At 39.0% G+C, this 110,724-nt stretch overlaps 7 protein-coding genes, 2 long non-coding RNA genes and 1 other non-coding gene across 10 annotated transcripts; 5 read left to right on the top strand and 5 right to left on the bottom strand.

Annotated features, from left to right (window-relative positions):
• Positions 1 to 10,993: 10,993 nt before the first annotated feature.
• LOC141647040 (putative LRR receptor-like serine/threonine-protein kinase At1g06840) lies at positions 10,994 to 17,729 on the top strand. The gene is made up of 20 exons (XM_074455075.1): positions 10,994 to 11,443; positions 12,184 to 12,334; positions 12,451 to 12,522; positions 12,649 to 12,720; positions 12,942 to 13,085; positions 13,188 to 13,259; positions 13,368 to 13,439; positions 13,608 to 13,682; positions 13,842 to 13,910; positions 14,027 to 14,095; positions 14,209 to 14,280; positions 14,400 to 14,486; positions 14,637 to 14,708; positions 14,895 to 15,397; positions 15,490 to 15,651; positions 15,837 to 16,120; positions 16,238 to 16,289; positions 16,404 to 16,654; positions 16,741 to 16,875; positions 17,304 to 17,729. The coding sequence occupies exons 1-20, from the start codon at positions 11,335 to 11,337 to the stop codon at positions 17,637 to 17,639; spliced, it is 2,859 nt and encodes a 952-aa protein (XP_074311176.1). The 5' UTR covers positions 10,994 to 11,334; the 3' UTR covers positions 17,640 to 17,729.
• Positions 17,730 to 18,406: 677 nt separating this feature from the next.
• LOC141647039 (protein MICRORCHIDIA 6-like) lies at positions 18,407 to 30,957 on the top strand. The gene is made up of 22 exons (XM_074455074.1): positions 18,407 to 18,787; positions 20,264 to 20,589; positions 20,761 to 20,835; positions 21,017 to 21,051; positions 21,623 to 21,701; positions 21,807 to 21,896; positions 21,974 to 22,049; positions 23,398 to 23,476; positions 24,018 to 24,152; positions 24,864 to 24,962; positions 25,056 to 25,151; positions 25,226 to 25,372; positions 26,967 to 27,056; positions 27,846 to 27,897; positions 27,983 to 28,094; positions 28,325 to 28,485; positions 28,572 to 28,678; positions 29,046 to 29,122; positions 29,287 to 29,329; positions 29,714 to 29,806; positions 30,453 to 30,539; positions 30,636 to 30,957. The coding sequence occupies exons 2-21, from the start codon at positions 20,274 to 20,276 to the stop codon at positions 30,474 to 30,476; spliced, it is 1,986 nt and encodes a 661-aa protein (XP_074311175.1). The 5' UTR covers positions 18,407 to 18,787; positions 20,264 to 20,273; the 3' UTR covers positions 30,477 to 30,539; positions 30,636 to 30,957.
• Positions 30,958 to 32,542: 1,585 nt separating this feature from the next.
• LOC141647038 (uncharacterized) lies at positions 32,543 to 37,521 on the top strand. The gene is made up of 7 exons (XM_074455073.1): positions 32,543 to 32,800; positions 33,625 to 33,699; positions 33,805 to 33,975; positions 34,485 to 34,655; positions 35,107 to 35,316; positions 36,101 to 36,189; positions 36,564 to 37,521. The coding sequence occupies exons 1-7, from the start codon at positions 32,716 to 32,718 to the stop codon at positions 37,233 to 37,235; spliced, it is 1,473 nt and encodes a 490-aa protein (XP_074311174.1). The 5' UTR covers positions 32,543 to 32,715; the 3' UTR covers positions 37,236 to 37,521.
• Positions 37,522 to 38,078: 557 nt separating this feature from the next.
• LOC141647037 (anaphase-promoting complex subunit 6) lies at positions 38,079 to 47,134 on the top strand. The gene is made up of 16 exons (XM_074455072.1): positions 38,079 to 38,435; positions 39,650 to 39,784; positions 40,284 to 40,357; positions 40,483 to 40,522; positions 40,844 to 40,889; positions 41,101 to 41,180; positions 41,454 to 41,632; positions 41,872 to 41,997; positions 43,444 to 43,518; positions 44,060 to 44,185; positions 44,697 to 44,766; positions 45,172 to 45,254; positions 45,900 to 46,013; positions 46,160 to 46,259; positions 46,701 to 46,736; positions 46,839 to 47,134. The coding sequence occupies exons 1-16, from the start codon at positions 38,181 to 38,183 to the stop codon at positions 46,944 to 46,946; spliced, it is 1,647 nt and encodes a 548-aa protein (XP_074311173.1). The 5' UTR covers positions 38,079 to 38,180; the 3' UTR covers positions 46,947 to 47,134.
• A 283-nt stretch (positions 47,135 to 47,417) lies between these two features.
• Positions 47,418 to 48,700, bottom strand: LOC141645879 (uncharacterized). Its single transcript, XR_012545202.1, has 2 exons — positions 48,445 to 48,700; positions 47,418 to 47,674 (listed from the first exon to the last, which is right to left on the bottom strand). It is a non-coding gene; the product is annotated as an uncharacterized LOC141645879 (long non-coding RNA).
• LOC141650406 (small nucleolar RNA snoR113) lies at positions 48,272 to 48,374 on the bottom strand. The gene has a single exon (XR_012546444.1). It is a non-coding gene; the product is annotated as a small nucleolar RNA snoR113 (small nucleolar RNA).
• Positions 48,701 to 49,039: 339 nt separating the features above from the next.
• LOC141647036 (uncharacterized) lies at positions 49,040 to 52,875 on the bottom strand. Its single transcript, XM_074455071.1, has 8 exons — positions 52,667 to 52,875; positions 51,785 to 51,901; positions 51,401 to 51,594; positions 51,209 to 51,314; positions 50,958 to 51,105; positions 50,708 to 50,832; positions 49,768 to 49,934; positions 49,040 to 49,549 (listed from the first exon to the last, which is right to left on the bottom strand). Exons 1-8 carry the CDS (start codon positions 52,746 to 52,748, stop codon positions 49,256 to 49,258), a joined length of 1,233 nt encoding a protein of 410 aa, XP_074311172.1. The 5' UTR covers positions 52,749 to 52,875; the 3' UTR covers positions 49,040 to 49,255.
• A 2,002-nt stretch (positions 52,876 to 54,877) lies between these two features.
• Positions 54,878 to 62,150, bottom strand: LOC141647035 (protein MALE DISCOVERER 1-like). Its single transcript, XM_074455069.1, has 14 exons — positions 61,255 to 62,150; positions 60,839 to 60,971; positions 60,654 to 60,725; positions 60,302 to 60,445; positions 59,902 to 60,042; positions 59,556 to 59,609; positions 59,380 to 59,447; positions 58,923 to 59,294; positions 58,175 to 58,365; positions 57,546 to 57,678; positions 57,273 to 57,430; positions 56,636 to 56,803; positions 55,299 to 55,606; positions 54,878 to 55,167 (listed from the first exon to the last, which is right to left on the bottom strand). The coding sequence occupies exons 1-13, from the start codon at positions 61,352 to 61,354 to the stop codon at positions 55,355 to 55,357; spliced, it is 1,986 nt and encodes a 661-aa protein (XP_074311170.1). The 5' UTR covers positions 61,355 to 62,150; the 3' UTR covers positions 54,878 to 55,167; positions 55,299 to 55,354.
• Positions 62,151 to 62,218: 68 nt separating this feature from the next.
• LOC141645878 (protein FAR1-RELATED SEQUENCE 1-like) lies at positions 62,219 to 75,096 on the top strand. The gene is made up of 2 exons (XM_074454047.1): positions 62,219 to 62,804; positions 74,515 to 75,096. The coding sequence occupies exons 1-2, from the start codon at positions 62,669 to 62,671 to the stop codon at positions 74,934 to 74,936; spliced, it is 558 nt and encodes a 185-aa protein (XP_074310148.1). The 5' UTR covers positions 62,219 to 62,668; the 3' UTR covers positions 74,937 to 75,096.
• A 535-nt stretch (positions 75,097 to 75,631) lies between these two features.
• On the bottom strand, positions 75,632 to 76,579 carry LOC141645877 (uncharacterized). The gene is made up of 2 exons (XR_012545201.1): positions 76,278 to 76,579; positions 75,632 to 76,152 (listed from the first exon to the last, which is right to left on the bottom strand). It is a non-coding gene; the product is annotated as an uncharacterized LOC141645877 (long non-coding RNA).
• Positions 76,580 to 110,724: the final 34,145 nt, after the last annotated feature.

The raw sequence follows: 110,724 nt of genomic DNA, 5'->3' as shown, positions 1-110,724 counted from the left end.
CCATGTAACTTGTTGCTTATCTTATGCTAAAAGGGGTGGATAATTGCCCGTCTATAACTATAGACGGATATCTCTCATCTATAATACGAACTAGATTTTGTGCCCGTGCGTTGCACGGTTTCTAAATAATGTTTTATTTTTAACTGAAGTGGTAGAATATGTAAGTTCTTAAATGTGAGAACGGTAAATTTGCTATCTTGAAGTAACTAATGACTTTGAAAATAAGTGTAGTCGACGTTGTGAATTAATTTAAGTTAGTCTCTTATATACGGCTCCGTATTATACAGTCTTCATTGGTATATTATGAAATCTTTATTGTCATCTTAGATATGTATGATCGTGTTTGTCAGTATGTGCCCTAATTATAATCAGCAAGTCTCAATTGTGACGATGTTTTGTCTTAACTAAACACATGAGTAATACTTGACCCGTCGCAAGTTTGTGACGGATAAACCCGTTATAAATGAGAATATGTGAATTATAATATGATAATGATTCCTATATGTCAAATTCACCCGTGTAAAAAAAATGCAATTAGTGAAGAATTTATACAATCATCTAGCACACACCGCCGCTTCCATAGTCTTGCTTCCTCTTCTAAATTGATTCTCAAATAACTAAGAGATGGAATAGTTGGCTGAAAGACATATACAAAAATCAAAATACAATAAAAGCATCATAATCAAGTGATTTTAGAAGCCTATATACTACGTTGATAAATTTGTTTGAGCTTGCTTCACCCTCCTGTAGACCAAAAGACAGATTAGCCTCCTGACTTTTATATTGAAGGGACCAATAGACCAACTTTTTGCAAGTTGCTTGTATAGAGTAATAGAACCAGCAATGGCAACAACTCCTTCGAGCAATTTCTCAAAGCCTACATCACTATCATCTAAATCGATGCTGCCTTTAAAGCATGAAGGAGAATGGGAACCACTACTTTGGATATAAATTTGTGAATATATTTGACAATAAGAACGTATGAAGATTTTATATTCATATTAACTGATATTTGTATTTTACTAAAATTTATTATAAAGTCTATCTTTTAAGATTAAGATTTATTTTTGGTATTTATTAATATGGTACTTATCTTTTTAGATTAAGATTAATATTTACAAATTCTGTTTTTTCTACGACTAATATATAGATAAATAATAGAGAAATTAAAAAAAATATTAATGATAAAATTTAAATCAGTCCGTCTTGTTTCAGACCGCCTTATTTCAGACCGCAATAAGACCTCTCACAAGTGAGAAGCACATGGGTGGTTAGACCTGGCAAACAGATCGGGTCGTGTCGGGTTTGTGTTCGTGTCACATGTAAACGGTTCACAGACCCTCCAACCCAAACCCGACCCAATTAAATTTCGTGTCGTGTTCGTGTCGACCCACTTACATAAATGGGTCATCAAGCCTCAACCCTAACCCATTAATTTCGTGTCGGGTTCGGGTCGTGTTTTTAAATGTCTTGTCCATATTTGGAAAGTTTAAGTATATTTATGTGATGAAAGATCAAGAAAAATTAGGATTAATTTAGTAAACAGATCTTTCGTGTCGGGTTCGTGTTTAGAGAGCTCAACCCAAACCCAACCCAATTAAATATCGTGTCGTGTTCGTGTCGACCCACTTACATAAATGGGTCATTAAGCCTCAACCCAAACCCGTTAATTTCGTGTCGGGTTCGTGTCGTGTTTTCGTGTCGTGTCATTGTTTGCCAGCTCTATGGGTGGTGGGACACCCCCATGTGCTTTCCCACTCAGACCCTAAATGGGTTTTTTGTGAGAGGAAATGGTATCCGTCTGACCATTTCAGACGGATATGACGGTCTGAAATAAGAATTTGTGAATTTAAATAAGATAGAAAATTAAACAGATATATTAACATTATTTAACACATTTATACATAATTACAAACTCTATCTAATTAATATGATAGAAATATATATATTGACTCTTATTTTTGTCTTTTTTAATCCATTTTTTTTTAAGAACTTGGAGATTGGTGTACCCTCAAGGTTTTGAAATAAGAGATTTAGGTCAGCAAGATTTATTGTCAAGGATAATAATTTAGTTACATTGAGAAAAAGAAAAAAAAAATTTGAATTAGATTTTATTTGTCGATATAAGGAGTGAAAATCATATCACCAATAACTAAAACCAATACTAATACTAAACCCATCATCATCCGAAACCAAAAATATCTTAAAAACACAAATCCTCATTATGATACAATTGAACTTACTAATCATCATTATTGTACTAATATTATTACCGTGTTAATCATTATGATACAATCAAACCAAATCAAGTAATTACATCTTGGAAAGCTTGTTAGGAGCACCACCAGTGACCTTAGCAACACGAAGAAGAGCTAACTCGGCCTTGAGATCCTTGAGTTGCCCTAATAAATCAGTCTTTGATTTATCCCTAAGTTCATGCACCTTGATTCTTGCTGCAGATTTTTAAATCAAATTAGGGATGAAGATATTGAAGATCATTAATCAATTAACATATTGAAGATCATTAATCAATTCACAAATTCTTATTTGTGACGGAAGGTATCCGTCACAAATAAGAGACGGATACCATATCCCCTCACAAATTACCCATTTGTTTTGAGTGGGGGAAGCACATGGGGGGACCCTCCTTTGTCCCCTCTACCCATTTCCTCTCACAAACTACCCGTCGCAACCCGTGACCCGTCGCAAGCAAGACTTACACTAATCAATTACCCAGAAATTAGAAGAAAGAAAAATTAATTACCCATTTCTGCGTGCGGCGGTCGACTGTAGTGGGGGTTTCACGTGGTGGGATTTCACCCCGTCACGTCTCGTCCTTCTTCCAGCCGTCGCCGTCGACGTCGCCTGAGGTTGCTGCTGTTATTCGCGTTTGTTTTTTTTTCCTCTGGTGCTGCTATTCGGGTTTGTTGTAGCTTTTCTGGTCGTCTTTCCCTTGCTGCTCGCCGTCACGCCGGTTGCGCCGTCGTTTTTCTGGCCCCTTAACGTCGCCGGAGGTTGCCGGTGTATTTGGCCTGCCACCGAGAGTACCATTGATGTAGATATCCTCCCGTGAGTAAAATCTCTGTTGTTCAAAACAAACCAATGATTAGTTAAACATAATCAGCAATTAAAACCAACGTATTAATAATATACACATTAGCATCTCAATTCACAAACAAAAAGTTCATGCGGGTAAAGAAAATCAATCAAAAAAGCTAAGAGAATGAAAATGGAGGGTAAAAAGCGAGGGTTTCAACTTTCATGTTTTGTGTATGTTGATATATTCTTTTTATAGGTGTAATGTTAAAACGTGTTTTAAGTCAAATAAAACTGTTTTTCTTATTATTAATTGATTGATATGATATTGCTATTTGATTATTGTGAGTATTTATAGTAAAATTAATGGTAGAATTCTATCTCTAAACGTAGATATATATTTTATATTTAGTAGTTATGAAAAGATGGATTTTAATAATTAAAAGAATAATGGTGTTTTAAAAAACTTGGAGTCTCTTAGAGTGCCTGAAAAAAGCCTCTTTTATATATATATATTGATTGATTTATGTTTTTTTAAACCGGCCGAATTATATTTTAGCGTAATCCAATGGCTTTATGTTTATGGAAGAAAATAAAGAGATAATGAGTACAAAATATAAATTATTATTACTCCCTCTGCGTGTAGTAGAGCTAGCCATGAACCGGTTTATGAGTGTAGTGCTCTTTTGCAAAATAAGTCTCCTCCTAAGTTGATGGAGTATAAGATTCTTAGAGAAGAAATTGAGAGGAAAAAAATGGAAAGGATCCTTATGCGTGTAGTACAGCTAGCCATGAACCGGTTTAGGGCGGACTCGGCTAGGTCAACCTTTAACCAGCCTTTGGGGGTGGAATGGGCTGATCGAGCCTAACAGATTTAAGTGATGGGCGACCCTAAATTGAACCCTGAGGGGGTCGGGTCACCGTCTAGTCCAACGATTTTTTTTATTATTTTTTATTATTTTGGCCGGTTAAGTGTCAGAATGGGCTAGAAATTTGGAACCCTGAACCGGCCTAGAAGGTTGGGCGACTTGGACGGAGTCATGGGCGGGATGTCCTTGGCTTGTTTTCGACGACTCAATAGGTAGGTCGGGCTGGACGATCCGTGCAATTGGTCTACGCAAAAGATCATGGATGACTTAAACAATCTATAATTTTCAAGAAAACATTAACTTCCCTACGTTATAATAATGCATATTACACTACGTAATTATTCCTATAAAAATAGTTACTAAGTCCTCATGTGTGTCTGTTCTGGTACTTAAATGATAATTTTATTACAATAAATTCTTGTAAAATGTCTTGCCGGTAGAGAGAATCAAATATGAATTTGGCCGAACACCACCCCGACTCACTTTAAATTTTGACTAATGGGCAAACAAGTTAACGGGTTTTGAACAAGTTAACGGGCCGGGCCTTTGTAGTTTTGGCTTGATGGACTGGACCTTTTGTTTCAAGAATAGCACTCGTATAAGATCAGTCGAGAACGTAGTCCAAACTTCAAACACACAAGGCACAAGAGGCTTTGGATGTTGGAGAGTTGGGTAATGCTTCGAGGCCCATTTGGCTCAGAGCCCAACAAATGCGAAAGTAGAAATACAACGACTCTTTTATAAGACTGTCTTATAGCTAGAACTGGCTCAAAAGAAGAGAAGTTCAATTATAAAATTTAATTTATATTTTGATTTTATTTAATAACTCGGCATTTTATGATGAAAACTAACTCATTTAACAATCTAAAAGTTTAGGTTATCAAAATAAAATATTTTTTTACAAATTTATTAAGTAATCTATTTGGGCTTTTGATTAATTGACTAGTCTTATGAGTAAAATGGTCTCACACAACAATTTGTGATAGAAATATGTTTGTTCTTTATAGGACCGTCCTACACCATAAGACTGACAAAAAAAGAGGGAAGTCCAAAAATTTAATTTAAATTTAAATTTTTATTTTAACAATTGACATTTTATGATGATAATTAACATATTTAAATATACACAAGTTAATATAAAATCACAAATTCTCATTATAGACGGACACTATCCGTCTATACGTATAGACGGATACCATTTCCCCTCATAAAATACCCATTTACCATAAAGTGGGAAGCACATGGGGATGTCCCACCTTGTCCCCCCTACCCATTTTATTAGAGGTCTTTACCCGTCTGTTCGCTCCACCCGTCTCTACCAAGACCTATGATATAAAATTTTAGGTTACTGCACTACTTTTATGTATAAAGTGGTCTTACACGGGTACACGCCATGTGTTATTCCAGGTTTTTCAAGGGGAGGAAATACATTTATTAGTTCTCATAAGGCCACATATTCGAAAAATTTGAAGGTGCTTTTATTTTAGTTCTTGTTAATCGATTGTATATTTGAAAGTCTGAAACTAGTGAAAATCTCTACATCTTTTTTATTTAGTAGAAAGGTTCAATTGACAATTGCATACAAACAATCGAATTTTTCGACTCGTGGTTTAATTGTGTTATATGATGACCGGTTTGAGAATTTAACCGGTTCCTTATTAGTGATTTTTTGCTATTTTTTGTAGTAGTGCATTCTCATTTGCCCTTTTACAATCAGTTAGACGAATATATATATCGTGTGAGGTCAGATGACAAGCGAAGAAGATAAAATATACAATTCCCACTAAACTAAAAGAATAAGAGTTCCTCACAATTTTCCCGCTCAATTAATTGACAAATATGGTGGACCCACATTAAAATTCTGACTTTTAATTTATTGACTAAAGATTGCATCCACCGAATAAAATATTACAATCAAATTAAATGTCAACTAAAAATAGGCTTAACACTGCCATTATTCACGCTTAATATACCAGTAGTATAATAATTTGTTCTTTTGTAAGTTGGTGGTTGGAGTTGATAAAGTTTCAATTTTATTTGTTTTTTTTTTCTAAAATAAATTGTCCTTTTTTTTTTAAAGTTAACTAATCCTTATCAATATGAGTTGTTCTTAATAAAGGACAAGAAGTAAGAATCAATAATTCTAATTTTTCCTATTAAAAATAAAAGAAAAAAGAATATAGGGGCAAATAGTATTTTTAATTGTTTGTGAATCGTCTTTAGATGTATCATATACCGTTTATATATGTTTCCGTTATAAGGTCAATATGCTCTTTATAATAACAAGTACTGACCTTATATTAGATTATGTTATTCCATATAGTCGGCTATCATTATTTTTAATAATAAAGTTAGGTTCACACAAAAATAACTTAATCTAAAAGTCATTTGAATAGTAAACCTTATTTTTTTATAATTCTACTAACACTATAATCAGTACCTTACAACATATTATTATAATTATAACTCATTTATGTAAAAAAAATTTAATTTTTACAAACTCAATTAATCTAACCCTCACAAATGTCATGCTTTAGCACGGGATCTCAACTAGTATTTTAACTAATTATAAGAGAAGAAAAAAAAGGTAAATAATAATACAACTTTCTACCTCGCTCCATTCGAATTATTTCTATACAGTATCAAAGGCATGTTACATCTATTAACCTATGATAGTGTACTCTATCTAGGTCGCACGGACCCTCCTCCTAATCGGTCTTCCCGTGTTTGGTGTTCGACGCGACACTCATTAGACACGCGTCAAAATGTGTCGGACATCTATAAAGCCGTGTCTAACTTTCATCTTTTATTTGGAAACGTGTCTAACCCGTGTCCATGGTATTTTGAGCGTGTCCATGGTATTTGGACACATTTTGGATACACTTTCAAACGGAATCAAGTTGAATTTAAAGTAAATGGCGTGGATTGTTATATGGTTGAATTTAGTGGGAAATAAGTTTAATTGGGGGCAAATGATGTTCTTTAAACGAATAATGAGATGTCGAAATAGATTGATTATAAGTTGGATTTTGGTTTTGGAAATGAAAATGAGTTATAATTAACGTCAAGTTTTACCTTCACTTATTTAAATTTAATATCAAATACTTTTTCAAAAATAAATCACACATATAATACTATAAAATATACTCCCTCCTGGTCTCTATTTTATTCCCTTTGTTTGTAGGCACGAGTATTAAGACGATGAATAAAATAAGAATAAAAAGTTGGGTGGGTTATGTGATAAGAGAGAGGGATGAATAATTATGAGTTAAATAAGGAATTGTGGGTCACAAACATTAAGGGATTGAATAAAATATGAGTAAAAGATTTGGGTGGGGTTTGGTGATAGGAGAGAGGAGGAACAAAATAAGAGTTAAAATTTCCAAAATTAGAACGAGGAAGAAAACCTGAATAATCCATTTAAGAAAATAGGGAAGAAAATAGTGAATAGAAGAGAGTATATTTTATTAAATTTAAATAACGTGTCCTGCGTCTTAAATTTCATAGGATGACGTGTCATATGTCCGTGTCCGTTTTGATGCTACCTAGTATTTTATCAACAACAAGTTTCTCTTGTGACGGACATACCCGTCACAAGGTTGCAACGGGTCATGTAATAACCATGTGGATAAATAAGACAAAATAAATTGTTACTTCTTAGATATTTTCTTTCGTCTTATCTACTTCAAATGGGTAATATTTAACCTCCCCATCACAAATGAGAATTTGCTTTCTATCAAATGAGATGCATGTTGTTTGGCAAAAAATCTCAAAGCTATTAGGTGATTTTGTCGCGCAATTGCGCAAACATAAAAGCTTCCCAAATCCAAGTTGAGAAGTAGGTAATCTGTCCTTTTTTAGATCCACCCACCCATGCAATAAATGTCAACTTTGAGTTTTCAAAGAACGTAAAATATTTTTGGGTATGATAAACTGTAGATTAGTGATTTTTCTGCATATTCAAGCCTTTTAATATATTTAACTCATCAATTTATTAATTTATGTGTTTGGTAAATGCATATTGAAATATGCTTCACCCAGCATATTCATATTAGTAGATTTTGAAAATTGAATATGTCAACCATTTACACAGATATACAACAATCTATTAACCTAAATTCGCTAATTACCAAACACTTTTATTAAATATGCTAACTGAAACATACTAGTCAAACCTGTCAATCTAATGTGTCATTTATAATCTGCTTGACCAATATGCTTCTGCTATTATTAATCTGCTGAGTAACAAATAGGACCACTATCTAAAACGGATATACTTATATTAAATAATAAAACAAGTTAAATAAATAAACGAGATAAAAAAAAATAATGTCTTCAGAATGACAAATTCTTATCTCGTCTATCTATATGTGGTAGTATTTGATCCACGTTACACTTAAAAGCTAAAACGAATAAGACTGTCTTAAGGAAATTGTTCAAAAAGAGCACTTATTAAAGTACTTCGTTTGTACCATTATTACAATTGTTTATTTAAAACAGATATATTCGTTTCAAACAAAAAAATTGATCATATAAATAGATGGTTTTTTTGTCAGAAACTACCTTTTATTTAGGGTCATTTGTGAACAACTACCTTTCATTTTATTTTTGGCTTTCAACTACCTTTCATTTCTTCATTTTGCGAAAGACTACCAAAAATCTACTTCCGGCGAAAAAAAGTCAACTTTCCGGCATTGACTTACCATTTCATATTGAATTTAACTCTTTACTTCATAACCCTAATAATCGACGATAAAGATTGATTAAACCCGACATTAACACCTCAATTTTTCTATCTCTTACCCGAATCAGAGTCCTAATCACCGAAACAAAATCATCATTGATATTAATCTTAACATGGTAAATAATTCTTCAAAAATAATGATCTATTATGGCTTGTTGGCAAAATTAACTCCTAGTGTGTTAACTATTCGAAAATAATCATGGATTCACTCGTAGGATCACTTGTGTGCGGCTATTTCATTAGTTTTTGTATACCCACCATTTTACCATGAAGAGAGAAAGAAGGTATTTTAATATGACTTAGATGGACAATAGGTTGATGAATCATGAGTAGTTTATAAGGTTGTTGAAATGTAAGGGGGAAGGTGAAAGTAGTAGCAAAGGTGACGACGGAGATGGAGATGGAGATTGAGATGGTTGATGCGTTGATATTGCTTTGAACAAACTTTTGATAAGGTGTTGGGCATGGAGAGGAGTTTTTTCGGATTTTGTTGGGTGAACAAAGGGAGAAATATGAGTTATATGTGTGAAAAAGGGAGAAAAGAGTAAGTCAACGTCAGAAAGTTGACTTTTGTTCGCCTGAAGTGGATTTTTGGTAGTCTTTCGCAAAATGAAGAAATAAAAGGTAGTTAAAAGCCAAAAATAAAATGAAAGGTAGTTGTTCACAAATAGCCCTAAATAAAAGGTAGTTTCTGACAAAAACCCCTAAATAGATAGACGAAAAACAAAATGCAATTGAAACAAGAAATGTTTGTCCCATCTTTCTAGATGAGAGCAGCTGCTCCATTATTATTTTTTTAGTTTGACTTTTTAGATCAATAGTCAAAGTTCAATAACTTTTAACTATAAATAAGTGTTAAAATAACAAAAAAGAGAAACATTATGATAAAATATTTACATATATCGTAAAAATGTCTTTCGTTGAATTTAATCCATTTTAATGTTTGGTTGAATCATTTTGGAATAAAGTTAGAATTTGGATGGATTCTAAATTAATTTCAACCCCTTCTAATCTCATACCCAACTTTACCCTTGTATTTTAAATCCATTCCATAATGTTTGGAATGTCAAACAATATAAACCAAGTACTCTGTATGAGATTTAAAATCCTTTCCATAATAATATGACATTTCAATCCATTCCATTACTTTCTCTCGAACCAAATATTTAGATCAACTGGTAAGAGGTTGTTCTATACGATAAAAAAAAAACTTAAAAAATGACATATCTTCGATTACCTGACTTTTGAAAAATAAGGTTAATGAAAAATGAATGAGTCTAGAAAATAAGAAAACACATCTAACGAATTGATCAATACTCGTCTTCTGAGAAATCGTCCCTCACTATATTAATGAGAGACAACCAATAAATAACTAAGAATTAACTAAAAAAAAAATATAAAAATTAAATAAAAATGACAACTACCTATTATGAGAGACGTCTCTCTCTCACTAACATTAATGAGAGACCGTCTTTCTTAAAAATTTGTGAATTTTAGCGTACAAAACAACTCCATCCTAGGTTTACTTTTGACGAGATTAATACACATGTTTTGACGAGATCGCATATGTTTTTATAGTTTTACAGTAGAATGCGACCATGTGCTTGTAATTGTACCGATTTTTATTCAAATTTTCATCAATAGAAAAATTGTTTCCTCAAAAAATAAAAAAGTCGAATCCATTAATTGTATTATTGAATGAGCTCATGTAAAATACATTTAAAAAACACCTAGAAATAAAATAGGGATATTTTTTCGTGTACTGAGTATTTTCGTTTTCTAAAGTGTACCCTTCGTTTTTTTAAAAAAACTTTGACCGATAATAATTCTCTGTTACGAGTTCCGAAAACGGTAATTTTTTTTTTCAAACCAATTATCTCGTCAAGGCCGTTAATTTGAAAAACAAATTTACCGCTTTTTGAACTCGTAGCCGGTAATTATGGTTGGTCAAACGAATAAACTTTGACCGACCATAATTCCCGACTACGAGTTGAGACGACGGTGAATTCTTTTTCAAACTAAAGACCTCTTAAAGACGGTCAATTTGAAAAAAAACAAATTATCATATTCTAAACTTGTAGCCAATAGTTATGGACGGTCAAAGTTTTTTTTTGCAAGAAAAGAGGGTACATCTTAGAAAATAAAAAAGTTAAAGGGCACACGAAAGTATATCCCAATAAAATAAATTTCATTACCTTTTGTCTTTTAACCTGTGCTACTATTAATTATCAGGCACACGTCTGAAAAACCGATTCACTAATCCAAGACACCCTGAATTTTTTCCGTAAAAAGCAACACATGGTGACATGCATTATATTGCCAAAGTTCAAAACTTGTGACATGCATTAGCGACTGAGTCAACTAATGTAGCAGTCAATTTTAATACAAAACTTATGATAACATCATTCTTAACAAATACAGTAATAATGTTTAATTTTTCTTCATTAAGAAGGTGGGAAGTTGGGAATATGATGGCGGGTCCTTATTTATTTATATATTTAATATTTAATTTTCAAGGAATATTATATCATTTGATGTTGCTTAACATTTTCACACTAAACATTATATTTAAACTCTTATTACAAACTTTACTATACTTTTTGTTGCTTGAATAATTCTGCTTAATTCAAAGTGTTTGATTGTTTTTCCGACGGTGGCGGTGTTAGAGGTTGTTAAAAGGGAGATATGAGGTGGTGGGCATGTCAAGGATCAAGATTTTTGGTGGTGGTTTTGGTTGTGTGTGTGTTTTTGTGTTTTGGAGGAGTACTGGCTCAAATTACTCAACCTGATGAAGGTATTTTTTTTTTTGGATTTTAGTTTGTGGCGGAACCAGGATTTGTAGTTATGTTATGGGATTTTTTTTGGAATTTTTCGGATTTTACTGTATACGTGTATGCCCCTAGCTATTAGTAGACCTTCTAGTTTCGCCACTGATTTTTTTGTAATGATTTTTAATTGTTAGGGTAAAATGTCTGGACTTTTTATTTATTTATAGTTGCTTAATGATATTTTTCCGTTCCAATTATTTATTTATCGTTGATTAGAGTAGCTCTCACACGGAATTAAAAAGATAAATGAATAATTGAGACGGAGGGAGTTGTATACTTTTAAGAATTGTGCGTTTTGTTGCTGTTGTGAGGTGTTAGGAGAGGCGGTAATTTGGTAAAGTTATGAGAAGCGATACTCATGTCCTGTGTTTGACAATTGTCAATGTCAAAATAATTGCTCGTGTCCAAAAGGATTATTCCTATATGGTAGAAGACAAAAACTTGGGAAAGACGGTTTTATTTCAAGGGCTCTTGCAAATTTTGGGGGTAAGCAAAGGTCGGATGCTGACAATCTAACCCTTGTATAGCAACACGGAGAGACTGTTTTAAGAAATGCATATGAACATGATGGATGATCTTAGACAGTTCTGTAGTCAATTTGTGTAGCACTGTTGTTACGCGACCAGGAGATTAAGCATGAATGTATCTATGTCATGACGGATAATCCAATGCATATGTTGTGACGGCTTGTTTAATTTTTGAGCAGTGACGGCATTGAAAGCAATTAAAAGTAATCTAGAGGACCCGCTGAAGAAATTGAATAATTGGAAGCATGGAGATCCTTGCACTTCTAATTGGACTGGGATTGTGTGTTATAACAGAACATTGGATGATGGCTACTTGCATGTACAGGAACTGTAAGTCGTGTGTTCCGAGTTTTTAATCCTGTCCAGCGTAAAGAACTATTCTCATAGTCTCATGCCATGTGCTTTTTTCAAAACAATGTGTCAATGCTTTCCCTGTTCGTTTTCAGGGAACTCTTGAATCTGAATCTATCGGGATCATTATCGCCAGAAATTGGCAACTTGTCGTACTTAAAGATTTTGTAAGTCTACTGAAGCTAACTCTCTGATGCTTTCGTAAAATTGCATTTCAAAAGGTCTGTTGCAGGCCTGCAGCTACATTTACTTTCAATTTCTGATCCGGCTTTGCGGTTTTGATGTGATTAAAGGGACTTTATGTGGAACAAAATAAGTGGAAGCATTCCGAAGGAGATAGGCAACATCAAAACTTTGGAACTCTTGTAAGCTATTCTGTTTTCTTAGGTTGACATATTTCTTCGACAAAGTGTACAAATGTCATCTGGAAGACTGCGCAAAGTCAAATTAGAACTATGTGAAATAGAGGAAGTATCCGTCTGTGGCTTTTAGCGTCTGTCAGTCCACATCAATCCTAAATGAATGTACAGCTTCCTTTTAATGACCAATTTTTTTTCTTGTTTTCTTCTATATTATGGACGATTAGCCTAGTGAACGGAAACCAGCTGACAGGTCCGTTGCCAGAAGAGATGGGTTATCTCCCTAATCTGAACAGAATACAGATTGATCAGAACTACATATCAGGAGAATTACCTAAATCTTTCGCGTACTTGAACAAAACAAAGCACTTGTAAGTCCATTTTGAATTCTATAGTACGGAGTATTACTTACTACTCGCACGCTGCATTACTCCGGGCTTCAATTTCCATTGACGTTCGTATCCTTTTGGCAGTCATATGAACAATAATTCTATTAGCGGTCAAATACCTCGCGAGTTAGCGAGAATGCCTAGCCTGGTTCACTTGTAAGTTGCTCAGCTTTCGTCCAATTCGCATATTCCATGCAGATTTTCGGTATTGCACATGATTTTTGGTATTTTTTGTATTAATAACTAAACATGTAATGTTTGCAGCCTACTTGACAATAATAACCTTACAGGACATCTTCCACCAGAGCTCTCCGAGCTTCCAAATTTGCTTATTCTGTAAGTTTCCCTACTGTTTCTTTCTAATAACCAGATTTCTTTTGAGAAATACAATGGTAAAAATCATACATTTTGCGATATATATTGTGAAATGCGTTTCTTCCAGACATGTAACTTGTGTTGATTTGTTTATGTCTTGGTATTTGACTGTTTTTTTTTGTATTGCAGCCAGCTTGACAACAATAATTTTGAAGGTACTACGATTCCAGCAAGTTATGGCAATATGTCTAAACTTTTAAAGCTGTAAGCTCCGATTTTCTCTCTAATTATAAGCAAATGTAGTGTTCACATCTTTAAGGCTTTGTACATCTGACGCCCTTACCTCGCTATGGGTTGGAGACATTGAATGTTTGAGGCACTTATGTCAGGAGTTTGAAATGTTTATTTTCTTGCCTTTCTCAGGAGTCTTAGGAACTGTAGGTTAGAAGGATCAATACCAGACATGAGCAGAATACCGCACCTGGGCTATCTGTAAGCATTCTAATTCCAGCCAGTTTAATCGGTAGCCAAACATGCTTTAGGGCAATGCAGATGCTCTTTAGTTTTCAGATTGAAATTTATAAATTACATTACCCTCCTTGCTGCAGAGATCTCAGTTCTAATAAGCTGAATGGTTCTATACCGGCTAATAAGCTTTCAGATGACATGACAACTATGTAAGTTTCCGAAGTTGGCAAAGATATAGAATATTCCGTATTATTCTGGTGTAAGAAGATATAGATTATGTTGATGGGACTCATTTGTAACATATATTTGTGTTGTTTCACAGAATATTGTCAAACAACAGTCTTACTGGCAACATATCTTCCGGCTTTTCTGGGCTTCCCCGTCTTCAAAAGCTGTACGCATTGATTATTTCCTTCCATTATCATTAATCTTTGTCATTAGTACAGCTTGTCTTGAAGAAATTAGTGCAGGATAAAGTGCATCTAAACTTTTCGGCTCATTCCCTGCTTGCAGGTCACTTGCCAATAATCAGCTAAGCGGGTCTATTCCTTCCACAATCTGGCCAAAGAAAGTTACAGCTGTAGTTGACAATTTAATCTTGTAAGTCATAATTTCATATATCTGTAATATGATATGATGATGTTACCGTCTTCATGATTCTCAGTTTGTTCTACCCTTTGTGGTTCTTAGAGACTTGTAGTTAAAATCTTGAATTTATTCCGAGTAATACTGGTACTTGGAAAATTGCAGGGACTTTGAGAACAATACGCTGTCAGGTGTTTCAGGTGGCGTAAATAACCTTCCATCTAATGTTACCCTTCTGTAAGTACTACACTTCATCTCAATTAGAAGTATCTAACGACATGGTTACGTATCTCAGTTGAACCTGGCTGTTTTATGAAAAAATCTCATACTGTCATACCCATGTCCGAGTGTCGAGTAACATAGCTTGAGGACATGTAATAAAATATATTGTGTCTGACAGCTTATGGTTTGTTTATTTCGCAGGCTTCAGGGAAATCCATTATGCTCAAATGCAAACTACTTACAATTCTGCAATTCAAATCTAAACGACACTAACCCGGAGTTTCAGAACAATGCTACTTTTTCCTGTCCGAGTCAAGCATGTCCGCCATCTTATGAATACGCTCCTGCATATCCAGTGCCCTGTATCTGTGCTGCTCCTTTGATCGTTGGATACCGTTTGAAAAGTCCTGGATTCAAAGATTTCCGCCCATACCGAAGTGGGTTCGAGCACTATTTATCTTCTGGTCTCGTCATAAATCCTTACCAGCTGGATCTCGATTCTTTTATGTGGCAAGACGGCCCTCGTCTGGAAATAAACTTGAAACTTTTTCCTGCATACAACCCTGTGAATGATTCTCATTTGTTCAATAATAGCGAGTATCGACGTCTCTTGAGAATGTTTACTGGATGGAATGTTCCAGATAATGATACTTTTGGACCATATGAACTGCTCAATTTCATTATCCTGGATCCTTATGAGAAAGGTAAGTTTGTAATTTTCTTAATTCAATGTGTGTATGCTTCATGATTCCGTATTCAACGAAAAATTTCCGAAAATCAATTACTTTGTCTACAGACTTTGCAGTATCTTCCCCTTCCTCTGGCTTAAGCAAGGGAGCAATTGCTGGTATAGTGCTGGCTGCAGTAGCTGTTGCAGTGACTTTGACAGCAGTTGTATCACTTATTTTGTACCGCGTTTATTTAAGGAAGCACCATGGCGGTCTAAAAACTCGTCGCTGTAAGTACCTTCATGACCACCTATATCATCTACATTCGCAGTTCGCCTCCTGTCTTGACATGGATAGCTTCCTGAAAAAAATCCCTTAATTTCAGTTATTTACGGAAAAAGTAAAGAAAAGGAATAACAGTTCGGATTTTCTTTTGTTACACTAATGTTATTTTTTCTATATCTTCACTTTGCAGTGTCCAAGAACCCCATCAAGGTTGAGGGGGTGAAAATGTTCGGTTATGCAGAAATGGCGCAGGCTACAAACAACTTTTCAGACTCTGCACAAGTCGGACAAGGCGGCTATGGTAAGGTGTATAAAGGTATTCTTGCTGACGGCACAGTAGTTGCTATAAAACGCGCTCAAGAGGGATCTCTACAAGGTCAGAGGGAGTTCTGTACAGAAATAGAGTTGCTGTCAAGAATTCATCACAGAAATCTCGTCTCTTTGGTTGGGTATTGTGATGAAGAAGACGAGCAGGTAATCTTTCGTTTGAATAACCTTTGTCTTCCTTCAATTTTTTTTTTACAGAAACTTAAGGAGTTTTATGATGCACTGGTATTAAAGTTAATCTCTCCTTATGCTTGTTTCATCCAGATGCTGGTTTATGAATTCATGCCGAATCAGACGTTAAGAGACCATCTTTCAGGTAAGAATGATAGCATTCCGTTACTCATTTTCAAATTTCACATGTCGTTAAGTCACGTCTAGATTGATCTATAAAATGTTGCTTATGTCAGTGATCTTTGAACTTTTATAACAGGCAAGACTAAAGAACCTTTAAGTTTTGAATCGAGATTAAGAATCGCATTGGGTTCTGCCAAGGGAATCCTGTACCTGCACTCAGAAGCCGATCCACCAATATTCCACCGAGATATAAAGGCCAGCAACATCTTACTGGATTCCAAGTTTACTGCAAAGGTTGCTGATTTCGGTCTATCCCGACTTGCTCCCGTTCCTGATAAGGAAGGGGTTACCCCTGCTCATGTATCAACTGTAGTAAAGGGGACTCCGGTACTGTTCTTACTGGAACAAATGTACTAGTACTGTACAAGCAGGTCGTAAAATGTGAACTAATCTAATTGCTGATACTACTGCAGGGGTACCTCGATCCAGAATACTTCGCTACCTTTAAACTGACTGACAAGAGTGATGTCTATAGCCTTGGAGTTGTATTTCTAGAGCTTTTGACAGGGATGCATCCGATTTCACGTGGCAAACATATCGTCCGAGAGGTAGGGATTTTTGGCTGTTTTACGATGCAGATAACTGTTCTGAGAACCAGGGTTTTCCCTTGTGAGCATAGATATTTTCCGGCTTACCCACCAATATTTTCCGATGCATAATGGACATTTCAAAAAGACCCAATATTTAACTGATACATCCAGTCTTATTCTCGTATGCACCTAGAACTAGCAAACAGGTTGGGTTTGAGCCGAGTCATATTGAGTACGCTGTTATCTGTCATTTTGGTCGATTATTTTGAGTGCAGGTCATAAATTGATTCCTATTACGCCCCCTCATAGTAACATCTGAGGAATTTCCACTTCGTGAGTTATTGGGGTTGTCAGGATTCGAACCCGACGTTAAGATGATGGTTGAGGCGCAACTATTATATTTATTCATATTACTAATACAATGATTTCAACTGTTTATACATCAGGTTACCACGGCATATCAGTCTGGCAACATACTGTCCCTCATCGACGAGAAGATGGGACCTTACTATCCAGATACCGTAACGAGGTTCATCAATTTGGCACTCAGATGCTGTCATGATGATACAAATGCAAGGCCTTCAATGATGGAAATTGTCAGAGAACTCGAAAATATGTCTGATTTCGTAACAGATACCGATTCAGGAATGACAGGATCTTCAAAAGGAGGAGCAGACAGTTCAACAGGTTTCTCATCTTCTATGCACAATCCTTACCTGTCTACTGATATCTCTGGTAGTGACCTTGTTAGTGGAGTTGTTCCTAGTATATCTCCTAGATGAAACCATATGTAAAGTTTTTAGGGCTATTTACTGAAAATATGTATAACAAATCCAAAATATTTGTATTGTATGTAAAGGGTATTTTGACAAGAGATTTCATTGGCGAGGGAGCGACATTTTGCATAAGCGTCGTTTCTTCGCTTTGTGTTCAGTTTTTTTTTTTATTTTTTTTTATTTTTGTCAGTTTACTTTTAAATTTATTCACGAAGGTGACGACAGTTTATAGAATCTGATTGTGTACTTTCTGAGTTCTATTATAAAGTTTTGGAGCTTTGCTTTAAATATTATGAGCTTTAATATAAAGTATTTTGAGCACGTTCACTTTAAACATTTTCCAACTAAAAATATACAATATTGCTCTAAAACTATACATATAAAATTCAAGTATGCTCAGAAAAAATACATGTATCCCAATAACTAGAATGGCCTAAGGTAATACATCAAATGCGTGATTCTTTTTCTCCAATATTATAAGTTAAATCTAACAATATTTACTACGCATTACTATTTTAGAAAAATCCTTTCACAAACACGAGTGACATTAATAATATCGACAATTAGTCTTGCTGAAGATAGGTCGGAGCAAGTGACGGATAATGCCATTCGCAAAACGAATAAGGGGGACAAGGTGGGGGCACCCTCATGTGCTTTCCTCTCTTCTCTATTTGGGTCATTTGTGAAGGAAAATGGTATCCGTCATTTCTACGTGCCGTCACAAATGAGATTTTGTGTAATATCGGAGTGACATCATGCCATTACACCTTTCCAAATTGCCATCCCTCTCTGCGACAAATTGACCATCTTCCCCTCAAATTTAGCGAAAGTGTAAACCGCGGGTTACAAACTCCAAAGTCTTAAACCCAAAATTCGAAATTCTCTCTCACCAAAATCCCGAAAAAAAAAAACAAAAAAACAAAAAGAAAATAGAAAAAAGAAAACGCCGGCGTCGCCACGTCAGCTTCCATGACGATCTTCATGCCGCCATTACTACACCTCCACGTTATATAAATTCTTACGAACTGTACACCATTATTTTAATAGCATTATTTTATTATTACTTTATTCAGCTGAGCTCCGAGTTCTGCGGGCCCCACATCTCGCCGGCGGAAGTCGCCGGAGCTTCGGAAACTGCTCCATAACTTCGTTAGGTACATGCATTAGGGTTTCAGTTTGATTAATGTGATTATTTATTGTTTTTATCGAATTTAAGTGTTATTATTTTGTTTTTGTTAGTTCAATTGATGTTGAAATTATTAATTTGTAGTTTTAGCTGATGAATGATTGATTTGTTGTTTTTCGGTTGTTATCGATGTTACGATCTCCGTTTCCGGTCGTTATTGAAGTTGAATTCGATTATATGAGCAATTTTGTGTTTGCATTTTGGTTTGAGTTTGAGTGAGTAAAGTAATTGTCGTTATTAAGGTTGAATTCGATTATATGAGCAATTTTGTGATTGCATTTTGGTTTGAGTTTAAGTGAGTAATGTAATTAATTCGGGATTCGTAATTTGTAGTTTGTTTTTGTTTTTCTGCAGTTTAATTGGTGTTGAAATTAGTAGACTCGTAGTTGTGTTCAAGTATTTGAAATATTTGAGATCGTCTTAAGATTAAGACGGCTTATTTCCGTGTCATGTAGCTCATTTAATGATAGCTATAATGAGTATATTGTAAGTGACGGTCTTGAGCAAGATATTTTCCTTTTGTGTTGTTGTTGCGGTTAATTTCTCCGTTTTGACTGCTAATGCACTTGAGTTCGATAATATGAGCAGTGTTTGTGTTTGATTTCAATGTTAAGTTAGTAATGCAATTACTTAACACAAAATCTCCCTTATGACGGAAGGTATCCGTCGCAAACTTGCGACGGATACCATATCGTCTCACAAAAAACCCATAAGGGTGAGAGACAAAGCACATGGGGTGGGTGCCCACCTTGTCCCCTCTACCCATTTCCATTCACATAATACCCGTCGCAATATCCGACCCGTCGCAAGGGAGACCTACTGATTACTTAATGACATTGGATATCAGGAGTTGAGGTGGTTTGCGGAGATTTGATTTTGCTTTGACATTACTTGATAATGCTTTGCTTCATTTGATTGTATACGTTTTTCAAAATATGTGAAGGGAGTTTGATAAACGTATACCATCAAATGGAACACAAGAAGTAGAGTATACTTCTCATTTTTCAGCATAGATAAAATGATCGTGGGAGTATGGACCTCCTTGGTAAACAACTAAACATCAAGTTGGGTAAAAATGAACATGTTCAGGGTTAAATAGTAGATTGACCAGTCGATATGTTCTTTTAATGTGTTTGTTAAGTAATGGATTCTGACAGCGTAATGGAAGGAATCTACTCTTTTCCAATATGTTACTAAGAGTAGCAGATTGTAATAGTTGATTCAGTAAGGTTTAATAAATTAATCACTATCTATGATATGCTATTTACTAAACATGTACTAATAATTCTGCTAATGAAACTTGCTAATCAAACATGCTAGAAAATTCGTTACTATCTAAAATCTGTTTCAGCTGATTGCCATATGTTTCAATTCTATGGTTGTTTAGTTTAGTGGCTAGCATACCAACTCCGTTTTTTTTTGTTTCTGGGGTTTGTTATTGCAGTGATGTAAATATGGGAGAAGTGGATATGTTAAGTGTGAAATCAGAGGTAGAATTCGATGGGGTTTTAATCGAGCATGAAGAACATGCGTCCTATTTGTCTCCTCCCGTGTGGGATGCCCTTCCTAGAGCCCAAGAATCTAAAGAAAACATAAAATCGGATGCGTTAAGCACTGCCCAGAATAGTACCAGCCGGTTGGTGCAATTGCAATCACCCCTCGAAGATGCGGGTTTCTCTGCGTCACCTATGTGCCCAGCTCCACTTTGTCGACAATTTTGGAAAGCTGGAAACTATGAAGATGAACTTGTGTCCAAATCCCAAGTCCAAAGTTAGTTGTGGATAGCTTTTCAGAATTGCTTTTAACTTGAGAAACTTTTTTGTCGGATATGTCAGTGATTGGAATAGTAAGGGCCTGATGAGGCACGCACCACTATTTGCGTTCAGCATGACTCTCCAATTTGTCCTTGAGATTTCTAACATGCTTTGTGTTTGCTTTCAGACAGCAAAAATTATTTACATGTCCATCCCAAGTTCCTCCACTCCAATGCCACTTCTCATAAATGGGCTTTTGGAGGTATTTTCATGAAAACTCGTAGTCTCCTTTGTTTTACACGCCCTACGTCCCAATCATTTGTTTACCTTTGATTAAAATACCCCTATAAAAAAGGTAAACAAATGATTGAGATGTAGGGAGTAAGTATCTTGTATCAAATTTTATGTGGATTCTCTCATACATTATTTGGCTACATATGCAGCCATCGCAGAACTTCTTGACAATGCAATTGATGAGGTAATCTTTGAGCAAATATCTTCTATTGTTTCCGGGGTATTGAGGGTGGGGGATGCCTCATGCCTGTCCCACATTCCTATAACCTTTTGCCCTTTTCTTGACAATGCGTTTCTATTTTGCATTAGAATTTTTGTCTTTTCTTTTCAATTCAAGAGTGTCTAGATAGCTTCTTTTATTTGAGAATATCACCTCTTAGCTTCCCAAGAGAAAAAAAAAATATTTGCAAGATTTATTAGTCTCACTATTGTTAATTTCTGTCGAAATATCTTTTAATGAAGACTGCTATGTGGGCTACTCCAGATAATAGGGTCACTAAACATCTTGACAGGCATTACGGTTTCTGATAATAGCTAAGCATGACCAAGCCTATATAGGTGAACATTGAGAGTGTATTTATACTTTTATAGAGAATGCTTCTTCTTGTTAGTATTTAATGTATTGAGGGGGTCAGTGGGTAACCTTCTTGGCGGTTTATTAGCGAAAGCAAATTTTTACTGGTTCCATATTAGATGACAATTTCTTTGATCTTGTTGGAAGATTAACAATGTATTTTTGTTGCTCAATTTAATAGATACAAAATGGAGCCACTTTTGTGAGCGTAGATAAAATTTTAAATCCAAGGGATGGAAGCTTGGCCTTGCTCTTTCTAGGTATATTTTTGGTCAAATAGTCTTTCTCAAGTCCAGTTCCACTCTTGTTATTTGTTCAGTTTATGAAAATAGTATTGTTTCTCTCTGCTTGACACCTCACGGCAGATGATGGAGGGGGAATGGGCCCTGCGGCAATCCGTCGTTGTATGAGTTTTGGATTTTCAGATAAGGAATCTAAATCAACCATTGGACGATGTACGTCTAATCAATTATTTCAACTTTCTTCTTTTCTATGTCTTCCTTGAAATGATGTATTTAACCCAAGCTTTCAGATGGAAATGGGTTCAAGACTAGCTCCATGAGGCTTGGAGCTGATGTCATAGTCTTCAGTCGGCACGTTGAAAATAGGTGTGCTTATTAAAATTTTAGTTGCATGTGTGCTATTTTATTCTTTACATATGAGAAGCTTTGACAATCAACTTTCCATTTGACAATCAACATATGTGTGGATGCTAGGAGAAATCATTAGTGTAGACCATATTGTAGATACAATCCAGTTTAGTTAGTAAACTACTTAGCTTGATGTGTCCGTGTTTCTTGTTGAACGAGTGATGCAGTTAATTAGGAGAAGCAGAGCCATATCATAATGGCACATATGAGGAAAGGATTTGGTTGAGAGGGAAGGCTGTGCTAAGCCTGATGTTTGAGTATCTTGCGTAGCTGGATACTTTTTTGTCGCTCTCAATGAACTAATTTCAAGACCAGATGGGTTACGTTATATCTTTTTCGTATTACGACGTATTAACATATTTGGTTAAAATCCTTAGTATTAGGCGTAACAAGTACGTATTGTGTATGTGTGTAACACATTCCTATCGGAGTGTAATGGACAACCTTGGTTTGACACCCTGAGTGGGACAACACGATTACCATCTTAAAACCATGTACTCCAGATCTACTCGGGAATTTTCTTAGGCTTTCTGTCTTATGACACACACTGTTGGCTTAGGCACTGAGACTGTCACAGGATTCTGGGACTAGAGTAATTTCTGAGTAAAACGTGTACTCCATAAGGGTCATTGTGCACATACACATAACTAAGTGGACAAAGAGATTTTCTGAGCCTGAAATCTAGTTATAAGGTCAATGCTAAAAAATTAATTGTTTCTTATGTTCAGGTAATACCCCTCATCTCTGAGATTACATTCTTGAAATTTTCCGAAAAGTTAAATATGAGCGAGCCTTGAAATTTGTGGGGCTAGCAGATCTTGATTGTAGACTTCATTGGAGATCTGCTTCTGCTGCATTGTTTTGCTGATCTCTTACAAATATATTAGTGGAAATACTCGCCTATGAGAAAAGTTCTATTGGACATCCAATATTATATTATTCGGTTTTCTTAGTTGGTCTTTTTTTTTCCTATCTAAGTAGTCTGTTCATTATTGCTACCGTTACAATATAACAATCGTATTCACTGCTTTGTTAGACGACATAGAAATTTGGTGTTGAAGATGCAATAATTATTAGTAGATGCGTCCATCTTTTTCCGTTCTGAGAAATGGAAGTGGGTTTCCATGTTTGCAAAACCACATGATGCCGTTTACCATTTTCGCGTTTCTGGTATTTTGGAGGCTACATTATGTGCATGTGCGATTATTGGTGTACCTGGTGGTGGCTTATTAGTCGAAATGATAATGTTTTTACCTCCTACCTTTTGTGCTTATGTCATTTGAATCGCTGTTTATTTAATGATCAGGAAACTTACTCAGAGCATTGGTCTTCTTTCCTATACGTACTTGTCTCGAAACGGCCTTGACCGGATAGTGGTACCTATGGTAAGTACTTCTATATTATTTTGCCACATGTTGGTCCTCTTAATTGTATATTACGTGTATTCTCTAATCTTTACAGCAACACGCAAAATCTTTGTTTTAATTGAATTTTGGGTCTGTTAGCACGAACCTAAGTTGTCAAGGATTTCTCATAAAAAAATGTACGTACTAAGAAAGGGATGAAGGAATGAGAGAAAGAGAAGGAAAGAGAAATCGAAAGGATAGGTACATCAGGAGATACAGATTCATTTGTATTCTGAAGTGACACTCAATTATAGTCATTGCTGCAAATTTTATCCCTCTGTTTAGCTGAATAGTTTTTTTTGCTTCTTGCTATCAACTTGGTGAGAAGTTGCATGGCTTAATGTAGGACATTTTAATGAGCAGGGTTAATGTATCGTTGTAGCTGAGTGTAGTAGTGGTCCTAGGTCTTTAGGCTAAGGCTTTATCAATTTTGGTGTTTTGCTGTTCTGTTGTACATATAATAGTCATGTAGTTCTTTGTGCCTGTGACTAATTACTTGCTGAACCTTTTGCTTTTATAGGTTGATTATGAGTTCAATGTATCAACTAATGCCTTTGAGCCTTTGTATCGTTTTGGTCAAGAGCATTACGAGTCAAATATATCCATCATTTTGCAGTGGTCGCCATATTCAACCGAAGTGGAGCTTATGAAGCAGGTTAGTTTCGTATGAAATCTGTGATTTCTTTGCTTGTTTTTTGTGCAAAATATGATTCAAGTAATTCTCAATTTTCTTACGTTAAGTATGAGAGGTCAGGTAACAATAGGTTGACAGAGTATGTTACTGTCTATGCAACAGTCCAAACTATTGGCACACCTTACATTATGCAATGGTTACTAACAGTAAGCCTTTATCAATGATTGGCATCAGCTGGTTGCTGAAGCCATGATTTGCTTAGTTCATCTGTGCATCTAACAATTGTATTTTTTTGTGAGCAAGTAGCTAACAAATGACAATTCTATTAAAATTACCATTTCCATTGAAGCCATAGATATCATTCATTGATTTTGGACTATGATGGAATAAAGAAGAGACGGTAACTAACAATAGGTTGACAGAGCATATTACATTATATATCAGGATCCGAACTATTGGCTCATCTTACTTATATAACGAGCTACATAGAGTGAGCTTTTATCAATGTATCTAACTAATGTATACTCTTTTGAGGAAGTGTCTAGCTATTGTAATAAACTTTCCATTTTTAATGGAGCCAATGAGCCACTATTGTTTTTGTAACTAACAATTGTATTATAAGGAATGCAAACGCAACTGGGTTTCATAGTCTGTTATATCCGTTAATCTTAGTCTTGCTTCTCGTGTCTTGTTCTTTTAATCACCTTTGACTCACTTCTCTTTTTGTGGCAGTTTGATGACATCGGATCTCATGGAACCAAAGTTATTGTCTACAATCTATGGTTAACTGATGATGGAGAGTTGGAGTTTGATTTTGAAAGTGATCCTCAGGTTTATAATTCTTGCTTTATATTCTTCCAAGTCCGAACAAAAGTGAGATTCTTTTTTTCCTGCCTGTTATGATTGCTTCATTTATGGTCATAGGATATTCGATTGCGAGCTCCTGATAAGTCTAAGGTAAATTCAAGAATGTTGATAAGTGAAGATCATATTGGCAACCAGTATCGCTATTCACTTCGGGTAAGTGTTTATTTCACACAATCCTTAAGAGTATGAAAGGCTGTAAGATATAATAGATCGTCGTTTTCCTGCAGGTATACATGTCGATCCTATATTTGCATATTCCACCAAATTTCAGTATAACATTATGTGGGAAAGCTGTGGAACATCACCGTATTGCACATGATCTTAAGTATCCAGAGTTCATAATGTATAGGCCCCAAACTGGGGGAACCAATGAGGTTATTTTATGTGCTTCTTTTCTCTTTGTATCATGCATTTTTGAACTTCAAAGGCTAGTTGCTGTTCTTGTATGACATGAATATACTTCTAATGTGTACCTGTTTATTCAACTTATCTAAGAACAAGACCTTGGGTTGAGTGAAGAGACCTTATAATGCAATCATTCTACACAATGAAATGGCTCCTTTGTCACAAAAAAAAAAAAAAAAAAAAAAAAAAAAAAACAGCGAAATAGGATTTTGGTTGTTATTTCATTCGTTAATAAGTTATTGTTCAGCTTAACTTTAAAGAATTTGACAACGGGTTTGAACAAACCTTTGCCTTTCTTATTGCATGAAGTTGCTGAATGTAAAATGCCTTCAGTATGCAGCTTATATCCAATGTTCCCGTTACATGATAAAAGTTACGGAGTAATTCCAGAGAATATTATAGGGGATATGTGTTTTTCCGCTGTATTTTCTTGCATTTATGGTTTGTATTGTCTTCATAATAGCATGGTTTCTGCTTTTCTCTGAAGGTTTCCATATAAGAGGGCCGAGATGTTTAGCTTACGAATTTTTTTTACTGGCACAAGACTGTATATAGTTGAGATGTGTTTGTTGAAAGAGATTTGTTTGTTGAAAGGACTCTGTTAGAGATTTAAGCTGTGGGTCCATCGTGATTTCTTTATACCAGGCCACAATTTTCTGACTAGAGTCTGTTGTGTTTGAAATTCAGAAACGAAAGCTCAGCTATCTGTTGCGCTATAGCTTTATAGGAAGTTAAACTTGTGGCAGGCTTCAACTGCATCTTTACTTGTGCTTTGTGCTGGTAGAAGTTGTACAATTGGATCCTATATTATGCTTTTACTGGGCTTCGGGCTTGCACCCTTTTGCTGTGGTTAATACTTAATAGGTGTGAGAGAGCAGGGGTGTGCCCTCCCAGTTGGGGCAGGTGCGGATTGTTTTTTATGCACTTTGTGGATCTTGGTTGAACCATAGAGAAATATGCTGTTAGCTGTGTTTTGGTTCTTTTGTTTGAAAGAGAACCACCGCAGCTGCTGGGTACTTTTCATATCTTGGAGTAAATGTAAAAGCTGTGATTGTGTCCACGAGAGTCCTGATACTAGGTCTGTTATATGTAAAGGATTATTTGTATAACCCTTCAATCTTATCTATGTTATGCCGACTTATCATAAAGTGCTGACCATGGGTGCGTGTTGGAATGTCAGACATGACTATTGTGGGCAAAATTGATGTTCTTAGTGTAAAATCAAGTGACAAAGTATCATAGCGACATCCAACACACAGCTAAAGTGAAGTATCTTAATAACATGGAAATCTTATTATGATTCACAGAAATTTTCCGACTGTTTTATGTTTACTTTCTCGAAAGATTTCTGACTTTGCGGTTTTGCTTGCTTGTTAATATGTTGTCCTGTCAATGTTAACCGCTTCAGTTTTGTTCTTGACATCTGTGTTTGTGACTCACTGATTAATGAATAGGAGTACTCAAGAAGCAATTGCTTTGAATTAGCAGATTTGTGTACTCTGTATCGTGTATATATATTATCATCTATAGGACTATAGCTTTATGTCGGCTCAACTTCTGCAGGAGGTTCTAACAATTATAGGATTCTTGAAGGAAGCTCCTCACGTGTATTTACATGGCTTCAATGTGTACCACAAGAATCGGCTTATTCTAGTAAAGTCCTCACGCTGTTTATAGCATAATTACCTTGTTCTCATTTTGTATAGGCGTCAGTAGGCGTCACCCTCATGATATCTTTATGTAGGTGGTGTCACCATACTCACGAAACTTTTTGTATGTGAACAGCACCCCCTTGGTGTCCTTTAATTAATACATCTCTTTTACAAAAAACAATGCTAAAATTATCTTGTCGAGTAATATGCAAGGATTGGTGACAATTATGGTTTGAGGTTATCCTCAGCTCATTCTTGTTATAATGTTATGTGATTATCCTCGAGACTTTTTTGTTATGGAATGATAAGAAAAGAAAATTTGGATTTTAAATAATCTGACAGGCTCCTGTTATAGAGTATACTTTCACATACTCTGTTACTATTGACAACTTGATCCGATTTCGTGATGCATGAGCTTCTTTCTACACAACAACTTACATCACCCCAACCCCACAAAGGCTGCCGTAAATGGTGGGGTAAGGGAGTTGGATGTACACAACTTTACCCCTGCGAATTGCATCAAACGAAGGCTGCTTCACAATAAAAAAACAAAGCACGAGCTCCTTTCTATTTGCTATGATGACTTGCATAATAAGAGCCACATATGGATCTTGCCGACAGCAATTCTGGGCGAGTGAGATGTGACTCTACTGTATACTAGAAATGCTGTATTGATTTTGAGAAACAAAAGGATGTTTGTCTTAGTTCGGCTATGTATAATGCAGCCATGTTTTAATTGCTGTTGCAATTTATAATGTTTTCCCTTCTGTATTTTCTCCTTTTTCTGCAGCCATTTTGGCATGTTGTCAGCTATGCTGACAGTAGAGGAAGAGGTGTTGTAGGTAAGCTCGTATCATCTACTTGTTACTTTACTGAAAGTGAGTTTTAAATTTTGTAAATTATGTTTGAAATTGAAATGTTTTCTAGGAATCTTGGAAGCAAATTTTGTTGAGCCTACACATAATAAACAAGATTTTGAGAGGACTTCTCTTTTCCAAAAGCTTGAAGCTCGGTTGAAGGAAATGACGTGGGAGTATTGGTAGGTACTATTGTGCTGTTTGCTGCTACGTTATTTTCTACCTATGCTCTTCATGGAGCTAAGTAGGTTCAGTAATTTTACTTGTCGTCGTTCCATTTAAATCTTTTATACTCTGTACGCCGGTGTCTGATAATAGCCTAGGTTATTTGCCACCATAGAACTAAACCCACGCCCGGAGTTAGTTTTTTCCTGTTTTGGTTGCTTATGATGCGTATGTGAATGAATTGTAGGGATCATCGCTGTGGACTTATTGGGTATCAGGTCAAGAAAAAACTTCCAGTATCTGTACCTTCAGTAGACCAATCCTACAGTGGTTCAAATGAGTCCAATCCTCTGGTCACTTTACCGGCAAGACATTTCCAGAATGCTCAAAGCAGCATCCAACAACAAGGTAACTCTGCCTTTGACATTTTGAGGCATGGTCTACTGCTAATAAGTAATAACCGGTTCTGATGAATATAGTTTTTATGCTTTCAGGTACCAAGAGGATGCCTGACGATGTTCTTCGTGCACTTGGAAGGGGTAAAAGGCAGGCTAAGGCAGTATCTAACGCTAACAATGATGGGAACAGTCTGCTAGTTCAGGTTTGGTTGCATGGATATTTTTTTTAATGAATTTACGAGAGATATCTGGGACTTGGGTTTTAACAATTTTTCGACTTACTGGTTTGATATAAATTTAAGCCTTAATGTCATGTAGCTTCTCTTCAGCAACACTTTCTGTCTTGGGGTGGCGGGTGGGGGGTGGGGAGCAAGAGTTGAGCCATTGTAAGTGGCTGAACAACAAGTACCAACTTATGTTCCTTGTGTGACTCTCTGTGCATGCTTATGTAGCATTTACTGTGTTTGAATATCCTCTTGATTTTCTTGTTGGAAGGGAGGGGATAGGTTGGGCTAGTAGAGGCACGTACTAGATGTGCATCATACTGACAAAGTTATGCCTTTCGCGCAGCCTGTCATTCGTACGATGGTGCAGAATAAACAGGAAGCTTTGTTGGTGGTGCAGGAGACCAAAAAACTGCGAGAAAAGTAAGTATTTCAGCATTCTAAAGCTACAATTAGTAAATGTAAACATCAGTCTTCTAGAAGAGTAGAATCATCGAAGATATCTCAACAGATGAATTTCCCTGGTAAAGAAAAGTTTTATGTTTTACTTTCCAAAAAATATTGTTTATATTACCTTTATGTTTCAGATGCTTAGAACTTGAGAAATCTGAGGAAGAGCTCAATTACAAGGTATGTTAAGTGGCCCAAAGTTTATCACAACTCATTTGGAACCTTCTATCTGGTTTTGGTTCTCAATACATAGCTGGTTCTTTCTTTTGAATCGCTAAGAACTTTTATGTTGAGATTTGAATGTATCACTGGCTGTATCGAGTATTAAGTGACTCGGTTGTCTAACATACTCAATGAGTCTTCGAGTTTTAGACAATGCTGCATTGAGTATGAATGCATACTATAAAAGGACATAATAATTTCATAGAAATGTATCACAGAAGGGGCTTCTGCTATGCATATGTATATAGCTGCCAGTAAATTATTATGGAGATTAACAGGTCAGTTGTTAAGGGGCTTCTGTGACTTTGTTCTGTTGTGTACTGGTGTGCACGCTTTATCCAGGTAATGTTGCTCACGAGGGATCTTGAAGAGGCACAGCAAGAATTCGCAAAAATGTCTGGCGAACTTCAGGCACTTGAGGTCAAGGGTGAAAAGGTAAAGCAACTCTCCTCATCTTCCCTAATGGTATTAAGTTGAGCCTGTTGCAAAGCATCTTGGACGATCCAAGACATTCTTGTGTCAAAACATTAGGCATATTAATCCTAATGTAAACGGATTTATAATTTGTCCCCGTATTACAGTTTCTAAAATAATACTCCATGAAGTACCTGATTAAGAATGTACTCCGTATGTAAAATCCAATATCGGGCATAGATCACTTAGATCAGTTGCAAACTTTCATATATTTGCTTACCCGTCTTATATTTATCGGTTTATATGTTTGACACAAAAAAATGGGAATCAAAGAAGAAACAACAGCAGTCCCTATAATTCTAAGCCTAAAGTAATTCCAAGACTCTTTTGCAAGGCCGTTTTACATAAAATTCTAACACTGCGTGTTATTTACCCAAATACTCCTATAAAAGAGCTCTTTAATAGCGACCTATTTATATGATATTTGGGCAAGTAATATGCGATTTTACATCTAAGCCACTTTTGCATCAGCAATTTTCAATCGCATGGGTGTCGATTTTATTACCTGCTGATTTGTATCCCCAGTTTGGCTTTTTCGTCCCTCAATTTTATTCACACTCGATATTTCTGTTATTCACTATCCTTTTCTTTATTATGTCAACTTCAGTCCTTTGGCAACCAGAGTGCTTAAGGTCGGTCTGGAGGCTTTCCCTGAATCACTGATTGCATTTCATGCAACCCGAATGGTGTCCTGGTAAATAAAGAATGAACTTTTCATAGTTCCTTGATTTGATTAGCTTCAACAAAACGAGATTATAATCTAAGTTATCCGGCAACATTATTCTTTCAGGTGAGCTGAAGCCAGTTAAAGTACAATGGCCTGTAGATTATGTTAGCTCATGAATGTCGTCCAATTGTCGGTGTTTGGAGCTAGGGCCTTGTTCAATTCGAACCAGGATCGATTTCAACTAGGGCAAATGTACATTCGGGGGCTGTAAATTATTAATGTACTATCATTGTGTATTCAGTTAGTATTAGAAATTATTATTATTAGTGCACATCAGTATACTATTGCTCCTAGAGCCGTTATTGCTACTAAAATTTCGTACTTTCGAATATGAGCTATATTCGTGCTGCTGCTTGGTTAGCTAATTATGGCGTCTATTTGAATATCCATCCGACTTTCTTGGGCATTCCTCCAATGGATCTCCACTCTATTATTCGTGAAGACATTCTTCGGGTGGCTATTTCCCGTATAATAGTTAGTTAAATTTCGAGGCTTTCCCCTCTTATAGCCTTATGTACCAAAAAAAAAAATTATGAGCTATATTCGTTACACGGATTTTAGTTTGATAACTATACGACAAACGAGTATTTTTTTTGGTCCAAAAAATTTGAAAAAGATGTTGAGATAATAAATGTAAAATTTTTAATTTTTTTTGAACATATTTACCGGCTCAGAAACTTTGACATCCTAAAGCAAATTGGAAGAAAATTTAAAACAAAAGAGGGAGTAATAAACACCGTCTTAAGCTTAAATATAAACTCAAAATATACACATTCTCATTCCCACACCAGATAGTCTTGCTTGTCACCGTCACAAGCTTGTGACCTCTCACATCCCTCTTCCCACTTGCCCCCCCCTAGTTGCTCTTTTACTTAATTTTTGTGAGGGGTCATAAGCTTGTGACGGAATAGTGCCGTCACAAATGAGAATTTATATTCCCACAAACTATAAAAATATGACCATTTACTCTGAGAATTTGTGTTTTATTAGTTAAACATTCATTTATTATTATTATTATTATTATTATTATTGTTCCGGGTGTAATTCCGAAGCAGAGTTGTGACCACGTGAGCTTGCAGAATGATGTCGTTGTTTGTCTCTTCCTTTCACTCTTTCCTGTTTAAGATGAACAAACTGAGGGCTCGGCTTGGGGCCGAACGTACTCACTCCGACGCTCAAGTCAGTAAACTTAGAGAGATAAGTTGTATGTTACTTGGCAAAGTATATTGTAGAGAGATAAGAGAGTTTATACCAGATTATTCAATTGGTTTTTGGATAGTTTTCAGATCGTTTTCTCAATGAGAGATGTGGAGTATTTATAGACTTTCACCTTTTGTCACGTAGTGGCCAAGTGACCATAGCAGATGGAAAGACTGTTTTGCCCTCGACCGAGGGACCCATGGCAGGCAGGCAGGCCTGGTTGACTCCCTGCCGAGGGGACTGGATGTGAGTACGCGGATATGCCTCTCGGTCGGCTAGTTGCCGAGCCGAGACCCAAGTGACAGGCCGACAGGCTGCGTCGGTTAGGCTGTTCTTCTGTTGACTTGTTGTCTTTTAGCTTTGACCAAGGTCAATATGTTGACTCGGTCAGTGGGTGCAGAATATGCCCCATCAATTATTATTAAATGACAAATGAATATTTTATATACATCATATAAAAGATCGTCTCACACTAAATAAAAGATTGTCTTATACAACAATTACGAATAAATTCGCCGTATAGACCATTAGTCCCTCATGCTTCATCACAAAATCTCATTGAAAACGGGCAATACCCGTCACAAGCTTGTGACGGATACCGTTTTCTCTCACAAAATACCCATTGAGAGGTGAGTGGGACACCGGCAGTGCCCTGTGTAGGCTGTGTTAGAAAATGTCTCAGTCTCTTTTCAGCAAAGAGATTTTAACACATCCTAAAAAAACGTACTTTCTGACCAATCTGCTGACCCATAAATAAAGCAACAAAAAATATCAAAATAAAGTGCACAAAACTCCAATTAATCAACTTGTGTCTTGCACTTCAACAGTTACACACAACTTGAGCATTTTCACTCTAATTTCACCCCAAAATTTCATTATTTTTTTTTTCTTTTTATTTTATTTATGTGATGTGATTGAATCTTCATCACTAAAAAGCTTAACCATGTTCAGATCTTTTATTATTATAATTCTACTTTTCTTTTTTGTTTCTCACTTTCAATCTGCTTCTGCTGTTTCCACTCCTGCTGGTATACTTCACACTCTCTCAATTTCATTTTACAATTATTATTAATTATCGGAAACAGTCTCGTTGTCTTGCTAACGTAGAGTAAGACTGCGTATATCCGACCCCCTTTACGTCGCGTTTTGCAGGAGCTCTTGTATTGTTTTGGTTAATTACAATTTCCATATTAAGCTTGTTGTTAGGATAATTACAAATTACCCATTTACCCGTATCATATAACTGAGGGTAAGCCTACGTACATTCGACCCCCTTATCTCGCAATTTGCGGGAGCTCTTGAGACAATGGGGTGATATCGTTGTTGTAATACCCCGTATCATAGAGTAGTAGTATATTTTTGGTAGATAATAAGCTGCTTGTTGCAAGTTGATTACAAGTTACCCATGTCGTATAAATAGAGGGTAAGGTTGCGGACATTTGACCCCTTATCTTACAATTTGCGGGAGCCTTGAGGCATTTGGGTAATGTTCTTCTAATACCCAATTAATTAGGATTCCCGTGTCATAAAATAGTGTTTGGTAGATAACGAGCTTGTTGTATCATATCATATGATTGATGTTATGGTAAGACTACGTACATTCGACCCCCTTATCTCGCAATTTGCGGGAACTATTGAGACAATGAGGTAATGTTGTAGTTGTTGTAATACCCAGTGGATTATAATTCCCATATCATAGAGTAATACTTTGTTAGATATAAGCTTGTTGTAGATATAATTGACACAAAATCTCATTTGGGACCATCTTAATGCTATATGTAATAACTTGATATTGTAAGCTTAAGATGGTCTATTGCGAGACTAACTCTCTATAATTGATGTTATAATGCAGGACCATTGATTAAACACTTGTCTTCAATTTTGAAATGGACTAGTAGTAAGTCTTCCTCAAAATCCTCTCATTCAGGTAAAAAAAATTCTGGGGTTTGTGTTTTTTCGAATTATTTGGTGATATTTTTGGTGGGTGTTGTTAATTAATGTATGTAAGTGTGTTTATGTGATTGAAATGTAGGAGATGGGCCTGTAATTCAGTTTGAGAGTGGGTATTTGGTGGACACAGTGGTGGAAGGTAATGCATTGGGAGTTATACCTCACTTAATTAGGGTTTCTCAGGAAGGGGAACTCTTTGCTGTTGATTCTGAGAACAGCAATATTGTTCGAGTTACTCCTCCGCTTTCACAGTGTATGTTCTGCTCAATTATTTTACCCTTTTTATCCGATAATCTATTTATACTGTGTGTGTGTTCTTGGATTGATTGCTATTTGTTATGTATCTTATTATCTTAATGCCAATGATCTAGAGTGGGTTATGACTTGTGAGATATGGCATGTCGGATACTCGATTGTGGATAGACCACTATAATAACTGAAATATTTCAGACTACTCCGTAGTTGGTAATATATCAGCATTTGGCTCTTGGATAGTATTGTGGCCAAGCCTATGTCCTTTCATTGTAAATTGATAGCGTTGCAGTGTAGGGCGGATAGTTTGTGATTCTATTCTTTTGATAGTCTATTAGTTATCCTTGTTTCATAGTTTAATGAATACCGTATATGTTGGTTAAGTTGGTACACTAGTGTGCTATTCAGCAAGACAAAACCAGTAGCTGTTGTCCGAAACACATGAACCAGGAATTCAAGGGATTACTTTACTACCTTGTGTTGATTATGCCTTTACATTTCTTACTGCAGATAGTAGGGCAAGGTTAGTTGCTGGATCATTTCAGGGTAGAACTGGGCATGTAGATGGAAAACCAAGTGATGCTCGATTTAATCATCCGAAGGGTGTTACTATGGATGATAAAGGAAATGTCTATGTTGCTGACACAGAGAATCTTGCTATTAGGAAAATCGGAGATGGGGGTATGTCTTCTGACATTGCTCATTAGATTCTCTCACTGTTGTCAGTTTGGAATTTGAATTCGAGTTGCTAATCATGTTCGCTCTCTATAAATATTCCCAAAGACTTGCATGAGATAAAAAAATACATGTGGCGCCAACCTATTAACCACATAACAACAACAACAACAACAACATTACCCCAGTGCCTCAATGGCTCCCGCAAATTGCGGGGTAAGGGAGGGTCGGATGTATGCAGCCTTACCCTTGTGTTAGCAACACAAAGAGGCTGTTTCCGAATGACCCAAGATGGAAATTGCGTCGAGAACTGCATCGAAGGACCGCTACTTCGCAAAAGAAAGAAGCTGAAATACATTGTCTCATAGAAAAATACCCAAGTATTTGATTTTGTCTCACATGTTAGATTGTCTCATAGAAGACTCACTGATTGATGTTTCATGGGAACTGCGTGCAGGGGTGACAACCATTGCTGGAGGAAAATCAAATATTGCAGGGTACAGAGATGGACCAAGTGAAGATGCAAAGTTCTCCTCTGATTTTGATGTGGTATATGTCCCATCGACATGTTCGTTGTTAGTTGTGGATCGTGGAAATGCTGCACTACGTCAAATCTCTCTCAATCAAGAAGACTGTGATGCTAATAACAGTACTATTTCAGCTTCTGGTATTGCATGGTTTATCATTCGAGCTTAAATTTTAACTTCAATTAGATTGTTATATTCGAACTTGTTTGAAACTTCATGATGACATTATCTTCAGAAGAACTCAATTCTATATGCTATTACAATTATTCTTGTACATTTTGAGAATTTGAAAGATCCCAATTGACACCATGTAATTTGCATTCTGTTTCTTCAGTTGGTATCATAATAATCTTGTGAAACACCGCAATCATGACTCTGATATTTCGATTTTTGTATAATGATGTCAAATTCAGTGATAATGAACAGACTACAAATGCCAGAAGTAGTTCGTATCTGTTTGATGATTGCTAGGCATGTACTATAAACTATAAACTATAAACCAGAATATGATTCATGTGTAAAGGTCTATAAATTGGATGTGATCTGCTGACACCGTGGAGAAACAGTCTTCAGTAAATTTTTTAATTAATGTATATAGTTTTTGAACTGTTTCGTTTATTATGGATGTATGAGTCCGGATATTGAAGCATAGGATTTATAACACTTCTGATATGTTCTGATACTTTTCACTATTATGTCATATTTCACGAACCCTTCAGTCTGTTGATACTGTTAATGATGGTCAGTTTGTTTTTATTTACAATTTTTTGGCATTACTTTTAACAATTTTTCATGAAATAATGAAGTGTGATTGCAGTTCAAGTTTCTTCTCATTATCGCATGACTTGTTTTCTTAAGATCAGGCGATTCTGGCTTCCTTCCATGCTTTTGGTTTTACTGAATCTGCTTCTTGCGTACTGACAGATATTGTAATGGTAATTGGTGCTGTATTCGTGGGCTATGCATCATGCTTGCTTCATCAGGGACTAGGATCCACGCTTTTCTCGAAATTTGTGAGTTATCTATCAGCTTTTCCGCACTACCAATTTTCAGTTACTGATACTTTCAATAGTAATCCCTTCTATTCTCTGGAATTGCTGTAATCACTTTCGGAACAAATATTTAGGAAAACATGTGAGGTTAAGCCATTGTTAAAGGGAGGACATGCTAATGACTAATTAGCGGGATGTAAATGAAATCGTGTTACTTGATTTTTAGATCGCGAGGGTTAAAAAAATACTTCACAATTAAAAACTTGACAAGTTCGGAAATGGGCCAATTCCGGTGAATTAGCTAAAGCACAAAAAATTGGGACATCCCCAAAGGATAAGGGGAGTAAATGCTAAGATTCATCAACTCTTACTTTGCTCTATATCTCTTGATGCAGCTTCAACCTTCTGAATCCGATATTCACGGACAAAAAGTCAAGGAGAAAAGTAATATAATCCTAGAGAGCTCGAAAGGTGGTCAAATAGCCTCACCCGGGTGGCCTTCAATTGGACAGCTTGCAACTGATTTCTCTAAACTTGCTCGTGAAACGCTCACCAATTCGCTCGCTTCCTTTTTGCCGTCTCAGTTTGCCGGTCTAACCTCAAGGAAAGGGCTCACCCCCTTGAAAGACAGACTCAAAATGCCCGAAGATGAAGTTAACCCAAGATTAGCCCAAAAGCAGAAGACCCCTACCCCTCTTACGGAATCTTGGCAGGCATATCCCGCAAGTGCAACTGACAGAACTCCAGAGATGAAAGCTTCAAAGATTAGATCAACCAGTTTGAAGGACCCGTCTCTGCCAAACAAACATAGGTCTTCCAAGCGACAAGAATATGCGGAATTTTATGGCACAAGCGAAACCCCTCATCATGTCGGACAGACAAGATCTAAATCACAGAAAGAGAGATCAAAACATCGTCATCATCGAGATAAAAGCGGAGAAGTAGTACCGCCTGGAGCTAACACAGTGGAACCTAAACCTAGCATGGCAATGAACTATATGGACCCGAAGTTTGACCCGTACAATGTTAGAAACCGGTATATGCCAGATGGGTCCTACCGCTATTGACGGAGCCTTGACCATGGGAAATGGTCTAATGGGGTGCATCTAAGACCCATTTTGTGACCGTTAATATAGATTCGAGTATTTGGAATCCAGTTAGATGAAGTCATGTGAATTGAGAATGAGTGTAGTGGATAATGTACTTGATGTAAGCTGCCACCTCTGGCATGTTATGTTATAATTGTATTACCAAAAAGCGATGGTCGTGGGCCCGTGGCTGATACGGGTCACGGAGTCAGATGCGCATGTCATCGTGCTGGTTATTTCAGATACAAGACCGTCTCATCCAAAAGTTTATCATTGATTTCCGGTGACACCACCACATTCTAATCAAAAAGCGATGAAACTGAATTCTAAACCTAAATCCACGGAAGTATTAGCCTGATAGAAAGCAAATAAAACCGTTACAATAACGGTTATATTTTTGTTTTCAGACCGTCTCATAACAAAATTCACACGGTACTTCTCTCATTTTGGATCGAGTTTTTAAACCGTTACTCATTAGAGAAGATTACGTTGCTCCAGCTGTCGATAAGATACTCTCGATAATTAAAACCCGGAATCTCCCAATCTTCAACCTAAAGTAAAAGTAAGTTCTGAATTTGACCATTAAAAATCGAGTCGAAACTAAAACCTAAAGTAAAAGTAAGTTCTGAATTTGACCATTAAAAATCGAGTCGAAACTAAATTGAAATAGTAAGAGGTGAAGTAGGAGGGAATTGTCCCACTTGTCGATACTCTTGATAACAATTCTTCTTATTGTTGACGTCATCCGTCTATAGCTTTAGACGGATAGTGTCCGTCTAAAGTGAGAATTTGTGTCTCGATAATTAATTAAAACCCTGAATCTCCCGCTCTTTGCCCCAAACCAAAACAAGAGCAACCAAGCTCTAAATTTGAACACTGAAAAATCGAACCGAAATCAAACCGAATTAGAGCGAGAGGTAGAAGATGAAGATGAATAGCGAAGAAGACGTAGAGAGAATGCGAGGAATCGTCGGTGACTGTGTAAGCAAACACTTATACTCGTCCGCCATTTTCTTCGCCGACAAGGTCGCCGCAGTAACTTGCGACGCCGGCGATATCTACATGCTTGCGCAAGCTCTTTTCCTCGGCCGCCATTTTCGTCGAGCTTATCATCTTCTCAACTCCTCGCTTGTTGTTCATCGCGACCTTCGCTTCCTCTACCTCGCCGCCAAATGCCTCGTATGTTGCTAATTTCTTCTTGTTTATTCGCAATTTTTCTGATTGATTAATTGTTTCGGTAATTGTGATTGTGTTGCGAAGCGTAGTTTAAAGTGATAAATTTTGATTTCTTCGTGTTTTGTGTTCTTCCTTGATATGAATTATTGCAATTGATTGATTGATTGATTGATTGATTGATCGAGAAATTGTGATTGAGTTGTGAAGCGGTGTTGAAAGTGATACATTTTGATGTCTTGTAGTAGCCTTCTGTGTTGATAGTTAAATTGAGTGTACTAGTGTAGCTAATTGCAATTTTTGTTAGTTTTGCTTCATTGATATGGAAACATTGCTAGTGAGTGTAGCTAATTACTTCTTGTTTCTTCGCAATTGATTGATTGATTGAGTTGTGAAGCGTAGTTTGAAGTGATACATTTTGATTTTAAGTAGTAGTAGTAATAGTAGTAACTATATTGTGTAATTTGTAGGATTGTTGCTGCTGTTAGTGTATCATTGCGGAGTTGTGTAGGATATGCAACTGCAATTGAATTGTGAAGCACTGATTTAAGTGATACATTTTGAATTCAAACAGGAGTAGTTAAGTGTGTTTTTTGTAGGATTGTCGCTGCTGTTTGTGTTTCGTTTGAGGATTTGGTGTAGGTTATCATTAATTTTGTCATTTTTGTGCATATCTAGTATTTCAGTATGTTCTTTGTAGGATTGTTGCTGCTGTTAATTTCAAGTTTTTTGCTTCATTTATTCGAATTAATTGAAATTGAGATATTAAGGAATGCTTATGATTGTTAGTTTTAGTTTGGTGTTGGTTTACCAATTAATTGATTGAGTGATTTGGAAAGTGTATTTGAGTTGTGAAGCGGTGTTTAGAGTGATATATTTCGATTTTTAGTTGTTAAATGTGCTATTTGTTGGATTGGTGACGTGGTTATTATTTCATTTGGGACTTGTGTAGGATATGCGGTCAAGTTCATGTATGTGTTGGGGTAGGTTCTTAAGGAAAATTTAATGAGGTGCTGTGGTTTAGTTCATTGTACTACTTGAGAATGTAGTAATTGTTTGTATTTTGAGTTAGAAATTACGTGGAGATGAATTTGAATCGTGTGCTGTTCTGATGAGTAAAGGACAATTTAATGTGTTCAGTTTGATTCAGCAATTTAGGTGATAATTTCGTTTATAATTTAATTTTTTTTTGGTGTTAAATTTTTGCTGATGTGGCACAGGAGGAGTTAAAAGAATGGGATCAGTGTTTACAACTGCTTGGAGATGCTAAAGTTGATGAACATGGCCATGTCAACGACTCAAAAGATGGCAATGCCATGTATCTTGATAAGGATGGAGAAGATCGTGAGATCAATGTGAGTTTTTACTTTCTGGTCTTTGGGTCTTGCTTCAGTTACTTGTATTTTGATCTTTCTTCAAGTATTGATGTTAGCAAGCATTTAATGGATAACATTATCAAAATTACGGTTGTTCTTGCGCATTGGATTGGCTGTGTAGTTGAGGGTTTTAGTAGCATCATGTTGATATCAACACAAAGATGAAACTTGGGATTATGAGGCATAGGTACGGCACTACCGGGGCTTCTTAGACACTGACGTATGACGTATCTTATATGTAATTCAGTAATATTCCTACCCCGTCTCAGGATGGGGTTTGTTCCTTATAATTAGAGTTTGGGCCAGGAGATGTTATGGAAACTTTATTTCATTGTGGTTTCTTAATATTTCGTTGTGGTTTCGGTTGAATGGAGATGTGTTTGCTGGCTTGTGATTGGTTATTTAGTTTTGAGGATGCTCCGATAATTGGCTGGAGTATTTATGATTTTCAACACTTGAAATTTTTCTGTTTCTGCAGATTGCAGCGGCTATATGTTTTCTGAGAGGAAGAGCTTATGAGGCACTGGAAAATCGTGCCCAAGCACGCCTTTGGTGAGCCGCTTCACAATCATGCTTGTTTTTTCTGTTAATAATTTCATCTTTTCACGTATCCATTTATCATGTTATTTAAACTTAACTTGATTTGACAAAACATCTCACATTTCATGCCTATTTAGGTATAAAGCTGCTATCAAAGCTGATCCTTTGTGCTATGAGGTATGTTTGTGATGTTTGAGCGGTATTTGCATACTTCTTTTTCCTGTGTGCATTTGACATATTAGTTTCTTGTTTTAACTTGTCTGTATACGAGAAGTTGAGATGCTGCTTGCCTAAAATTTGATTTTTTTTTTCTACTCACTTAACTACAAAATGGATAGATTGCGGCATTTCATCTTCCTTTAAATTTCCCTCTTCTCTCTGGCTTTTAGATTATGCAGGTTACCTTCCCAAATTCTGGGTTATACCTGCATTGTTCTAGTGGACATAATTAATGAAGAATGTACATATTCTTACTGCTGATTTTTTTATGCTTTCTAGGCTCTGGAGCGTCTTATTGAAAATCATATGCTTACATGTGAGGAAGGTATAGGAAAAATCTTGTTGATTTGGTTTCGTTATGAGATACTTAAAACTATTGAAATATGTTTACATGCTGTTTTATTGTCTTGTGGGGATTTCAGTTCCATACATCACAATTTTATGGAAACTATAAGTAGGTGTATATAGTACCCTAATTAATTTATCAGCTATTTTTCTTTTGTTTTATTTAAATAGTTTATGTGTCTGATTTTCAGAATCCAATTTGATTTCTTCACTGCAATTCAGTCGTCAAGATGGGTGGCTTTGTTCATTTTACTCTTGCCTTGTAACAAAAGTAAGTACTTTCTTGATCTGCAGTGGAACACATGGCACAAAGATGCCATATTGTTACAAGCAATATTTATTTTCCTGTGTTGCAGACTATTGTTTATCTCTGTGATGGGTGTATTTTAGCTGATAAAGCACACCATAAATTCAGGCAGATGATATATTAAAAAAATTAATACATGTTGCTGTTAGTGACTTTTAATTGATAGTTTACATGTCTAAAACATGTCTTTTAGACATGTCCGTGACTATCATTTTTTTTCTGATATTGTGTTTCCAGCATGACAAAGATGATGTAATTGAAGACAAATTTAAAGATCTTGAAAAAGAAAATATCACTGCTTCATCAGATTCGTCCTTCACAGGAACATTGAAGAACAACACAGATCTTTTGGCATGCAAAGCTGAATACTACCATCAATGTGGTGAATATCAGAAATGTTTTGAACTAACTTCTCTGTGAGTATGTATCATTGTTTTCGTATTTCTTACACTACTAGTACTCTGCTGCAAATGTCGGAGTGTCGGACTAGGTCCATATCCAAGTGTCATGAGTCGAGTTCATGTTGCTTAAGAAAATTCTTTTGTGGCTTTTGTGCTAACTGAAAATTCTTTTTCACATCAGACAATCATCACTTCACTTAAGTTTACTTTATTTGGACCTAACGATATTTGCTTGCTGTATTTCATTCATTCAGGTTGCTTGAGAAAGATCATTTTCATCTCAAGTGTACGCAGGTACATTTGGCTGCTGCCATGGAGCTCAACCAGTCTAATGAGCTCTATATGATGGCATGCAATCTAGTCAAGGACTTTCCTCAAAAGTAAGAAAAACCCTATCATAGTTCATCACAGTTTTTTTATTAGATAAGAACATTGTTTTATTGCTGTTATAACAAATTAGTTCTCCCATGATGTATCTCAGAAGTACAGATATACACACAAGTAATAGGAATAATTATAATAGTTGGGCCTCAACCATCACCTTAAGGTGTTGGTTGAGATGGTTCATCTATCAATGGTGTAAATATACTTCTTCTTAGAAACCATATACCCAAAACATCTACAAGCAGAATCCTTAAAGGAAATACAAGAAGCTTTAGGACCGAGAATTCGATTAATATCCTTACGATTATACAATTCATAATCAAAACCTTGAGGAACATGAATAGTTTTATTAGGATCACCATCTTGAACAATGATCAAATGGTATGGTTGGAAAAAAGGGCGCCATATTTTGAGGAAATCAAGGTTTCTAATTGTTGGTATGACTATGTCTAGTTCATCTTTGAGCAATGGTGTTGGTGTGATTGATGATGTTCCTGCCATTGTTATTGTTGTCGTGATTGGAGATGGGAAGAGGGGTGTTTGAAGGTTTGTGTGAGGGGAAGGTGTGGTTTGTGTGAGTATTTATGTATGGAGATTAGGAGGGTAATTGGGGGAATGATGAGTTGAGGACCTATTATAAAGGTTATGGTTGAGGCCCAACTATTATAATTATTCCTATTAACAAGTACATGTCAAACGTAGGAATCGGCTATTTTTTAGAGCCAAAATCATGGGTTTTGTCTTGGAATTGGGTGTTCAGTGTCAGTATAATTATACCCATGTCTAAGAGCATCCGCAAAGGTGGAAACTTACCTCCCCAAATGCCCTCTCTCTCATCAAATGGGAAACCTCACCATTGCACATACCTCCCCATAATATGAGGTTCCACTGTTTTTAGGGAAGGTCCCCAAAGAAAGAGTAAGGGTAATTTGTATACTTTTGGGGAGGTTCCCAAATTTTAGGTGTAAATTAATATTGTTGAGGAGCCCCATTGTTGCATAGATGGAGATATAAATTAGGGAGGGTAGATGGAAAAGTTAGTGGAAAATGAGGTGGACGAATAAAAGAAAGAGAGAGAAAATATGGGGCACCTCACCTTTACATATGCTCTAAGTGTCAACTGTCCGACACATGTATTAGAGGAAAAAAACGAAGACTAAGCAACGTTGGTAGCACTAACCACCCTTACCCAATTACTTGCTCTGTTTATGTTTTGAGGCCGCTCTATCAAGTTCATACTCTGTAGATGAATCTATGCGCTCTTTGACCAGATCTTGGGGATGACTATTTATACTCCTTACCTCAGTTCATCTTGCATTAATCTTAAGCTATCCTATGTCAGTAAGCCATTTGAAGTTGCTAAATGACTTTGTATTTTGGAGTTAGTCTTTGTTTTGCATGCTTTTTTCATCAGTAATTTTGACCTTTTCTTCTTCTTTCAGGGCTCTGTCATGGTTTGCTGTAGGGTGCTACTATTTCTGCATAAAAAAATATGATCAATCAAGGCGATACTTTTGGTATGGCTCGACTCACATCTAAATGTAGTCATCTCCTTCCTAGAATCCCTGTCCCTCTTTAAAAAGTACGTTGTAGATTAGAAAACTAAAGAATGAGCTTGGGCAACAGTGTTGATATAATTTGACAAAGTCCCTATTTGTACTGAGATATCTTTTCGTCCTTTTATTTCTTAAAAAATTTAGCTTCTACTATATCGCTAAGAGAAACTATGATTACAATGATTTGAGGATAGGAGTCCTCTTAAGGATGATTGAAGATCAATAAAAGAAAATAAAATTAAATAGCATTCCTATTATGCCATAAAGGCATAAACCATTGTTTTGAATATTGGGAGGAACCCTTCTAGAGTAGTGCCAAGGAGAAGCAAGGATCATCACCCTATTGGAGTACTGGGTACATGTTATTGGGTGTGTACAAAGTAATAACGTATCTCCTGTTAAGAAGTAGAGCAATTTTGACTTTCGGCAGAGGACCATCATTGCTTACTCTTGGTATAGTTGTATAAAAGTATCTGAATGTCCTTTGCTTTATCAATTTCAGCAAAGCAACAAATTTAGAAGGCTCATTTTTGCCTGCTTGGATTGGTCAAGGGAATGCATATGCTGCACTAGAGGAAGGTGATCAAGCAATGTTGTCTTATCGGACTGCTGCTCGTTTGTTTCCTGGGTATTCTTCATGGCCTTTTCTAGTATTGAAATTTCGGGACTGTTCCTCTTTTTAAACCGCTTATTTTCCACTATTGGTTAAAACTTGAAAGTGTGATTGCATCCTTGTAAGACATTGTGGTTATTCTTAGAGTAATGCTATTGCTGAATTTGATTGAGTTATTTGTCTTTTTATTTGTCAACTATTTGCATACAGTCTCAATTAAGATGAGATGGAATCCATCTGGCTTTATGGAATATGTTGGTATCCGCCAGTATTCCATTGCGCACTGCCAGCCTATGATGGTGGCTGTTCTGCTTTTGAGACTTGAGAGTAGTCGTACAATATGCTACTGTTATTCACTCGTGGAGTTTTGGGGCATTTGACATTTTGACTAGGATAGTTAAAGCATTGTTATTCACTGTTGTTATTCAAGTCCGTGGCATTGTTGTTTTGGTGGTGTGGTCTGTGTCAGTTATCACCTACGAATTCTACCTTTTACACATTGCAACTTGATCTTTCAATATTCCAGGTGTCACCTACCGACCTTGTACATAGGCATGGAATACATGCGAACACACAGCTTCAAACTTGCAGAACAGGTTAGCACTATATTAAACAATTACTTCCTTTGGTCTCCTCTTTGTTTCCTTCAATCAGCTCTTGTACTTTTGAGATGGAACATACTAAAAGAGAAGCAATAGTAAACCGCCTCAGTCAAGACATAATCTGGAACCTTTGCTCTTCGCGTCTTTGAAGATTGTATGACTACTCATGGAGTGACATGCATGGTATCAAAATCTGGGCCACAAGATCGCATGGTGTCGACAATCGAGTGATCAAGACTAAAAGCGAAACTTGACACCATACTCCCAAATGTCATTAAGTTTATATCATGCCTGTGATTTTACTGTTTCTTGTTGTAGATGTTATATGCTCTGGTAGTTTCCTAGTTTCCTCTTGTGCGTATAACTTAAGGGCATCAACTTATTTTTGTTTTGTTTCAGTTTTTCTTACAGGCAAAGACAATTTGCTCGTCTGATCCTCTTGTATACAATGAACTAGGTGTTGTCGCCTATCACATGAAGGAGTATGTGTCTTTCCCTTCTCAGCTTATATCCTGATAAGCCTTATTGTTATATTTGTTCCAAAAGCTTGTGTTCCAAATTTATTTTCTGAAGTCTTGTAATCATCAAACTAATTCTCATCTTGGCAAAAGAGGGAAGTATTGAAATGGTTGAGTGGCATTTCTCTCGGATCTGCATTTCTCTCTGAATAAGTTTTACAGTTTGGTAACTTTTACTTTATTATGGGACATGGTCTATCTGTAGCTGTGTTTGAAGGCGTAGTTCTGACTTCTTAGTGTTACTTGGTCAAGTGATTTACTTCCATATCCGTGTGATTTGTGATTCTTTACTCAGTACATTTCATGTAATTTCTAATGGAACTTGTGTCCCCCTAAAAAACTTGATAAATGTTCATTGGATAATTGGGTTTTCTATGGTTTTATTTTCATAGAAGTTCTCCGGCGAACTTTTCTAGTTCTGATATGGGTTATATCTTATGTGCCTGTTTACTGTGATTATCACAACTATAGACTGTTTAGGCAATTATTTTCTAATGGTGTTCGTAGATATTTAGGATGAAATGGGCACGACTTATATGATGTGATTCACTGGTTTAATGACTATATACAGTCATATTCCTCAATCTGCTATCTCTTCGAAATTTTCAGGTACAAAAAAGCAGTTCGGTGGTTTGAAAAAACATTGTTAATTATCCCAACATCTATTAACGAATTATGGGAATCCACCGTGGTTAACCTCGCGCATGCTTACAGAAAATTAAGGTATCCCCTCGTCTAAGTCATTTTACTTGTGATGCAAGAGACTTAGTTCTTAGCTTCGAGACTTGGTGTGGTTATTCTGCTTCTTGATGGTGTAAACTGTAACGAGATACTTGGCTTCAGTGCTTAGTTCTGCTTCCGTGTTTCAGGATGTATGGTGAGGCTATCAAACAATATGAAAAAGCACTTACACTTTCAACCAAGAGTTTAAGCACTTATTCAGGCCTTGCATACACTTATCACCTGCAGGTAACCGTGTTTTTAATATTTCATTTTCGCAAGTGTCTAAGATTTGTCTCCAGTTTGGATTTGTCTCGAGTTTACACTTTTTTTTGTTAAATTTATGGATAATTTTAAAGGTGTTGGTTATTAGTATTACTAATATGGGAATGAACTTCGGGAGAATTTCCTACTAACTAGACGGAATAGGCAATTAACCGTCCTTTTTTCAGTTCCACTGTACAGTGGAACTGAGATTTCACGGGAAATTTTGATGCGTATGCAACTAAACAAATCTCTGTTTTTTTCCCCAATTCTTACGAATTCAAATCTGATGTGAATCAAAGTGGCTATTCGAAAGATTCAATTACTGTAGTAGTGGTGAATGTTGACAAATTAATTCCAAATATTCGACGAGACTATTTTGCATGTGAGGCCTAGTCACCCACCTCTTGAACTTGTATGATGCAGGGAGATTGCAACGCCGCGATCACAAATTATCACAAGGTAGAAGAATTTCATGTATTTCTTTTTCATTATGATATCATTGTCTTGTTAATTTGTTCTTATTAATTGATCTAATAAAGAAAGTTAAATTGTTTGAAACAGGCATTATGGCTAAAGCCTGATGATCAGTTCTGCACAGAGATGTTAACTCTGGCACTTGCCGAGGAGAGCCATCGTGATCCCGATTCCATACCTGGATTGCTAGCTTAATCTGCAATTCACATTCCTGTCCTAGATTACATTTAGGTGTTCAATACAAAACAGCTATTTTTTCGATAGAATTATTATATACTACTCATTTACAACTGTATCATTATTGGCTTATTGCAATGTTAATATTTGCATTCCTGTTGTAACATTTTTGTGGTAATATGGGCTTCTCGTCTTCTTCGTAGTAATTCCGCTTCAATCTGAATCTTGATTAGTGATTTCTGTTGTAGCGAAGTTAAGAATTAACACGTCACCTCAATCTGAATCTTGATTAGTGATTTCTGTTGTAGCGAAGTTGAAATAAGACGTGAACATGAAAGGATTTGATTTAGGCTGTTTCTGACTTGTTTTTAGTTCCTGAAAGTAGTCCCTATGAAATTATCATAGATTTCTTCGACAAAAAAAAAAACACGGAAACCTCAACAAAGTCGTCCCCAAACATACACAGTAATGGTAAAGACTGAACAAATGTTGAAGAAACCAAACACCCATAGTTTGTTTATTAAAGAATTATGGAAGCAGTACAGTTTACACACAATGGTACATCGAAAAAATACACGGGTAATTCCGAAAAAATGTGCAGAAATTTCCAGCTAAAATCCAGATAAACACTAAAGCACAGCAACTCTTGGTCTCTTACACATCTTCCCCTCTTGGCTACTAAACCTTGAAAAATCTCATCTGTTGAAACTCAACCGGAACGGGAGGATACGACAACTTACAAACCTCTGCACAATGAAACAACACAAATATAATGCAGAAAAAAAACTGACTTATTAAAAATAAAATCATGTAGGATTAAGGCTTCGTTTGGTTGCTCATCCAATTCATGGGAATTCTAGAATCCCATGAATTGGGATTTTTAAAGCTTGTTTGGTTAAAACTCCTAGGAATTTCCAACTCCTACATGATGGGGGAATTTAACTATCTATCCCCCTCATGGTCATTGGAAATTCCTAGGAAAGTAAAACTCCAACATGGCAACCAAACGGATTATTGTAATTCACGTGAATTTCAATGTAGGAATTAAACTCCCTTGCATTGCAAATTAACACGTCAATGTAATTCCCGTATCAACCAAACGAGCCCTAAATCTCAGATTCTGGTCTTGGTCACCGTATTGATTGCCGTGGCCTATATTTGCCTAAAATGGAGTAATGGTAACTTCAAAAACCATGATAACTCAAATCAAAAACCATGATAACTCAATCACGAGAGGGTGTCCTATCGTGGCCGACAATTAAAAGCCTAGTTTCAAAATACATTTAAAGTGGTTAATCAAACCAACAACCCAAAGAAATAATAATAAGAGATGTAAACGAGACAAGACTCAGAGTAAAACCTATGCTCGGAAGATTATCATCAATCTACTACCAACTCAAAACTTGAGGGCAGCCGTAAGTCCGGCCTTTTTACTCATCATTGTCTACTTTTTAATACTACTATCACAAATCCAATGCACAAAAAATCAATCAATAAATAAAAACATGTTCAAAACCTGAGGAATTTTTCAAACCTAATACTCGCTCCGTCAATTCCATACGTTTGATCAATATATGTACGTCGTATTTTAATCACACGTATGGAACTGGAATGGACGGATGGAGTACATGAATTATTTTTGCCATTGTTTGTGTAATTGTGTTGGTAGGGTTTTTGATTGGAAGCGCTCAAGAAAGAGACCGTCAGATTTTGGAAGGGTTTTATAGAAAACCTGCATTCTTCTCTCCCCATATTTTATGTAATGGGCCTGCCTGTTGGTTCAACAACTGGCTTGTATGGTGAACACTCCTTTCTATTCATGGAACCCGACTTATCCGTCCGGTCAGCTATTTTAGTCGAGATGGACTTGTGTGAGCGATCGTTCATTTTTTTTATTTTTCTATTTTTACAAGGGAACCCGCAATCACTGTCTTTGGTGCACACTGCGTAAACTCTCAGGTATCTACGAGGCTTGAATCTAAGTTTTTGCTAATATTCTTGTGCCCAATATTAGGGCTTTCTTTTTTTTAGACCCAATTCAATTCAGTTCACGTGGTTCAAGTCCATAAGAACGAGGACTAAGAATGTCATCGAGACGAGTAAAACCAATGTCATTGTCCAATCAAATCAAGATGATTTTTTTCAGGGTAATCATGATGAATTGTGTGTATACTCCATTGTCAATTCACAATAAATAAAAACGACCAATCGAAAGTAAAAAGTAACTCCAATCTCGTGATGACAATTTCGCTAGCAACTGGAAAAGTGCTACAAACATCATAATTTGTCTTCCTTATCTGAGGTTAAGTTGCAAGTGTTCGATATTCTCAATCACATTTCAGCCTTGCAACACCTAGAATGTACTGATTCAGATTGTCACCAAAGACCTCGGTAGAGAACGAGTCTACGACATGCTGACGGGCTTCCAAGCCCATTTTCCGCGCTAATTCAACATTTTCAACAAGCTTCGCCATAGCGCAAGAGAAGTCGTTTGGAGTAGGATCACACAGGAATCCCGTCACTTCGTGCTTGACAGTCTCTGTGGGACCCCCACTGTTACAAGCGATAACTGGTTTATAGGCTGCCATGGCTTCCAGCGGTACAATGCCAAAGTGCTCATCCTAATTATAGTAAGGTAACATACCAAATATTAGTGATCAGACTGCAAATTTTCAAAAGGGTTGTCGTATTGCATTTAGTCTTTTATAAGACATGAGATGAGACCAACCCAAAGCCGAGTGTATTCTTCATTAAAAAGGGTTGATGGGTTGGTCGCAGATATAAAGACCCTCTAATATAAGTTTCTGTGAACAGATTTAGTAATGATAAAGAGGCGCACCTTTGGCGTATAAAGAACACAAAGGCACTCAGAAAGAAGGGCGTTTCTTTGATTAGTAGAGCAAGATGTTATGAAGTTGACTCGATCAGACACCCCTTCTCTTTGTGCTAAGAATTTAAGTTCTTCCAAGTACTCAACATTTTCTCTCAGCCTTTTATCATAGCCACCTGAAAGACATACAAGAACAAGCCCGAAAGAGGTCAGTCCTTCAATAAGAGAATGCAACAGATCAACCGTCGGCCAATGTCCATCACATGTCACTTTCCAATAAAAGAGTGTTTATTTTGACAGACTGAGATTGATAGATGAAAATATTTCAAAGAGAGGTAAAAAGCCCATTACTGATTGCCTAAAGCCCTAAACCATGCTGAAAGAAACGCACAATGAAGCTGAACCGAAGTGTCACAACTAGAAGAAAGAAGTGAACTTGTTGCTACTGTTCAGACTTCAGAGGCACAACACACCTCGCAGATAGGAAATGAATAACAAGAAAAGGCGACATGTGTAAAGGAGACTTTTTGAACACTATAAAAGCCAATAAACAGCAGTAGGAAAATTTAAAAAAAGAGCAGTCATCGCTGATTAATAAAAAAGAAATGGATTTGTCGAAGGACGTGAAAGACACGAGTATACCCACGGAAAAATAAAAATCCACTACCACCAATTCGTTCAAAAGTGCACTTTTACCATCAAAACTTTATCTTATGAAAGGAGAGCACACCGTCAGATGTATGAGAATTCAATTACGAGGGTCACAGACCAGAACGACTAACTAAACAAATGACTGAAACAGGTCACGTTTCCGGTGACCAAACAAGGTTTTGCACATCAATGCAGAATTGCAGATTCTAAATCAATATGAGAAAGAACATAAAGGAGAGCTAGACAAAAGCCTCGCAGAAGGGGGGTATGTGGAATAGAATGAGTATCAAGTACTTGCCAGCAATAGTCAGTGTAACATCATTTCCATTCTTAGCCTTGTGACTGTCCAGCTTGGCAAATGCGGAAATTGCTAAATCAATGTTCTTCTTTCTCTCAAAGCGGTTGATTGACAGGAAGTTCATTCTGTAAAATTGTTACAGAATAAATTTCATTTAATGTACATTCCCAAAAAGGGCTTTCAGCAATATCCATAGTTCAAGGACACCTAGAACTAGAAAATACCAAGGATATGCAAGCATGTTCGTTACTTAGATGCATGAGATTCACCAAACTGGTCGACATTGACTGCTGGATACAGAACTGCTGGTCGAACTCCTTTGGCGTTTAAATGATTAAATGTGTTTGCGAAAGTTGAAGCAGTAAATTTACTGTTCACTAGAATTAAATCTGCCATTCCTGTTAATTCAAAAACATGGAGAAATTACATCCACTAAACAGTTAAAGTAACATGAATAGTTAGAACAGCAAAGCAAAGCCAATGCAAAGATGCAAGACTGACCTGTTGTCCTTTCCTCCATAAAATCTATCGGCTTTCTATATATTTTCCTCAGCAATGTTGTATGCTTGGCCAACAGCATATCTGGAAAATGACAATAAAAGACGACCTGCAAGCGAAAAGTGTAACTATATCATTGAGATTCGTATCACAGTATACTCTTCCTTAACACCTAAACAGAGCAAGAATGATCACCTTCATTGACCTTTTGAGCTTCAATACAGGAATGACGATGGACACTTGATCGGCCAAGATAACATCATATGATGGCCACATGAGCAAAATACAAAGTGCAACGAAAAGGCATCGGATATACGCACATACAGCATGGAGCCGGTAGAATATATGCCGTGGTAAGAAATCACCATACACAGTAACTGGAAAGCTACCTGGATCATAAAAAGGAATACATTACCAACAACATAATGGTGGGGCCTACAAACATTGTCATGAGATAGAAGAAATATCCACCAAATTTAAAGAGGAACAGTATAAACATAAATAAAAACTCGAAAATATGTACATAGTAAGACAGTCAACTGAAAACCAAAAAAAATATGCGCAAAAAGAGAGATTTACCACTAAGAGTTTCTTCAAAACACCGGCTCCTATCATGATGTGAAGTAAAGATGTGTACACTGTGACCATGGGAGGTTAATTCCATTGCAGCATCTACAACCAACCTCTCTGCTCCTCCTAGACAACATAGTGAAATTTCCGCATATAAATGTTAAATTCACACCAATTTAAATTTCAGCTCACTTATCATGTGACAAAGCACCACAAACTAATGTTACCATAAATTCGCCTTTGGTCAAGCACACCAGAACAAGCTAGTACCATGCCTGATACTATCATATACCTAAGGCAATATATTGTCGATAAACAGTGGTGGAATCAGGCGAGGGCTAGCAGGTGAAAAAACTTGCAACTTTTAAACTTTTCTAATCTTTTCTCTGTCACTCTACTCACATTACTAGATCAAACTTCTGGTAATTTTTCGCCCCCCTAACTACAAATCCTGAGTCCGCCTCTGTTGATAAAAGTCTAAATGTGCAATTATATATCATCAATGAGTAGAACAAATCAGAATTAAGCCCCTAAAATGACCGGTAAATCTTCTACTAAACAATCTATTCCCAACAACGCTAAATCCAAATACGCTGAGAATTACGGTATTCGCCACACGAAACTCACTAAATGCCTAAATCCAAACCCTAACATTCCGCAAAATCTTCATCACTCTCATCATACCACGCACTCACGCAGCAACAATCAACCATTACCGGAACTAAAACAACATAAACACAGGAACATTCCAATGGTATCTACTACGCAAAATCGAAAAGCTTCGTACGCATAAATTGAAGTTCATAAGCTAATTCCGACATGAACGATTGAAATTGCTGCAATTGAAGATAAGATCAAAAGAACAAAGTTTTGAGATAAATTAAAGTATACCTATACCGAGATCTGGATGAATTAATGCGATATTCAACTTTGAATTATGCTTTTCCTTCGTCTTTTTCTCCATCGTCGCCATTGATTGATCGTCCTAGCGAAGAAGATGTTCAATTTTTCGCAGAAATGAGTCCGACCTTCTTAGTTCTTTCTATCGTGAAATAATAGTCATTCGGTTTTCACGTTATTTTTACTGTTCGTAATACTTCAATCTACCTAGTATATTGGCTCCTACTTTTTAGGGATGAAAAAAGCCATTTTTTATGTAGGGACCGCCACTATCTTAGTAGATTTAATTACATTTCTATTCTTTTGTTACTCTTATTTAATTACCGATTAAAACTTTACACCAAACTATACATTATACAATTACTGACATGATATTTTATAAATTTTCGTAAACATCTTATCTATATTAATAAAAAAGACAATACTCAATCCTCAGCGCGCCACGTCATTAATGCAGATTTTTTTTTTTTTTTTTTTTGGAAATTCATGTTATGGTGGGACCCGTGAGTGTACAATGTATTTATTTCTTCATATTTCCGTCTTTTCAAACATGCGATAAATTCAAATTCTATGAAATAATATTATGAAAAAATCCTATGAATTAATATTATGAAATAATTTTATACATTCCGTGTAAATAAAATTAATAACATATACGCAGAATGAATTACAAATGCGAGTAAATGAAATTGAATTACAATTTTTAAAACAAAATTACATAATAATAAAATTACATAATTTCAAGAAGGAATAACATTTATATACGGGATCGAACATAAAACGCAAATGAATTACATACATAATTTTTTAAAACTACATGGTACAATATTTTTTGTTTAAAAAATAAATCTTGACGGAGTATTTACTTGGAGTATAAAATATTCATGTATTTTGATTAATATTATTGTACCATGCAGCAACACCATCACAACATAATTTTTTAAAACTACATGGTACAAATTTTTTTGTTTAAAAAATCAATTATGACGGAGTATTTATTTGGAATATAAAACTCGGCAACTTAACTATCAGCCGCGTACACCGAAAATGGTATGTGACAATGATAGGCAACCGAGTTAATTTAGTCTTCAACTAGAATTTAAAGCAAATTTTAAATATTTTTTTACTGTAAAAAACAAATAAATTTAAATTTAAATTACAAGTGATTAAAAATTTTTTAATAATTTTTTTTTAATAAATAATTCACAATTGTTGTAATAAATATTTTTTTTAATAATAACACCACGATAAGTTAACAGTCGAAAAACTTTAAAATATGTTCTTTTTAGAAAAAATAATCCTCTCAGATCTGTATAGTGTATCATGAAATTTTTCAATTTTTAGAATAACTTGCATATGTTAAAGTTGATTATATTAGATTATATTTCTTTTATCCAGATGTAAAGTTTTTTATGTATGCAATTTTTATTTACAATAATAGATTATGTTATTTCCTTATAAACCCGTGTATGTGAACACGTGTTTGTAACAAATTTAAACATAAATTATGTAGATCGTAGATTTAGACCAACTAGATAAGTACAATAGAAATGCAAAAACAAATATACATCCAAAAATATTAATACTGGCCCAAATACATACCCGTGCAATTTTGCACGGGTTTAAAACTAGTTTATTATTAATAAGGTTGCCCATAACCTAGCTAGAGCTGAATTGGGCTTGTAGGTTTCCTTTTATTTACAGCTGCCAAAAAAAAAAAAAAAAAAAAGTTTAGTCCGGATTCGATAAGGGTAAGACTTTGAGAGCGTTTATATCCAAATTCGCTTATCCATAATTTGTGAAAGCTTTCGATGCACTTTTTGTTTAAGATTTGGAAGTCGTCTCTTGACGTAAATACGGTCGAGTTGCTAGCGATTTAAAAAAAAAAAAGTATGAAGTTGTTTATAGGGAAATCATTTCCTTCATTTAGAGATTACGGTCTTATCTTTTCGAAAATACTACAAAATGAAAAAGTGAAACCACATTATTATTTACAGTAATTTGTAAAGAACCATCTAATAAATAGCCTTTAGTCAATAACTCATTGACCAATTACCAAAGAGTTAATGAGTTATTAGCACTTTTCATATTTTATGTTTCCATTATATTGGTCATCTCTTTGTGCATGAGACCAGGGTAGAGGTCGGTTCTTGTAAATTCGTATTTTTTATGACCCATAAATAAAATAAAGTCGAAAATAATGCCGAAACTATAGGAGCATCTTTCAAAATTATTTTTGTTTTTTTTGTAGAACTATGAACAAAAACTTTACAATGATAAAAAAAAAAGAATATACAGTTATTTTTCTAATCTGAATGTAATTTTGAAATCCTCTGTTTTTATCTACAAGATTACACAACAATTTGACAAAAATGAATTATCATCTAAAGATCATCAGCAAGGCCACCAAACAGAGAAATAGAACAAGAGACTTGAGTAAATGTTCTTGCAATTTCACTGTTCTCCTTCAATAAACCATCACTCTATCCTTCCTGCAAATGAAGCAAAGAATCGAAAAAGAGTATTAAACTTCGGTTTCAGAACTTATTTCTGAATCCCACATGGCGGCCTGTCTCCGAGGCTGCAGCATAACCAAAGGCAAAATAAAAGACGAGAAACGTACCAAAATGTATGCATGAAAATCCGGATTTATGTAAGAAAGGAGTTTTGTCATGAGGATTAACTAGACTCCAAAATCTCGAGTTCAGCCCACCATAATGGTGAGAAGCGAGAAGTAGCAGCATCTTGAGAGATTTTAATTACTTCTTTCAGTTTGGAGGTTATTTCTCTAACAGTAGGTCTCTGTCTCGGATCTTTTGTACAGTCATTGATAACCTCACATATAACCTCAAGGTCGCCGTTCCTGAAGGATTTTAGACTGGGATCAACCAAGTTACTATACTTTTCCTTATCACTTAAACACTCGAGAGCCTGAAATGTGCAGGACAAACTTCTGAGTACACAATCAAATCGAAATCATCCAATATTTACGTTAATTAAAATTCTTTTTTGTCAGAAATGAGGCGCAATGGCTAATATATAGCACAGGGAAAGCAATTTGAAAATGGGTTCTATCGTACTCTGCATCTTTGTCGCTCCATTTTAAGTTTTAACTACTAGGTCAAGAATTCTTTGGTGCCATCAACAGTTTCAGACTGCCAATGTGACCAGAATAGTAGAATACAATGATCATAATCATGCTGGAGCCAAACATGATAAAACCAAACCGATCTATACAAAACAGCTCGATGTAGAACCGATCTAGAACAGTCAGCCTCATCCCCCTTTATTATATACTTAAAGAATAAGAAATCTCCAAATTTTCCCGCCTAAATGAATTTGGCTATAATTGGGCTTTATTTATATCATATCTGTAATTGGGCTTTTATTATATCAAATCTGTAATTGGGTTTTCATTATATTATATCTACAACTGGATTATACTGAAGTTTTACTTTTCCACCGATTAATACAAAACATTAATAATAATAAATTTTATAATTAAATATCAAATTGAGTTAAATATTAGGTTTTATAATTGTTACTTCGTATTTTCTTTAATATTCCTATCTAAAAAACCGCGCATTCGCGCGGGATCTATACTAGTAGTGACTAATTTTTAACAAAAAACCAAAAGACACAACCAGTAACGACCCGGAAATGACACAACTGACTAAACCAATAACCATTGACTTGAAAACGACCTGAGATGTCTGTAGTCTGTACTGAAAATGACATGGAAGCACGCACACGAAATGATCTGTATCCCTAATGACCCAAGCCAAACCCAACCCAAATGTCCTGCACTCGGCACTCCTGCTTGCTAAGTCTAGCCTGGACGCACTGTATCATTGTACGCTTACTGCGCTAATTGTAAGTTTGTAATACTTAAGTTGGTATTTCCATAAAAAAGGAGGTCAAAGAAAAAAGAAAAGATTTTTCATAGTAAAGGGAGCTTGCCTGCTTTTTAAGAGGCTTTGTTGAAATGATTTCAAGCAACAGTATCCCCAGATTGTAGACATTTTCTTCACGGCTTGGGCCAGGGTTAGAGTGCAAAGGTTCTGATTCTTCACCCTCGGAGATCTTTGCCTTAGCTCCAATATCTGCCCAGAAAGTAACATCTGCAACCTGAACATTCATAGAAAAATTAGTCATTATATCAAGTTTTTCAGGGTATGATCAAGGAAAGTGTTGGAACAATTTCGAACATCCCACCAAAAGCATACTCTCTCAGTCGCATATAGATGCCCGCATTTCCAGCTAGATTCATTCCAATTACGGAGTATAACCCACGTCATAGAGCCAAGTAAATTAAGAGCAAGCTCGGAAGTGTCAAATACGAGGTGAACTTCCTTTTTAGTATAGACAGGCATTCGAGGAAATTCCTCTTTTGCTTAGAAGTAAACTTTACCCGAATGTACCTAATATTTTGAGGAGTGAGGGAGGTGGGACTTTGATTTACATGATCAAAAGGCCATTAAACTTGAAGTTGTGTAGTGAATAAAAACAGCAGATTCAAAAATATAGACAGCTGCACCACAAAAGACCCATCTTCTGAAACGATGTAGTCTACAACCTAAGTCAATCACTGACATACCTTTGCAGCATAGTCGTCTGTAAGAAGGATTGCATCCGACTGCAGATTTGGATGGAAGACAGGTGGATTGAGTTCATGGTGCATGTATTCAAGACAATAACAAGTCCCCATGATAATTCTCATTCTAGTTGTCCAGTCAAGATGGTCCATATCCTTAACTGAGAAGAAAGAGAAGAACAACAGAAAAAATGTACAATCATTGTTCAGTAGGACACTCAAAGTCTCAAATTAATGCCAAATCTTCTCATTTTAGCTGGTAATTCTGATTTTTACCATGTAAGTGCTCGTATAGGTTTCCATTTGGAGCATATTCAAAGACCATCATCCTCACGAATGGATCTTCCTCCTCGCAATAGCCAAGAAGATTTACAAAATTTTTGTGGTTGATTTTCGAAAATGTGTCAATCTGAACAAGGCAAACTAGAAAACCTTAGTTATAATGCAGGATAAGTAATTTTAACCTAATCACTCTGCAGTCTGCACTAAAGTGACTAAAGTAGTCACAAAAGCTTGTAGTTTTCTTAGCACAAGTCTCCAGAACCACTCCAAAGACCAAAAAGATAAGTTTCTGTGATGGTTTTACATGTTCCGGAACGATGACAAATCCGTGTGAGCAAATCATAAATGTTCTATTCTTTAACCACCATACTACTTTCCATTTAGTAAAACTCAGCATGATTTCTTATTATGATTTGACGTTGATAATCTGACAGAATATATCTATGAGCTCAATGAGCAACAATAGACTGAATAAGTCAAGAAGGGGCCTATTTCACCTAGCTTAGCTGCAAAAATCATTGAAATGTGGTACTCAAAACCTGGGTTTGACCAGTCAGCATCAAAATCGCCCTCGCATAAACAATTAACCATGGAAGGGAAAATATTTGAGAAGAATTATAGACCTTTCTCTTAAATTCCCTCTCGGCATGGGAAGACCACTGATATGATGACCTAATAGAGGTGGATAAGACAGCAATCTCCACCCCACTTGACAGAATTCCCTTGTACATCAAACATCCTGAGAAAGTTTCGATTATGTTGCTAAAATCTTCGCAGGCTGTCTGGAGTTCACCTGAATTCAATCTGGGGACTCCTGCAAGCCAAAATTGAAAAGGTTCATCGGGTCAAAATACCTCCCATCAGACACCCACGATCACATCCATGGTATTAAGTATTGTTTCCAGAAGGATTAGGGAAAACAAGTTATCGAGTTCTAATCTCAGCCATTGTATCATAAATGTGGTTAATACCGCCTCAAAATACAGTTGTAGTAACCTTCACAAATCACAATGCAGCCCAGATTTAATACCATGATCCTATCATATCAGCATTGTGAGACTCTCATAATAATAAGATTATCATAAGATTTACTCGTAATTTCTCTCTTTGAATTAAACTTTTCTTTGCCATAATGGTTCAGTTCCTATTAGTATCAATGATACAAGTCGGATCCTAGATGTAAAAGTGTATAAGAAAGGAGGTTCCCTTCTCTATCGAAATAAATGAATTTTCGCGAAGACAAAACAAAAATTAACCAAATTTGCCCGATGTAGAAGCAATCAAGAAAGCGCGCATAGGTGAATATAGGGTTGGTCTCATATAATATAAACATGAGACATTATTTCAGGAAACCAATTTTACAAGACTTACCTGTTACAAAAACCTTGCTCAGACGATGTAGCAGTGCTGCATTCTGTGCATTCACAGCCTTAACTCCACGATAACGCCTCAACCCAACGAGTGCGAAACACAAAGAAGCAACAACGGATACAAATAGCGCTCCAGCAATAATGATTTTTGTGGGAGAACTAGGGTCTTGCCGTTGTCGAAACCCATTCTGTGAGACTTCAGGACTTGTATGCTGGACGGGCGCAATTTGCTTTTTTAATACAGCTGGAAAAGCCCCACTTCTTGAGACAGATGCTGTTCCCGGTGGTGAGAGCATAGGGCTACTTACAGGTACAGCTGCAAGATTGCTTGATTCTTTAAACAAACGACGGCGTGCAGTATTTTCCACTGAACCTGATACCATGAGGGTGATATGCATAAGAACTTCAGTCAAGAACTTAATAAGCAAATTTAATATATATAATTCACAAGAACTGACTTGGTACATTAAGGCAGCAATTATTTCCATCAGTATGAAGACAGCACTTCCGATATTTGGTCTTCAAACTGCGAAGAAATTGTCAACATAAGAAAACCAACAATGTTTGTTATTGTTATCAGAAATCACAAATATGAGAGTGATTTTAATCGTAGTGAAATAGCATTAACACTTACCGAGAATCATCCTGGACATAGCTCTTCAGTTGATTCAAATTACGCCTTAAGAAACTGCCAGGTAAATTTTATATGAGTTTCCAATACAGCAACAATACATGTCGCGAATATATTTTGAGTTAGACTAAGAACCATATACAGGAATCAGAAAGGAAGGAGAAAATGGGAAGACTAAAATGTCGATAACAATAGCTGTGTTTCCTCAAAAAGAAATATCATTACTAGTAAGTCAATGCATATCAATCAGGTTGATCACAATTTTAGTTTTCCCATAGAAATCACCTCAGAAAAGAAATCACTAATCAGTAGTATGATTGGCATCAATTTAATACATAAGACATCTCACCAACGACCATTTTTTTCGATGTAGTCTTTTACTCCAGCTGCAGCTGACATGAGTCGTTGATTGCACTCTGATTCCAGAAGATAATCAAACATCCGAACTTCAGGAGGAATGCCTTCATGTAAATTGTTGCCACAAAGTGACCTGTAACACAAATACACAATAGAAGACACGCAGAATGATTATGACGATTACATATACACCATTTATTCATCGGGATTCACCAACATTTTTTTGGAACACTCAAATTAATTAAGTACATTTCCACTTTGGGAGAGATGTAATCCGAAAAAAAATGACCCATGATAGAGCGGGCCCTAATCATCTTTCACAATTTTTTTCAATTAATTCAAGTGAATGGAGAAATCAGCAATTAAAAAGCTTTCTTGAGCAAGGCACTCACAGGCATTTCAGTGATGGCATCACACCTATTTCTACTGGAACTGTTCCCGTCAAATTGTTGTAACTCAGGTCCAACAACTCAAGAAATTTCAGCTCACTGATCTCCTTAGGAATGGAACCTGACAGACGGTTATTTCTCATCACACTGTCAATGCAAAGAAAAGCAAAAACTGAGTCTAAGACAATAATGCAGAAAGTAGTAGATACACTACATGTCGAATTCATCCATAGGTTCATACATGAATACATAAACGACAAAAATCACAAAATTAAATAAAAAAAATGAATTACAACCAGGATTATCATGCAAATAAATACAAACATCAAAATAGAATTTAAGCCTCGAAGCTTACAGTGATCTCATATATCTAAGTCTTTTCAGGGCAGGTGCCAAAGTTCCTTGCAAAGAGAAACCACTGAGATCCCTGCATCAAAGTCAAGCAAGAACTAAAGCGAATTAACGAATTTTTTAAAGTTGCGCTAAAGGAGAAGGGTGGAACTTTAAGTAGCTGTTCATTGAGTGCGCGCGCCCACTTACAATATTTTTACTTTTCCATTCAGACATTCGACGCCTAACCACAAACATGGTTCAGAATGACTAATATTCCAGTTGGCAAAAGCTCCATAAGGATCATCTTCTATTCTTTCTCTAAACTCTAACAACGCTAATCCTACAAGGAAGAGAAGTCAGAAACATAAGCCAAACAAATAAATATAATGGGATTTTAGCAGCTCAGAAGTTAATTGAAGTCAAGGGTCAAGAACACAGACTTGTGCAAGATGGTCTCACATGTGAAACAAACCCACCAATCCAATAATTAAATGACAAACATAAGGAATTAGATTGGTCTGTAAGACCGTCTCGTACTCACTCAGGTCAACATATAGTCAATATAATGAATGAAAGATGGGTTAAATAACTGGAACGAAATGGAAACCAGGGATCAAACAAACCTTCTGGATTGAGGGAATCACACTCTCGAATCTCAGAAAGAACTGCTAACACCATGAACCAAGATAACTGGATTTCATACGGGTTCCACCTCTCTACCATTTTCTAGATGATGCTACTCCTAACAGATGATAACCGAATCATGTGGATCATTTAACCTAACAAAAACTAATAATCTTTGTTGCTCTACACTAGCTAGCCTCAGATCAACTTCTTCATGCTAATATTGATGATAACACTATACTTCTTAAAAACATGTTTAATTTCCATAAAGATAACGACTCCCAGGTACTTCATAGCACGTCCCATCACGCCATCTACCATGATTTTTCCTGCATTTACTCATTGCAAAATATTACGACTAAAATGGCAGTCTTAATTCGTTTATCAATCTTGAACCCTTTAAACCCCAAATTAAACGAGTCTTCTAACAACAACGGACATGAACAAACGGAAAATTCCCAAAAGAACATAAATGTCAGGGACTTTATTCACAATGTAAATTAAAGGAATCATATTACATCCAAAAAAAATGAAAACTTTCACACAAAATCAACACCAAAACTCCGAATTTTGACATGGGTCATTGCTAAATCCATTAAAACTCGATATTTCGATAAAATTCTTTAAGAAACAACAAAAAAATATCTGCCCACCAACTGTTCGATGAAATGCCTGACCCAAAGAAAAAATTGATTTCGTAATTTTAGCAAATGTAAGAAGAGTAAAACTTCAAAAAAGATATCTGGGTTTTGTTTTTCTATAGCAAATTGAAGGATGAAAACATTCTAATTCTAGTGTTCTTATATTTCCCTAAATTTTTTGCACACTTTTTTCTTATCCGTTGGTTAATTAGAGAGGGAAAAGCACGCAGAGAGTATAACGGTCACCACCAACTACTTTGTAAATTTCCCGCGATTTTCGTTGTAAAATAATAATTTCCTTTTATCTTTATATTATTCAACCATAAAGTCTTTGGAAAAACGGTCTCTCAATAAGTTATTAATATAACATTTCCCATTTCTCCGTCACAAATTCTCATTTACGACGCAACTACCCGTCGCAAGCTTGCGACGGGTCAAATACCTCTCATTTGCGTCCGGGTCAGAGCAAAACGGAGCCGACATTTTCCCTGCATGCATTAATGGTAGTGTTGTACAATTAAGACTTTTTTGCATCTAATAGTACTAAACCCACATATTTAATTCTAATAATTGGCAATAAACATGCCAGCATTAATGCCCCATGTCCTTCATTTCTTGCTTCATTTCTGATCTTGCTTGGTGTTCTTTCATCCTTGCATGAGATTGAAAATATCATTTCTTCCCTCTCAACATCCCAAAATCTAATATTGACGCTACAAATTGTTCTCAATTTATAGTATTAATATCTATAATATTCTGCGGAATTAAATAAATGGCCGACGCATGCATACTTCACGATGCTCTAATCGATTTAGCAGTAATTGACGGAGCCCTAAGTGACGGTACAATGGAAGACGAAGATGACGATGATTTCATAACTCATCAAGTGTTGACGGATAATAGTAAAGGTATGTATAATTATGATGTTTTTGCTATTGAAAACTTATAGCTCATTATCATTATAATTATTAGGGCAAATCCAATAATAAAATTTTCGACTTCTAAACATGGTCATGTTGAATGATCTTAATAAAATTTTATTTTAGTCTTTGCGCATGGAACATGAACTGAACTTATAGCTCATTATCATTATAATTATTATGGCAAATCCAATAATAAAATTTTCGACTTTTAAACACGGTTCTGTTGAATTTTCTTAATAAAATCATATTCGACTATTTTCGCATGGAGCATGAACTGTGATGAATGTTTCCTTGAATATTGGTGTATAGGTCTTTCATCTTAGCATACATTTTTTAAGATGAGTACAACGTGTGTAAATGTGTATATTTTTTGTGTGAATGTCACCTTCTAAACTATTCGAGATAGAAATTAAAAAATGCAATAACTAAAGGTACATGTTATTGTTATATTTCTCATAAAGGTCTATACTCTTAGGACAAATGTTGTTATTGTTCCGGGTGTAATTCCAGAGCAGATTTGTTACCACGTAAGCTTGTAGAATGATGGCTTTGCTTGACTCTTCCTTTCGGCCTCTCCTGAAACAATGAACAAACTGAGGGCCCGGCTTGGTACCGAGCGTACTCACTCTGACGCTCAAGTCAGTAAACTTAAGAGGGATTAAGTTGCGTGTTACTTGGCACAAAGGATATTGTAGAGAGATAAGGGAGTTTATACCAGATTAGTATGCTTAATTGATTATTTGCGGATCCTTTCCTCAATGAAGGTTGAGGAGTATTTATAGGCTTTCACCTTTTGTCACGTAGTGGCCAAGTGGCCAAGTGGCTAGCAGGTGGAAAGACTGCTCTACCCTCGGCCGGGGGACCCATGGCAGGCCGGCGGGCCCTGTTGACTCCATGCCGAGGGGTCTTGGATGTGAGTACGCGGATTTGTATCCCGGCTGGCTAGTTGCCTAGCCGAGGCCCAAGTGACAGACCGACTGGCTGCGTCGGTTAGGCTGTCCAAGGTGTTGACTTGCTGTGGATATCTTTGACCTTGCTCAATATGTTGACTCGGTCAGCGGGTGCAGAATATGCCCCATCAATTTGCCCCCAGCGTAGTCTATGCCGTGGTATGGACCTTCGATGAGTGTTGAGCGTATTCTGCGCAAGTACCTAAGTTCTGCCCCGGCCTCTTCTTCCTCGGCTTGGTTCTGCTTAGGCCGTACCGTATCCCCCTCCACATGGATGTGTAAAGGGCATCAAATGTGGAAAAGAAAATGGCGCTGGCCGAGACCGAGGTTGTGAGTGCCGTTGCTTTTGATTGCCCCCAGCCGGTGCTGCCAAGCTCGGTTGAACAGCTGGTCGTTTGGCAAGTAGATACCAAGGATCGTGTTTGAAGAAGATACGTCGATTAGCATTCTGTCAAGGAGCGTGTTAAAGAAGTTTTGTAACTGTTTGTCGATTGACATTCCATGGCTGCATGCTTGACATGTGGCTCGGCGTTGATTGGTTTACGCTTCATGGGCTTTGCCCTGATTGGTCCGTTTCATGGGCTTTGCTCTATAAATAGAGCAGTTAGCCTGGGATTTTGGCCACCAAAATTTCATTTTCTCAAAAAATTTCTTCTTTCTAGCCTTCTTTGACGAAACTTCTCTCTAGTCTTCAAAGCGTTACTCGGCGTAACACTTTTCCAAGGTAAACAAACAAATTTTTTAACTCTTATTTGTTAAGTATTTGTTGTCATGTCTTCTGATCTTTGGACCTAGTAACCTGCGCCGGGGCTCCCCGTCGCGTCTTGATGAAGAGGAGGCGCTGGCCGCCATCCCGATAAGGTCCGGGGGCCCTAGGTCTCCTTCTCCTGAGGTTGACGATCAGTATTTGGAGGATTTCTCGGATGATGATGATGACGGTGGTGATGTTGAAAGGACTCGTTCCAATGAGGAAATGCCGCATGTCTTGGATCACGGCGACGCCTGTAAGATCAGTCCAGATCGTGCTTGGGCAAACAAGTTCGCCAGTTGCTCCGGCTCTGAGTTTTTTGAACACCATTACTCCTTTGGCAGGGAGTATAGAATTGTTATTCCTGAGGAAGGTCAGGGCGGTCTTTGCCCTCCCAAGGGTCAGATCGGCGTATACATCAGACACCTGGAGTATGGGCTCCGGTTTCCTCTGAATGAATACGTTATGGCCATAATAAAAGCTATGAACGTCGCCGTGGCCCAACTGCATCCGTTGGCCATTAGGACTATAGTTGGCTTTGTGTGGCTCTGTCTTTTCAAGGGGGAGGCCCCAACGGTTAACTTGTTCCGCCGGCTTCATCATCTTCGGCCATCAACCCCCGGTGGCACGGGGTGGTACAGCGTGCAGACGGAGCCGGGTTACGTTACCGTGTCCAAAATTACATCTTGTAAGGACTGGAAGGGGCGGTGGGTATACGTCGAGGTTCCGAAGGATTATCCACTGCCCCGGTCCTTCCAGCACCGCGTTAATTTGCGGTGTGAGAGTCGGGGGGAGCGTGAGAAATATGTCTCCCGGAGTAAGCTCAAGATGGATGCCTTTAAGGTCCATCTCAATGAGGACGAAAGGCGGGCAATGAAGCTGTTTGAGGCTGAGAAGGATGGGACGCCGAAGGGATGGATGCCCCCGAGGCAGATCATTCTTCAGGATGAGCTGCTCTGCCACGTCGGCCTCATACCGGCCCTCGAACAGGGTGAGTGGGGTCGGTGTGAGGCCCATCTCTGCTTTTAATGTTTCTGTTTTTGAACTTTGATTTATTTCTTTTACTTAACTCTTGCTTCGTTTCCTTTGCAGACCGTTTTGGCCCGGATCTGTCTGAGGAAATTCTCAAGAGGATGGGACTTGACAAGGACAAGAAAGTTGTTGATTTGCATCCTAAGGCCCAGACACGTGATCGCAGACCGGCGCCAAACGACCTCATGGATCAGCAGTTGAAGGCCATAGATGTGACGGCGGCCCAGGCGAAGGTTGCCGGTAACGTGCCGCGCCGGAAGCGAAAAGCAACGTCTTCGGCGGCGACGGCGTCAACTTCAGTTCAACCTCCAATCCCTGCAGTCCAAAAGGAGATGGTGGTGGTCGTCGATATTACCGATGAGGAGGCCACCGTGGCAGAGGAATCTCCTCTCTTACGTAAGAGAAAAGAGACTGCTACTGCCGCTGCTACTGCTACCGAGGTCGGCAAAGAAATGGGGCCAGCCGACCCTCTGTCTAAGAAGCCCAGAACTGGTACGGATCTAACCTGTGGCTCAGATTTAGCTGGTTCATTAGGCGTTCCTGATGACAGGCTCTCCGGCATGTCAATGAATGTTGACATGGATGCTTTGTCCTCATTTTTTGTAGATCAACCGCCGCCGTCTACCGGTCCTACTGAACGGCTTATTGAGAAGCGACCTGCGCAGACGGGTAATAAAGATGCCGTCATCATCTCCTCCTCCCCGAAGCCTTCCCCCACCCAGATCAGGAAGATGCTGGCGAAGTGGGCTGACATGGCCGGTGCTCATATCATGGAGCAAGAAAAAGGTCATGGCCGAAGCTGCCCCACAGCTTGAGCGGCTTAGGCTTGAGCTCGCTGCTGCGAAGAAGGAAGCCGAGAGGGCCAAGGTCGAGGCTGAAAAGACGGTCCTTGCCGAGCGAAAACTTAGGGAGGACGCTGAAAAGGCGGTCCTTGCTGAGAGAGCCAAGGTTGAGGCTGCGGAGGCTGATGCCGCTAAGCTGCTGGAGGAGCGTGACCACCTTCAGGCTACCGTCGACTTCACTGCCAAGAAGAGGGAGGAATGGAAGTCCCTGTATACGGCCCAGGCGAAGTCACACAGGAACACAAAGGCAATCCTCACCTAGAGGGAGGAGGACATTGAGACGCTCCAAAGCGTCGTCCTCCCTAACATGTGCGCCCAATACCGGGACCTGGCCGAGGAAGCTGCCAGGGAAGTGATCGGAGAGCTCTTTCCTGAAGGCTCCTTCCCGTGGCAAAGATTTGACGAGCTGTTTGATGATAAGCTTGATGCTAAGGCGAAGGCCGCGGAGGAGAAGGCTGCGGAGGAGGCAAAGGTGAAGAAGGAGGAAGAGGAGGCCGCGGAGAAGGCGGCCCTTGCTGAAAAGGCGAAGGCGGCCAGGGAGGAAGGCGAGAGGCTAAAGGCGGTGAGCCGAAGCCGCCAAGTCGGCTTCTGGGTCGCCCACCAAAGATGATGTTTGCGATGTCGCCGGTGGCGAGCAAAGAACAGCATAGGGAGACGGGCGGTTGTCACCGGTTCACCCGGCATCTCGGATAGCCACTGTTCGGGGCCAATTATTAAGCCTTTCCTCCCCGCCATCTTTTGGCACTTCATGTCTTATGTCCTGTACCCTTTTCTGTTCCTTCTTTTTTGTAAACTTTGGTAGGTAGTGTTTAGGCTATCCCTATGGGGACGGCCGTCGACTTCTTCCTTGTATTTCCTGTAAACATTTTTAATAAGAATTTGTTTATTTTGCTTCTGGCTTGGCCGAGGTCTTTTTCTCATTTTTGTCTGAGTTGTCTTCTTACGTTATTAATTGAGCGCTTCTTTTCTGTTTCCACCTTCGGCTTTGGCCGAGGCAGTTAGAATGCATATCTCAACTGTACTTAACGTTTTTAAACATGTTGGCGTGTCGGTCGCTTCCTCCACCGCCCGAGGCGGTCAGATTTGCGTTTCCCAACCGCCGTTGTGAACATATTAGCGTATCGGTCGTTGTGTCCCCGTCACTCTCGGTCTGGCCGAGGCAATCGGGGTTACGGCGCGATAGCGTTCGTATCTGTAGACGTGTTGATCGCTTCCTCTTTCACTCTCGGTCATGCCGAGGCATCCGATTTGCGCTTCTCAACCGTACTTATACGTTCCTAAGCATGTTGGATCAACTGCTGTGGGGCAAGTCGCGTTTCCCTCGTCACTCCCGTCTTTGGCCGAGATGAACGAGTTTACGTTTTGACTGCTGTTGTAAATATCTTGGTATGACTATGGGAGGGACACTTCATTTTTATAGAAAACTTGGAACATTCTTCATTGGATATAATCAAGCGTTGGGGTGCCCACAACGGTCTTGGACACCTCCGCCGCTATACGAAGTATTTTCTAAGATTGTCGGTGTTCCAGTGGCTTATTAGAGGCACTCCCTCTATGTCTGTCAGCCGGTATGTACCCGGCCTCATTTCTTCAACCACTTTGTAGGGTCCTTCCCAGTTGGCCGTCATTTTGCCATGGATGTTTCCTTTGTTGGTGGCGGCTGAATTTCTTAGGACTAGATCTCCTACTCTTAAGTCTCTTTTGTGGACCCTTCGGTTGTATGCTCTTCTCATTCGATTTTGATATACTGCCAAGTTAAGCCGTGCCGTGTCTCGGCTTTCTTCGACCAGGTCTAGGGAGACTCTTAGGCCTTCCTCGTTCTCGACTGGGTCAAAGGTTTGCCTTCTGAATGTCGGCACCGATGCTTCGATTGGCAGTACGGCTTCAGACCCATAGACTAGGTGGAATGGACTGTACCTCGTTGCTTCTTTCTCCGTGGTTCTAAGGGACCATAGGACGCCGGGTAGTTCATCAGCCCACCTTCCCTTCAGATCTTCAACTTTCTTTTTCAGCCCGTTTAGGATTGTTTTATTAGCTGCCTCTGCCTGCCCGTTGCTCGAGGGGTGGCGGACGGAGGAGTATGCGAATTTGATACCGAGCTCTTCTAGCCAGTTCATCACTATGTCACTCCAAAACTCTCGGCCGTGGTCAAACACCATGACTTGGGGTAACCCAAATCGAGTTATGACGTTCTCCCAGATTACCTTTCTTACGGCCGCCGTCGTCTTTGCAGGTACCGCGACAGCTTCGACCCATTTGGTGAAGTAGTCGACGGCGACAATCAGGTACTTTCTTCCTCCGGAGGCCGTTGGAAATGGCCCCAATAAATCCATCCCCCACTGTGCAAAAGGAAGGGGACTAAGTACTGGTTGTAAGTCTCGTGAAGGTGCGTGTATCACCGGAGCATGCATCTGACAATTTTTACACTTTTTGGTCTTAGCTCTGGAATCCTCAAGCATGGTAGGCCAGAAGTAGCCGGCTCGGAGAGCTTTGTGGGCTAGTGTTCTTGCCCCATGTGATGTCCACAGATGCCTTCATGAATTTCTCACAAGATGAGCTCAAGCGTCGTCGGTGGGCCGACACATTTCAAAAGTGGCCTTATTACGGACCTTCTATACAACTCTCCTTCAAACACTAAGTACCTTGCGGCGATCCTTCTTATCTTCTGGGAGAGACTGCGTGCCTTCGGTAACTCATTTGTCAGTTTGTACTTCATTATCGGAGTCATCCACGTCGTCTCGGCTTCTATGTCGCCCACCATGCCGACGGTCTCAGTGATGCTTTTAGCATTCCTGATATCCACCAAAGACGGTCCGGTGACATTCTTGATGGTAGAACTGGCAAGTTTTGAGAGAGCGTCGGCTCGGTTGTTCTCGCACACAGGAATGCATTGGATTTGGAAAGATTTCAATTTTCTTTGTGTCGGCTTTTACCCTTTCCAGGTATCTTACCATCCCGTCGTCCCGAGCCTCAAACTCTCCTCTGATTTGGTTAGTAACCAATAGTGAGTCTGTCTTCAACACAATGTGCTCTGCTCCGGCAGCTCTATCTAGCTCGACTCCAGTTATCACCGCCTCGTATTCGGATTCGTTGTTTTGAGGCCGAGAAGGTAAATTTCAAGGCGTACTCAAACTCGTCCCCGTTTGGGCTGATGATAAGGATGCCGGCTCCTGAGCTGTTCGCCGTGGAGGACCCGTCGGTGTATACTTCCCATACTCCGGGGTTTGGTTCCTCTTGATATGTGCACTCGACCAGGAAGTCTGCAAGTTCCTGCCCCTTTATCAAGGGCCTCGGCTTGTATTGAATGCCGAAGCCGGATAGCTCTACTGCCCATTTGATGAGCCTGCCGGATTGTTCAAATTTTTCCAATGCTTTCTCCAATGGTTGGTCGGTTAAGACCGTCACGGGATGTGCGTCGAAGTAAGGTTTTAGTTTCCTTGTGGCAACGACGACAAAGAAAGGCGCTTTTTCAATCGGTGGGTAATTTCTTTCGGCGGGCAACAATGTATGGTGACAAAGTAGATTGGTCTTCTTTGTTTGTCTTCTTCTCGATGATCACGGCGATCGACCGTGGGCCGAGGTAATCGCTATGTATAGATATAGCGTCTCCCCAAAGATCGGCCTGGACAGGGTAGGGAGAGTTTGAAGATGAGCTTTCGATTGCTGAAAAAGCTGTGCTCTGTTCCCCCCACCCCAGCTGAAGTCTTTATTCCCCTTCAACACTTTGAAGAATGCGGTGCTCTTGTCGGCTGACCGAGAGATGAAACGGGCGAGAGCCGCCATCCTCCCGGTCAACATCATAACCTCTTTTCGATTCCTCGGCTCCGGTAGGTCCAGTATTGCTTGGACTTTCTCGGATTGGCATCAATTCCCCAGCACCGACAAGCACGCCGAGGAACTTACCCGCCGGACACCGAAGTTGCATTTCATTGGGTTAAGTTTCATCTTGTATTTCCTTAGTGAACAAAATATTTCGCTCAAGTCGGCCAAGTGCTCGCTGTCAGACTTGCTTTTTACAATAGCGTCGTCGACGTAAGCCTCGATGTTTCGCCCTCTTTGATCTTGAAACACTTTGTCCACCAGCCTAGTGTAAGTTGCGCCAGCGTTTTTCAAACCGAACGGCATCATTTTATACATGTATGTGCCGTGTATGGTGATGAATGCGCACTTAGCCATGTCTTCTTCGGCCATGAATACCTGATGGTACCCTGAGAAGGCGTCGAGCAGACTCAGCATAGTGTAGCCTGCCGTTGCGTCTATTAAAATATCTATTCGAGGCAAGGAATAACAATCTTTAGGACATGCTTTATTGAGATTTGTAAAATCCACACACATCCTCCACCCCCCCGATGATTTCCTCACCATTACAACATTTGCTAGCCACTCGGGGTAAGTACAAGGCATGATAAAGCCTGCCTCTAATAGTTTGTCTACCTCGGCCTTGATGGCCTCATCTTTCTCGGCCGAGGAGTTCCTCATCTTCTGCTTGACCGGGCGAGCGTTGGAGAGCATGTTCAGCTTGTGAACGATCACCTCTCGGCTCACTCCTGGCATCTCGGCGGCTGAGTACGCGAAGACGTCTTTGTTCTTCCTCAGCAGGTCTAGGAGATCGGCTCGAACTTTGGCTCCCGGGCCGACACCGACAATTACGGTGCGTCCTGGGTCAATTTCCACTTGCTCGGTCTCGGCCCCCTCGACCATGCTGACGTTGTTGGTGCTCATCGGATCACCCTCCTGTCGTAAGGATGGGCTATTCCCCTTCTCTGACTTCTTCGCCACTTTGAGGGACTGCATGTTACACCCTCTGGCAGATATTTGGACATTGACAAATTCGTCTTTCTCGTCCTTTGAGACGAGCTTTTGTGCCTCCCCCCGGTCCGAGACATACATCAATGTCAGGGCCCGGATGGACATTACAGCATCGGCCTCGCTCAAAGTAACCCGGCCTATCAGAACATTGTAGGCGGACGAACCATCAATGACCACGAACTCAGACCAAACATCACCGGCAACTTGATTGATCCCAGGGGTACCAGGCCGGCCCCTGAGAAGCTGTATAGTGGGTTGGTACAGGGGCTCAGGTCCTCAATCTTCAAACCGAGATTGAGGAAGCATTTCCTGAACATGATGTTTGTGTAGGCGCCTGTATCAATTAGGCACCTCTTAACCAAGTGGTTGGCTATGTCAAGGTGGACCACCAGCGGGTCACTGTGTGGGGCTACGACTCCTTCGTAGTCTTTCTTTCCGATGGTTATATCGGGGACGGTGGTAGCGGGGATCGCTGTGGTGGGCACAAAGTTGATGGCTTGGTAAAGCTCATTTAGGTGCCGTTTGTGCCCATTAGCCGACCCTCCATTCTCGTTACCTCCGATGACCACCTGGATCACTCCTATCCTCTGGAACACCGATTTCCTATTCGCCCCGTCGGAGCTTGATTCCGGGGGCCCAGCTACATACTTGCTGAGGGCCCCCTTTCGGATCAGCTCCTCGATGGCGTTCTTCAGATGCCGACAGTCGTCGGTCTTATGGCCGGGCTGGCCGTGGTAATCGCAAAATTGGCTTGCGTCGCCCTCCGCCTTTGTCTTGGGGGGCCTTGACCACTTCTGCCCTTCATTTTTGCTTAGGGCAAAGACCTCGGCCGGTGATTTGACCAGGGGGGTGAGATCGTGGTACCGCTTCTGGGTGTATGGTCCCGAACTCCTCCCGGCGCCCGCCGAGCTCTGTTTCCTGTTAGATCTTTCAGGTCGTGACCGATTATTGTCACGGCGACCTTCGTCAGTGTTCTCCCGGCGGCTCCTCCTCTCTGGTTGCCCAGCTTCGCTGTGGCCTACCCAGGTCTTGTGGTAGTCCTCCACCTTTATGGCTCGGTCGGCCATCTTTCTGGCGGAGGCTAGATTGAGGTCTTCGCACTTGATGAGCTCATTTTTGAAATCGCCCTTCGGCAGGCCTTTCATCAGTGTGAAGGCCGCCAGTTCGGGGTTTAGCTCACGAATCTGCTGAACCTTAGCGTCGAAGCTCTTGACGTAGCTCCGGAGGGACTCGTCATCCCCCTGTCGGATAGTCAGGAGATCCGATGTCTCCACGGCCCTTCGCTTGTTGCAAGCGTACTGGGCTATGAAATTATCCCTGAGGTCGGCATAACAGTACACCGAGCCATTAGGTAGCCCTTTGTACCAACTCTGGGCCATCCCGTGCAGGGTTGTTGGGAAGATTCGGCACCATATCTCGTCAGGCTGCTCCCATACCGACATGTAAGACTCGAAAGCCTCAGCGTGGTCGGTTGGGTCACTGTCCCCTTTGTACGATAGGGGCGGCAGTTTCAGCTTGGTCGGCACCGGGACTTCGAGAACGTAGTCATGGAGGGGCTGTCTGACCACGTGCCGAATGACACGCGGCGATCGGCTCCTCGCATTCCTAGTCCGGCTCCTCTCCCCGTAGCGGGAAGGGCTTCTTGTTATCCGACTCTGGTGAGTCGGGCTCCTTTCTTCGTTTCTTCGGGGGTGGCCTCGTTGTTGCCGCGGCGACGCTGTCCTCCCGCGAGTTGGGGAAGGACTTTGGTCTGCCACTGACACCACGGGCACCGCCGGCGTCCTTGTATGCTCAGCTCCTTGTATTGCTCCGGTCAAGTTGATCGGAGTCACTTTATGGGCCCTGGTCACCTGCGGGTGTGCTGCCATCACCGTCGTAGCGGCGGGGGTGATCGACGTATTCCCCATCAGGTCCAGGAACAGCTTCAGTTTGGTTGCATCGACCACATGTCCCATGACAGTGACATGGCCGGCGGGCAGCGGTGTTTCTGGTATTATTGGTATCCCGTACGCCGGTTGAATTACTCGGCCGGTGGGGGACTGCCCAATCTCAGAATTGCGGACTGTATCATCCTGATAGAATGTAGTTTCGTCGGTCACAATTACTTCTGGCTGTTTTGACATTCTCTTAGCTTATTGGGTGGGTTTTGTTTTGTCTTTTTTTTTTTGTAAGGGATTTGACTAGCTTTTAGTATGATTTCCTCACAGACGGCGCCAATTGTTCCAGGTGTAATTCCAGAGCAGATTTGTTACCACGTAAGCTTGTAGAATGATGGCTTTGCTTGACTCTTCCTTTCGGCCTCTCCTGAAACAATGAACAAACTGAGAGCTCGGCTTGGTACCGAGCGTACTCACTCCGACGCTCAAGTCAGTAAACTTAAGAGGGATTAAGTTGCGTGTTACTTGGCACAAAGGATATTGTAGAGAGATAAGGGAGTTTATACCAGATTAGTATGCTTAATTGATTATTTGCGGATCCTTTCCTCAATGAGGGTTGAGGAGTATTTATAGGCTCTCACCTTTTGTCACGTAGTGGCCAAGTGGCTAGCAGGTGGAAAGACTGCTCTACCCTCGGCCGGGGGACCCATGGCAGGCCGGCGGGCCCTGTTGACTCCATGCCGAGGGGTCTTGGATGTGAGTACGCGGATTTGTATCCCGGCTGGCTAGTTGCCTAGCCGAGGCCAAAGTGACAGACCGACTGGCTGCGTCGGTTAGGCTGTCCAAGGTGTTGACTTGCTGTGGATATCTTTGACCTTGCTCAATATGTTGACTCGGTCAGCGGGTGCAGAATATGCCCCATCAGTTATATTTCTCACAAACGTACATGTGCTGATATTTCACACAAAGGTCTATACTTTTACGACAAATGTGACCCTGTTAACTAAATTATTTTAGTTGTAGATAATCATGTTGTTGTATTCCTTACAAAGGTTTATACTTTTAAGACGAATGTCACCCAGTTAAATAGAGTAAGTAATATAATGTCCAATGTACATGTTGTTTTATATCTTATTAATGTCCATACGTTTTGTCCAAATGTGACCCTGGCAACTACATTATTGCACTTGTATATGTTCATGTATTTGTATATCTTACAAAGGTCTATACTTTTAGGACGAATGTCACCCTGTTAAGTAGAGAGTAATATAATGTCCAATGTAAATGTTGTTTTATATTTTATTAATGTCCATACTTGTTGTCCTAATGTCGCCCTGTCAAATGGAGGAAGTAAGCTAAAGTAAAATACACATGTTGCTTTATATCTTATAAATTGCCATACTTTTTGTTCTAATCTGATCCTTTTAACATGTACAGGTACTGATTTTTCGAAATCACTATTGGGAACGACAGCAGAAATATGGGAAGAGATCTACGAGATGTACCGTAAACACACACAAGCGGTTGGTTTCAGCATTACGAAAGCAACTTCTCGCAGAGTTAACGGTCCTGGCACACCCGAAGTCGAGAGATACTTTGTTTGCTCATGTGAAGGAAAACATGGGAATGGTAGTAGGCTAGGTCCGAATGGTTTACCTCACGTAGCGACTAACAATCTGAGGAACGCTGCAATCACTCGGTGCGAATGCAAAGCGGGGCTTCGGTCGCAAGTAAATGAGGATGGGCAGTGGGAGGTACTGCAACATACCACTGAACACAACCATGCCCTTACTCCCACGCAGTGGCAGCAACATCACCGATCGGAGGTGGTGCCAAGAAATAGTATATTGGTGTTTTGAGGCACTTATTTTGGACATGTTTGATGTTTGTATTAAAACAGTTGTTAATTAAGTTGTATGTAAAACTATGACTTGTGTTTCGTGTTTTGGGAGCTTATTTTCAATATATTAACATTTAAATAAGTGAATTACTTATGACATTCTATATGTTAAATAATGTTATCATTTTTGCACAAACTGTTACAATTAAAATTGATAACATAATGGATAAATATGTAAACAAGTTGTCATTTCTCGTGTACTACTTATGGCACTATATTTTAAAAATTATGTCCATATCTTTTATTAATATATTAACATAAAAAAAAAGATTTACCTATGACATTGTATATGTTATTATTTTTGCACAAACTATTACCATATTAAAATTGGTAACAAAATTGATAAATATGCAAACAAGTTGTTATTCTTTGTCTATTACTTATGCCAGTGTATTTTACAAATTATGTTCATATCTTTTGTCAATATGTTACCATTAAAAGAGGAATTAGACATGTCATTGTATATGTTAAGTAATGTTCCAAAGTGTACAATCTTTTACCACTTTGAAGTTGTTACCAATGGCAATGTATATGCCTATAACGTTGACATCTTTATCGAATATGTTAACACTCTGAAATAGGTAACATATTGGCAAATTGTGCGAACATTTTTTAGGGACTATGCCATCCAAAAGAACATGTCCAAAATAAAGTTCCCAAAAATCAAACGACAAGTCATAGTTTTATTTCAAACAAAATGAACAATGTTTTAACAAAACCATGAAGCATGACCAAAATAAGCCCCTCCAAACATAAAATTATTGTTTCCCGGTATCACTCTTTTTCGCTCTCGCGTAGGTGTAGCTTTGGCGGTGCTTGGGTGCAACGTAATATGAACATTTACACGCGCTATTACCCAGTCTTGCCCCACCTTCCTTTACTAATGCCCTTATCGTAATCACCTTTTGCTTGTTTTACCTTTCTTTACTACTGCTCCAGTGCACTTCTTGCTAAACTTTGGACAAAACTGATAACATATCAAATAAAACTGGTAAAATATCAAACAAATTCGATAACATATAACAAATATAAATCAACAACAAATTGGAACATAGAAATAAATTTCATATCCAACAAAATTGGTAACATAACCAACAAAATGATATCATCTCAATATAAATCAATAGCCGATATCATTAAATGATAACATATTCAACAAAACTGGTAACATATTACTACAATGTTGCAATTTAATATCCAAAAATGATAACATAACCAATAAAATGGTAACATATCAATATAGATCAATAAACGAGATCACTAAATGATAACATACCCAACAAAACTGGTAACATATTACTACAATGTTGCAATTTAATACCCAAAAATGGTAACATAACCAATAAAATGGTAACATCAATATAGATCAATAAACGAGATCACTAAATGATAACATACTCAACAAAACTTGTAACATATCAAGTAAACATTCGATCAAACTAAAGTATCAAGCAAACATTGTTTAATTTTTTACGCAAAATCAAAAAAAAAATATAACATTATTTAAAATAATATCAAATAATGAGTATAATGATGGTAACATAAAATGCATTTGCTAACAAAATAAAAGTGTACAAAATGAATGTACTGAAAAATCAAACATAAAAGAGAACATAATAAACAAAACCACCATAATCAAACAACCTTTCCACATGGATAATTTGCATGTCTCAATTAACATACAACGGAACCATAATCATAAACATTACTCCAAAAAATAATAACAATAACAACGGAAATACATACCCACCGACATCGTCACTCTTGCTTGCGGATCTTGTGTTTTTCTTCAGTGTCAGACGTTTTGATACCATCTTGATTGATAATGTTTTGTAATTTTTTGGCTAATTATGAAGGATCGGAAGAAATTGAAAGTGTGGATTCATAGAAATTTGAATGGGGAGAGAGAAGGGGGGAAGATGAGACGGATGAATGTGATATTGTTTTAGAGAGATGAGGAGGTTTGCAGTAATTTAGGTTCATTGGGAAGGGGGATTAATATTTCTTTAATGCAGAACATTAAATGCTCACAGTAAAAAAGTCAGCCTCCACTATTCACGCACAGTACACAATGTCGACCCACTAAGCACGAATACACCACTATCCGATCCGTCGCAAGCTTGCAACGGATATCTCCGTCACAAGCAAGACGGACTGTTTCTCCGTACCCCTTTTGAGTAGCTTTCATACTTCTTTTATTGTTAAAATGGTGGCTTAAACTAACTCTTTCATTTGATATCTATTATCATAAAAAAACGTACCCATTTTAACGCAAAATCTTTTACTTTCTCATATCCACCATATTCTTCCCTTTCCTTTTTTCACAAAAAAATTTTTTAAAAAAAGTGTGAATTTACCACACAAAACACACTACCCCGCAAAAAATTAAATTTGGATCACACAAATGATAAATCAACCCAAAAAGGAAATAGAGAAGAAAATCCGAATAAGAAATTGGGAAGAATATACTCCCTTTGTCCCGGTCATTTGTTGTCTTTTTCCATTTTGGGTGTCTCGGTCAATTGTTGTCCTTTCTATTTTAAGAATGAGCTTAATAATCAATTTGATCATTCATACTCAATTTGTTCCACTTGTCATTTAGTCATTTTGACCCCTTCCTCTTTCCTTGGTTTTTGTGCCAAAATCAAAGGACAATAATTAACCGGGACGGAGGAAATAGTAGACATGAGACTATGAGAGTGTATATTAGTACCACAATTTTATGTTATATGTACCCATTTTATGACTTTTGATACCATGTTTACTTCAAATTAGAACCGATATCTTAATAAATTTATTGAGATAACGTCTCTGATCATGAGACTTGCACTCCTTGTCGACTTCTTGTTTAACTTCGTACAATTTTAAACGCCACTCTAGTTTAATTTTTAATGATATTCTATATTTAATTTGCACAAAAATGGTAAAATGGTATGCGGAGAAAAATCAAATTAAATATAGGGTATATAGGGTTACGAAGTATAACTATAAGTACTGTATATATATTACACGGGGTCTAAACTAGTAAACAATTCAAATAATTGAAATACTCCGTACATCTCATGAAGCATAATTGCCGACAAAAAGAAAATCACATCTCGTGAAACACGATCCAACTATTAGCCAGCTTGCGGACCAGAAGTCTTATCCTTTTGTATTTTAATTTAATGTGTAAGGTGACAATAATTTGTTAGCATTTATATATGAGTTTTTCTAACCTATGCCCACTAGGCATAGGATAAGAAACCCAAAAAAGAAATAATTAAATGATGTTTTTATGGGAAATTGTAAGATCCTCTACTTTTTACTTTTCTTTACAAGAAATACATTAATTTCTTACCTATTTTGGATTTCTTATCCTATGCCTAGTGGGCATAGGTTAGAAAAACCGTTTATATATTTAGTAGTTTAAGTCCATATATACTTTGAGCTCCTTTTACCCCAAAAAAAAAATGTTCTAATAATCTCTCATTTACTAATCTTTTTTCTCCAAAAAAAAAATATATATACGAAAATAATGAGCGTTAGCGTAAATAAATCTACGATGGTGTACCCGGCCGAGGAGACTCCTAAGCAAAGTCTATGGCTATCAAAATTAGACATGATGATACGTCAACCCTACTCGCATACTAAGCTTTTGTACATATATCATCCAAATGATACCAAAATCGACTCTCATTCTACAAATTCGTCAACATTATTATTTTTTGAAGTCGAATTTTGAAGGAGGCACTTAGGCCTTAGCAAAGCCCTAGTGCTATATTATCCTGTGGCCGGTAGGCTAAAAATGAATAACAACAACAATCGATTTGAAATTGATTGTAATGAAAAGGGAGTCTTATTTATCGAAGCTGAAACAAATTGTACGTTAAGTGATATTAATAATAAAGGTCAACCGAATTTTAAGCTTCGTGATGAGTTGACCCCAAAATGCGATTACTCTAAAGGGTTCTCTTCGTTTCCATTATTTATGGTAAAAATTACGCGATTTAGTTGTGGTGGCGTAACTCTTGGTATGGCCACACACCACCATGTAGCCGACGGAATTTCCCATATGCAATTTATTAATTGTTGGGCAAGTTTGGCTAGAGGAGTTGAGCCAAAGGTTAAACCTTGCCATGATCGTGCTGTATTTCTTGGCCCTCGTTTCCCAGCACAAGTCAACTTCAAGCATTTGGAGTACGAACCTCCTTTGCCTCCCGTATCACCTAAGAGCTTGTCAGGTTAGTTGCACCGACAAATAATTTTCGTGAAAGATCGTCTTATATACAAGAGTTCATTTTAAAAAGTTGTTTTATTATTGAATTTTCGGGTTTTGGGTCTCATTTATAGCAGTTAGTCTCTCTTAAAATGTCCGTTTTAGAACTAATATAGTTCAAATAGAGTCTCATTTAGGTAGATGGGAAAAGCTTATCGTGAGTTATTTGTCGGTGCAACTAACAATCTACTAAAAAAAAAAGATTTTTTATTTAACGGGGCCTTAAATGGTCTTTTCAGAACTTGGTCACTCAAATTTATTTGATGGCCTTGGTCTCAATGTCTCATAACGGGGAAATATTTATCCATGTCGTTCACACTTGGGATTTGAATCGTTTTAAGGAAGACTAATTGCAACCCTAAGGAAATATTCCGTATTTATTTCTCCCCAATTTTTTAGTTTTAAACTAAAATCTTACCCCTAGTAGTGTCCCTACTAATTTTTTTTTCCTACTTTACCTTGGAAAAATTCTTGTATTCTCTAGGAGGACCGTCCTCTTACACCTAAGGGTGTTAAATGGTGTGGGCCAACAGGGCCTAGCCTGCACTCACGGGCTGTAATTTTCCAGCGCAGTTAGCCCAGCCCAGCCCGCCTCTCTATCAGGACCGCGCCAGTGCCAGAGATTTTCAGCCCACCCTGGTTTGGCCCGGTACAATATTGAAAAAATATCAAAAAAAACACTATATGGATCGGGCCTAGTCAGATAATACGGAGCCCGGCCCGGCTCGGCCCCTATTTAGTGCTGGGCCTGGCCCATAAACCGTCAGCCCAGCCTGCACTAACCTAGCCAACCGCACAACCCTACCTACACCTAAGGCTTTATAATATTTGATTTAGTGGATTGTTTTTAAGTGTAAGGAAGACGGTCCACCGAATCACGAAAATTTTTCTTTACTTTATTATTGTATGCTAGTTTGACCATTGATTAGTCAATTTGTTTGTTTTTTAATTTCTTGATCAGATGGAACACCCTCAACAACAGGACATTTCTTTAAACTTTCGAGAGAACAAATCAAAACTTTAAAACTTGCAGCAATTTCAAGCCAAGTAAAAGTAACAAGTAACCAAGTAAGCACATTTACAGTAATTGCTGCTCATGTGTGGCGCAGTGTATGCATAGCCCGTGGACTAGCAGACGATCAAGACGTTAAATTATATATACATACAGATGGACGGTCTAGATTAAACGATCCGAAATTACCACAAGGGTATTTTGGGAATGTATTATATTTCGCATGTTGTGTTGCAAAAGCGGGTCTTAATCCACAATCCACTATGGCACACCGTGAGTAAAATTGACGAGACAATGAAAAAACTGGAAAATTCCGAGTATTTAAGATCTGCCATTGATTATTTGGAATTACAGTCGGATCTAAAGGCTCTTGTTCGTGGAGCTCATACCGTGACATGTCCTAACCTTCAGGCTAATTCTTGGGCTAGGTTGTCATTTTCTGAAGCGGATTTTGGATGGGGTAAACCCGACTCTATTGGGTTAGGTGAAATTAATTCTGAAGGTCAAACAAAGATAGTACCAAGCCTAAGTAAGGATAAAAGTATTTATGTTGGTACTAGATTATTTACACCTCACATGGATCTCTTTCGAAAATGTTTTTATGAGTTCCCAATAAAAATAATTAACACAAACTCTTGTAAGCTGTAAGCCTGTAACGCCTGTAAGATTGTTTATAAATCGTCGATTGTTAGTCGTTACTGTCTTACCTTAGTAATTTTATGTGAATTTTGTTTTAAAAAAGGTACTATCAATTAAAGTGTTTTTTTAATCATCTTTTTGCTCTTTGGGGTATAGAGGGTGACGACTGTTTTTGGGTGAGCTGTGTTGCTTGTCTTCTGCCAGTCATTTTTACGAGGAGGGGTTTCTCTCCATTTTCTAAAAAGAAATGGAGAGGTCATTTTCTTTCGGTGGTTCAGATCGTATTCTGGCATCATCGAACGGCTCAAAATTAATGGGTAAAAAAAAGGGATAATGAGGTTTGGTGGAAAAATATTATTAAATGAGTTTAAGAGAGGAAATGGAGAGGATCCATTTTGCATTTTTACACCCTCATTAGTACATACTTCCTCCAAGTTTCTTAAATTCTCTCATTTCGTTTAGACACAAAAAAATAACAAAAATAATAAAAAATGAATAAAGTAATGTGAGTTGTAAATTTACGCAGGAGAGAAAAAAAATAAAGAATGGATAAAGTTGTGGAAATTATTGATGTTTTAAGAAATAAATAATAAAAAATGAATAAAACTTACCAAAAAGAAAAGGAGCAGATAAGCAAATCTCATCTTTATTAATTCAGAAGACAATACTCAATCCAGGGCGTGCCACATCATTAATTTAGCCTTTTTTTTTTAAGAATTCATGTTATGGTGGGATCCGTTAGTGTACAATGTATTTATTTCTTCAGAATTCCAGTTATACAAACATGCGACAAATTCCGTCTTAGAACAAATTCTATGAAATAATACTATGAAATAATTTTATACATTCCGAATAAGTACAATAGAAATGCAAAAAAAAAAAAAATACATCCAAAAACATTAATACCGGTCCAAATACATACCCGTATAATTTTACACGGGGTTAAAACTAGTTAGTATTAAAAAGAAAAAAAGAGAAGATATAAGAAACTTAAAGAGAGTATTATTATGGAAATATAGGTAGTTAGAAACCAACTACCAAAGTTGTTAGAGAAGTTACTTAGAAGTGTAACTAACTTCCCTATATAAACACCATTGTATCTATCAATTTATTAATCAAATTCACTTTTTGTCAGAGTTGAGGGACTTGATTGCTACAATTGAAACTTAAAAAGCTTAATTTTACCATTAAATAGAATTAGGGGACAAATTGCCACTTTTGTCAAATTTTTCATCAAAATCATTCATAATATAAAAAGGTAAACAAATGAGCGAGAAACCCAAAAAAAGAAATAGGTAAACAAATGATCGGAACTCAGGGAGTATAATAGTTTAAGTTTGGATTCATGTCCACAAGGAGGCTCATCGAGGAGTGAGCCCTCGGGATTCCAATTACACGGATAATATCTGTTTATTAGACCAGCACGCAAACTGTTTAACAGGGTCGAGTCACTAGTAGAAAAAACCCCTACGGTGGCGGTCATAAATGACCTTTTGTGGCGGTTTTCAAAGGTTTTAGGTCCGTCGTTTATCACGGGGTCGTATATACTTTTGCGGCGGTTGTACAACCGCCACAATAGCTCGCATACAGTGGCGGTTTTCCAAACAAAACCGCCATTATAACTGATGGGGCATATTCTGCACCCCCTGACCGAGTCAACATATTGAGCAAGGTCAAAGATGTCCACAAGCAAGTCAACGACTTAGACAGCCTAACCGACGCAGCCTGTCGGTCTGTATGTGGGTCTCGGCCACGACAACTAGCCAGCCGGGGCACATATCTGCGAACTCATATCCAAGACCCCTCGGCGGCGAGTCAACAGGGTCCGCCGGCCTGCCATAGGTCCCTCGGCCGAGGGTAGCTCAGTCTTTCCACCTGCTAGCCACTTGGCCACTTGGCCACTACGTGACAAAAGGTGAAAGTCTATAAATACTCCTCAACCCTCATTGAGGAAAGGATCCACGAATTTAACCGAAGAATCACTATTCATCTGGTAATATCTTTCTTATCTCTCTACAATATACACTTCGCCAAGTAACAACTACTTCTCTCTAAGTTTACTGACTTGAGCGTCGGAGTGAGTTCGCTCGGTCCAAAGCCGAGCCCTCAGTTTGTTCACTGTTTCAGGAGACCGAAGGGAGGATTCAATCAAAGACGTCATTCTACAAGCACGGGTGGTAACAAATAACTGCTCTGGAATTACACCCGGAATAATTGGCGCCGTCTGTGGGGAAAGATACTAGAAGCTAGTCACATTCATTCCCAAACAAAAAACAAAAACCCACCCAAAAAGCTAAGAAGATGTCAAAACAACAAGAGGTATTCGTGACTGACGAAAATCGAATTCTACCATGAGGATACCGTCCACAATTACGGGTTGCGCGACCCTCCACCACCGGCCGGGTAATTCAACCGGAGTACGGGATGCCAATAATACCAGATATGCCGCTGCCCGCCGACCAGGTCACCATCATGGGACACGTGGTTGATGCAGCAAAACTGAAGCAACTCCTGGACCTAATTAGTAGTACGCCGACTCACACTGTCACACCGACAAGAGCGGCGGAACCCGTCCAGGAGACCAGGGCCTGAATGTGACTCCAAGAGACTTGAACGAGCACCGGAAGAAGCCGACCCCCGTCAAGACGCCGGGAGCCCAGAGCGCTAGTGGCGGACTCCGAGTCCTTCCCGCACTCACGGGAGGACGGCATCGCCGCAAAGACCGACGAGGCATTCCCCGGAGGAGTGGAAGAAGTTCGACTTACAGTCGGAGAAGAAGTCCGACTCACCGTCGTCGGGAAGAAGCCCGACTCACCAGAGTCGGAGAAGAAGCCCTTCCCGCCACGGGGAGAGGAGCCGGACTAGGGGTGCGAGGAGTCGATCGCCGCGTGTCGTTCGACACGTGGTCGGGACAGCCCCCTCAGCACCTACGTCTTAGAGACCCCGGTGCCGACTAAGCTAAAGTTGCCACCCATAGCATACAAAGGAGAAGGCGACCCAACCGACCACGTCGAGGCTTACGAGTCTCACATGTCGGTATGGGAGCAACCCGATGAGGTTTGTTGCCGTGTCTTCCCAACGACACTGCATGGGATGGCACAAAGTTGGTACAAGGGGCTACCCGACGGGTCGGTATACTGTTACGCCGACCTGAAGGATACATTCCTAGCCCAGTACTCTTGCAATAAGAGGAGGGTCGTCGAGACATCGGACCTCCTGACTATCAGACAGGAGGGAGGCGAGTCTCTCCGGAGTTATGTGAAGAGGTTCGACGCCAAGGTTCGTTGATTCGTGAGTGAACAATGAATCGCGGCCTTCGCACTGATGAAAGGCCTCCCAAGAGGAGACTTAAAAAACGAGCTCATCAAGTGCGGCGGCCTGAACCTAGACTCCGCCAGGAAGATGGCCGACCAGGCCATAAAGGTGGAGGACTACCACAAAACCTGGATAGGCCCCAGCGAGGCCGGACACTCAGAGAGAAAGAGCCGCCGGGAGGACAACCCGGACGAAAGACGCCGTGACGATAATAGGTCGCGGTCTGACAGATCTGCCAGGAAGCAGAGCTCGGCGGGCGCCGGGGGGAGTTCGGGAACGTACCACCAAAGGCGGTATAATGATCACACCCCCCTGGTTGTATCTGCCGCCGAGGTCTTCGCCCTGAGCAAGGGCGAGGGCCGGGGGGAAAGGCCCCCCAAGCCGAAGGGAGACGGTGACACGAGCCAGTACTGTGAGTACCACGGCCACACCGGCCACCTTACTGACAACTGCCGGCATCTGAAGAATGCCATTGAAGAGCTGATGCGGAAGGGGAGCCTCGATAAATATGTCGCCAAAGGCCAAAAGACTGATGCTAGCGGCTCGAATAAAAAATCCGTCTTCGAACGGATAGGAGTAATCAATGTTGTCATCGGGGGCAACGAGAACGGTGGGTCCGCTCATGGGCACAAATGGCACCTGAACGAGCTGTATCAGGCCATCAACTTTGTGCCCAAAACAGCGGTCCCCGCTTCCAACATCCCCGACATGACTATTGGGAAGAAGGACTACGAGGGAGTCATCGCCCCTCACAGCGACCCACTTGTAGTCCACTTGGACATATCCAACCACCTGGTCAAGAGGTGCCTCGATTGACACAGCGCCTACACGAACATCATGTTCGGGAGTGCTTTCTCAACCTCGGTCGAAGGTTGAAGACTTGAGCCCCCGCACCAATCCGTTGTACGATTTTTCCGGGGCCGGCTGGTACCCCAGGGTTGATCAGATTGCCAGTGATGTTCGGCGAGGGAGATGCGGCTAAGAATATCCTAGCTGAGTTCGTGGTCATCGACGGCTCGTCCGCCTACAACATTCTCATAGGCCGAGTCACTCTGAGCGAGGCCGACGCAGTGATGTCCATCCGGGCCCTGACACTGATGTATGTCTCAGACCGGGGGGAAGCGCATAAGCTCGTCTCCAAGGACGAGAAAGACGAGGTGGTCAACACCCAGATATCCGCCAGAGGGTGCAACATGCAATCCCTCAAAGTGGCAAAGAAGTCAGAGAAGGGGAAAAGCCCATCCTTGCAGCAGGAGGGCGATCCGATGAATACCAACGTCGGCATGGTTGAAGGAACCCCGACCGACCAAGAAGAACCGCATCCCGGCGTATGGGAAATAACTACTGACGGGTCCCCTACGGCGAACAGCTCAGGAGCCGGCATCCTTATCACCAGCCCAAACGGGGACGTGTTTGAGCACGCCTTGAAATTTACCTCCTCGGCCTCAAACAACGAATCCGAATACGAGGCGGTGATAAATGGAGTCGAGTTAGCTAGGGCTGCCGGGGCGGAGCACATCGTGGTAAAAACATGCTCACTATTGGCGGCCAACCGAATCAGGGGAGAGTATGAGGCTCGAGACGACGGGATGGTAAGATACCTGGAAAGGATAAAAGCCGACACCGCCAAATTGAAGTCCTTCCAGATACAGTACATTCCCAGGTCCGACGCTCTCTCAAGACACACCGGCTGACAGACATGGAGGGTGCGCCTTTGATAAGCCATTAGGACGGGCAATCTCGAGAAAAACTTTGTATAGCGGCGGAGGTGCCCGAGACAACTGTGGGCACCCCGACGCATGTTTATATCTAATGAAGAATCATCCAAGTTTCCATCAAAGTGTTCATTTCCCCCCATGGTCACTATCAAGAAGCAGACGCCACGGCAGTCACCCCAAGAGGTAGACGCCGCAGCAGTCACTCCAAGAGGTAGACGCCACGGCAGTCACCATCAAGAAATAGGCGCCACGGCAGTCACCCCAAGAAGTAGACGCTACGGCAGTCACCCCAAGAGGTAGACGCCGCAGCGAAATCACTCCAAGAGGTAGACGCCACGGCGATCACTATAAGGAAGCGGCGTCGCGGCAGTCACTACCAGCGCTGTTGATACTCACGAAAGCGATCAACATGCCTTAGAAACGTTAAACACAGTTGAGATACGCACTCTAGACTGCCTCGGCCAGGCCGAGGCGGAAACAAAAAGAAGCGCTCAATTAATAACGTAAGAAGACAACTCAGACGAAGACAAGAAAAGACCTCGGCCAAGCCAGAGGCAAAATAAGCAAACTCTTATTAAAAATGATGACAGGTTACAAGTGAGGATAATACAGACGACGGCCGTCCCCATGGGGATAAGCCAAAACACAGCCTACCAAAGTTGTACAAAATACAAGGAAAAGAAAAGCAAAAGGTTACAGACATATCATTTAAGCGCCAAAAGATGGCAGGGAGGAAAGGCTTAATAATTGGCTCCCGAACAGCTGCAGCTATCCGAGACGCCGGGTGAGCCCGGTGACGACCGCCCGTCTCCCTATGCCTGTTTGCGCTTACCATCGCGAGCGTTGGCGGATCATTTTGATGGGCGACCCGAAAGGCTGTCTCGGCGGTCTCGGTTTTCTCGGCGACCTCGGCCTCGGCCTTCTTGGCGGCCTCGGCCTCAAGAAACCTCACCGCCTTCATCCTCTCGGCTTCCTCCTTGGCCGCCTTAGTCTTCTCGAAGGGCCGCCTTCTCATGACCACCTCTTCCTCCTTCTTCACTCTTACCTCCTCCTTGGCCTTCTCCTCCGCGGCTTTCTCCTTAGCTTCGAGCTTATCATCAAACAGCTCGTCAAATTTGTCCCACGGAAAGGAGACATCAAGAGGGAAGAGCTCCCAATCACTTCCCCGGCGCTTCTTCGGCCAGTCCCGTGTTGGGTGCACATGTTAGGGAGGATAACGGTTTGGAGCGTCTCAATATCCTCCTCCCTTTGGGTGATGATAGCATCCTTGTTCCGAACCACCTTCCCCTGGGCCTGAAACAAGCCCCTAAATTCATCCCTCTGCGTACGGTAAAGGTCGGCGTGCTTCTGAACGAGGTTACGCATCTCCAAAGCGACTTAGCGACTTCACCGCCGACCTCGGCCTTGGCTCTCTCAAAGAAGGACTTCCTTTTCAGCGTCCTCCCCGAGTTTTCTCTCGGACGGACGCCTCCTCTGCCTCAGCCTTGGCCCTCTCGGCTTCTTTGTTCGCAGCGTCGAGTTCGAGCTGAGCCGCTCAAGCCGTGGGGCGCTTCAAGAATGACCTTCTCTTGCTCCGAATAAGAGCACCGGCCGTATCAGCCCACTTCGCCAGTGACCTGGTCAGGCTTAGGCCCTCCGACTTAATCTGAAGGGGGGTAAGCTTCGAGAAGGAGGTGACAACGGTGGTATCTTGGCCACTCGCCCGTAAAGTCTTCTTCTCAGCATGCCGTTCAACATTGTGTCCGGTGGACGGCAGCGGTTGATCTACAAAAAATTCAATCAAATCATCCATATCAACATTCATGGACAAACCAGAGAGCCTGTCATTAGGAACGCCCAATGAACCGGCTAAGTCTGAGCCATAGGATAGATCAGTACCAGGCTTGGGCTTCTTGGTCGGAGGGCCCATTTCCTTGCCGCCCTCGGTAGCAGCAGCAGCAGGGGTAGACTTTTTCCTCTTAAGGACAAGGGGAGATTCCTCCGCATCGGAGTCCCCCCCATTGGTGATATCAACGATCACCACCGTCTCCTTCTGGACTGAAGGGATGGGAGGTGGAACTGATGTCGACGCCATCGCCGCCGAAGACTTTGTTTTCCGCGTTCGGCGCGGCATGTTACTAGCAACCTTCGCCTGGGCCGCCTCCACATTCAGGCTTTTCAGCTGCTGATCCATGAGATCATTCGGCGACGTCCTACGATCACGGGCGAGCCTTAGGGTGCAAGTCGGCAACGATCTTATCCTTGTGCGGCCCCATTCTCCGGAGGATATCCTCGAGGCACAGTCCGGTCCAAAGTGGTCTGCAAAGGAAACACAGCAAGAGTTAAGTAGAAGAACTAAATCAAAATTCAAAGAAACAGAAACATTGAGAGCAGAGATGGGCCTCACACCGACCCCACTCACCTTGTGATAGGGCCGGTATGAGGCCGACATGGCAGAGCAGCTCATCCTGAAGAATGATCTGCGTTGGGGGAATCCATCTCTTCGGCACCCCACTCTTGTCCGCCTCAAAAAGCCTCATCGCCAGCCTCTCATCCGCATTAAGAGAGACCTTGCTGGCGTCCATCTTAAGCTTATTCCGGGTGACCCATTTGTCATGCTCCGCCTTGGTCTCGCACCGCAAATTAACTTGTCTTTGAAAGGACCGGGCAGGCGGATAGTCATCCCAAGACCTCAACGTACACCCACCGGTCTTTCCAGTCTTTGCAGGAAGTAAGCTTATCAACGGAGACGTAACCCGGCTCCATTTGCACGCTGTACCATCCGACGCGACCAGGAAACGACGGCCGAAGGTGGTGAAGCCGACGGAATAAATTAATCGTCGGGACCTCCCCCTTGAAGAGACAGAGCCAGACAAAGCCGACTATGGTCCTAATAGCCAAGGGGTGCAGTTGGGCCACGGCGACGTTCATGGCTCTAATGATGGCCATAACATATTCGTTCAGCGGAAACCGGAGCTCGTACTCCAAGTGTGTAACACCCTTAAATCTAACCTTAAATAATTACGTAAATTCTACAGAAAAACTGGTAGGATATGTTTGTAATTGGTTCAACTAGCCAAAAACCTGTAATTTCAAAAATTTTTCTAAACCAATCACAACATTTCCAACGTTCCCAATAGACGGGTGCCAAAACCTGCAATTGCTAACAATCTAACTTACTTACACCGCTAAAGGTAAGAAAATACATAATGATACAACCCAAAGTAGAAAAGGGAGACATATGTCCCTTCAAATTATATACAAACCAAAAGTGTAAAAGGTTTACTAATAGAATAGCCAAAACTAGGTCCAAGGTTCCTTGCTCACTAGCTCGTCTGTGACCCCCAACAAAGCATCAACTGTTGGGGTTGGTGTCCTTAACAGTTAGTGCAAGGACTTATAAACCTCTAAAAGGATCAAAGGGCATACTTTTGGTATTATTATCAGTTGATCCACGTTTATCAATAACGGTTGGCTTGCTAGATAAGTTTGACGTTATTGTCATACAGATGGCGGTGATCAACTGGTCCCTAAAAGTCACACCTATAGGATACGTTCGAGAGATGTGACGGTATGAAAATACTGTCATGTAGATGCCAGAATTGACTAACCAGTTAGTCCGAGTTATTTGACTAGTAATTAGTCAAAATATGATGATGAGATATTATATTTAATACGGATTAAATATCATGGGCTAAGGCGAATTAACCAGTTAATTCGTAAAATTAAATATAAACGATTTATATTTAATTAATGTATATTGAATATAATTATACAATATCGTCTTTGTCGGACATGTATTAATACTTCAACTAACCCGTGTTATTAGTTGATGTTTTAATAGCCGATAACCGATAACGATTTATAAAAACCGCGTCATATACATTTAGTCATTTGGGTATGGACTACGAGTCAAAATGAAGAGGAAATGGAAAAGCCCATTTCCTCCCCATGGACTCGGTTTGACCGAGATTAGGAGAACAAAAGGAGAGCTCCTCCTCTTGTTTAACCTAATCATCATTAATGAAAGATAATTAGGGTTTCGAAGAGCATTATTCTCTGTAGAAACCGAGATCTCACATCTCAAGCAAACTCACATCAGTTCTCCCAATATTGCAAGGCAATCGGAGAACACGTTCTAGCACAAGGGCATATCTCGGACAAGGTCTTGGGTGCAACAATTAGGAGGGAATCTCATTTGATTTACTTTCTTTTACGCCGCACTATAAGGACCCGAGGTTGATTCTAATTCCTTATCGTTTCTATATTGTATTTATGTTTTATGACGATATTCGCATGTTAAATTTACGTTATAGTCCTAAATTTAAAGGGTAGTATACGGATATTAACCCACAAGTGGTATCAGAGCGAGGCCACGTAAATTTTTCTATGTGTTTTTCATAAAACGTTTTTGAAACGATGGTTATGTTTGTCTCGAAATCCGTGCCTTGTATACACGGATGTTGAGTTTTTGCTTTAAAACCGTGAGGCAGCAGGTTTTTAATCACGAAAATTTTTTTTTGTGTTGCTGCGTTTTTCTTTGTCTCGAAAACCGTGTCCAGTTTACACGGCTAAAGTTTTTTTTGATACCGTGACATGTCTTACACGGTTCATTCATCTTGTTTATCAATTTGTTTTATGCATGTTGTTATTTTATACGGAGATTATAACAATATGTCAAGTTTTGTCAATTGTTACTTTGTTTTGATGCGTTTTTGATCAAAATTGCAATTGATTTTGTTTTGTCAAACTGTTTTCACGAGGGTTTTGAAGTTTCAGCCATGTTTGCATTCGATCGAGTGTATTTCTACTCGATCGAGTGCTATTTTTGTCTTGGTTTTGTTCGATCGAGTCCCTGTTGTACTCGATCGACCCCTTTTAAAACCCTCTTTGCTCGATCGAGTTGTCCTCGTACTTTCGATCGAGCAGCTTTGTTTGATAAAAGTACTCGATCGACCACCAGTTTAGTCGATCGAGCACCTTCTGTTTGGCAATCCTCTCGATCGACTTGCAGTTCAGTCGATCGAGCCCTGTTTGTTCCTCGATCGAGCACCTGTGTCCCTGGATCGAGGGATTTTGTTTTAACAGCTTTGAAAATTTATTCCTTTTGCTTTAAATTTTCTTTTGGCTTCAATATGTACTTTATACGGATATTGTACACTCGCTATGATTGTGACACGGTTCACACACGTACCATTAAGTTATTTTAAAGCGTATTTAAAGTAACGGATTGTAATGGATTAAAATTAAATGATAGAAGCGGTTTTATCACATGAATTTTAATCATTAAAAGGTGGTTTGGATAATTTTAACATAATTACGGAATTATGTCACGAATGAATTTGTTTTTAGTTGATGCATTTTTATTTATCGTTAATTATGAATGTTTTTGAATGCCTTTTATTACGTATTTATTTATTTATTTTGCAAACGGTTGTAACTTAGTGTGGCCTTAGTAGAACGTGTTACCGTAATGATGGAACACGGTCTTGGTTGTATTTTGAGATCTCGTATCTCCGTTTTGGATTTTTCACTTGTAATTACAGTTTTAATTAGAATGTAATTAGGTTTATATTTTGTAATTTTATTTGTAATTTTTGAGAAGACCAAAGACGGAGACCAGATGCTCACTCCCGCTACATGGATCAAGATGGAACAACTAGACAAGCTTCTTGGGTCCAACGGTGGATTCCAAAGTTGTATTTTGTTCTTTTTATTAGGATAGGCCACACTAGGAAATTTTATTTACGTATTGCATTCAATTATTTATGTTATCGTAACGATAGTATGCATCATATTCCGCCTAAAAACCAAACCACCTAATAATTGCATGAAAACTGACACATATAGAGGTCACGAGTTAGTTTTCTTTGACATTCGCATGTCACACGATTTTAAGCCATCACCTAAATTAATTCATTCACGCAAACGCTAGTTATTCGTTCACTTAAAATGAATTATAATTAAGCTGATGGGATCTTCCTCGTATAAACCAAAATTGAGAACGGTCTTTATAGGTCAAACTCCAATGACTCCCTTCTTCGTCGGTAGGCATACTATGACCCCTTCTACGTCGGGTAAATTGGAACCGATTGACCTATTTTATCTCAACACTATGGTCACTCGTACGATCCTGTGATCATGGTGGACTATAGATAGGATTTACAGAAATCTATCGACCAAGAGTTCTTCCGGAAGAATTAGCTAAACAGTTGGCTTATCAATTTACAGAAATTGAGTCTTGGGATCACTTGTATCATTCTTGAGGGAGATCAATTATGCAAGTGCAAGAGTCTACATGTTTAAAATGAATTTTAAAATAGACTTAAATCACCTCGATGAGTTGCTTATTTCGTTTTGTTTTTCTTTCTTTTTCAGTGTAGATCACGATTTTAAACTGCTTAACATCAAATGGCTGGTTCTACTGATAACCCAATGCCAAGTGCCACATTGGACCGTGAGTCCTGGCTTAGGATCTTCATGAATCGGATGAATCGGTCTACTCGATCAAGAATGATGGATCAAACTTCGCGGACCGGGAGGCGGCATTACGGAATGCTGCCGCTGCGACGGAAGCTCAAATATCTCTTGAGCCCATCCCGCAAACCCGGTCCCACGGCTAGAGCCGCTGAAATCACCAAGTTTAATGATTTCTGTATGGAAGCGGGTGCGATTAAAAACGTACTCATTTTTGCAATGGAACCCAATTTGCAGAAACGCTTCATAGCCCATGGTGCAAACAAGATTTTCACCACGCTCACCAAGGAATTCTCGAAAGCACCGAGAATCGTGACTTATGAGCATACCACTCGCTTCTTTGATGCGAGACTCCAGAAGGGCCAACCGGTTAGCCCACACATTCTCAGCATGATTGAGAATGTCGAGAAACTGGAGACCTTTAACTGTAACATCAGCGAGAACATTGTTATCGACCGCATACTTCACTCACTCCACGATGGTTATTCGCAATTTAGAGCGAATTACTATATGAATGATTTGAAGAAAACTCCCCATGAACTGCACTCCCTTCTCGTACAGACCGAGAAGGACATGAAGTCCAGTGGGAGCATGAAACAGGATGTTCTCGTTGTGTCGAATAAAGGGAAGGGTAAGGGCAAAGCTCGGCAAACCTAGCGAGGGTAAGGCGAAGTTCAAGAAGTCGGGCTCAGGTAAGAGTGGTCCTGGTGAGTCGAGTAACTCATCAGGCGTGACAAAGAGCAAGAATGAAAACATGGAATGCCATCATTGCCACAAGACTGGGCATTGGAGACGCACATGTCCTGTTTATCATGAGGACTTAAAGGCAGGTCGTGTTAAACCTGTTGGTATGTCTTCTTCTTCTACTTTTATTCATATGATTGAGATTAACCACGCAAGTTACTGAACTTGGGTACTTGATACTGGTTGTGGTTCTCATCTGTGTAATCATGTGCAGGGGCTCCGAAACATCGAACCCCTCGTAAAGGGTGAGGTGGACCTGCGTGTTGGGAATGGAGCAAGAGTAGCTGCCATCTCCAAGGGGACATATGTGATCCAGCTTCCTAGCGGATTCGAGTTGTCATTATATGACTGTTATTATGTTCCTAGTCTTTCGAAAAACATTATTTCGGTTTACGCACTTGATAAACTTGGTTTTTCATTTGTAATAGAAAATAATTCTTGCATTTTCTCATTACACGATATGATTTACTGACAAAGGCGTCTCCATGAACGGAATTTATGTTTTAGATCCGACCACGGAAATATTACACGTAATGAATAAAAAGTTAAAGGTTGGTGACAAAGATCAAACGTATCTATGGCACTGCCGTATGGGACACATAAATGAGAAACGCGTAAAACAGCTCATCAAACATGGAGCTATCTCGGCCTTTGATTTTCAATCATATGGCACGTGTGAATCATGTCTCATCGGTAAGATGACTCGTATTTCCTTCACAGGTGTTGGAATGCGCGCTCATCGACCTATTAGGACTCATACACACGGATGTATGTGGCCCTATGTCAATCACCGCACGAGAAGGCTATAGGTATTTCATCACTTTCACGGACGATTTGAGTAGATATGGCTATGTCTACTTAATGAAGCACAAAAGTGAATCCTTTGAGAAATTCAAGGAGTACCAAAATAGGGTACAGAACCTATTAGGTAGAAAGATTAAAACACTACGTTCAGATCGTGGTGGCGAGTATCTTTCTCACGAGTTTGATCAACACCTCAAAGACTGTGGGATTGCCTTATAGTTAACTCCACCTGGAACACCTCAATTGAATGGTGTGTCCGAACGGAGAAATCGAACACTACTTGATATGGTTCGATCCATGATGAGTCACACGGTTTTACCTGATTCATTATGGGGTTATGCTCTTTTGTCACCGCTCTAATACTTAACCAAAGTCCGTCTAAAGTCTGCGACAAGACTCCATATGAACTATGGAAGGGAACGGTCCCTAACTTGTCCTTTATACGGGTTTGGGGCTGCGAGGCTTATGTCAAGTGGAGACCTGAAGATAAGCTCGGCCCGCGATCGGTCAAGACATACTTTATAGGTTATCCTAAAGGAACACGTGGTCATTACTTCTATTCGCCAACCGAACAACGCGTTTTTGTTGCGGCTAGTGCGACATTCTTAGAGAAGGAATTTCTCGAGAATGCAAAGAGTGATAGAACCTTCGACCTGTCGGAGATTCCAGAACCAAACACCGAGCAACCATTGGAGGAACCTATTCCTTCAATCCCGGCTGCGGTGAACATTCTTGAGGAACCTAGAAGGTCGGGAAGAGTCTCTATTCCTCCAGACAGATACATTGGTATGGTCGAGGAACATGACATAGAAGACGTTCTACTCTTAACGAGTAGTGAACCCGCAACCTATAAAGGTGCCATGACTAGTTCTGACTCAAAGCTATGGCTTGAGGCCATGCAATCCGAGATGGACTCCATGTATGAGAACAACGTATGGGATCTTGTTGACTTACCTGCTAAGGTTCGTCCCCTTCAATGCAAATGGCTTTACAAGATAAAGCATTCTGTGGAAGGTCAACAAGATATCTATAAAGCACGACTAGTTGCTAAAGGTTTCACCCAAGTGCCAGGTTTGCACTACGATGAAATCTTTGCACCCGTAGTCATGTTGCGTTCCATTCGGATTATCTTAGCGATTGCCGCTTTTCATGACTATGAAATTTGGCAAATGGACGTGAAAACCGCCTTCTTAAACGGCTTTTTGGAGGAAGAGTTGTACATGGTACAACCCGAAGGTTTCATCGATCCAGTACATCCTAAGAAAGTATGCAAACTTAAGCGTTCCATTTATGGACTTAAGCAAGCATCAAGGAGTTGGAATCATCGCTTCGACCAAGTGATAAAAGAAAATGGATTTACTCGATCTGTCGAGGAACCATGTCTATATATCAAGTCGAGTGGGAGCAAGATTGTCTTCCTAATATTGTATGTTGACGACATACTCCTGATTGGGAATGACATACCTCTCTTAACTTCGGTGAAAGTATGGTTGAAAAACCATTTCCGGATGAAAGATCTGGGAGAGGCACAAAGAATTCTAGGCATCCGTATCTATCGAGATAGATCACGACGGATACTATCTCTCGGTCGAGAGTCTTACATAGACAAAGTCCTAGAGAGATTCAAAGATGACTAACTCCAAGAAGGGGTTCCTTCCTATGGCTCCGGGGTGCATTTGACCAAGTCTCGGGCACCGAGACACCGGAAGAGAAAGAGCGCATGACACGGATTCCTTATGCTTCGGCAATAGGATCAATCATGTATGCCATGATATGCACACGTCCGGACGTGGCATATGCATTGAGTATGACAAGTCGATTCCAACAAAGATCCGGTGAACCACATTGGCTGGCTGTCAAGAACATTCTTAAGTACCTACGGAGGACTAAAGATTGGGCATTGACTTATGGAGGCGATCAAAAGCTATGCGCAAACCGTTCTGCAGATGCTAGCTTCCAAACGGATCGAGATGACTCGAAATCTCGGTCCTGGATTCGTTTTTACTCTTAATGGCGCTGCAGATCACCGGGAAGAGTTCGAAACAAACTGTTATTCTGATTCTACGATCGAGTCCGAGTACTATGCCGCGTCTGAAGCTACAAAGGAAGCGATATGGATGCGTCAATTCTTACATGGGCTCTCTGTAGTGCCTAGTTCGAATGACCCGATCACCATCTATTGCGACAATAGTGGTGCCATCTTCCAAGCTAAGGAGCCAAAGTCTAGCAACAAGTCTAGACATGTACAACGGAAAGCTCATTTAATCCGGGATTACGTGGAGCAAAAGACAGTAGTGATAGAAAAGATTGCTACAGATGATAACATAGCAGATCCTCTCACTAAAGCATTACGACAAGATAAGCATGAAGGGCATGTTAATTCCATGGGAATTAAACGTGTTCCTAAGTTGTAGTACTCTTTTATGGATCAGATTCATCCTCTCTTGTACTCTATACGACATCATCGTTTTGATATTTTATATATATTTTGTTTTTCATGTGGAATTGTACGACAATTTTGAACACCACAAAGTGAACTGAACGAACATTATATCTTTTCCAGTCCTTAATTGCCCACATGAGCTGATAACTCGGCAATTATTTTGTGACGTTGGTTGATGGTGGGTTCAACGAGCCATAAGTCAACCGGTTGACCACCAATCACGAGAGGCGATTTACACGGATATTTCGTAGGACACAATTGTGACATCGACGTGGAGTCCTAAATGTTTTATAACATTCGCGCCCGTCGTGGATAGGACCTCCATGGTGATCCTAAGAGTCGATTCTTTTGACTATCGACCGTCTCTTGAGACTAAGGCCGATTTTGGGTGACTTTGGTTTCTTTCTCACGGTCATCCGTAACTGGGGGCCAAGTAGATTTTTTCTGGGTCATTTCATGTTGTGCTTAGATCGGAAGGAGTTCGAGTTGAAGGAAATATTCAGCCTTTATCGTGTACTTGATATTTCTCGGGGCCACTCGAGGAGTCAGAATCGAAATGCATGGCCATGCTCGGATACGGATTCGTTTTATCAGTTAAGTTACTCTCTAGTCGGGGAAACCACTCTAGATACAGATCGATTGTAAAATACGACCTTTGTGGATCCAGATCTGCAAATTGTTTTACATTGAGTGGGAGAAATTTTAAATGAATATGAGAATCGTTTATCGCACATACACTTGTACGGACAAGTGGGAGTTTGTTGGAGCTTGTGTCCTCCAGTTAGTGCGGATAACATCATTGCACATGCACTTGTACGGACAAGTGGGAGCTTGTTGGGGTTGGTGTCCTTAACAGTTAGTGCAAGGACTTATAAACCTCTAAAAGGATCAAAGGGCATACTTTTGGTATTATTATCAGTTGATCCACGTTTATCAATAACGGTTGGCTTGCTAGATAAGTTTGACGTTATTGTCATACAGATGGCGGTGATCAACTGGTCCCTAAAAGTCACACCTATAGGATACGTTCGAGAGATGTGACGGTATGAAAATACTGTCATGTAGATGCCAGAATTGACTAACCAGTTAGTCCGAGTTATTTGACTAGTAATTAGTCAAAATATGATGATGAGATATTATATTTAATACGGATTAAATATCATGGGCTAAGGCGAATTAACCAGTTAATTCGTAAAATTAAATATAAACGATTTATATTTAATTAATGTATATTGAATATAATTATACAATATCGTCTTTGTCGGACATGTATTAATACTTCAACTAACCCGTGTTATTAGTTGATGTTTTAATAGCCGATAACCGATAACGATTTATAAAAACCGCGTCATATACATTTAGTCATTTGGGTATGGACTACGAGTCAAAATGAAGAGGAAATGGAAAAGCCCATTTCCTCCCCATGGACTCGGTTTGACCGAGATTAGGAGAACAAAAGGAGAGCTCCTCCTCTTGTTTAACCTAATCATCATTAATGAAAGATAATTAGGGTTTCGAAGAGCATTATTCTCTGTAGAAACCGAGATCTCACATCTCAAACAAACTCACATCAGTTCTCCCAATATTGCAAGGCAATCGGAGAACACGTTCTAGCACAAGGGCATATCTCGGACAAGGTCTTGGGTGCAACAATTAGGAGGGAATCTCATTTGATTTCTGTTCTTTACGCCGCACTATAAGGACCCGAGGTTGATTCTAATTCCTTATCGTTTCTATATTGTATTTATGTTTTATGACGATATTCGCATGTTAAATTTACGTTATAGTCCTAAATTTAAAGGGTAGTATACGGATATTAACCCACATCAACAACCTGTCAATCGCATTTTATACAAACACGAAAGCCACAATTCAGTGGGGAGTAACTTCGAGTCCTCCCAGCCACGAATCGTCAAAATTAATGTAACATGTAATGTAACATGTAAACAATTTGATAAACCATTTACTTATCATGTATTCTAACAAATGACCCCTAAACTGAACAAACTAAACTATCATGTGAATCATATAACAAATAGTAATCCAAACTTTATCAATCAGAACCGCTTACATCTCACCTATTACAGTTCATAAAATCACCATACAAGAAAGGGCAATATATCAAAGACAGGCATAAGTTCTTAGCACGGTCAATAGTCACTTTGTAACTCGAGTCTATACCACGAGGTAGGGAAGGTAATCGAACCGGTATCTTGGCTCAGCGGTTAATATTAATAAAACATGGCCAAGAGACAACACAACCCTAGCCTAAAATCTGCAGAGACCTAGACATGCGGATACACACCACCGCACCCAAGACCCACAACTTTTTTAAAACAAAGTGAAGTGAGTACCCTAAGGAGTCCACCAAAGGGTTGGCTAGTACTTAAGCTGACCACTTACTAACAAAATAAGTAACGAGGTCATGCCCCAACTTGGATAAACATCCACTAGTCGGAAACAAAAGGCTATCAAGCGGTGAACATATACTCGTCAAAGACTATAAAGACCTATCTATGATGAAGGCCGAAGTACTCACCTAGGACCTAGTCCCAGCTAGTCCCAGCTTGAACACTTTAGCCCACACCACACAAGACTCACCACACAAGTCAAGTAAGACACCCACTTAACCATAAGAGGGCAAAAAGTCCTACTTACCAACATAAATTCTAATATTCTATCATGTGAAAGGCTATAATATTGACTATTCAGCATACAAATCCAGCATACAAATCCAACAGTGTCCTCAATAAGAATTCAATACTAACTTCCAATTCTAGCAATATTAACTAAATTAAAGGTTTCGGGGAATCTAGGGCCGTTTTTACAATATATAAAAAAAACTACTTAAATCAACTAATTACACATGTGAGATAAAAATATAATGAATGGCCTAAAACAAGAAAAAGGCCGACTATCTAATTCATTCAAAATTTCATCCAACCGAATTTTTACCCGCAACCCCACCTGCGACAGTGCGGGTTAAATTGCGACCAATCACTCAATTGATGACATCGAATCGATCAAAAGGGATTAAGGCTCAGTTTTCGGCACAATCAACAAAACATTACAATTATCACTATAAAATTCATTTTGAGCCTACTAATTACCATTTCATTTTGTAAACTATCCTAACATGTGATAATTATCAATATAAGCATAGTTTTACCATTAACATAATTTTTATTACTAATATGATTCAATTCCTAAAGTGTACTCATACTAACTATGTCATTAATAAACCCGAAATGACGAATTTTACATGGAAATCCAGCTGAAACAAGCAACGGACCGACCCGGACCAACCGTGGCTAGCTGTGGGCTCTTGGCCTGCTTTGCCCGTCCCCCTACACCACCATTTTTTTCCATTTTAGTTTAGTAAGAGACCGTCTGAACATTAATTAATCGTTCCCAATTCAACTTTGATAATTTAAACTAACAAAAGGCACAAATTAAACATGCATGCAACAAATTTTACATGTGAAAACTACTATTCAAACAAAATCACCAAACATACAAAAACAACAAAGATTGTGACGATAATTCGTCGAGTAACTCGAAATATGTTACCTTAAGCTAGAAAAAGAGCAATTAGCACCTCAAAAACGAAACCCTAACAACAACTAGCCGCTATCCTCTACAATATACGAGTCCCCGCACTCGTCCTCCAATTCTTCACCTAAATAAACAATTAAAACACAAAGATAAGTACCTAAAACCGAATTTCCGAAAATTGGTCTTAAAACAACTTCAAGAAAACTGAAATTAAATTATACCAAGTTGTAGATCGCGACGAGGGGATTCCGGAAAGGTAAATTTCGTGAAAAACCGATAAGAAACGAAGGAGATGTGACGATTTTTAGCTTGAATGTATAAAAAATGGAGTTTTGGTAATGTTAGAGGTTGAAGAAGATAAGAAAACCAAAAAATATGAAGAGGAAGGGGCTGGTGCGCGTGAAAGGAAGAAAGGAAAGGAGAAGAGCGGGTTTGAGTCGGAATTTTTCGAGTCGGTTTTGACTCGTTTCGATAATAATTAAAACCGTAAGTCAAATGCAAATTCCGTCAAGACCAAAGTTCTTAAACACGAGATTACAATAAAATTGAGTATTCATACGACCCATTGCCAAATTCGTTTACCCAACGTTCAAAAGAATTGTCATTTTCCCCCCGATACGCCCTTATTTCGAAATAAAAGATTTTACACGGTTTAAACTATTTTTAAACATCTCGAAACTATCAAAATAAATACTTTTCTTCAAAATATAATAAAATTATATTTCTTTGAATTATTTTTACTTTAAATACATTAATGTCAAATTTTACTTGATTAATTAATTATTTTCGAAATATATTAACGGTCCAAAATTACGGGGCGTTACAATCACCCCTCCTTTTAAAAAGTTTCGTCCTCGAAACTTAGAAGGAGAAATTATAGTTATTAGAAAATATAGGTATCTTTTCAATGAAACGGTGATACTCTTGTTGATCAGACAAGAACATCCACATTCATATCAAAACATAAAAATATTTCTACACCAATAAATGAGAAAACCCATTATTGGGACGTCTCCAACAACGAGATTTAACATTCACTAATGTTAAAAAGCATTGAAAATCATAAAAGCATTTTCAAACTTTTAGTTTAAAGTTCTATAATAAGAATAATAATCAAAAGAGCTGTATGAGTTTCATGAGGTAAGAATTGAAGTCGAACCTAAATGGGTGTCAAAGATGGAGTTTCATAGGTTACCAACATCAAACTTATGAGAGGAGTATGATGAAGTAAGGAAAAGAGGTATGAGCGGTAACGCTCATGATCAAGGAAGAAGGAAAATCAGACAACAAGGAAATGTCAGACACTTTTATCACAAACTACAACAACACCCAAAACGGTTCCAACAACTTCCTAACAACAAAACTCATAACCACATCACTCCCAAGGGTTTCCTCAATTGCTTATGTTACCTCATCCAAATCTATTCCCTGAAACAAGGTATTCCACTATAAGTGTAATCTCATCGTTCCAAATCCTCAAACATCCAGAAACAACTTCCACAAGCCAAGGTCAAAGCTTCCAACAAAGCTATATTCGTATCCAACTAGTGTCAACTATGGTTTCCTCAAAAAGTAAACCTTCAATCAAAAATCCCAATACCAAGCTATAAACTCCAAGAGAAAGTTCCTCAAATATTCCACAAGATTCTCATTTCAAAACAAGGTAGTAACATACCAACCCCAAACTCTGAAAAATCAAAAGGGATCTCAAGTTTTCTATCCTTTTGCTTATTAAGGATTGCCAAAAGCGAATCTACACTCAGCTACAACATCATCCCATCATCTCAAGTACTCAACGCGACCTCAAGGTCTATAAAACTATAGGATTAACAAATTCTTCTCAAGACTAAGTCTCTCTCAACTCAAGAACTCACAAGAGCCAACTAATACCAAATTACATCACCAATCCATTCTGGTCATCAACATCCCCAAGGAGTATTCTTTCAAATTTGATATCCTAAACTTACTTACCATCAAATTCTCAAGGAACAAGATCATAATTGTAACAACACTTTATCACCTCAGAGTTCCTAAAACCATAAATTGAAATTATGTTCCTTAGCCTAACAATTGGTGTCAACCATACCATTACCCTTTCTAGTTACCAAAACAAGTGCTAAAAACCTCCCAATAATGTAGCTTACTCTCACTCTCATACCATACCTCAAGTAGTAATCAATATCACACACTAAAATCAACTAATAATCCTACATTTAACATTTCTCACACGGTAACATATACATTATCAAACCCTCATCTCCAAAGTGATTATGGAAGCCAATCACAAACTCGGCTACTTAGTCAATCCTATATCCTCAAATCACATTTCACTAACTCTGTAAACATGGTCAACAGGGTACCAACTATACTAAGGAGATAAGGAGTGATAACGGGATAGAGAAACGGTAAAACATTTTCAAAGGGTGCATGAACCTGACAAGTTAGGAAACTAAGGAGTCAGACCGTAAAGATAACGGTTGACAAAAATAAGAGGTATTCGAGTTAAGCAGATTTCTAGGGCAAGAAGAAGATACGTAAACTTTGGCATAAAAACAGGGTTCAACAACCGTTAAAGAGAAGGAAAGGAGAATAGAAGCGGCACAATGAAAGGGTTACCGCTTACCAAACACTCATCAAAGCTTAAGATCGATATGATAAGGTTACACCACTAAGGTGCTCAACAAAGCCCCAAAAGTCTACCAAATCATAGGACTAACAAGGACTCCACAATGGTAGGTATTCCTCAACTCAATTGGTTCTAAGAGCCAAAATCAATTCACCACACAAATTCATTTGTTACCATCCATGTCCCAAAATATCTCCTTTACAATCCTCGTCATTGAACTTCACTTACTATGTCATCCCCAAGTACCATAGCTTGTTACTCCATCATCTCACCACTTAATACTTCTAGTCTCCGATACCATAAATTGGAATCACATCCTTGAACTCACGAACTACATCGAACAACTTTCCACCAAAATTCCCAAATTCAGATATGATTAAAAAGGTCAACAAGGCCTACTCTATACTAGATTTGGTCAACTCAAAAGGTTTAACAAACTAACTAATTCCAAAGTACGATACCAAACCATTAAGCAACGACAATGTCCTGTTGTATTCCTTTCAAGGCCTACAAGGATTAGGGCTAACTATCATTCCTTTAATTCTCCATAAGAAACATCAAGACTCTCAAATGAAGTAGCTCAGGTTCATTCCATCTTATGTGCTAAGGTAGTACCTCATGCTCAATCATCTATAACAAACAAGCTCTCAATAGACATAAATCCAAAGGTGTTCCTAAACTCACTAGGCTCTCATATCATGCACAACTAACAAGTCTAACCAAAGGATCCCAAGTTATATTCTCCTATACCACTCAAACCTTAACCAATCAATTTCTCAACTCGTTCACGCCCTCCAAAGTTACATTCTCTCAAAACCGGGTTCTCTTGAACAAGGGGACTATCCTGCGGAATAAAAGGAAGGTGCCCATATGGACTTTATTATAAGAAGAAAACGAACCTAAGATAAATCGGGAGAAAGAATTGAAAGGTGGTTACCAAGGCGAGAGAAGAGGAATTGGAAAGACGAATAAACAACGAGATTGGAAAACTAAGGTAAGATTGCATTATCTACATCTATTGGAGAGCCATCTTACAAAAGAGAAAATCAATTAGTACCTAACAATTAGCAATCACAAACAGACTACCACATAAAATCCTAACTCTACCCATCCTACCCATCTCTCAAGTTTATTATTAAAAGGTCAAGTGATTTTAGGTGGGGTGCACAAACGTGCGTCGGGAGCAAATAAGCTCTGATACCAACTGTAACACCCTTAAATCTAACCTTAAATAATTACGTAAATTCTACAGAAAAACTGGTAGGATATGTTTGTAATTGGTTCAACTAGCCAAAAACCTGTAATTTCAAAAATTTTTCTAAACCAATCACAACATTTCCAACGTTCCCAATAGACGGGTGCCAAAACCTGCAATTGCTAACAATCTAACTTACTTACACCGCTAAAGGTAAGAAAATACATAATGATACAACCCAAAGTAGAAAAGGGAGACATATGTCCCTTCAAATTATATACAAACCAAAAGTGTAAAAGGTTTACTAATAGAATAGCCAAAACTAGGTCCAAGGTTCCTTGCTCACTAGCTCGTCTGTGACCCCCAACAAAGCATCAACAACCTGTCAATCGCATTTTATACAAACACGAAAGCCACAATTCAGTGGGGAGTAACTTCGAGTCCTCCCAGCCACGAATCGTCAAAATTAATGTAACATGTAATGTAACATGTAAACAATTTGATAAACCATTTAATTATCATGTATTCTAACAAATGACCCCTAAACTGACCAAACTAAACTATCATATGAATCATATAACAAATAGTAATCCAAACTTTATCAATCAGAATCGCTTACATCTCACCTATTACAATTCATAAAATCACCATACATGAAAGGGCAATATATCAAAGACAGGCATAAGTTCTTAGCACGGTCAATAGTCGGTTGTAACTCGAGTCTATACCACGAGGTAGGGAAGGTAATCGAACCGGTATCTTGGCTCGGCGGTTAATATTAATAAAACATGGCCAAGAGACAACACAACCCTAGCCTAAAATCACGACCTAGACATGCGGATACACACCACCGCACCCAAGACCCACAACTTTTTTAAAACAAAGTGAAGTGAGTACCCTAAGGAGTCCACCAAAGGGTTGGCTAGTACTTAAGCCGACCACTTACTATCAAAATAAGTAACGAGGTCATGCCCCAACTTGGATAAACATCCACTAGTCAGGAACACAAAGGCTATCAAGCAGTGAACATATACTCGTCAAAGACTATAAAGACCTATCTATGATGAAGGCCGAAGTACTCACCTAGGACCTAGTCCCAGCTAGTCCCAGCTTGAACACTTTAGCCCACACCACACAAGACTCACCACACAAGTCAAGTAAGACACCCACTTAACCATAAGAGGGCAAAAAGTCCTACTTACCAACATAAATTCTAACATTCTATCATGTGAAAGGCTATAATATTGACTATTCAGTATACAAATCCAGCATACAAATCCAACAGTGTCCTCAATAAGAATTCAATACTAACTTCCAATTCTAGCAATATTAACTAAATTAAAGGCTTCGGGGAATCTAGGGCCGTTTTTACAATATATAAAAAAAACTACTTAAATCAACTAATTACACATGTGAGATAAAAATATAATGAATGGCCTAAAACAAGAAAAAGGCCGACTATCTAATTCATTCAAAATTTCATCCAACCGAATTTTTACCCGCAACCCCAGTCCTGCGACAGTGCGGGTTAAATTGCGGTGACCAATCACTCAATTGATGACATCGAATCGATCAAAGGGATTAAGGCTCAGTTTTCGGCACAATCAACAAAACATTACAATTATCACTATAAAATTCATTTTGAGCCTACTAATTACCATTTCATTTTGTAAACTATCCTAACATGTGATAATTATCAATATAAGCATAGTTTTACCATTAACATAATTTTTATTACTAATATGATTCAATTCCTAAAGTGTACTCATACTAACTATGTCATTAATAAACCCGAAATGACGAATTTTACATGGAAATCCATGAACAAGCAACGGACCGACCCGGCCAACCGTGGGCTAGCCGTGGGCTCGCCACGGGTGCCCTCTTTGCCCGTCCCCTACACCATCATTTTTTTCCATTTTAGTTTAGTAAGAGACCGTCTGAACATTAATTAATCGTTCCCAATTCAACTTTGATAATTTAAACTAACAAAAGGCACAAATTAAACATGCATGCAACAAATTTTACATGTGAAAACTACTATTCAAACAAAATCACCAAACATACAAAAACAACAAAGATTGTGACGATAATTCGTCGAGTAACTCGAAATATGTTACCTTAAGCTAGAAAAAGAGCAATTAGCACCTCAAAAACGAAACCCTAACAACAACTAGCCGCTATCCTCTACAATATACGAGTCCCCGCACTCGTCCTCCAATTCTTCACCTAAATAAACAATTAAAACACAAAGATAAGTACCTAAAACCGAATTTCCGAAAATTGGTCTTAAAACAACTTCAAGAAAACTGAAATTAAATTATACCAAGTTGTAGATCGCGACGAGGGGATTCCGGAAAGGTAAATTTCGTGAAAAACCGATAAGAAACGAAGGAGATGTGACGATTTTTAGCTTGAATGTATAAAAAATGGAGTTTTGGTAATGTTAGAGGTTGAAGAAGATAAGAAAACCAAAAAATATGAAGAGGAAGGGGCTGGTGCGCGTGAAAGGAAGAAAGGAAAGGAGAAGAGCGGGTTTGAGTCGGAATTTTTCGAGTCGGTTTTGACTCGTTTCGATAATAATTAAAACCGTAAGTCAAATGCAAATTCCGTCAAGACCAAAGTTCTTAAACACGAGATTACAATAAAATTGAGTATTCATACGACCCATTGCCAAATTCGTTTACCCAACGTTCAAAAGAATTGTCATTTTCCCCCCGATACGCCCTTATTTCGAAATAAAAGATTTTACACGGTTTAAACTATTTTTAAACATCTCGAAACTATCAAAATAAATACTTTTCTTCAAAATATAATAAAATTATATTTCTTTGAATTATTTTTACTTTAAATACATTAATGTCAAATTTTACTTGATTAATTAATTATTTTCGAAATATATTAACGGTCCAAAATTACGGGGCGTTACAAAGTGCCGAATGTAAACGCCGATGCAACCCGGTGGAGGGCAACAGACGGCCTGACCCTCCTCAGGGACAACAATTTTGTATCCCCTGCCGAAGTAGAAATGGCCTTCGAAGAATGTTTCGCCGGAACAACTGGCGAATTTGTGGGTCCAAGCACGGTCAGGGCCGACCTTACAGGCGTCGCCATGATCCATGATGAACTGCCTCCCCTCATTAGGACGAGTCTTTCCAACATCCTCGCCGACATCATCAAAGCCTTCATCAGCCTCGTCATCATCCTCCCAACCCTCCAAAACTTCCGGGTCAACTTCGGGAGAAGGAGACCTAGGACCCCCGGACCTTAGCGGAACGGCGGCCAGTGCCTCATCATCATCAAGACGCGACGGGGAACCCCCCGGCGCACGGCTACTAGGACCGGCATCAGCAGAAGACATGCTTACAACAAAATTTAAAAGTTAAAAAGGTGGAAAATTTTTGTTTACCTTGAAGAAAAGTGCTACGCCGGAGTAACAATTCTGAAAGCTAGAAAGAAGTTTCGTCAAAGAGGGCTAGAAAGAAGAAAATTTTAGAGAAAATGAAATTGGTGGCCAATTTCAGGGACTAACTGCCCTATTTATAGGAGAAAGCCCATGAAGAAGGACCAATCAGGGCACAGCCCATGAAACGTCAGCCAATCAGCGGAACGACACGTGTCGGACATGCAACCACGGAATGTCAATCGTTGCAACAGTTGAACGTCAATCAATGCAACAGTGACCAAGCGTCTTCAACACGCCCCTTCATATCTCTCTGCCTATTCATTTTCCTCAACAAATTCCTAAGTATCTGTTCTCCGCCGGCCACATAATCAACCAAGCTAGGTAGCGCCGGCCGGGGGCAATCAAAAACAACCGGCACTCTCAACCCAGGTCTCGGCCAGCGTCACTCTCTTTTCCACATCGGATGCCCTTTACACATCCATGTGGAGGGGGGATATGGTACGGCCTAAGCCGAGGTAGAAGAAGCCGGGGCAGAAAATGTTTACTTGCGCAGAATATACGCTCAACATACATCGGAGCCCATACCACGGCATAGACTACGCTGGGGGCAAATTGATGGGGCATATTCTGCACCCCCTGACCGAGTCAACATATTGAGCAAGGTCAAAGATGTCCACAAGCAAGTCAACGACTTAGACAGCCTAACCGACGCAGCCTGTCGGTCTGTATGTGGGTCTCGGCCACGGCAACTAGCCAGCCGGGGCACATATCTGCGAACTCATATCCAAGACCCCTCGGCGGCGAGTCAACAGGGTCCGCCGGCCTGCCATAGGTCCCTCGGCCGAGGGTAGCTCAGTCTTTCCACCTGCTAGCCACTTGGCCACTTGGCCACTACGTGACAAAAGGTGAAAGTCTATAAATACTCCTCAACCCTCATTGAGGAAAGGATCCACGAATTTAACCGAAGAATCACTATTCATCTGGTAATATCTTTCTTATCTCTCTACAATATACACTTCGCCAAGTAACAACTACTTCTCTCTAAGTTTACTGACTTGAGCGTCGGAGTGAGTTCGCTCGGTCCAAAGCCGAGCCCTCAGTTTGTTCACTGTTTCAGGAGACCGAAGGGAGGATTCAATCAAAGACGTCATTCTACAAGCACGGGTGGTAACAAATAACTGCTCTGGAATTACACCCGGAACAATAACCTTATATAAAACGACGGTTGTTAGATAACAACCGTCACTTTAACTCGTCTATAATGGCGGTTATTGTTTAAAAACCGCCACCATAGGTTTTTCAATAATATTATTTGAGCACTATATTTTCTATATAACGTCGGTTGTTGTTACAAAACGGCCATTAAAAATAATTATAATGTCGGTTGTTGTTCCAGAACCGCCACTAAAGGTAATTACAACGTCGGTTGCTTGGCGAAAAACTGCCATAAAAGGCAAATCTATTTTCGAAATATTTAATTTTTTGACGTCCTTTCTAAAGGAAACCGTCGTAATAAAAATTTATGTTTTTTTTTTATAAATAATAATTTGCTACAAAAATTTCAGCAAGACCTCACCATAAATTTGATAATTCCAAATATTATATGAACAAAATGAAACCTATCAATAGAAATAATATAATCACCTTTATAGTATTCGCAACAAAACAAGTCCAACAAACTTACATCAATCTCGCTTACATCCAACATAAAAATAACTACATCAACATCCGAAGTGTATGAATAACATACACGCCTTAGTTGATAAACTAATCTACGAGTTCTCTAAACGTTTGGTAGCCCGCTCTTCTTTGATCTCATAAATAGAGCATCACTTGTCATGGTTGATTCCTCCATAAGCAATAGTTAACAAATAGGTCAATTAGTAAGAATAATAAAAATCTAAAACTAGATAAATAAACCATACCAAGAACGGAAATAAGATATACCTTCTAAACACCAATGTCAGCCACAAGCTAAAGCTAAGGCCAGTTGTCACTTTCTAAAGGGATGGGGTAAGCAAAAAAGTACACACTTATAAATGCGTCAATACTAACTGGCAAGGCTAATACCAGGGTCACAATTCAGATAATATAGGTTTCAACACATCGATAACTAGGTAACGATCTAGTATTGAAGGGTCAGAGTAAGACAGACAGTAGAAAAGCTCATTGTCAGGGTTATTTAACTTTGATATGACTTGGATTTGCCAGGAGTTTTGGTAGAACACATGTGTACTTCTGATCTGTCATGTTCATGACTTGCCTAAGACCAACCACTTCATGGAATTAAGTTTTAATGCTAAAAATGAAAGTGCTCAAATAGTTGAAATGGCATCAAGATAAGAGAGCAGACTCTAGATATGCTTGGAAGTGAATGTAAGAATTCAGCTTTGTATGAAAACATTTGCATATATGACTGAAAGTGGCAAGCTTTTGCCTTCAAGTCCAGGCCCTCTGTAGTCTGTACAATACTTCAGATAAGTGTTAAACTATAATATATTTTGCTCCTGGTGCCTAAATCTCTTAGTCTTGACTCTAGAAAAAAGCTTTGAAATCTGATGAAATTGTAACTCATAGGTATCACTAATCTACCCCAGGAATCAATAAGTTTAACAATAAACATCAGTTACTTTCAGTTAGTTTATTTGTTTCTAGACCCATAAAACATGTTGGCAGTTTTAACCAATCTGTTCTGGCAGGGTGGCAGGCTACCAAAATGTTTTTGGAAAAGACCAGCTTTTCAATAAGTGAAAATTACAAATTACCACCTACTATTTAGGGTATTTTACAATTTACCACCCCGTATTTGGTTTATTACAACATACCACCTACATTTCCTTGTATATATCCGATTTTCCACCTATTTCATTCTCGATCATTATTTTACTTAATTCCTGACTCATTAAGTAAATAAATTGTAATATGACCAAACAACCCTTCTTATATTCCCCTGACCTCCTCACAAACTAACACCACCCACCTCACCACATATCTTGATATCCAACCATAATATCAGTCATCACTTATCTCCTCTCATCCCTCCCACCACTCGAGCCACCTCGACCACCCAACATCACCAATCACCCACAAACAATGTACACACGCATCACGAAGCACCCTATCACTACCCATAAATCCACCACCGATAAAGCCCACCTTACCCAGACACCCACCACCACCTATTTTACTACTAACCACACAATGACGCCGGAAATCAGGCCACCACCACCAAACTGCCGAAAGTTGACCACCTCGTCCACCGAAAACCCTAAATACAGAAATCTTATGAATTATATAGGGTGAGAACCATCCTAAGTAAGAAGCGAATAATGCGATTAATCCGGAGATTCCTTTGTGATGATTTTGTACTGTCAAGTTTCGATCTACTAAAGTAATAAGTGATATGTTGATCTGATGGAAATTTGGGGATTTAGGGTTTGTGATTTGGGGAAACGATATTTGATTTGGAGTAAATTTGTTAAGTGAAACTTTTTATTTTTTTGTCTCCAATGTTTTGATGGGGATAGAGCGTGATAAATACATCGGAAGTTTAGGATGAATATATCGTATTTTGTG

Source organism: Silene latifolia, chromosome 3 (assembly GCF_048544455.1).
Source record: "Silene latifolia isolate original U9 population chromosome 3, ASM4854445v1, whole genome shotgun sequence".
Classification (NCBI taxonomy): Eukaryota; Viridiplantae; Streptophyta; class Magnoliopsida; order Caryophyllales; family Caryophyllaceae; genus Silene; species Silene latifolia.
The sequence above is the reverse complement of the archived record's forward strand: the minus strand, read 5'-3'. Positions and strand labels throughout refer to the sequence as shown.

Coding starts and splice junctions, on each gene's coding strand:
- LOC141647037 (XM_074455072.1), top strand. CDS start 38,181: ATGAAGATGAATAGCGAAGAAGACGTAGAGAGAATGCGAGGAATCGTC. Junction 41,998..43,443: donor GTCAAGGACTTTCCTCAAAA/GTAAGAAAAACC, acceptor TTCTTCTTTCAG/GGCTCTGTCATGGTTTGCTG. Junction 46,737..46,838: donor CGATCACAAATTATCACAAG/GTAGAAGAATTT, acceptor TGTTTGAAACAG/GCATTATGGCTAAAGCCTGA.
- LOC141647039 (XM_074455074.1), top strand. CDS start 20,274: ATGGGAGAAGTGGATATGTTAAGTGTGAAATCAGAGGTAGAATTCGAT. Junction 28,486..28,571: donor AAGCAGCATCCAACAACAAG/GTAACTCTGCCT, acceptor TTATGCTTTCAG/GTACCAAGAGGATGCCTGAC. Junction 29,807..30,452: donor TTGAGGTCAAGGGTGAAAAG/GTAAAGCAACTC, acceptor TGTCAACTTCAG/TCCTTTGGCAACCAGAGTGC.
- LOC141645878 (XM_074454047.1), top strand. CDS start 62,669: ATGGCCGACGCATGCATACTTCACGATGCTCTAATCGATTTAGCAGTA. Junction 62,805..74,514: donor GTTGACGGATAATAGTAAAG/GTATGTATAATT, acceptor TAACATGTACAG/GTACTGATTTTTCGAAATCA.
- LOC141647040 (XM_074455075.1), top strand. CDS start 11,335: ATGAGGTGGTGGGCATGTCAAGGATCAAGATTTTTGGTGGTGGTTTTG. Junction 13,911..14,026: donor ATACCGCACCTGGGCTATCT/GTAAGCATTCTA, acceptor TCCTTGCTGCAG/AGATCTCAGTTCTAATAAGC. Junction 14,487..14,636: donor GTAGTTGACAATTTAATCTT/GTAAGTCATAAT, acceptor GGAAAATTGCAG/GGACTTTGAGAACAATACGC.
- LOC141647035 (XM_074455069.1), bottom strand. CDS start 61,354: ATGGTAGAGAGGTGGAACCCGTATGAAATCCAGTTATCTTGGTTCATG. Junction 60,726..60,838: donor AATGGAAAAGTAAAAATATT/GTAAGTGGGCGC, acceptor ACTTTGATGCAG/GGATCTCAGTGGTTTCTCTT. Junction 55,607..56,635: donor CAAAGCCTCTTAAAAAGCAG/GCAAGCTCCCTT, acceptor TGCACATTTCAG/GCTCTCGAGTGTTTAAGTGA.
- LOC141647036 (XM_074455071.1), bottom strand. CDS start 52,748: ATGGCGACGATGGAGAAAAAGACGAAGGAAAAGCATAATTCAAAGTTG. Junction 51,902..52,666: donor TCATCCAGATCTCGGTATAG/GTATACTTTAAT, acceptor TATGTTGTCTAG/GAGGAGCAGAGAGGTTGGTT. Junction 51,595..51,784: donor TTTTGAAGAAACTCTTAGTG/GTAAATCTCTCT, acceptor TTTATGATCCAG/GTAGCTTTCCAGTTACTGTG.
- LOC141647038 (XM_074455073.1), top strand. CDS start 32,716: ATGTTCAGATCTTTTATTATTATAATTCTACTTTTCTTTTTTGTTTCT. Junction 34,656..35,106: donor TAGGAAAATCGGAGATGGGG/GTATGTCTTCTG, acceptor AACTGCGTGCAG/GGGTGACAACCATTGCTGGA. Junction 35,317..36,100: donor CAGTACTATTTCAGCTTCTG/GTATTGCATGGT, acceptor GCGTACTGACAG/ATATTGTAATGGTAATTGGT.